The 137,130-nt window shown below is 47.9% G+C and overlaps 34 protein-coding genes across 34 annotated transcripts in view; 19 read left to right on the plus strand and 15 right to left on the minus strand.

Annotated features, from left to right (window-relative positions):
- Positions 1 to 1,331: 1,331 nt before the first annotated feature.
- Positions 1,332 to 3,992, minus strand: H6S33_003465 (uncharacterized protein; the record flags this gene model as incomplete). Its single annotated transcript, XM_044834810.1, has 4 exons — positions 1,332 to 2,131; positions 2,201 to 3,539; positions 3,611 to 3,796; positions 3,855 to 3,992. 4 exons carry the CDS (start codon positions 3,990 to 3,992, stop codon positions 1,332 to 1,334), a joined length of 2,463 nt encoding a protein of 820 aa, XP_044691826.1.
- Positions 3,993 to 11,999: 8,007 nt separating this feature from the next.
- On the plus strand, positions 12,000 to 12,317 carry H6S33_003466 (uncharacterized protein; the record flags this gene model as incomplete). The annotated part of the gene is made up of 1 exon (XM_044834811.1): positions 12,000 to 12,317. The coding sequence occupies one exon, from the start codon at positions 12,000 to 12,002 to the stop codon at positions 12,315 to 12,317; it is 318 nt and encodes a 105-aa protein (XP_044691827.1).
- A 3,115-nt stretch (positions 12,318 to 15,432) lies between these two features.
- Positions 15,433 to 17,606, plus strand: H6S33_003467 (uncharacterized protein; the record flags this gene model as incomplete). Its single annotated transcript, XM_044834812.1, has 5 exons — positions 15,433 to 15,517; positions 15,729 to 16,939; positions 17,008 to 17,157; positions 17,217 to 17,315; positions 17,394 to 17,606. 5 exons carry the CDS (start codon positions 15,433 to 15,435, stop codon positions 17,604 to 17,606), a joined length of 1,758 nt encoding a protein of 585 aa, XP_044691828.1.
- A 2,459-nt stretch (positions 17,607 to 20,065) lies between these two features.
- Positions 20,066 to 21,579, plus strand: H6S33_003468 (uncharacterized protein; the record flags this gene model as incomplete). Its single annotated transcript, XM_044834813.1, has 8 exons — positions 20,066 to 20,264; positions 20,331 to 20,362; positions 20,425 to 20,496; positions 20,561 to 20,857; positions 20,914 to 20,988; positions 21,042 to 21,188; positions 21,242 to 21,497; positions 21,563 to 21,579. The coding sequence occupies 8 exons, from the start codon at positions 20,066 to 20,068 to the stop codon at positions 21,577 to 21,579; spliced, it is 1,095 nt and encodes a 364-aa protein (XP_044691829.1).
- A 981-nt stretch (positions 21,580 to 22,560) lies between these two features.
- On the minus strand, positions 22,561 to 25,476 carry H6S33_003469 (uncharacterized protein; the record flags this gene model as incomplete). Its single annotated transcript, XM_044834814.1, has 7 exons — positions 22,561 to 22,946; positions 23,001 to 23,889; positions 23,942 to 24,565; positions 24,625 to 24,777; positions 24,834 to 25,192; positions 25,229 to 25,369; positions 25,437 to 25,476. 7 exons carry the CDS (start codon positions 25,474 to 25,476, stop codon positions 22,561 to 22,563), a joined length of 2,592 nt encoding a protein of 863 aa, XP_044691830.1.
- Positions 25,477 to 25,860: 384 nt separating this feature from the next.
- Positions 25,861 to 27,243, minus strand: H6S33_003470 (uncharacterized protein; the record flags this gene model as incomplete). Its single annotated transcript, XM_044834815.1, has 4 exons — positions 25,861 to 26,031; positions 26,126 to 26,720; positions 26,782 to 26,887; positions 26,943 to 27,243. 4 exons carry the CDS (start codon positions 27,241 to 27,243, stop codon positions 25,861 to 25,863), a joined length of 1,173 nt encoding a protein of 390 aa, XP_044691831.1.
- A 3,520-nt stretch (positions 27,244 to 30,763) lies between these two features.
- On the plus strand, positions 30,764 to 31,566 carry H6S33_003471 (uncharacterized protein; the record flags this gene model as incomplete). Its single annotated transcript, XM_044834816.1, has 2 exons — positions 30,764 to 31,411; positions 31,483 to 31,566. 2 exons carry the CDS (start codon positions 30,764 to 30,766, stop codon positions 31,564 to 31,566), a joined length of 732 nt encoding a protein of 243 aa, XP_044691832.1.
- Positions 31,567 to 32,984: 1,418 nt separating this feature from the next.
- On the plus strand, positions 32,985 to 33,444 carry H6S33_003472 (uncharacterized protein; the record flags this gene model as incomplete). Its single annotated transcript, XM_044834817.1, has 4 exons — positions 32,985 to 33,009; positions 33,108 to 33,222; positions 33,284 to 33,313; positions 33,408 to 33,444. 4 exons carry the CDS (start codon positions 32,985 to 32,987, stop codon positions 33,442 to 33,444), a joined length of 207 nt encoding a protein of 68 aa, XP_044691833.1.
- Positions 33,445 to 41,123: 7,679 nt separating this feature from the next.
- H6S33_003473 (uncharacterized protein) lies at positions 41,124 to 41,306 on the plus strand (the record flags this gene model as incomplete). The annotated part of the gene is made up of 1 exon (XM_044834819.1): positions 41,124 to 41,306. The coding sequence occupies one exon, from the start codon at positions 41,124 to 41,126 to the stop codon at positions 41,304 to 41,306; it is 183 nt and encodes a 60-aa protein (XP_044691834.1).
- Positions 41,307 to 48,244: 6,938 nt separating this feature from the next.
- Positions 48,245 to 50,205, minus strand: H6S33_003474 (uncharacterized protein; the record flags this gene model as incomplete). Its single annotated transcript, XM_044834820.1, has 3 exons — positions 48,245 to 49,473; positions 49,545 to 49,706; positions 49,905 to 50,205. 3 exons carry the CDS (start codon positions 50,203 to 50,205, stop codon positions 48,245 to 48,247), a joined length of 1,692 nt encoding a protein of 563 aa, XP_044691835.1.
- A 560-nt stretch (positions 50,206 to 50,765) lies between these two features.
- On the plus strand, positions 50,766 to 51,218 carry H6S33_003475 (uncharacterized protein; the record flags this gene model as incomplete). Its single annotated transcript, XM_044834821.1, has 3 exons — positions 50,766 to 50,863; positions 50,960 to 51,080; positions 51,147 to 51,218. The coding sequence occupies 3 exons, from the start codon at positions 50,766 to 50,768 to the stop codon at positions 51,216 to 51,218; spliced, it is 291 nt and encodes a 96-aa protein (XP_044691836.1).
- A 1,915-nt stretch (positions 51,219 to 53,133) lies between these two features.
- H6S33_003476 (uncharacterized protein) lies at positions 53,134 to 53,725 on the plus strand (the record flags this gene model as incomplete). The annotated part of the gene is made up of 2 exons (XM_044834822.1): positions 53,134 to 53,143; positions 53,175 to 53,725. The coding sequence occupies 2 exons, from the start codon at positions 53,134 to 53,136 to the stop codon at positions 53,723 to 53,725; spliced, it is 561 nt and encodes a 186-aa protein (XP_044691837.1).
- A 1,618-nt stretch (positions 53,726 to 55,343) lies between these two features.
- H6S33_003477 (uncharacterized protein) lies at positions 55,344 to 57,788 on the minus strand (the record flags this gene model as incomplete). Its single annotated transcript, XM_044834823.1, has 4 exons — positions 55,344 to 56,054; positions 56,113 to 56,661; positions 56,720 to 57,466; positions 57,531 to 57,788. 4 exons carry the CDS (start codon positions 57,786 to 57,788, stop codon positions 55,344 to 55,346), a joined length of 2,265 nt encoding a protein of 754 aa, XP_044691838.1.
- A 1,368-nt stretch (positions 57,789 to 59,156) lies between these two features.
- Positions 59,157 to 59,855, plus strand: H6S33_003478 (uncharacterized protein; the record flags this gene model as incomplete). The annotated part of the gene is made up of 4 exons (XM_044834824.1): positions 59,157 to 59,249; positions 59,431 to 59,505; positions 59,569 to 59,766; positions 59,844 to 59,855. The coding sequence occupies 4 exons, from the start codon at positions 59,157 to 59,159 to the stop codon at positions 59,853 to 59,855; spliced, it is 378 nt and encodes a 125-aa protein (XP_044691839.1).
- Positions 59,856 to 61,910: 2,055 nt separating this feature from the next.
- H6S33_003479 (uncharacterized protein) lies at positions 61,911 to 62,494 on the minus strand (the record flags this gene model as incomplete). The annotated part of the gene is made up of 3 exons (XM_044834825.1): positions 61,911 to 61,945; positions 62,009 to 62,321; positions 62,465 to 62,494. 3 exons carry the CDS (start codon positions 62,492 to 62,494, stop codon positions 61,911 to 61,913), a joined length of 378 nt encoding a protein of 125 aa, XP_044691840.1.
- A 4,086-nt stretch (positions 62,495 to 66,580) lies between these two features.
- H6S33_003480 (uncharacterized protein) lies at positions 66,581 to 67,372 on the plus strand (the record flags this gene model as incomplete). Its single annotated transcript, XM_044834826.1, has 3 exons — positions 66,581 to 66,868; positions 66,974 to 67,150; positions 67,214 to 67,372. The coding sequence occupies 3 exons, from the start codon at positions 66,581 to 66,583 to the stop codon at positions 67,370 to 67,372; spliced, it is 624 nt and encodes a 207-aa protein (XP_044691841.1).
- A 126-nt stretch (positions 67,373 to 67,498) lies between these two features.
- On the minus strand, positions 67,499 to 67,963 carry H6S33_003481 (uncharacterized protein; the record flags this gene model as incomplete). The annotated part of the gene is made up of 3 exons (XM_044834827.1): positions 67,499 to 67,642; positions 67,720 to 67,816; positions 67,902 to 67,963. 3 exons carry the CDS (start codon positions 67,961 to 67,963, stop codon positions 67,499 to 67,501), a joined length of 303 nt encoding a protein of 100 aa, XP_044691842.1.
- A 153-nt stretch (positions 67,964 to 68,116) lies between these two features.
- On the plus strand, positions 68,117 to 69,497 carry H6S33_003482 (uncharacterized protein; the record flags this gene model as incomplete). Its single annotated transcript, XM_044834828.1, has 4 exons — positions 68,117 to 68,130; positions 68,190 to 68,645; positions 68,698 to 68,985; positions 69,041 to 69,497. 4 exons carry the CDS (start codon positions 68,117 to 68,119, stop codon positions 69,495 to 69,497), a joined length of 1,215 nt encoding a protein of 404 aa, XP_044691843.1.
- Positions 69,498 to 73,293: 3,796 nt separating this feature from the next.
- H6S33_003483 (uncharacterized protein) lies at positions 73,294 to 74,456 on the plus strand (the record flags this gene model as incomplete). The annotated part of the gene is made up of 4 exons (XM_044834830.1): positions 73,294 to 73,444; positions 73,502 to 73,696; positions 73,762 to 74,354; positions 74,427 to 74,456. 4 exons carry the CDS (start codon positions 73,294 to 73,296, stop codon positions 74,454 to 74,456), a joined length of 969 nt encoding a protein of 322 aa, XP_044691844.1.
- Positions 74,457 to 76,304: 1,848 nt separating this feature from the next.
- On the minus strand, positions 76,305 to 78,579 carry H6S33_003484 (uncharacterized protein; the record flags this gene model as incomplete). Its single annotated transcript, XM_044834831.1, has 5 exons — positions 76,305 to 76,848; positions 76,914 to 77,825; positions 77,890 to 78,015; positions 78,077 to 78,403; positions 78,470 to 78,579. The coding sequence occupies 5 exons, from the start codon at positions 78,577 to 78,579 to the stop codon at positions 76,305 to 76,307; spliced, it is 2,019 nt and encodes a 672-aa protein (XP_044691845.1).
- A 3,442-nt stretch (positions 78,580 to 82,021) lies between these two features.
- Positions 82,022 to 82,640, minus strand: H6S33_003485 (uncharacterized protein; the record flags this gene model as incomplete). Its single annotated transcript, XM_044834832.1, has 5 exons — positions 82,022 to 82,127; positions 82,214 to 82,251; positions 82,312 to 82,382; positions 82,439 to 82,457; positions 82,560 to 82,640. The coding sequence occupies 5 exons, from the start codon at positions 82,638 to 82,640 to the stop codon at positions 82,022 to 82,024; spliced, it is 315 nt and encodes a 104-aa protein (XP_044691846.1).
- A 2,432-nt stretch (positions 82,641 to 85,072) lies between these two features.
- H6S33_003486 (uncharacterized protein) lies at positions 85,073 to 87,098 on the plus strand (the record flags this gene model as incomplete). Its single annotated transcript, XM_044834833.1, has 4 exons — positions 85,073 to 85,531; positions 85,620 to 85,981; positions 86,108 to 86,353; positions 86,438 to 87,098. The coding sequence occupies 4 exons, from the start codon at positions 85,073 to 85,075 to the stop codon at positions 87,096 to 87,098; spliced, it is 1,728 nt and encodes a 575-aa protein (XP_044691847.1).
- Positions 87,099 to 88,299: 1,201 nt separating this feature from the next.
- Positions 88,300 to 90,283, minus strand: H6S33_003487 (uncharacterized protein; the record flags this gene model as incomplete). The annotated part of the gene is made up of 3 exons (XM_044834834.1): positions 88,300 to 88,563; positions 88,625 to 89,598; positions 89,707 to 90,283. 3 exons carry the CDS (start codon positions 90,281 to 90,283, stop codon positions 88,300 to 88,302), a joined length of 1,815 nt encoding a protein of 604 aa, XP_044691848.1.
- A 7,607-nt stretch (positions 90,284 to 97,890) lies between these two features.
- Positions 97,891 to 99,769, plus strand: H6S33_003488 (uncharacterized protein; the record flags this gene model as incomplete). Its single annotated transcript, XM_044834835.1, has 5 exons — positions 97,891 to 97,894; positions 98,030 to 98,118; positions 98,206 to 98,728; positions 98,788 to 99,651; positions 99,729 to 99,769. The coding sequence occupies 5 exons, from the start codon at positions 97,891 to 97,893 to the stop codon at positions 99,767 to 99,769; spliced, it is 1,521 nt and encodes a 506-aa protein (XP_044691849.1).
- A 771-nt stretch (positions 99,770 to 100,540) lies between these two features.
- Positions 100,541 to 101,292, minus strand: H6S33_003489 (uncharacterized protein; the record flags this gene model as incomplete). Its single annotated transcript, XM_044834836.1, has 2 exons — positions 100,541 to 100,696; positions 100,762 to 101,292. 2 exons carry the CDS (start codon positions 101,290 to 101,292, stop codon positions 100,541 to 100,543), a joined length of 687 nt encoding a protein of 228 aa, XP_044691850.1.
- A 1,438-nt stretch (positions 101,293 to 102,730) lies between these two features.
- Positions 102,731 to 103,958, minus strand: H6S33_003490 (uncharacterized protein; the record flags this gene model as incomplete). The annotated part of the gene is made up of 2 exons (XM_044834837.1): positions 102,731 to 103,498; positions 103,569 to 103,958. The coding sequence occupies 2 exons, from the start codon at positions 103,956 to 103,958 to the stop codon at positions 102,731 to 102,733; spliced, it is 1,158 nt and encodes a 385-aa protein (XP_044691851.1).
- A 3,405-nt stretch (positions 103,959 to 107,363) lies between these two features.
- On the minus strand, positions 107,364 to 108,702 carry H6S33_003491 (uncharacterized protein; the record flags this gene model as incomplete). Its single annotated transcript, XM_044834838.1, has 3 exons — positions 107,364 to 107,918; positions 107,975 to 108,346; positions 108,607 to 108,702. The coding sequence occupies 3 exons, from the start codon at positions 108,700 to 108,702 to the stop codon at positions 107,364 to 107,366; spliced, it is 1,023 nt and encodes a 340-aa protein (XP_044691852.1).
- Positions 108,703 to 117,190: 8,488 nt separating this feature from the next.
- H6S33_003492 (uncharacterized protein) lies at positions 117,191 to 118,661 on the plus strand (the record flags this gene model as incomplete). The annotated part of the gene is made up of 5 exons (XM_044834839.1): positions 117,191 to 117,276; positions 117,430 to 117,528; positions 117,601 to 118,012; positions 118,077 to 118,416; positions 118,474 to 118,661. 5 exons carry the CDS (start codon positions 117,191 to 117,193, stop codon positions 118,659 to 118,661), a joined length of 1,125 nt encoding a protein of 374 aa, XP_044691853.1.
- Positions 118,662 to 120,459: 1,798 nt separating this feature from the next.
- Positions 120,460 to 121,296, minus strand: H6S33_003493 (uncharacterized protein; the record flags this gene model as incomplete). The annotated part of the gene is made up of 6 exons (XM_044834841.1): positions 120,460 to 120,537; positions 120,604 to 120,696; positions 120,757 to 120,771; positions 120,862 to 120,910; positions 121,070 to 121,197; positions 121,294 to 121,296. 6 exons carry the CDS (start codon positions 121,294 to 121,296, stop codon positions 120,460 to 120,462), a joined length of 366 nt encoding a protein of 121 aa, XP_044691854.1.
- A 2,879-nt stretch (positions 121,297 to 124,175) lies between these two features.
- H6S33_003494 (uncharacterized protein) lies at positions 124,176 to 125,901 on the plus strand (the record flags this gene model as incomplete). Its single annotated transcript, XM_044834842.1, has 9 exons — positions 124,176 to 124,183; positions 124,239 to 124,272; positions 124,361 to 124,376; positions 124,444 to 124,497; positions 124,703 to 124,926; positions 125,480 to 125,512; positions 125,575 to 125,587; positions 125,661 to 125,709; positions 125,763 to 125,901. The coding sequence occupies 9 exons, from the start codon at positions 124,176 to 124,178 to the stop codon at positions 125,899 to 125,901; spliced, it is 570 nt and encodes a 189-aa protein (XP_044691855.1).
- Positions 125,902 to 128,322: 2,421 nt separating this feature from the next.
- On the minus strand, positions 128,323 to 129,654 carry H6S33_003495 (uncharacterized protein; the record flags this gene model as incomplete). The annotated part of the gene is made up of 2 exons (XM_044834843.1): positions 128,323 to 129,014; positions 129,087 to 129,654. The coding sequence occupies 2 exons, from the start codon at positions 129,652 to 129,654 to the stop codon at positions 128,323 to 128,325; spliced, it is 1,260 nt and encodes a 419-aa protein (XP_044691856.1).
- A 232-nt stretch (positions 129,655 to 129,886) lies between these two features.
- On the plus strand, positions 129,887 to 130,402 carry H6S33_003496 (uncharacterized protein; the record flags this gene model as incomplete). Its single annotated transcript, XM_044834844.1, has 3 exons — positions 129,887 to 130,085; positions 130,154 to 130,249; positions 130,323 to 130,402. 3 exons carry the CDS (start codon positions 129,887 to 129,889, stop codon positions 130,400 to 130,402), a joined length of 375 nt encoding a protein of 124 aa, XP_044691857.1.
- A 2,985-nt stretch (positions 130,403 to 133,387) lies between these two features.
- On the plus strand, positions 133,388 to 135,350 carry H6S33_003497 (uncharacterized protein; the record flags this gene model as incomplete). Its single annotated transcript, XM_044834845.1, has 13 exons — positions 133,388 to 133,408; positions 133,461 to 133,483; positions 133,717 to 133,809; positions 133,880 to 133,895; positions 133,939 to 133,946; positions 134,141 to 134,233; positions 134,417 to 134,482; positions 134,538 to 134,567; positions 134,654 to 134,707; positions 134,790 to 135,063; positions 135,145 to 135,149; positions 135,218 to 135,237; positions 135,301 to 135,350. 13 exons carry the CDS (start codon positions 133,388 to 133,390, stop codon positions 135,348 to 135,350), a joined length of 753 nt encoding a protein of 250 aa, XP_044691858.1.
- Positions 135,351 to 135,915: 565 nt separating this feature from the next.
- Positions 135,916 to 137,130, plus strand: part of H6S33_003498 (uncharacterized protein) — a gene marked incomplete at both ends in the record, with an annotated part of 2,895 nt that continues 1,680 nt past the window's right edge. The window contains 4 exons of the mRNA XM_044834846.1: positions 135,916 to 136,116; positions 136,185 to 136,431; positions 136,484 to 136,548; positions 136,603 to 137,130. The exon at positions 136,603 to 137,130 is cut by the window's right edge and continues 1,680 nt beyond it. Of these exons, the coding sequence (XP_044691859.1) occupies positions 135,916 to 136,116; positions 136,185 to 136,431; positions 136,484 to 136,548; positions 136,603 to 137,130 (1,041 nt within the window). The remainder of the gene's footprint in view (positions 136,117 to 136,184; positions 136,432 to 136,483; positions 136,549 to 136,602) is intronic.

Genomic DNA, 137,130 nt, shown 5'->3' on the forward strand with positions numbered 1-137,130 from the left:
CAAGGATTCGGAAGCAAAAGATACGCATATCAGTTGATAATATGAGTACAAATCTCCAAGAAACAATAAGTATCATACCGTACAAACAGGGTGCAAGCCCAGCCGTAGTCCCAAACATACACCCCACTACCCCAGATCCCCTAGGTTAGGTCCTTCAAGACCGTTAGAGCCAGCTACACACCAAGAAGCCCACAAGAGAGCAAAGCCCCCCGCATGCGTAACATCGGGTTTCTGTGCGTCCCAATCATTTCCACCTATCCTTGACTGCCGACCCTCTCTCTCACTACCATACCTACCCCCACCCCCACCCCACCCCACCCCATCCAGCCCGTTCTCTCTCATGTATAAAAGCCCCAATAAAACAACGAAAAAAGCGGCCTCTATACATCACTGCTCATTCAGTATAGGGAGGTTTCCCACTGTTCGATCCTAAGTCCCCTAACCATAGCTTTATCCTATGCCCGGCCTCAATACAGTACCCACCCACCCGCCCCCCTACCTCCCACCTCCCCAAAAAATCTGCAGTCCTAAGCACCACAGTTCCCCACCCCCCCCCCTCCCACCAAAAGTCACTACCGTAGGGTTAGCCCCCCCCCCCCCTTTTTTTTTTTCCCCCCCCCACATGCACGAAAAAAAAAAAAAAAAAGACCAAAAAGATTAAAACGCTACTTTAGAATTCCCATCACAACCCATCACTCGCCACGCCCCGCCCCGTACCCGCACCCCACCCCCACCGCGCGCCCAACACCGACCCCGCCCGCCCCCGCCCATCCTCATCCCCAGCCCAGAGCACCACCCAACGCCCCCCCCCAAACCAGCCGCGGGCGACGTCCGGGTGGGTGGTGCAGGGCCAGGGTTAGGTTTACCACTACGTGCTTCTGCGAGCGAGAGAAACTCCAGACGGCGTTGCACTTTCTCTATTTATACGTTATGGGCATCGCTCGTATTTACAGAGATAAGGGGAAAAACATTCAAGTTGTTATTACTTGGTTCGAGAAGAACCTCGAAGTTTGGGGGGGGGGGGGGGGGTTACGCACCACCTACCACACAGATCTCCCGGGGGGGGGGGGTTAATCATCGCGCTGCACATTTTTCTTCACTCGCTCGCTCGCTCGCTCCGCCTCCCTGTTCGCTCTAACGAACCAAGAAAGCCCTCCAAAAAAAAAAAAAAAGCGAACGAGAAAAAAAAAATGAACAAAAAAACACTCACAAGCACAAGCACAAGACCGTAGCCAAACCCAAGCAGCTCTCTATCAATCCACCTTAACAACGTAAAACCCCAACTAAAATTATTTTACAATTACCCCCCCCCCCTCCCCCAACCGCACACCCTACCCCAGCAAGCCACTAGCCAGCGCCTCCAAGTCCTCCAAAGTCTCCGGCTCCTCCGCGGCCTCAATGACCCTCCCCCTACCCTTCCTCCCCCTCTCCTCCTCCGGCTCATCCTCAAACCACTTCCTCTGCCTCTTTGCGCCCCTCTCTTCCTCCTCCTCCTCCTCCTCCTCCTCTTCACTCTCCACCCGCGGCGGCGCCTCATACGGCAGCAACCCCCCACCCTCCCCGCCACTCTCCCCACCACTCTCCCCACCACTCTCCCCACTCCCCGCCCTCGCCCTCGCCCTCTCCTCCTCCTCCTTCTCCCTCCTCCTCCTCCTCTCCCTCCTCTCCCGCCTCTTCTCCTTCGCCACCCGTCTATCCTCCACATCCGCCACCTTCACCCTCTCCCCCTCCACCGCCACAAACGCCCTGCGCTGCTCCTCCGCGCTCCCATCCGCGCGGAACGCCTCGAGCCCCTGCAGCTCATACAGCGCGTGCGCATTGCCGTCGTCGTCAAAGACGAGCTTCGTCCCCCGCGGCTTGAGCTTCGCGAGCTCCTTGCGGGAGGTCATTAGTTTCTCGCGGCGCTTGGAGGCGATGGTGAGGTCTTTGCCGCCGAGGTCGATGGTCTTTGGTTTGGTGGTGGTGGTGGTGGTGGTGGTGGAGGAGGTGGTGGAGAGGTCGCTGTCGCTGGAGTAGCCGGTGCGCTTGACGGTGAGGAAGTCGTCGTCGTCTTCGTTGTCGGGGGCGGCGGTGGCGGTGGGGTCGTCGACGATGAGGTTCTTGTAGTGGTCTGCGAGGACGTTTTGGTTTTCTGCGGGTTGTCAGTTTCTGCGCGGTATAGGCTCTGTGCGGTATCAATGATAGGGATGCGGGAACTCACGTCTCTCGACCATGCGGTCATACTTCGTCCTAACCTCCTTCTTCTTCGCCCTCCTCACCCCACCCTCCTCCTCCTCCTCCTCCTCCTCCTCCTCCCCACTCGGCATATTCTCCAGCGCCTTCAACCCCCTCGGCGCATTCTTCATCTCCTTCACCTTCTCCGCATCCGCCCCCCTCACCCCCCTAATCCTCGGCGCCCCCGGCAGCCCCAGCGACGCCGCATACTCCTCCAGCGGCAGCTCCTCGAGCTTAAACACCTCCTTATCCTTCTGCACACTAACGCTCCTACAGTAGCTCACGAACGCCTTCTGCCCCAAATACTTAATCTCCGGATCCTTAAAGCACAGCCCCTGCAGCTGACTCTGCACGCTCTGCTTCTTCGCCGCCTTCGGGTTCACCCTCGCCACCGGCACCCTCTTCGCCTGCAGGCGCTCCACAAACGGCGCCTCCTCACTCGGCGCCAAAAACAGCACCGCCCGCCCCGCCCTCTCAAAGCGCGCGGTGCGGCCCACACGGTGGATATACGTGTCCGCGTCCTCGGGCGCATCCATCTGCACCACCCAGTCGACGGCCGGAAAGTCGAGTCCGCGCGCCACCACATCCGTCGCAAACAGGCAGCCGCTCTTGGCGGCCGCGAAGCGGCGCGCGACCTCTGCGCGCGCCGCCTGCTTCTGCTTGCCGTGCAGGTGCAGCAAGGGGAGGCCAATGTGCAGCTGCCGGAACGTCTCGTGGACGAAGCGCACCTGCTTGCACGCCGTCATGAAGACGATGATCTTTGCGGCGAGATGGCAGCGCAGGAACGCAAACAGCGTGTCGAGCTTCTCGTGCAGCGGCACCACCATATAGAACTGCTCTAGCCCCTTGGGGGTCGCCGCGTCCGCCGCCTCATGCACCGCCACGTACTCGGCGTCCTTTAGGCTCAGGCGGGCCAGGTCGGCGACATTCTTCGTCTGGGTTGCGGAGAAGAGGAGCGTCTGGCGGGACTTTGGCAGGTTCGCGACGATGGCGTCGACGGTGGCGCGGAAGCCCATGTCCAGGATGCGGTCGGCCTCGTCGAGCACGAGCAGCTGCACGTTGTCGACGTTGAGGCCGAAGGTCTGGTCGAGGTGCTGCAGCATGCGGCCGGGCGTGCACACGACGATGTTCATCTTGTGCAGCGCGTCGCGCTCCTCCTTGCCGCTCTTGCCGCCGATGACGAGGCCGGCGGAGAAGGCGTGGTGGCCGCCGATGGTGCGCAGCACGGTGAAGATCTGGGTTGCGAGCTCGCGGGTTGGCGAGATGATGAGGGCGCCGAGGCCGTCGAGGGTGGTCCATTTCTTGCGGTAGAGGATCTCGAGGACCTAGAGAGAGAGAGAGATGTTTCTGCTTGTAAGCAAGCCATTGAGTGCGCATGATAAGAGGGCAGACGTACAGGAATAAGGAACGCAAGCGTCTTGCCACTCCCCGTCTTCGCCGCGCCCAGCACATCACGGCCCTTCAGCGCGAGCGGGATCGCCTTGCGCTGGATATCCGTCAGCGTCTTGAAATGCGCCTGATGCAATCCCGCCGCCGTCTGCTTCGTCAACGGCAATTCCGTGAACTCTGTAGCTTGCAAATCCTATTTCCCCCATTACATTAGCCCTACTCCTCCAATGGTTTTGAGGGGTACAACACACAAACTCCGCAACCCTCCTCTCCAGCTCCGCCAGCTCCTCCTCGTCCCGCTTGCGCTTCAGGCCCTTTGCCTTTACCTTTACGGGCTTCTTAAACTTCGGCGCCGGCGCGCCCTTTTCCGGGACCCGTACTGACGGCATTCTTTCTGACTCTTCGAGTTTCGAGGGTTCGACGGTCCGAGTGAGGGGTGTGTGAATATTTTTTTCTTTCTTTCTTTCCCTCTCTGTCTAAGGTGAGGTGTGACAGAAAAAATTTAGGATGTAAGCGGTAGGTGACACTGCGCCATCAACTCGACTGCGAAGTGAGAGAGAGGTTACCCTGCTCCCGGCGATTGGCAGACAGCGGGCGGTCGGCATACCGAGTGGTGCAAGGTGAGGAGGCGAGGCAAGCGGCCGGGTGCCCACTCCACTCGGGTCCCGTCCACTAATCCATCCATCCATCCATCCATCCGCTATCCATCTATGCGCCTTTAACCTTCCAACTCCTGTCTCGGCTCGTGTCCAAATGCTACATACATACTACATACTACCTAGCTACTACTCTTCCATCGACCCTTTCTCTGCCGGCTAGAACCTCATATGCATGAGAGAGCGTTTTGTAATAATATTAGGTACAAGGCTGCTGGTTGCTGGCTGCTGGTTGCTGGTTGCTGGTGCCTGCCCTGCCAACGTACGTAACCAATCGGACTATTCCACCAACGCTTCCGCGTCTTATCATTGGCAGGGGCCCGGGGGGGGACTGCCGCTTCCCACTAGGGTAACTAGCAACTACCATCTTACTGGCTGCGCGCGCCACAGAGAGAGAGAGAGAGAGAGAGAGATCATTGATGTACCAGTACCGTACTTTTGACAGCACCAGTACTGCTTGCTTACATGTAGCTATCACAGAAATATCACTGGCACAGCGCAGCTCATGAATCATTTCCACTTTGATAATTTTCCATCCAGTAGAATCAAGCATAGAATTAAGCGTGGAGATTTTTTTTTTAAACATTAAAGTTCTATCCATTCTATTCTTTTTTTTTTTTTTTTTTTTTTAAATAAAAGTTCTATCCATTCTATTCTTTTTTTTTTTTTTTTTTTTTTTTTAAATAAAAGTTCTATCCAAGCCCTTCTTTCCTGCCTCACGCTTCCCGACCAGACCAGACCAGACCAGACCAGACGTTCAGCGCGCGCTAGAGTACCTAGCTAAATACCCCGACCAAAGTAGCGTACATAGACCGACCAGGCGCCAAAAACCCCAAACTCTCCCCGCAGACGCCATAGAAAGAGAAAGAAAAGAAAAAAAAAGAAAAAAAATCCACCTCACCCACAACGCTTCCCCGCATCACTAGCTTTTTTTTCCTCACTCAAACCACGGGCCGGCCGGTGACAAAGGTGGTTTTTTCTTCTTTCTTTCTTTCTCTTTCTCGATGGCGGACGGGACGGGTAAGTGCCAGTACGTAAGTAAAAAGGTACGTAAAAAAAACCCAAGACTTTTTGGGAGATCGTGAATATATCCGGCGCCAGATATCAGATCGGTGATTTATATGGTAACTGGGCGGCTGGTTGACACCAGTAGAAGGAGGAGCGGGGTCGACGCTCGCTTAAAGAAACGAATAGACCTGTAGAACCATGAAATAAAAAATAAAAAAAAAACGGGGGGGGTATTTAGTAGAAAGAGATTTCGATCTCAGGTTTGACAGAACTCCCGGACGGACCTTGGTGGATAACTGTAGTTCCGGCCGGAGATGTGCCGGGGCTTCAGTGGTGGGGAGAAAAAGAGGATTATCGTGTTGGGAAATCATTCTCTGTGCAGTAAAAAGCTGTGGAACCGTTCCGGACACAAGTTCTTCTGTGATACCCCCCAAAAGAGCCGGTATCTTCTTCCGCCATTATCAAAAAGAAAGAAAGAAAACAGGCTGCTGGTTAGTACAGACTTTGATCCCATGTGGAACATCACACGAAAGCTAAACTCAAAGTTAAACTCCCCCGCATTAATGATATTGGGAAGCCAGAGTCAAAATTGGCCGTAGATAAGATTTTAAGCTTTCGTCTGTCTCGAAGAACATGAGTAAATCATCTCCGCGCCAGCTTTTTCCCTCTGGATGTGACCATTAGCATATACCAAAGGTTGAAAGATAAACCTTCCTTAAATCGTAACACATCTTATCCATAAAATAGTTAAAATCACAGTATATCTCACCCGGATCTCGACCAAAATCGTTGCGTCTGTCAACGTGCCGGTCAAGGATAGGTCTGAATATCAGAAATCACCCGAGAAAACCAGTACAATCCAGTCAAAGGATATCAGGAGGACTTTTGGTGCAGCGAAGCAAACCCCCGCGGAGAACACGCAAGGCAAAAACAAGGCTTCAGCTCCACGTAGGTTCTTCGATGTTGAAAAAAGGTCCATGAAGAACTTTAGGTTCGCAGCTCCGGTGTAGTCGTTCGTGTTGTGTTGCTCAGGCTTAGATAAAAGCCCCCCCTCAGTGAACAAAGGTATAAAAAGAAATTGAAGAACAGCCGTGTCGATGGCAAGAGAAAGTAGTGAGCTCATCAGTGAGCACCCAAATACAACGAATAGGCAGCAAATGAAGCCTCACACCCCTATATCGACCGTAAGAAGAGGAGAAAGGCCAGGAATCAGGCTGCGATTCCGACAGAATCTCCGGCCCAAAAGTAAGGCGAAATTGATGATGGTGAGTCCGAGAGAAAGGGAGAAGATCATATGTAACTATAGATCGCCCTCGATCGTAATATCCATTGCCTGAGCATACCCCTTCTCCAATCCATGGACCAATCATACTCCCCACGTGGGCCCTCAGAGGGGGGCCGCCGAGTGAGCATCCATGATCTGTCTCGCTGCACAACCGACCGGGCAACCTGCATAATCAAGCGCCCGACGATAACGTGCAGGGTTATAATCTTGGCCCCAGCACCAGGTTCTTGGCAATGTGTAAGGTGAATCGACGATTCCCTTGCTGATCGCTTGCAACGTCCTAAAAACGAATAGCCTGGATCGTCAACCCAAGATAAGCAATGAGATTTAAAGCGGCGGATAAATTGCATCAGCAATGCCAAGAACTCAGAATATCTGTCTCATAAGATCTGTTGAACCGATGGATGGATGGATGGATGGATGGATGGATGGATGGTTGTCGGTAGTTGGCACAAAATCCAACAAGGAGCAGCATATCATGTAGCTGAAGGATTCTCAACCGATCGATTGGGTACATAATCTTTAGCAACGGATACGGAGTTTTGTCTCGTTTTTTCCAGATTACTCTGCAGTGATAGTTAGGAATACCCATATCGATAGCATCGAGAAACGGGGCAGAGAAGGCGTACCACAAGGTGCCCCTTAATAAGCAGGGAATACCTCATCAACCTTATTTCCCGGGCATAGAAGACATTTCAGGTACCTTCCCATACAGCGGGATATGCAACCAATCGTTGACGCATCTTTGATAGATTGTGGATGTTCCAGTTGGTATCTTAGGTCTCTTGAGATCGTTGACGGTAACACTTTGATAGGGCGGGGAGGCTTGTAAGCACCGAGGACTTTTGAAATCCGTGCCGTCAAGAAGTGTGAAAACTCTGAAGTAACTGCCGGTTCCCATTGTCATCCTAGGTATGCTATCGGTATTTCCTGAAAATATATTCCGATAAATGAATGGTGAAAGGGGTGAGGTTGATAGGAAACCCTCCAGGCAAGGAGGGGTAAGAATGCGGGGGAAAAAACCTGATAGTATTAGGGTTAGCTGTATATACTCAATTTCATATGGTTCATGTAATAGTTACCATTAAGATTCAAGTAAACAATATTTGGCATGCATGATAGGTCGGGTCTCGGAACCGTGCCTTCAAGCCTCAATATCAAAAACACGACCGCCAAAACCAATTCTAAACCTCGACAATGTAGGGGGGGTCTGATAAAGTAGAGCTAGGTAGTGGACTCCGCTACTTCTATCTTCCTTTTGTTTCTTTTTCTTTGAACTAGTGTTTCCAAGTGTTTTTGCTGTGGTTTCCCGTCTCGTAGCGCTTATAGTTTGTAGCAGTAGGCAACAACAGATTTACGGGATTATTGATTATGAGATCATGCTGCTGACCGGCGGCCAACCTCACAAACTAGATTCTTCGAGACAGTTCAAAGGTTGTGTTCGGCATACATACTCTATGGTTGACTGATATCTCGTTATTTTTGCCTTTTTTGAAGGATGAGATATGACCGGGAACGGTACCCAGGTTTTCATCGCCATTGTCAGTAGGGCGAGCATGTAATTACCAATCACAAGTTATTTCTCTTGATGAGTCTAAGAGTGTGGTACTCGGCTCCCCACATCAATTGGCCTATAGCCAGGTACGTACGCACTTGCATCCCAAGCAAGATATGCGAGGTCTCGAGAGAAAGTGAAAAACAAAACAAAAAAAGTTTCTTTTTGTCTCGAATCAGCCCCTTTGGTGGGTCAGTTACCCATTAGAAAAAACGAACGTGCAGAAGCGGACTCCACTCGCTCGTGCATTAACGACATTAACGTTTGTGATTGTTGTCTTGGTCCGCGGTGCGCGGAGACGTACTTCAAGGGAAAGATTCACAGATTCTGCTCACATGACCAATATCGCGGAGTACGAGCGTGTGTGAGCGCCGGAAAGCAGTATCAAACGAGGTACCTTTGGCCGACTGTTTATGACCCCCCTATCCTCTTGTGGGAAATGATGCTCAGGTACCCGCCGGTGTCCGCGCCTCCCTCGCCATAAAACCAAGACCGAGCTTGTCTAAAGATTTGACCCGCTCTCGAAAGGAAAAGAAAAGAAGAAAAGCGTTGAGAAAATTTTGGCGAAGAGAGGATCAACAAACCAATTTTTTTTTCTTTCACCTGCATGATACGGTAGAGAATTTTGTTTTGTATGAGGTCTGAGCAGATTATGTTTGCACGACCATTGCAATTGACAACCCCCACTACACTAGGAGTACCTACATCTATACGGCGACTGTACCCGTTACCGTACTCAGCCGCGGCTCGTAAATTTTCAAAATATTTATTTTTTGCTTGTCTACGTGTGTTTCTGTGGAGGAGGAAGAGTCCATGCACGTACCATTAATAGCCTCAATTACTATCGCCCCCCGAGAACGTGCTCCGCTTACGACTTCCATACCGCTGTCTCGGCCAGTTCGGTAGTCGGTTAGCTCCAACGACAAGCTTTGATCTCACAAACGACCCATGCGCGTATCGTGAGATCTGTCCAAACCTGAACCCCCCCAAAAAGATTGAGGCTGCAACATCCCACAACCATGAAAAGTGGCATGTCAAACGCAAAGTCCGAATATCATTGTCTCGTTCGGCTTCGGATACGAAAATCTCCCTTATTCTGCCTTTTTTGCCTTACACTTACATCCTATCCTCGGCGATTGTTCGGCCGGCCCAGCGGGTGGAGAGCATAGAGAAGGTACAAGAGGAAAATATGGATGTCAATGATCGATTTTCAGACAAAGCTCTGCAAGGCTCAGTCAGAGAGACCAGGCCTGTGACGTCACCGCGGGGGGGCGATCATGCAACGTGGACCACTTCAGATCACCAATCCTCACCCACAGCAGCTGGCTGATATCAATATCACCACTACTTTCGAAAAAACCTAATCCATATCATTTCGTTTATCAAATTCTTCCAGCGGCGCCAGTGTGCAGTCTTAATCATGACGCAGGACACATAAAACTAAACCCCAACCATAAAAGGGCAGTTCTTTTTGGTATCAGGGGAGGCGTCCAAACTAAAACCCGAACGTTGCTTTTTCCTGTACTTCCAGATTCGTATCTTTTAGAAGATGGAAATGGTAAACGAAGAACGGGCTCCCCGCCCCCGCCCCGCATCCACAACCACCCCCGGCCACTTCCGCACCCAGGTCAGCTCGAGCAGGCTCTCCGCCATGGTGGTAACTTTTGAGTGTGCGTCAAATCAGAACCCGTAGAATCGACACCCAATCCTGCACCAATTTAACCGGTGCTGGTCAACAATTGCCAGACGAGACACCAAGCTTTGTGGGCGATTGCTGGTTGGTGTGTTACATCATTATCCGAAGTACATGCTTAGAGGGTGCATTTGTGGAAGACGCATCTTGGGGTAAACGTGCAGTTCTCGCTCCTGCTCGCTACACACACAACTGCCGCTGACGCCGCAAAAGGGTTCTAAATGTAGATTTATTCCAAACGGAGCCAACCCTCCCGTCAATGGGTTGTGGTGGTGAGCAGTAGTGCACGGGGAAGTGGAACTTCGTAAATTATCCGTTGGTGGTAACCGTGATGGAGGAGCAAACTGTCGATTCCAACATCAGAGCCAGATAAAGTGTGCCCGCACGTAAGATGCTGTGCACGTAACGCTCTGCATACGAGGCGAGATACCTGGAGATAGGCTCGTTGCAACGTCCGTCATGGGGGAGGTTAGAGAAGGCCCGAAATTATCATTCGGCGGGCACATGGTGCGTAGTGGTTAACGCCGGCCCCAGCTTCTTTTCTGTTGCACCGAGGAAGTGGCCAAAGATCTAAGTGGCCTCGTGAGCATACCTGGGGAGACGTTTGCATGTGTTGTACACCGTATTGATAGTCCCTAGTACGTAGCGTGTACGCATTGATCATCAACACCTGCTCCAGCTCTCTCTATCTAGGCCTGAGAGCACCTAGAAGGTAAAAGAAGCAGGAAGTATGAACTAAGCAGGGTCCATTTCACATGATATGTACAGTCTAGGGATAGAAAGGGCCCTGGAAGAAAAGGGGGGGAGGGGGCGGGGATTGAGGTGAGGTGTTCGGTAGATTAGAATTATGTCAAGTATCTAGCAAGGGACGTACATGAGCAGATCCCACAAAGGTACATGAGTTCATGTAGGATGTAGGTAGAGTACATGTATCTTTAGTTGCTTTGCTTGGAGATATACCGGGGTAAGGTTGAAAATTTCCGTGGCCAGTGGGGAAGAGGGAAAGGGTTCCATGAGGCTACTTTAGTTCGAATCTCGGTGTAATGTTTTAGTTTATCTTGGCTCGGATCTAACAAGATCTAAGTCCGGAGGACGGAGAAGCCAGAGTGGAAGACCTGGTAGAAGTCTGCTGGCTAAGAACTGCCTACATACAGGCAGGTATCAACAGTCGTGCTAAAGCTGCCCTGTCTAAGCCATGAAAGCTCAGGAGTTACAACGGAACATGTGTGGACTTTCTTTTTTGTATTCTACTCGCCCACGTGCTCTTCGGCCGGCTGGTACACAGGTAACTTTCCCGCTGAACTGGAACAGAAAAAAGGATAACCCCATGTCAATTGAAACTTACACAGCGTCATCCGTCCCTCCCCCCTCCCTCCCCGCCTCTAACGTTATTTCCCCCACTCGCTTTGCAATCCATAGTGGTAAGAAACCCCCCCAACCACCATCGTAAAACAGCAAAAACAAATCAAAAGGGAATCCCAAAAGGTAAATCCCAATGGCTGTCTCCTGCACCTTCGTGGGTGAGGGAAGCTCGTGGATCCGTCGAAATTACAGCCCCCCTCCCCCCCCCGAATTCGCGAAGCTTATTGCCCAATTGGCCTTTTATTTGCCCCTCCATCGCTGCTTAGGCTCCTCTTTTCCTTGGACTGGGGGTCCTTTCTCTGGCCAGGACATCGGCGCGTCTGCATTGCATGGCGTCTGCATGATGCAGTAAACAGGGTTTAAGGGAAGATATTTGGAAAAAAAAAAATAACATCTGAGATCTAGGGTGCAGAGGCCATCTGCGGTGGACTGCCTGGCATGTTTCGTAAAACTTTAGGTTTTTGGGCAAACAGGCGTCTTGGGTCCTTATCGCCGCGCTAGTACTCTAGCTAGCAGCAACCCACACGTATGTCTGATCTGGCCCGCACTGCCTCTGACTCTCCCCCACAATCGTCATCCCCACCAGTCTATCGTGGTCATGGTCCTGGTCTTGGGGCCTTAGGATAGTAGGAGGGGGAGGAGGATATAAGGTCACCCTCTCACCCCCCTTCAACCGTCCTCATCAGCACAACAGTCAACTCATACAGACAAGCCAAAGCATCCTCTTCCTCGAGCAATACTCACACTTGAAAACTCGCTTTCATTCTTTGCGCCAGCAATCCCACTACAAAAAGCTTCTTGCCTCCAGCAATCCTCATACCAAAAACCACTACCAAAATGTCCTCAGTCCAGAAGACCGTTTCTCCTACCATCCGCAAGCCTACCACCTTCTTGTGCCTTGCGCCAGTCCACTCTGCCAGCTTCCCCAAGCAGCAGCCTCAGTCTCCCAAGATGTCTCCAATCACCTCCACTGCCATGGAGACCGCTGTTGAGTCCCCAGTTGGCTCTCCTCTCCTCCTTCCTCAAACCTCTTCCCACCGCAGGAGCTCCACCTCATCCATCGGCAGTGCCACCGAGAAGCGACGATTCCTCAAGTTGGGACCCGTTTTCTGGGGTGGTGCCATCGGCGAGAACGACTACGCCATTGAGGACTAAGCGACTCGACCCCCCTCTCAATCATTCAGGTTGAAGTCTCTTCGGTTTCGATGATTGTTTTGGCGCTTTACTTTTATAAATATTTTTATATTCTCATGCCATCTTTATTTCTCTTGTGTTGATGGTTGAGAATGGAACGGAGTCTCTGATGCAGGTACTATTGCGGCAGGATAAAGGAGTTTGGTTTTTTTTGTCAGCTCGGACGAGTCGTTTCTTTCTTTTGTTTTCCAAATTTTATTTTTATCGAATTTCCTATTTATCAAATTATCAAAGTTAACAAAAAATCTGTTGGACATTTGAGGGGGAGGGGATTGATTGGGATGGAAGATGGATTTCCCTTACTTTGATGAAGGTCGTACGTCGTCGGGTGTGAATGGTCTCGGCTTGTCGGTCTTCGGAAGACGTTTTTTGTTAGGGATGTTGGACTTGAGGCTCTGGTTTTTATCAGACTGGAATCTTTTTTAGGACAAGAAATTTAACAATCAATTGGCTCTTCCAATATCGCTGTCTCGCAACTACACTCCTGATTGGGTGATTCCGTGTTACTTTTGAACATTTGAAGCAACCGCCCATTAAGAAGGGCGCTTGGCGGTCACTCGTTTGGTTGCTCGAAAAGGGGCGCACCGTGCCGCCAGTGGAGGTTGGGTGTTTCATTTTACTGGAAAAGGGAAGGTGATCCCGCAATGGAGAACCCAATATGGGCGAAAATACGACCAGTTGGACAAGGCCCTGAGGAGAAAATGAGAAGGAGAGGGTTTGTATTTGAGTACCAGTACCCCAGATGAATGAATATGAATATTAGAAGGGAGGGAAGGAGGGATGGTAGTTGTGGGAAGGAGAGCACGCGATAGCTTGTTGGAGGGGAAGTATGTGCACAAGTTGCGAAAGGATTGGTAAATAATTGAGCAATTGGGGGATTCGTGTTTAAATGGTTGTTCCATGTTCATCTGAGCAAAATGTCAAGACTAAAAAGCGAGACCTGAATTCGGGGGATAGGCAAATGGGATGACGAGAAGAGAGTAAGTATCGGCATTTGGGAGGGGAGATGAAAATCCATGTTAGGTATCATGTAGTGTTTACTAGGGTTGTTGTTGAAAGGACCAGTAACGAGGATATCTTGCCGCCGGGACAAGCTCGCCAGAGGGATGGCTGGTCGGGAGCGGGATCATGGCGTTCGACTTCATTTCCCACATCCCCAGAGCGAGGCTCCGTCCAAGGTTCTCGTGAAGGGCGCCAGTACCAACATGGAAAAATTCACACGTTTTTTGGCTTAGCTTTCACTCGCTTCTGCTCCGTCTGGGGTTGTGTTATAACTTTTTTATTGCATGTCCAGGAACGCTCTCTTGGCTGTCTTTCGTTTTCCCTTATTTTTTCATCTCCATGCCCAAGACGGTCTTGTTTTTCTTCTTTCTATCTGATTGAGAGTAGACCATGTAAGTAGGCAGTTTCCTAGTTTTGTTATTGTTGTTATTGTTGGGTTCATGGTGGTCAAATTAAGCCGTTTCTGGTTTCTGGTCCATAGGAGGGAGGTAGGAGGTCAAGCTGTATGTATCGTAATATCGCAATAGCGCAATATCGTATTACAGAGAGTCAGAACCCACCACGACGAACAGACAAGAGCGCTTCACTGTGCGGGAAGGGAAGGGAAGAGGTCTTGGACTGTGCGTGTTCCCTTCCATCCCCATCCACCGGCGCCATAGCAACGATAGTTGTTGTCCACAAGCTGCTGTCTATATCACAAAATATTTCCTTCCTTACATGTACCTCCTACTACCTCTCTCCACTAACTTTGCTTGCTTCTGACTTGCTGCTGTACCTCATCCTACATACCTCCACCTCACGCTCCTTAGTACAGTAGTTTGTCCCCCCCCCCCCCCCCCCCCCCTCTTCTCCCCAAGGCGCTTCCTAGCTGTAAAATAGTCGGTTGTTGTTGCGGGTTCTTTTTTTCTCTTTCAATTTCTGTTTTTCTGTTTCTTTTTTATCTCGGCCTACATGCAACTTCTGCATGCTATTTACATACATACCACCTACATACGGACACACGTACAATTGAAATCCTTTTCTCGTTAATTTCCCACCCTTTACCCCCCCCCCCCCCCCCCCCCCCCCCAAAATAACCTCTGCTGCTGCCTGATCCGACTCTGCGTCTACTCTTTCCATCGGAAATTGTAGGATAACGGTTATCCTGCTGCCATCACTCAGGTAACAGCTTGTTGGGTTATCGTTGTAGCTATAACTCTACCTTCTGTTCTAATATCGCCCTTTCTCGCTTGTAATTTTCCCTTTTCATCCATTTTTTTTTTAAAATTGAATCCCGGCCTGGAACCTCTCTTTACGCCCTTTGGCCCCCCCCAGCCCTGCTGTTTTAGCCGTGCCCCATTCGTTGGCACTGTCACCTAATCAGAAAACACACCCAATACCCATCGACGCTCATTAAACTTCTCTCACTCTCTAATTCATCGTCAGGTCGTTCCCTTTCCTGACCATCACCGCGACCATCACAACGCATCCACCCACCACTTCTACCTTCTCTCACCCCCCCCCCCCCCCCCCCCCCCCCCAAAAGTGAGCCCCATCACCAACTCCTCGTCCTCCCGCCCTCCCACCCCCCTCCTTCTTCCCTTCCTTTCTCCGTTCTGTTCCCATCAAGACTGAGCTCCATTCCCCTCGACAACAATCTCCTATTCAACAACCTCTTCCAACGTGGTTGTTCCAGCCGGGTCGCTCTCTCTTCTCCCCTGCTTTCGCTTCTCCGGGGCTGAACTTCAAAGGTCTTGTTTCGTCAAGAATCTTTCTTCTTAGTTCCGGTTTCTAGGAGATAAAAAAGGTCCCCACCCCCCATCGCCTGGGTGAATCTGTTTATTCTATTTATTCTTCTACTTTCCTGCGCGTGGGAGGAGATCGAGAGGTCCATCTCCAGCCAAGGATAAGCGAGAAGGGAAAAGGAAATAGGAAACAACAACGGGAGGGCGTGAATACAATCCTATCATTTCGCGAGTCTAAGCTGCTTTTTTCTTCTTTCTTCTCTTCGTTCCCTTTCTTCTCTTCATTCGTTTCTTCTTCACCCTCTATTCTTCTAGACGAAGTGTTGTGGTAGACTTTTACATTACAAAAGATGGATTCCGAGAAAAAAGTATCTGTGAACGGGAATGGGGACGTCTCAATGGCGCATGAGTCTAAAGCTCAAGATAATGTAGCAGGTGCGTCAACTAGTCCTTTTTTTTTTCTCTTTACCCACCACTCTTCCCTTCCCTTTTCCCCGCCATTCACTTTTCCCTTCCGATCTCATCTCATCGCAGCTTTTCCTTGCCTCACATCCATCTCTTCCCCCCACATTCTCTCCGATCATCGTTCCCGATCGAAGCTTCTTCATTTGGTCCAACACCAGCTAACTGATATTGCCATATGTAGACTCAAGCCCTAACCCCAATTCATCAATTCAATCGGGTCCTTCATCATCCCACGATGATACATCATCATTGACTGCTACCGCGAAGCCGCCGCCTTCGGCGTCAACAGTAGGAACTGAAGTACCCCCTTCAGCTCTTAATAACAACGCTTCCGTATCGCAGAAGCGAAACTCTCTGTTGGCAGTCCCTACCCGGACATCGTCTACCAAGAATACTGCTGAACAGTCACCTACCTCCACTAGTAGTACCGCTGTTACCGCATCCGGCGACGCAGACCCAGACGCAGACGCAGCCTCTACCAACAGCCGGAAGAGGCGAAGGGGAGGACGTGGAGGAAGCAAGGCTAGCAGTGTCACGGGGACAGGGGGCCGAAACCCAAAACAGGGGGGAATAGGGAGGTTCTTTGGGTTCCTATGCTGTCGTGCTGGTTCGTCAGGGGAGAATGACCCGGGCTCACGCAAGGCCGAAATAAGGCCCGGTTCAGTACCTTCTCGAAGAGCAACTCCGGTCGTCGGGAAAGACGCCAGAACGTCCGCAAAAGACAGCAGTATCGGCGAATCGAAGGATGCCGTGATAAACGAGAAAATCGCGTCGGAATCTGGGGAAAGCGAGGCTAAGCCGGAGAGCTCTGCGGTACCTCCCGTCGTACTAAATGCGCCAGTTGCCGAGGAGAAGGATGGGGACAAGATCAAGCCGACGGATGGTGACGTGCTTGTTGGGAGGGAAATCATTGTGAAGGATGAATCTGCGGCTGAAACCAGCGGCGCGAGCGATGAAAGAAGGCTGCCGTTGTTGGATGCACCTACGGTCACCGTTGAGGCCCCCACCCCAACTGGACCTTCTAATGAGAAAGATGACATTTCTACATCAGAACCAGGCCCTGCTCCATCCCCCGAAAAGGCACCAGAGGCGCCTATCGTTCAAAAGGAGGAAGACGTTGAGATGAAAGATGCGGCAGCAGCAGATATTCCCCAGACCGAAGAAGTCCGAAAACCGATTACCATCGAGTTGCCGCCCCCGCGTACGGAAGCGCCACAACACGAGGAGGAGCACGAGGAGGCGGACAATGACTCAGATGCGGGCCGGTTGGTAGAGACACCTACCGCAGACGATAGGCAACAGTGGTTACTACCCCCTATCGCGCCTAGGTTCGAGGGAAAGAAGTGCTTGGTTCTGGATTTGGATGAGACCCTGGTCCATAGTAGTTTCAAGGTAATATAGAGATCTAGCCGATGCAATGTTTATCCGATCGTAATCCTGGATACTAACTGCCACAACAGGTATTGCATCAAGCCGATTTTACCATCCCGGTTGAAATCGAAGGTAACTATCACAACGTCTATGTTATCAAGAGACCTGGTGTCGATCAGTTCATGAAGAGAGTCGGAGAGCTATACGAAGTCGTTGTATTCACAGCTTCTGTTTCGAAAGTGAGTTTCTTTTTTGTTTCCCTTTGTCTATTTTTGGGGCGCCACTGACATCTTTGTAGTACGGTGATCCTTTGCTCGACCAGCTTGACATTCACCATGTTGTCCATCACAGGCTTTTCAGGGAGAGTTGCTTTAACCACCAAGGCAATTACGTTAAGGTAAAATTTCGCACGGACCAATTCGCCCACCCCCCCACGTGCGCATATAAATAATCTAACATTTTTTTCTTTCTTTAGGATCTCTCTCAGCTTGGTCGTGATCTCAAAGACACTATCATCATCGATAACTCGCCTACCAGTTATATCTTCCACCCCCAGCACGCCGTCCCCATCAGTAGTTGGTTCTCAGATGCTCACGATAATGAGCTTCTCGATCTGATTCCAGTTCTCGAAGATCTATCTACACAGGATGTGAACGATGTCACTTTGGTTTTGGATGTTTCACTTTAAGCACGGCGATAATTTTAGAAAATCGTTGACGCATACTTCTTTTTGTGTGTATTTCTTGCGACGTGATCGGCGTTTCTTCTGCTGTCTGCACACTGCATTGCCCTGGACAGATCAACAACAAAAGTGGGATTCTAATAAAAAGGCATGAGAAAGAGGAGGATTGGTAAATATAAAATACCACTAGGAGGAACGGACGGGCGATAGGAGGCCCTGACGTCTGGGGGAATCTTCATCATACGATTGTCATAATTGCCAGGAGCACGGGTCTTTGTTTTTGTGGTTTTTCTTTCGAGGTTATTTCTAGCCGTGTTTCTTTTTTGTCGATCTTATCACCCTTTTTTCATTCGTCTTCAATTTTCATTGTGTTTGTTACCCATTTGTGTCGTGTTCAGTGCTATTAGCACATGGTGCAGAGTCACCTACTAAGCTGGCTATCTGCCATTTTCTTTCTCCGTCTTCTTTTCTTTTTCTTTTGTAATGTTTTGAATTTAGTATCTAACCCACTTCACCTTTCCTACTGTATCTCATTTTTCTTTCTTTTCCACTATACCTCTTTGAACTCTCTCTTTTTCCTGTTATTAGGATGCATACTTATTAACCCCTTTTTAACTCTACCTTTTTTCTCTCTACCTATTGTGTGTAGTATCTATTCAAAACACCTCTACCTTACTAGTACTACAACCACTCCTGCATGCTTCCGTGGTGTAGAATCTTCTCCCTATATCTCTCTCAATAGTGCGGGTGGATGCTTTGACTTTTTTGATGACATACTGGGTAGTGGGCTTTTTTTTGCGGATGGTCGACTTTTTGTTTTTGAACGTACCATTTTCCATTTAGTGGGGTCAGTACGGACAGTTCATTTTAGTCCGCAATCTTTTCTTTTCTTTGGGGAATACCGCACCCTATATACGCTACCTAGAGTAGAGCAGATATCACTTTTTTTCTTTTGCATTTGGTCAAAGAATGGGTCGATATAGTCGCCTCGGTGGCTTTTTTTTGGTAGGGGAGGCCGGGGGGGGGGTTCTTTCTCGTTCGTTCCGTTCCTTCGTTGTCTTGTCTCAAGGCTATATTCTGCACATTCCCTCGAAAGAGAGAGAGAAAAAAATATGTTGTGATATCAGGCTGTGATTTTTTTTCTTTTCCACTTTCGCTTTATATACTTATTTTGCTTTTTTGGGTTAGTATTCTTTTTTGTATTTGCTTTTCCTCCCCTCCTCTTCTTCCCCCGCGATTCGAATTGGGCCCGGGGAAGGATTCGTAATAGCCACGGGGGAGCGGTGGATGGAGATGGTGCGAGGGTACCGGTGACTGTTTGAGCGAGGGGGAAGTTGCGCGGAGGGAAGGATGGGGGAGATGCGTGTGGGGAGAGAAGAGATTGTCGGTATAGTATATCAAAAAAAAAACACCATGCGCATATGTATATCTTCATCTAGCTGTGTGGGAAGTATGTACCTACATGTAGATGAGGGTGTAACTCCAATATATACAAACATACATATGTACATTACCATACCCGTTTTTCTTTCCTCTCTGCCTGGCAATGGAAGTGTGCTCTTCATCCTAAACAACTTTTATTTCCCGGTAGTGATAGTTACGACCCGGGAAATATAGCATATGGCAGGCAAGCAGGAAGGCAGACAAGCAGGTGGGGTTTAGAATCGGTCGAGGAAATCTACATGGATCTCATCACCATGTCCATGCTCATATCCATGCCCTTAACCCCCCTTCCCACCCCCAATTTTGCGGGGGAAAGACCAGCGCGAGAGGATGAACAAGTACATATGTGCCCAAACCCAAACCATTAGGACTCACACGATCAAGATGTGGATGGATGTGACATGACATGAACATGGGTGGGATTGAGAGTCTAGAAGGTAGAACAAAGCCAGTTGTAGTAGAAGCAGTAGCAGAAGCAGTAGCAGTTACCTAGCAGAGACCCTTGCAGAAGCCAGTAGATACATCATCATACTCTAGACAGTGCAGAAAGCTAAACACCCCCGACAGGTCACGTTATGAGACTATCTATAACCAGTATCGGTACATACCTAGGTAGCCTCTCACTCTACTCTTGCTCACACACGCACACCCCACCTGCAAAAAAAACGAACACACTCCCAATCCATCTAGCAGCAAAGGAGGGAAAGACCAACGCAGCGAATCCTCAATTAACCGCAGTTTAGTTGACTACCTACAGCAACAAAAGCAGGGAAATACTTTACTACGCACCGAATCCACCATCCTCAGCCGATTGGTCGGAATTTCGCCCAGCTGCAGCGATCTATCTCTATCGGAGAAAAAGGGAGGGGCTACGTTACGGAAAAATTACAAACGAACCTATAGATACCCCGCTCTCCGTGCCTTCAGGAAGCTAGGTAGCTGCTACTACTCTAAGGCGAAGCTAGGTATTTCCATTGCAAAAAACAAACAGCAACAAAACCCACAAGAAGAAATCAGAAACAATGGTTGAGGAAGACAACAAACCGTCAGCGGAGGCTGCCGTGGTTGAGAACCAGAACGAGAACGATGGTGGGAACGACGATAATAAGGCGTTGGCTACCGTGAATGGCACCAAAGAGAGCAACAGAGCGGTTGTTGCGAGTGAGGCCGAGGAAACAGATGATGAGGATGTTCCCGTTGATGTCATCGAGGACGATGAAGGTTGGTGCACATTATTTTGCTTTTTGATGGTGTGGAGTGATCGGGTTGCTGACAGCCATCGCTTAGATTTACTTGACGATTATCCACCGGACGTTGAGGTATGCAAGTGTGTGAAAAGGGTTGCTGGAGAATTGGGGGCTGATTGACCTGACTGGTGTAGGATATCGAGCTCGTCCACCTCCGAATCTCGTCCATCACAGCGCTGAAGCTCGAACGGTTCAAGGAAGTCCAGGTTTCTACCCCCACCCTCTTCATACTGCTCCTGCCACCGTCCTAATAGCTACTGTCACTGCCAGAAAATATGCCTCCGCCAGAACAACATCCTCGACATAGAAGCGCTCGGCCATCTTGGAGGGACGCTGGTAGACCTGGATCTCTACGATAACAAGATCGGCCACATCCACGGACTCGAGGAGCTCACGAAGCTGGAGAACTTGGATTTGTCATTCAACAAGATCAAGCACATCAAGCGGATAAACCACCTTACGGGTCTCAAGAACTTGTACTTTGTACAGAATAGGATTGCGCGTATCGAGGGATTGGAGGGCATGACGGTGTTGAGGAATCTGGAGTTGGGAGCAAATAGAATTAGGGTATGTGGAGATGCGTTCTACCAATTTGGGGGCGAGAAATGCTGACTATGTGGCAGGAAATTGAAAATATCGACCATTTGACAGCATTGGAGGAGTTGTGGCTGGGAAAGAATAAGATTACAGAGCTGAAGGTAGATGGGTAATTACTGTCTTTGAGAACTGCTTCTAACTATGATGTCTGTAGAACCTATCAACATTAACTAATCTTAAAATTCTCTCTATCCAATCTAACCGCCTTACTAAAATCGAAGGCCTTGAGAATCTCACTTCCCTCGAGGAATTTTACATCTCACACAACGCCCTCACTGAGATCTCCGGACTTGAGAACAATGTTCGTCTTCCATCCCTACATATATCGATCCACTCAAGACTAACAGACACCAGAAAAACCTCCGTGTCCTTGATATCTCAAACAACCAAATCTCTAAGCTCGAGAACCTTTCACACCTACCTCATATTGAGGAGCTCTGGGCAAGCAACAATAAACTTTCCTCATTCGAGGAAGTTGAGAAGGAACTCTCGGGCATGGAGGATCTCGTAACCGTCTACTTCGAGGGAAACCCATTGCAACGGGAGGCGGCTGCTACGTATAGGAATAAGGTCAAGTTGGCACTACCAAGGGTCCAACAGATTGATGCTAGTGAGTTTCTCCCTACCCCTACCTAATTCCCACTTAAGGTTCCAAGGTACTAACACTCTCTGCAGCGTTCGTGAGGACATAGCATCTACGTTTTCCTTACCCAGATTTAAGTGTGTGCAGTTTCTATTCGTGCTACTTATAGGTTTCCCTGGTCGGCTGGGAGTTTGTTCGGTATTAAGAGGTTCCGTGAACGCAAAGGTTCGGTCTGGTTAGACTTGGGTGGCATTTGTCGATTTTTATCTCCTTTTCTCCTTGCTTAGCTTCTTTCCCTCCTCCTAGCTTACGATTCCCCCCCACTCCCCACTATAACAAAAACCCAAATAGTTACTATACCTTTCCTCTTCTTCTTTCTTGTATGTAGTTAATGTGTAGTAGCTCTGTCTAGATACTCAGCTGCTAAACCCTTAGTCTCAGTGTGGTAAGCTCGCAATGTAGTAGTGAAATGACGTTAATGTTGGTTAGTGTGCATGGGATATCACTCGGGGTGATCCTTGCTTACTGGGCTTTATTTAGTAGCTAGGGCTACATCCCCCCACCCCCTTTGCTTTGATATACGATGTAGTTGATATAGACGAGTACCCGAATTCTACCCCTTATTTCTCCAGGCTTGGGATCATGGCTTGATATTTTTTGGGAACCTCGAATGCACAACCTTGCTTTGGGTTCGAATATCCCGAATCCTCTTTCAATACCCGAACTTGTAGTTGAGATGATTTGTCTTGTGCTGTTGATCAACGGACCTTTTGAAATCCGAGCTGCTGGAATTTCGCCTGCTTCCCAGCCAGAAAAGATAGATCCGCAATGACACAAAGAGAATAGAGAAAAAAACTAGTCGTCCAGTCCACGTAAATTACAACAGTAGACGGCCTACATATCTATGATACACAATCCCATCATTGTTCAAAACAGCCTAATTTTGCCTGCGCCCACAACCCTAACGCAATATAAAAGCCACCGGTCCACCAAAAACAGATACCATAACATAGTTTGGAAGGGCGATGGAGGATAAAGGAAAAAAAGAAAAATAGGAAAAAACTGGCCATCCATATTGATCAGATGCCCTTCAATGCGGTATTCCCCAAGCACCAAATCCAGGGGCTCCCGGCGGTTGCGGGAATCCCGCTCCTGGTGCACCACCTGGCATGACACCTGCTTGCTGTGCCTGCTGCTGTTGTGCCTGCTGCCGTCTTGCCAAGTTTTGTTGGCGTAGCTGCCTATAATACACCAATATTGCCACAGCGGCAGCAAGTACCAGGATGATAACGCTCTCGATAAGGTCCTCGTCAAATTCGCCGTAAAATTCATCACCAGGGACGTGGGTGTCAAGTGTGTCATCTCCGGCGTTGTTGCCACCATAGATATCTTCTGGGTCACCGTAATCATCGGGAGTGGCTTCATACCATTTCTTGAGGAATTCGCTGAGAGTGGGACGTTGTTTTGGTTTTGGATCTACACAAGGCTGTTAACAGGTGAGAGCTTCAAATCAACACGCGAACTAATTACCTGGGTCTGCGCCAATGGCGTTGATAGTACCCCCTGTTATCGTATTCCAAAAGCTTCTAACCCTCAACTTGAGCAGACTCAGGGTAACCGGTAGATATGCCTCCTGATTAGTTTCCAGCGCATGATCGTAGTATCTCTTGGCTAGATGGAAATCCTGTTCGACTCCAATGCCGTTCTCGTGCATCCATCCAAGGTTCCACAAAGCTTGTGCGGAGGCCTGCAGTTCGCTGGCAGCCTGATAACATTGTGCAGCCTTCTCGTAGTCCATTTCAGTCCCAATACCAGCTAGATAATAGTCTCCCATCTTTACAAGTGAATCAGTGTTTTGCTGCTTCGCTGATCTAGTCCAATATATCAATGCTAGCTCCTGGTTTCTAGGATTTTTCGGCTCCTCGGGACCTAGTAATTGCCTCAATGGTAGTCTTGACTTCTCTTCGTCAAGGAGATATGCAACATTGGCTTGTCCAACCTCGTAGCCTTGCTCAGCGGCCATCATATAGCCAATCAATGCGCTTTCTCTGTCGCCATCATGATATGCTTTATTCGCCCATGCCATAGGACTATGCATATCCTCAACTCTCTCAGCAACGACTTTGTAATAAGCAGTCGCCATCAGGCAAGAACGCTCTACTCCGAGCCCAGCATTGTAAATCTCAGCAAGGTAGTAGAATGATTCCAGCGTTCCGTGGCGTGCCGCGAGCTCGAAATAGCGCTTTGCAATCTCCAGCTCGTTCTGTTCGAGGAAGAGTTTACCAAGATTAACCTGTGCTTGAGGAAGGTCCTGCTCAGCAGCCTCCTGGAAAAAATCAGCTGCCTTTTGACGGTTTATCTTTAGGCCATAGCCATGGAGGTACATGTACCCCAGGCCATTCTGTGAACTTGCGTCGCCCTGAAAAATATTAGTCAAGAAACTCCGATATACATGGATATTAGGAACGTACTGTCTTGATTCCTCTATCAAACCATTCTGCTGCCTGCGTAAAGTCCTGTGTAACTCCTTCTCCCCTCAGATACATTTTCCCAATGTATCCCGCCGCCTTTCCAGCAAGTCTTTCCAGTCCTGGCGGTCCTCCAGAAATCGTTTTATCATCACGAGTCCAGTATTGCTTTGCGATATTTGTAAAGTACCTCTTTGCCTTCCTCACATCCCTCGGGAGATTCCTTGATCCATCATAATACAATTTTGCCAGAGTAAATGTGGCGGACAAATCCCCCTTTCGTGCCATAAGATCCAAATATTCAAGGATGTCATCTAAATCTCTCCCAGAGTCGTTTGCGGTAGCTCCCCGACGTAGCGCGTTCATACCGGACGAGATTACTGAAGCGCCCTCGCCATAAACACCACCTTCATCATCTGCAAGTCTATAGGCATTCTTGATCAGTCTGTGGCCTCCCGGCGGGCCAGACCTCCAGTAATCAATCGCTTTATCGGCAACCTGCTTGTAATAGAAAGAGGCATCGTTACAGTGACGTGGGGTTCCTATACCCATGTGATGGCGAAAAGCTACTGTCATTTCCGAGCGGCTATCACCGTTTAAGGCGGCAAATGTGTGGTATAGTAGAGCCTGTATCTAGTTAATATCAAAGCTCAAAAGAGTACATATACGAGCTCTATCCACCATACCTTTGCTTGGTCTCTCTCGACAGAGCCACCAATGCCAGTAGCATACATGAAACCAACTACGCTTTGGGCTGTCGCGTTTCCAGACAAGTCTGCAAGCTCCTTATATCTTGTAAAGGCAAGAGGATAGTTCCTAGGATGTGACCAATTTCCGTACTAGTAACGCTAATCAGCCCCAAATTCTCCCGCAGTCCTATTGAAAGTAAACATACGAAGTTCATTTGCGCCAACAAATACATCGCATCCTCATTCTTCCCGATTTCTCTTGCGGCCTCCAACTTTTCAACTGCAGCCCTTAACTTTTTCCCGAATAATCCTGTCCCGCCCACTGGTGCAGCTTTCTTTGGCGGGGCATCGACGGGCTCCTCTAGAGACGCCGGGTTGTGCACCAAGATCACTGTCGCTACCTTCTTCGCATAATATAACACCTTCCCGTAGAGATTCAATCGTGATGCTTCAGTCGTCCCTATTTGCGATCGTATGGGGGTCGGGTCGAGGGTTCGGAGGATGGTTAGAGCTTCGTGGACGAGGGCTTCCGCCTGTATTTCTGAGAACGCAACTCGTTTAATCACTGCATAGTCTCGTCAAAATGGATAGGTGGGGCTACTTTGAGGATCGGATCCCTCGACGTCTTCGGGGGTAGAGAGTTCTTGTAATGATTCCTGAACATGGCGCCCCTGGAGGGCGACCAATGGTTCACTTCGATCTCGTTGAGCTGTTGCGGAAACAGCAAGCATACATAGCACACCTGGGCAGCTCGGCGGGGTTTATCAGCATGAGGTGGTGGTGGGGTTGAAGGAAGCCACCGTACATACCAAGAAACATCCATATTCGCGATCTACACTTCCGCTGCATGGCTGGTTACTTCCACCACCCAGGAACGTGAACAAATGGAAAGAATGAAAGGTACGAGGAGAATTACTCTCTCGCTGTGAATCAGACTATCTCTGGAGGAAAAGCGAAACGTAGCAGGTCATCAACGTTGGACAGATGAGGCGAATTATGAAGGAGAAGAGGTCTACGTGGAAAGAAGTCGCAGCGGTTGCTATCACGCAAACCCGGATAACATGAGATGCCACAACCACAACGGGCAGCCACTTCTGCCAAAACGTGGCCACTTCACCATGAACAACACTCCCTGTTCCTGATTTATCGATTCTTGAAAAATGTTGTAGAAATGCCATCTACGGCTGGATTGTATTATTATTTCTTTGTTCCCTTAATATTTCTCTGGGATAGCTAATAAGGCTTGTATCGCGCTTTGGCTTCTTTCTTCTCTTTCCGCTCTTCTTTCAGCCGTTTCTTCTCGGCTTTCTCCTTTTTTGTTGAGGCAACATCCGAGTCTCCCCGGGTTGGTTCTTTCCAAACCTTCACGAGGCCATCTTCACCTCCAGTGTATATTGTTCCCAGCTATAAGGAAACCCTCGTTAGCAGTGAAAACGTCTCAATATATGAGTGGCAAAATACATGTAGGAATTAGCAAATGAAAAGGAATAAAACTAACCTTGTCATCCAAATATATACCCCGCACAACCTCTTCACCATGCCCTCCATTAAGTCTTACTCCATTCTCTCCCACCATATGCCATCCACCAATGTTTTCGCCTGCTTTTCTAAGTGGTATCAAATCCAACCATTGGTTGCTATTGCTTCCAGCAACTATCAGTCCACCGCCAGCCTTATGCTGCACAACATCGACTATGTAGTCGCACCCCAAACCTGGCCTCAGATCACCAAAACTCCTAGTTTCTGCTTCTTCTAACACCTTTTCCTCATCATCTGGAATCTCTGTAACGAATTTATACATTCCCAAATTCTGGTCATCCGATAGCGCGTAGATATCATTTGATGGGGTCAGGAACCCGGCGTGGTGAATGGGATATCCATGGTTGATGACCTGGTACAGTGCTTCGTCCACATCATCGTCGGGTGTAGTTTTGGTCGTAGATGGTGGGGTGAGCAGGTTGTACATATTCACCAATGCGTCTGTTGACCCACTTAATAATATGTGTGGCATGGTGGGATGGAATTGTAACTCTGTTACATCGTCGTTATGTGATTCTGTATACTGCACTTTTGTATCCGCAGTTCTAAGATCCCTTTACTCTGCGCATTTAGTACTCTTCCTTGAGTGATATAATGTGTAGTAAGGGGAGAAACCATATTATGACTCTCGCGATGCGACTGCCCTCCACGAGTTCAGTTCCCCCAGCCAACACATTTGCCCCCGCATTGATCGCCAAACTTAGAACTGAAGCATTCGAGACTGTATTACTTAGTTAATAGCTATCACCAAAGCTGGAGCTCCGTGGGGATCTCACCATTCTTATAAACTATACCCGGCTTGTCCGCTTGTGACCTCACATCCCAAACCCTCACAGCTCCGTCCAATCCAGCTGTCGCCAGTATATTCGTATCCACAGCTTTCAAACATCTTACACCGTCGTGTATTTTACCAAAAGTTCTCTGCAGCGCCAGCGTTTCGGGCGAGAACAGTCGGAGCGAGTCGTCTGAGCATATTGCACCGAGGGAGTCGGGATTTGCTGGCGCAAAATTGTAAATATAAGTCCCCTCGGGACATGATAGATTTGAGCTAGAAGTGGAATTGAGAATTTGGGGCATCTTTTCTTGGTGGATTACCTACAGTAAATAGTCAGTTGAGTTACATGCAGCCCGGACCTAGAGTTTTTTCTAGACGGAAATTGCCGCATGTAACCCTAACCCTGCAGCCTTATTCATGATGACGGTAACAAGTGTGCTACGAAAGCTGAGTGATTCCTTATGATCCAAAATGCTGAGTGACCCTTTATGATTCGAATTTTTCTTGATGTCTCTTCAACCGATAATAAAATTTCCTCGTGCAGTATCGAGAGTAATCCATTCAAGTGGATCAATTCGTTTAAAAAACAATAGACTACATGTATTATTGCAACATCAAACGCAAGCAGACACCATGAATACCAGAAACCTTTACTAGGTGAATACATATTCTATTTAGAACTCTTGTAAATAGCAGGTTATTCGTCTACCGTTGTGTGTACTTGGAAGTTCTAGGGTCACGCACGCACATTCCCATACTAGCTAACATTTTTAGTTCTTATAGATACTAGGTAGTACGAAAAACATCAGCAAGCCAGATGAGGAACCTTAAAACTATTACCTTCCTATCCAAGTATTCCATAGAAACAACTCCAGTAACTTTCATAATCAGTTAGCATCAGGTTCCACAGTTCTCCTACCAACTTTGGTTCCATAATTTTCTATTACTTACTGTAAACGAGAAGTTCGCGCTCACGGATTGATTAATTGATTGATTGATTACTTCATTTCGCGCTCACGGAAGCGAAGCATTGCAAAAGGAAAAGACAGCTACATGTAGTTTTGAAAACGATGCCAGAGTCCGAGAGGAATTCACACTTATTTCCCTTCTATATTCGAATTAATGAATCAATCAATCCCTTCCATATTAAACCGCATTAGGTCAGCTAACTATAACGAGTGATATACTGTGATTATCATTCAAAACCCAACACTCCGAGATCTGAGCATATATCATGTGGGTAAAAACTACCTTAGTAATGTAAATATACGAGAGATACTGAATTTTAAATCTATAGGCACTATTTTAGCTTTAACTGGCTGCTTCCTGCACTTCTGATTATCACACACATAGTTTCACCGTATTAATCGCTGCCTTCAGTTGACGTGCTTCCTATTCTGTCCTAGTTACTTCGGTGGGGCTGAAGAAGTGGGTCCTTTCATATTTCTTTACGTGTCCTATTCACTATGGAGAATTAGAAATGCGGAACAGTCCCGTAATTACGCCGTTACATGTATTGTGAACTTCCGCCACCCCATTAAGGTATTCAATGATGAATGGTTAGAGTGATAGCTTAATATTATGCTGGGAAAGTCATACTTAAGAGTAGTGGTATAGCGGAGTTCAAAGTAGAACAAGCTTGATTAACAAGGACCTCTTGATTTGAGGCGAAGGGGCCTGTCCTAATAGTACACCACTTATCCCATATCTACTTCAGTCCTAGCCGAGAGTCACCGAAAAAGGTTTGATGAATATTGAATTCGAGAAGTTCTACTTTCATTATCGGAACTGGCTTGTTTTAGCTTGGTTTACTTCCTTTTCTCTCAGAGGTAGACGTTTCTTTCAACTGCTTATGTTTTCTTGGGCAGGGACTCCAGGTTTTCGAGAGTGATAAATACATATATGCCTAGAGGTAAAGTGTTCTCTCGTAACCCTTCAATTACGTCAGTGTTTCTACGATGAAGACAGGTAGACATATGCGCGTATTCCAACCAATCAAAACCAGAGTAGCTCGTTCTCTAAACAAACGAGCCTTGGTATGGCGACTGGGGCGGCGCGCGGCGCGCGGCAAAGGGTCTATTCGTACGAATTGCCCTTTGGCAGTAGAGTAATATCCAATTTAGCTCAATCGAGTGATCTTAAATGACTCCATTTGCCACTCAAGGACTTGAGAATATGCACTGGCCTGTTTGTACTTGAGCGTTTCAGACTGCATCAGTGTGTACCAAGCCCGATAATGCTAACTGTTGGCCTTCATCATGCCAAGCACTGACCAAAAGCAAATTGCTGGGGCCGTTTAGAGATTCCTCGATGCACATGCATATGAAAACACCCCATCTAGGGTATGTTTCTCGATACGATCAACCAATACAATACACAACATGACCGGAAACTAGCACTACGTCCAAGAGATATGTGATACCGCCAAAAGTCGAAAAATTGGCTATCTCTGTTCAGGGATTACCATTCGAGTGATTGGTTGAATGGCATCGATCTGCATAAGAAGTTTCCCATAGAAGTAATTTTGATCTAGCAAATTTTTCGAGTTATGGCGGTATATCGAGTTTCAGAGCATGAACCGACATCTCTGGATTGTCCCCGATACTTCAAGGAAGTAATTAAAACCCCACGTGCTCTTCAACTATCTTGGTTTCTTTTTGTGCGGACCTATTTCCCTTCCAATTGAACCTGGGTTTCAAAAGTGTGGGTCCATAATATTTGCACTTTATGCATGGTGGTTTTTATCCAATTCCGTTAGTATCCCGGTTCAAACTGCACTGAAAGAGGTGCTATTGGCAGTGAGGGCATCTCGATCATAACATGATAATAGAGCCAGCTGTTAAGGTCCGTCACAAAATACGACAGTGCATCGGATAATCCATGGAACCGATCCCAGATGTCGCCACCAGACACAACCAAGAAGGCAGACACTTTAGAATGCAGTCAATCGGTGATGCGAGATCGAAGCAGCATAAGATCCCCGTAAAATTTCTCAGCTGAATTGTGGCGATGGCTAACTCCAATGAAACTGAAGAACGCCGTCATGCTTTGCCGTCCGGGAATATTGACTACCCATCCCCGAGGAAAAAACTTTCACATAGATGAGAATATGACAAGTTGGACACTGATTAATTCGAAAGAGGTACTTGCTCAGCTGATCAAAATGTCCTTGATGATCATCATTGGGCGCGAACCTGCAATTACTCGCAATCAGCGGAAGTATGTAGCTGGATTGCAGAACGCATGACAGGGGAATACGTTGCCTTATTTGTTGCATCTTTCTGTCACCTGAGAGAGATAAGAGTGGTGGGTGTCCGGACAAGAGATAGCACACAGATGGGAAGGCCCCGCCAATGAACATGGAGGGGATGGAAATCTATGTCTCGGATCGGGGCCACCAAAGTAAGGGTACACGTGGGGCCGAGACCGTGGGGACTTTTAAATACTTGCAGTGACAACAAGAGGGCTTCGTAGCAAAATTTTGCCCCGGGGGATTGCTTTTGTTGGTCGCTGGCTGTATTTATCCGCGAGTGATCGATTGTGAAGCGAGCGAGAGTTAAGAAATGACATTGAATCATACAGATGAATCGTACGAATTCTGAGTTTGATTCGCATAAACGGTTGGAAGATCTAATAAGTTTAGTTTAACTTATCTGAATCATAATGCCGAGCTGGACCTGTGATTGAAGAAGTCTCAAGGGGGACGGACGCGTAACAGCACGACATGGTACTTTTTCCTTATCGATAAGACGTCTTGGCACAACATTTCGTCACATCACATGAAACCTCAACCTCTAAACATCAACACTGGCAACCATCGCGATGGTAGAAACCGGCTCTGAAAACAACATCACCATTGCTAATCCCACAAAGACACCGGCATCTAAGCGCTCACTTGACCCTCAATCAATAGCCCAAGAAACCAAGCGTCGTCGTCTCAATGTAGCTACAAACACCCTCTCGAAACCTTTCCGTTCACCCTTATTATCAGGTCGGAAACCATCGAGCAATAGAACCCCACCAAAGGCCCCCGAAGAGCCGCAATCACCAACCCCAGTAGTTGCATCTAAAGCTCGAAAAATACCTACACTGGTCCCCCGTAGTAGGCCGCTGTCATTCGCCAAGCAACCAATTGATCCAGAACTTGCAGCACTCTACAAGCAGCAGTCACAACTAGAAGCAACTCTTCGCTCTAAGAAGGCGTCGCTTGATACAGCTCTTCAAGCTGTGAAGATTGAATCAGCGGAATATGAAGATTCTGATGAAAAATTGGAGGAATTGATTGAGAAGTGGAGAGGTGCTGCAAGAGGTGCTGCTGATGTGCTTTTTGAGTATGCAAGTGAGAGAGTCAGTAACATGGGTAGTTCTGGAGGTTGGAAAGAGATGCTTAGGCCGAAAAATCCATGGGGCGATGATGAAAAGCCACAGGAGGCTGAGCAGAGACCAATTGAACAAGAGGAAGACGATGAAGTATGTTGACTAATCAAGTTCTTTCACTGAGATAAATTTATAGAATACTTCGACTGATAGACAGCGGATAGTTTACAATGGAAGTTATGCTGAAGACACTTAACATCGACTTGAACCTCATTGGGTACGATCGTGAAAGAGATTGTTGGAGTTAAAGTCATTGTATGGCATTATTTGATGCGAATACCATGTGGTATAGACTCAAGATTGGCATTATGAAATTTTTCTATCTCACAAAGTATTTTGCTCGGCGTACCTCCTTAAAAGTACATATATTCAAGAGCTTACGAATATTAGAGAATGACCTTTGTCGAAACTAATACGGAGGGCATGGAGTTTTATTTGCTTTTCAATTTGCAGGAATTTTTTTTATAATTGTAGCTGGCTGAAATATGTAATAGGAAATGACTACCGCAGTGCCTTTACACACAACGAACTTTACTGCTATCTTCATGCGAAGCTGTTGCCATTCTACTCTGTTAAAGAGATGTATCGGAGTCATGGCCATGTCTCCGGATAGTGTGACGCGTATAGGACACGGTTCTCGAAGATCAACTAACCTATGTGTTTAAATGATGGTGCAGCGTAGCAAAGTGCTATGTACATTGACCGGCGTCCTTTCAGTCTACAACATTATCGCTCATCCTATTCATTTAACAGCTGCAGAACTACAATTACACTTCAATTCACGCATTTCGCTCGCCCGTTCTGCTACCGGAGGATACAGTATCTATCCCAACACTCATAAGTGGCACAGGATTTAGAACGGCATTGACGTCCTATCACGTGATAGAGACACTACCTCCTCTAGCAACGCCATATATTTCGGCATTTTTTACCAAACACAATTTGATTGCCACCGGACAAAAGAAACGTGGGCGAGAACTTCAACTTTACCCTGAGATACATATTGTATCACTGCACAAAACCTAAAGGATACCGTGTCATTACTTTTGTACGCATAAAACCAGTTTGATATAGTTGATGGGATGGCTTGCTATCAGTATCACTTGGCACGCGCAACTGTGTAGGGATCAATCACCTGAGTATGCAAACTCAAATGAGTACCGAGTTATTGGTCTGGCAAGAGACTGAAAGGTGGCTTTTATGAGCCAGGAGGTAAACACCGTTACTGATAAGAGAGGATCGACAAGAAAACATCGGGCTGGTGATTAAGGCCTGCAGTGACAACACTTATGCTTCTCAGAAGATACCGTCAACATCCTGGGGCTAATGCGGCAGCGGTACAATCCGGTGCGGGGCCAGCCAACCAACGGGCTTCTCCGAATAAAGCGCCTGGCTAGCTAGGATGGTGCGGTAAATACGGTAATAACGTTTACAGTACAGCTGTCGACTGGGTATATAACAGAAAAAATACGGTTATATATGCGGGGTCATGGACAGTATTCCCGGTTACAGTCGGGCTGGGGGGTAGTTAGGTAGACAGCCTCAATTTTATAAATACTTGGAGTTTTTTCATGTATATGATATGTACTCGTACGTACTTGGATCGACAGGGAAGATCAAAGATGTCCAAGTGCAGGGCAGGATGACATAACATAAAAGGGCTACAATGTGGGGGTTTCAGTTTTTGTTAGGCAAGTTCCGCGCCATAAGTGGTGCATTTTTTCTTCTTTTCCCTTTTTCCTTTTCTTTTCGGGACCTTGCAGGCTAGGCTGATTGGCAAAAGATCCAGACATCAGTTCTACCGAAAATTTTAGCATACGTAAAGTGGAGTACATGGAGTTCCTAGTAGCAAGGAAGAAAAGTGGTGGAGCAATTGCAACATCTCTAGGAACACGCCATCGGACGTGAGGACGGTGGTGGAAGTGGATGGATGACTGTGCCGTTTCCTTTACGACTAACTACTAGCAACGAAACAGTGAAAATTTTCAGTACATAGTAAGTAATCAAAGAGGATATGCAGGGTAGTTTAAGAGAGAAAATCAGGGTTATTTGGATAACATCCAGCTGATGAGATCCTTGGTTTCTAAAGCCTGGACCTGGTAAAGAACAATATTTGGCCAGATTAGATACCAGGGCCCCATCATGCATGTAAACCACGGCCGGCTGCGATAAACTCCCATGAAGGCGATCATAACCAGTATGTAAATATCGCACATTGAAGATAGGGCACATAACTAGTAGTACCTAGCTAAACATTTCTTTTTCTCCTTCGTTGAGGTATTAGTTAGCCAGCAAGCAGGATATCAGATTTCGGAGTGCTTGCCGGATCTCGTATTGGCAGATTTGCGTTGAGAAAAAAAAAAAGGAGTAGGATCTGTATGGTTCCTCTGATCATACCACCGAGGTTCCGGTGTCTTAGGTTGTGCCAGTAGTGGGAAAAGGTTGCTTGCTTTGGAGCTCTGCCCTGTCCTGGGGGGGTTGCTAAGACATTGAGTTGCTCCGCTCATTCGTTCTTGCATGTTTTGCAATAAGACAACGTCGGACGGAGGCTCGGAAAGTTCGTCCATCACGTTACTTTTGCAAGTAATTACTCCAGTTGTAAGGAATTCCCTAGTTCACGGGATAACCTCGGAGATGGTGATGTCTTTTTCTTGTTATTGCTTTCTTGCTAGGTTACTATTTTGTGAAGGGTTTTGTATGACCTTCTCTCGCGCGGCCAAGCGCCCGTTGGGATGCGATATGTGGCTACTGATGCACATCTAGAGTAGCTAGCTTGTATTACATTACTTGTGGATGTTCTCTATGTAGCTAGACTCGTCAAACAATTGGCCACTTCCAACGGCGGTTCTAGACCCACCCATCTACTCCACGAGAGGAAAACCCTAGGTTTTAATCTTACTTACTTACTGTACCTGGCTGGCCGGGCTCTACTACATGTAGTTGGGGTAGAAAAGCAGGTACGAAAAAGAAAGAAGGAAGGAAGGAAGGAAGGAAGGGGGGAGGGATCGAAGAGAAAAACAAAAACAGTACCATCCCCTTAGTTCCCGCCCGTTCCTACTAAATCAAAGAGAAAAGAAATAAGGGAAGAGGAGAAAAAAAAACCTTAAAGAGAAAAGTAGCGTAAGACATGCACGCATGTGTGTATGTACCCCTCTTTTTTTTTTTTTTTTTTTTTTGGCTTTCTAGGCTCGCCTGTAAATCTCGACCTGCATAAGAGTAGATTAGAGGGGGAGAGGGGAGATTTCCCCGACGGCGTACTGGGGAGAGTAGTAGTTAGTAGCAGTTTCTTATTTGAGTGCTAATTAATAGTAGCTGCTCTACTAACCCTACTAACACATGTGCGGCTTTAACTCGGCCGGAGAATCCATCTAGATCTAGATCTATCTCAAAGCTGGTGAGGCAGGCAGATGAGGTCGAGGCGGAGGAGAAGTGGGGAGTCGATGTGGTTGTGGGAGAAAGAGACATACATGTACTCTAGCTTTCTTTCTTTCCCCCATCCCCTCTTCTCCCCAGATATTCAGTACCGGGGATTCGAAGATCACGCGTGGACCTACCGTTTAGGGTGCCCGGTAGCAGCTTGACACACTGGCCGCACCGCACAGCCAGCGTGGGCGAAAAAGAAATTTGGAGACGAGACTTCTTCGCTAGCTAGCTTGTTTGGAGTGCTACTCTAGCTGTGGATGGATGTAGGTACATATTATGTATGTAGCAGTAGCTAAGGTCTAGGAGAGAAACCAAGTCAGACAGACAGGACCCCCAAGCAATTAGACTCGTGGAGTAAATATGGGTTAGTTGGTTGCATATTGAGATTGAGTAGAGGAGAGCAGCGTGGTGTTGTTGTTGCTGTTGTGGTCAGCAGCTGCTTAGAGTTAGCACTGTGCTTAGCAACAAAACAACTAAGTAGTTCAATCACAGCACATCACTCGACCAGGTGATGTGCCCCAACCGTACCAACATTGCAACACCGCACCCATGGTATGAGTAAACCTCGACGCAAGCCATAACCCCCCCCCTCCTCTTCCTCCTCCTCCTCCTCCAACGGCGCTTGTAAAAGAGGGAAGGGCATGGAGATCAAACGGAATCGCGAGCGATGGTAGTACGGTTCAGGTTCAACAACATCACGTCATGGGCCGCGATGTCTCAGTAGAAGAAACGTTGCACGTACGTTGCGTGACATTGCACACACACTTTTCCACATCCACATCCGCACACATCCCCACAACACACACAGACTAGACCAGACCAGACGACCCTCCTCACTCCATATCCCAACGTCCGGTACATGCATCACCAAATTTAAATCTCCAGATGCATACAGATGGGGAGGGGAGGGGAGGGAGGTGTCTCCCGTGACTGTTCCTCGCTAATATAATTCCGCGTTGAATATTAAACGTACGTGCGTGAGTGTGAGTGTGTGAGTGTGAGTGCAGATAAACTAAAAACTAACTAACTTGTAGCAGATCCGTTATCATCACCAGGCTCTCACAAACTAACTGGACTGCCTAGCTGTGTAGCGAGTTCTCTAGCAGCTCTTACTCACCACTCCCCTTTCTGTTGATGGTCACTGCATGAGTGGCTCTATCCGGGGAAATCTTCACAGCCCTTTAGATAGTCGAGTAGCACAGCGTTGCAGGTTCCGCGCGCACTCGCTCGTCGCTCACAATGGCGGGTGGGCGATCATAAGACGATACGGTATCTAGTTAGCCAGATGGCAAATATTAATAGAGGTCAACAACAACACACTTAGAAACAGGCGAAGATTCAGAGCTCGTACCACAGGATGCTCATGACTGACTACTGCTCGGTTAGAGATTGCGGAGTGCCCGAGAACGGACCGACTATAGGTACTCGGGCAGCTTTCTTATTTGTCTTCAGCTACTGTTGGCTCCATTGCAGGGTATCGTATATCCTCTACTCTACTCTAGCTAGCTCCCACAGGGGGGTGGATAATTTGACTGAACGGGGATCAAACGAGAGTCAATGTACTCCTCAGACACACTCTCAAGCAAAAGCCATGAATCGAGGGGGCGTTCAAAACAGTGTCTACTCACTAGCTACTAACAGTGTATGTAATCTCGAACCTCGAATCAGAAAACTTCACGATCACTCTAAGCAATCCGTCTGTGTAAATTGCATAACCCTTTGAAAAAAAAAAACCCAGATGAAAAAAAACGCCCTTAAGATCGCCACCTCCAGGGCCTACTCCCTTCACTCCAGATACCGCCCAATATGGAGATCAACATTACTAACGGCAGGCACCCACGTTATCTGATGGGCCTGCTCGCCGTCTACACAAAAAACACACACATATACCCATGTCGCACAAGAAACTCAACTTCCTCTCCACACAAGCATGTAGCTAGTTAGTTCCCCGGAGGAGGAGGAGGGAGGCGACGAGCTTTTTTCGCCGTCTGCATATCAGTAGGGAAGGGGGTGGTTGTGGTGGAATATGTACAATTGTTTTACCCTCCCAGCAATTGCAAGCCAAGCTGTGGTTTGCTTTTTGTTCTGTTCGTGCTGGGGAGGGGTGAGGGAAGAAAAGAGCGGTTTCAAATACGTTGAGGATCTGACATACCGAGTGCATACTGTAGCTACTGGGCGTCGTCCAAGAAAAAAATGTTAAGGACACGATGCATTTTCTCCTTCTATGATACTATGATAGCTCTAGCAATAACTCCCGGGAATTCGGAACAACAGTTCTCTTTTCTTCTTCTTGTTCGTATATGTGTAATGATGTAGCCAGCCAATGGCAGTGGTGGTGTTTGAAAGCTGCGAATGTGTTCCTTTTTGGAAAGGGTTACTTTTTGGATATGTGTTTTTTTTTAGCTTTTTTATTTTATTTTTATTTTATTTTATTATTTTTGTTTGTGAAATTAATTAATATTGGCCGATTTTATTATAGTATAGAAAATAAGTTATAGTACCGAGAAGCTAGAAGAGGAAGAGGAAACGAAAGAAAGCTGGGGTATGACGATGTTGTATGCTGTGTCTCCATGGACGTTCCGAAACAGAAAAGCACGTGGATTTGGTATGGGGATATTGAAATGTTGGAGGAGTTCTATGTAGTGCAGTGTCATCGATGTTTTCGAGTTCAGTAGGGTACAGTGTGTAGCCCGGTAATGGTGTGCATGTACTTTACGCACTTGACTACATGGGGGGTACAAGTACGCTTAGAGTATTCTGCCTACAGTGTAAGTTACTGTAGAGTAAGTAAAGAAATATGTACATGTATGCGTCTCTCTTCTCTTAGGTCGTTGATATATATATTTGTTTGTACCACAATCCCGATCTGGTAGTCAGCTGGATCATAGGACAGCTAGACCTCAGCAACAACAACATCATGCCATGCCTCGTGATAATATCGATATTGTTTTCGAGACCACTTATACATACTGTATGTAAGTACAGATTTGTTTGTAGGAGGCCTCCCTCATGCTCAACCTACCTATTTACCTATAACCTGCTTGCCTGCTTACCTGCCTGACTACTGGCCTGGACCTACCTATCCACCTAGCTACATACATTACATACTTCTGAATTAATTATCACGAGGTCGCCGGTGGAAAGAGGTAAAAAAAAAAAGAGAGCTTTGTTGGTCTTATGCTCAGATATACCCTGGAACAATTTTTTCTCTTCAATTCGAGTGATGATCTGCAAGATACATAATCAGCCGAATTTAATGACTCGCATTGATGTTTTTGCGGCGCAACTGCATGCAACCAAGCAACCGAGGAATTATGGCTCTGCCAGTGATGCTACTGCACGATAGAGAGATAGTTGATAAGTGAGAGCACAGTAGCCACAGGATGCCGATGGCCGGCGTTAACGTTTACAGAGAGAGGAGGGGGTTGTTTATGTACACATACGTATTCAAGGTACAGGTCGGTAGAGTAGGTGGATGGCTGATACATGAGATGTACATACGTACATCTTGTTGAGAACTGTGCTGCATATGATGAGGGCCCCAGCATCGAGTGATCATTGGCCGTTACTTTGTTTGGCGGTCCTGGTCGTTCGCCAACGTTGCAACAACGCAAGATGGTGATTTGTTTTCAACCATACGTAGTCAGGATGAGGGATGCGACCGAAACACCCCAAGGTAAAGTAAGGCTCTAGGCCTACATGCAAGTCTACTCTGCCATCCATTGAACAACAACAACAGCTGTAGAGGCTGATCTCAGACGTCGGATGGTTGTGGAAATATTGCCCAGACGAGCACTGCTGATTCTCGAAGCTGTTCCAATTCTACCGGCGAATTATGGGATTGTGTGTACTCTACTTTACACACGCAAGACGGACACTTACGTCCATATGCATGTACGAGTAGAGTAACCTGCCCTGCGCAAAGTCCGTGGGGGAAGCAAAAATTAAGGGCGGCTTTGATTGATCTGGATCAATTCAATTGGACCCTCCCCCGCACCCCCGCCAAACCCAACTTTTGTACTCCTCCATTGGGGAATCCTTATTTTATTTCTCCGAGGTCTGATCGAAAGTTGGGTTTTTGATATCTTCAGAGAGTAGCGAGGCTAGCCAGCCAGGGCTCATTTAAGATCGTGTTTGACTCCAGCTCTCGGCAACGATCGATGGTGGTGGTTGTGGTTCAGCCTCCGTTCCTCTCCCGTGCGCGCCGATGAGGGACCTCTAGACGACCGTTGATTAGCGGTGTGGATTACCCCCTTGGGACAAAATCCACGAGAGATACATGCGGCGTCTAATTCACGCCTTGCCTGTTGATTGCTCGATAACCGCAGTTCCTAGGTATTCTCCTCCTGCGCATGTAAAAAAGTAAAGAAAGATGGAAAAAAAAGATGTGTAAAACGGCTAAGATCGACCCGTAATAGCAAGAGACTCGACGACAACTGTTGCTGTAAGAGTCTTGATTCGGGTGATGGGTGCATACCATGTATTATCCCTTCTACTCGACTTTCCTCAACCTCTTCTTCATCCTCCCCAACCATAAGGTCTTCCAGTACGCTGGTTATAATCGATGTGTTTGCTATACACGAGAGAAAAAACTCTGCCTGTTTTTTCCTTTGTTCTTTCGTTGGTCGAGAGTGCCCTGATGCGCGTATGTATCCCTACTCCGTTGCAATAGCCGAATCGGCATTGTCGTTGTTGGCTGATGCTTCAATCAGGTAAAGCTGCTTCTTGCTGTGGTTATGGCTTGATCGTTGTGTTAGCTGGGCATAAAAGATCCAGACCTCCAGCCCCCACACACAAAAAAAAATTCGTCTAAGTACATACCTGTAAGATCATGTGTGTAGGCTCATGTACCTACATAGGCAGTGCTCCACCTAGGCAAATAAAGGAAGGAAGGCAGACAAACATGAGACGAGTGGCAGTAGCTAGCTAGTAAACTTGACTGATCTGATGTATGCACATATGGCTGGATCATGGATCTCTTTTTGATGATAGACGAACGCATGTTTCACGGTGAGCTCGACATACCCACTCTAGCACGATAGATAGGTGAACCAGGAGATGGAAGTCTAGGTAGGTACATGGAGTATGTAGAGCATGTACATAATCTGTACATGTACTCTATCGATCAATTCGACGGGGTGGTCTAAGTTCAAGGTTTTTTTCTTTCTTTCCCTTCTTCATTCTGGTTTATGCGTAAATGGGGGTAAAGAGATGCCCGAAAAAGATATGTACGTATATCGTACCGTCCTATGTGTCGGCCTGCAATCGCTTGATTTGCTCAACCTCTTCATCCGCATCCATCCATTCCATCCACAACCGTACGTCCCAGAGGCACGGATAGGCCGGTCACTAGACGCATCATCTTCTATTATACGCATTTTTTTTTTTTTTTCTTTCGCACTTTCTTTCCTTCCCTAGCTTTCCCTTCCCTTCGAAATTCTCTTTGTTGAAAACGAATAGTTCGAAACAAAAACCAATTATCATGACCTATTACGGGCCGGGTCCGCGAACTCGGGATTCTCCTCGAAACCCTCACAGTATAAAAGGGTTACGCGGGATCCCCCATTCCGCCCCATATCTTCGACTTCAATACTCACTATCACCAGCTCAGTACAGTATAACTAGCCAAGAGTAGTAGGTAAGATAGCTGCTAGATTTGAGATTAAATATTTCCCGCTGCTGCTACTACTATTATATTACTACATACTACGCTACGCTACAGGTACTGATAGAAGCTCCGAGACCTTTTTCTTATTTATTTTTTGCTTTATTTCTTTTGGCACAAAGGATTTCCGCCTCCCTTTTCGGTGAAGGAACCTCTTGACCTATCAAATTATCGCACATCCCTCACTCGCTGTGTCTCCACTTTTGGCCTGCAACTGCACAACTGCACACTAGTCTGCTAGCACCAGGGCATCTGTGCTCCCGGGCGATCTGCCACCACCCTTGTTACTGCTTGCTGCTTGATTCCCCCTGACCTACCATACCAGGCCAGCCTACTTGCGGTTCAACCTTTCAACCTCGCAATCTATAAAGTCGGTCTTGCACCTCCAAGTGCGATACCTCTCTCAATTTGCCGTCTCAGCTTAAACATTGGAAGCAGCATCTCGAGAAAGGACCTGATCCGAGTGTATTGCTTTTCTGGATTATTACGTCACGAAAATAGCACCCCCGAGATCTATATCTAACGACTTAATTGCTACTACTACTACTGCTGCTACTGCTACTGCTGCTGCTATTGCTACAATTATTACTGCTACTATCTACTACCAATACCACTACCTATTATCAATACCACCACCACTACTAGTACTATCCACTACCGATACTTGTTACTTGCACTATCTACTCCCACGAAAATAACAGCCCCCCCAAATTCAAAATGTGCACCCGATTCACACACATCTACACATGCGGCCACTACACAACCTCCACAGTCACGTGCGCAAACTCAAGAACCGCAAACGGCAAGTGCTCTGTATATAAAGAGAAAGAGCTCGACCACGAATACGAATGCGACGACTGCGAAGAGGAGGAGGCCGCGAAACAGGCTGCATCATCATAGATACTGTTACGGCCAATGGGGGATGGAAGGGCGGGAGAGAAGGAGAGAGAGAAGGGAGATTGTTAGATGCGGTGTAACGGGCGTCTTGGGTTGATTTGGTATGTTGGGAAAAGAATTCTGCAGAGAGGAAAATATCACGACGGGAAAATAGCTAACGGTTCGAAATTATAGATCAGATTGTATGCGGCGTTTTTTTTATTTTTTTATTTTATTTTTTCCCCTTCGCAAATTTGTTTTATTTCTTCATCGGAGGAATCGACGGAGGCTGGTCTTATGGGGATCCAATTTGTTACCGCCCTGACCTGCCTTTTTGCCTTGTCTGTCGTCGGCACCAGATTTCTTTTCTTTTCTTTCTCCCACGTCCTTTTCAGCAGCCAGCCCGCGGGAGGATTGGGGGGGGAGAGGAGGAGAAAGCCGGATTAATACGATATCATCTTTCTATTTCTGTATCTCTTTTACTTAATTTCCGTGTTTTATAGTTATAGTTATACCGGTGTTCTTTCCCCTTTTTTCTTCTTTTTCTTCAATTGTGAGTATTGAATCTAGGGTCCGGGAAATTGGGGGGGGAAGGAAGAGAGAGAGAGGCGGGGGTTTAACGGAGAAGGAGTTTTTTTTATTTTTGTTTCTCTATGACATCTGTTTTTTCTGATCTGCATTACATGTTTTAAGCGCGGGAGTTACAATATCTGTTGTTTATAAAAAAAACCGCAGGAAAGAGGGGTCCGGTTTGGGGGCCAAAATTCCGTCGGTGTCATGGGGGGAGGAAGAAAGGAAGGATGAAGAGATCAGAGGAGGGGGAGGGAAAAAAATTAAAAGGAAGAAGTCGTCATCTTTAATATTTTGGAATCATCCATAGTGCATTCATCATCATCAATCGCGGGGGAGAGGCAGAGGGGGTGGCGGGGAGCGGGGAGGAGGAGGGAGTGGAGGGGGTTTCTTTTCTTGGATCTCCCTACCCCCATAGTGCGCGGGCAACAAAAGTGACTTTTAGTACATGTATGTATGTATTTGATTTCTTGTGTTGTGCCTCGAGAGTCACTCAATCCCACACCAGCCGGCCGCTGATCACCACACACCACATCAACACCCATGCTCGTTCCCACGTGCGCAGAGCAGATATTAGTGGCAGATCTCACTCACATCAACGGTCTAATTCTGGCTTTCCTCCTCTCTCCTGCCAGGCTTGCTTGCTTGCCTGCTTGTCTGCCTGCGGTGTGTGTGTGTGGCCCGCTAACTAGCTAACTGCAACTAACCAAGCCCAACTGCACAGACTAATGCTAACCAAACCACCACAGCAACTAAACCACTTCCTACAACATGGTGCTTGTTGAGCTAGGCCCAACCAAACTAGACCGACCAAACGAAAAGTCGACGTGGCAGGCAAGGCAGCATGGCAGAAAGCTGGGGAAAGCGAGTTTACCTCCCTCCTCCACCACTACAACCCCGGATGGTGGCGGTGGGCTGAAGCGACGGAGACGGCGACGGCGACGGCGATGGCGATGGAGATCACGGTTATATTGGCATTGGCTGGTGGACTGGTGGGCTGGTTGGTTGGTAGAGTAGGTTGGCTGGTGGTAGTGGGCAGCTAGCTGGGCAGGTAGACAGGCGAGACAGCGCCTCAACGACTTTTTAATATCGCGATATGAGTAGCTGGAGAGAGAGCACGTCCACTCGTGATCACTCGTCCATTCGCTCGCCTATGTATCAAGAGAGAACGAAGGGGCAGAAACCAGCTTTAGATGCCAATTACAATTGAAGGGCCAATGCACCCCACTAGCTACTACTTTAGAATCGCTAGGGATGTATGTAAAGTAGACACTAGAGTACTGGCATACATAGTATACTCTGTCCTAGAGACTGTAGTTTTGAAATCGAACTGCCAACCCGGCGCTGCTACTCCGCTGATCTAGCTAGTCGCCCCAGGCCGACGTACCCTAACTATAGCTACAACTTGCACAAGTCTTCAGGCCTGTTTGGCTAGTGCGCTTTGTCGATGAGATTCAAGATCGCAGAGCAGAGTAACCTTCGCTCTCTGATCCCCGCCGCTAATTCCTGCTACTGCTGCGTGATCACTGCACTGCACTGCACTGCACTACTAGCTCTACTCTACCTAGAGTACCTGCCATCCTGTCATCCTCTCCGCCGTCGCCCATATAAGCCAAACAAACGAAACGACCAAAGTAAAAAAAAAAAAAAAAAAAAAAAAAAAAAAAAAAAAAAAATTCGAATCAAACGGCCTGAAAGCGGATGCACGATGATTTTTTTCCTCTGCCCTCCTACCCTACCACCCTCCCTCCACCTGCTGTCTGTCGTTCGAAAAGAAGGCCGGGCTGCATGCATGGCTGCGAAATCAGCTGATGATAACGATAGCAAATAAGCGGTAGGTAAGGTCGTTTTTTTTCCCTCTTGCTTGCTTCCGGCCACACACCCACACACCGCATGCATGCCTACAATCATAGATTCATAGTTACGAGTAACTTGTGTGGGTGCGGGTGCGGTGTGCAAGATGGATGGATGGTAGAGTACGCTACGCTGCCTACTGTATTTACATACGCTACCTACTCGGTTACGCTACGGTGCGATGTTTCACCGCAGTAGAGCAGAGTAGGCTAGAAACGGCCGTCTGCTCTGCTGCTGCGGTGCTCGTCTCGGTTCGGTTCGTCTGTGGTGCAGACAGACGGCTAAATGCAGGGGGGGGTTACTGCGCGGCTATTGGGCGGCTGGCGTGTGTGTGCGTCTGTGTATGTGGGGTGGTGGTGGTGGACAGGGTTAGTAATCAACCGCTTCGCTCCGCAACACTCCGCTAAAGCTAAACGCGTAACGTGTAGTGGTGTGGTGTGCCAACTGTCATTTCTCCCGCTGCTTCGCTTATGCTGCGCGAATCAGGTTTGCTTGGCTGGGGTAGTGTAGTAGCAGTTAACTAGCGACCCTAAGGTACTCTACCCTGTACCTTGCCTTGCCTGCGACACTTGCACCTTGGTGGTGGTGTACCTTCTTTGGCTTCTTTAGCCAGGGGTAGGAAGACGTACATACAACTGCACAGAAGACCTGCTCTAGATGCTACTTCCATTCATCCTTCTGCCTCTGCCTCCGGGGGAAGAAGCGGGGTATTCTACTCTGGAGACCGTAGTAGGCCGGTAGGGAATACGGAGCCGCAAGCAGGATTGGGTTGTGGCTTCCGCGCGGTGGTAGATCTAGATGGAGGTACGATACGTACGTACATGTACCTACTCTACCCTTGATTGAATGAGGCATGAGGCAATTTTGGAGATGGAGAGTACGTAGAGTAGGTATATCGTGTTTAAACTACTCTATATACCTGTCCCCCACATCGCCATAACCATCATCATCGTCATCATCATCACAGTTAACAGACGCGGTGTAGTACCTACATGTAGTAATTCGAGTAGTACTACTCCAAATATTATAAGCAATAGTAGTACCAACTAGTAGCACCCACTGGTAACAACGGAGATTTACCAACGAAACCAGCCACCCCACCCGACGCTCTCGCCTCTCCGCCAAAAGCGGTAATGCTGGAGAAGTCGAAGGGGGACACACACGGGATAAGCGAAGAGAATCGAATGCAGATCATCGAAGATGAAGAAGAAAAAAACACTTCCACATCCTCCCCCAGTCGAAGCATGTGATGAGGTGGCACCCGTCAGCAGCTGCAGGAGACAGAAGAGGGCTTTTGGTTTTTGAGGCAGGTACCGCTTTTGCGGTCACGGGTATGGCTGGGCGTTATCGCCGTTCTCCATTGATTGCATTTCCAGGTCTCCCTCCGGAAATGTGGATGTATGTAGCTTGGATGATCATAGGGGGAAACAAAGAGCTCATATTATATTAGTCCGGGAATCACCGTCTTCTACCTACTACATACTTGTCTATATACCTATAAAGCAATTAATCTAACGCCCTACTATACTGTCCTCCGTAACTACATAAACTAACTCCTAAGCTTTTTTGCACCCCCCATGTAGCAGTCCGTCCGTCGGTCAGCGGTCAGTATGGCAATAGCCTCCGCTCACCCCCGCGACGTGGCCGTGCATTAAGTCCGATCTCTAACTGGCCGTTACCCTTCCTCCTCTTCCTCCTCCCCAGCCACAGTTTATAGTGCTGTGGGCTCGAGGAGTTTTTTTTTCTTTCTTTTCCCCTGCATTAGCTTTTTTTCTTTTTTTTTTTTTGACATGGGGGAAGAAGAAAAAGAGTTGCTTTCTGGAAGCTTCGATTGGCGCGGGCGATTAGCGAGATCTATGGCTGGCTGGCTGGCTGGCTGTGTGGTAGGGCGTCTAGACTCTAGTAATATTAGTATAGAGCTGTAACTGTATGTACATATTATAGTAATAGTTCAAACACCCCCCCCAAAATCCGATCCCCCCCCATAACGTAATATCAAAATCAACAGCCTACCACAAAAAAACCTCGTAGAGTAGGATCCTATACGCGTCATCTACGAACCTCTACTGCTCTCATAACCGGCAAAAACACATGCCAGCCAGCCAGCCAGGCCAGACCAGGCCAGGCTCTAGAGTAGCTAGCTAGCTGCAGCCTTACCGGTAGATGCGAATACGGACGAGGCGATTTAAACTACCTGCTTAATTGCTTACATGTGCTGTGCTGCGTGTATGTAGGTTACTTCAAGTAATGCGGTAGGGTAGGGTATATATGTGGGTAGAGTTTATGATGTACGTTACTAGCTTCACGGCAGTTGCGGGTGTGGTTGTGTATGTAGGTACATGTAGGCATGTATGATGTAGGTATGTCCTACAGGTTGATCAATTGAGTATACATATGCCTATATATGCCTACATGATACAATATAACTTAACCTACTCTACCCTACCGACATCCTACAATGCATCCTCATCGTCTCGATGATGCTGATGATGTTGATGATGAAGGAGGGTGATGATGAAACAGCACCTAGCTGGGCTGCAATCCTCTGATTGAGCCGGAGCCACGACACAGCCTTCCGATTGAGCGATTGAGCGACTGGCTGGCTGGCCTAGAAGTATGTACATGGGCTGGTGGTGGTGGTGGTGGTGGCCCTGCATATATTTGTATCTAACATTTCGAGCTGAAAAACCCGGGTGAAGAAAGAAGAAGAAGCAGAGGAATCTGTTTGCGGGATTTTTTTTATTTTTTTTTTATATACTCGACCAGCTAACTACATGTGCTATATATTTTTGTCTGCTATAGCTATTTGTATGTGCGTGTGCTGGAGGGTTATGTGCAGTGCAGTACATACGGGGTACATATTGAGATCTACGTTCCAGAAAGACGTCATGATGGGAGAGGATTCGTCGTGTCACGCATTTGAAGTCGTGATTTTGGAGGTATGTAGGTAGAGTACTATGGAGGAGGTAGGCAGATCAATCCTACTCTAGAGATCGTATCGTACATCCCCGGTGATGGTGGTAGTGGGAGGGGGGTATATTTTTGCACTGTACATTTGATGAAACGAGGGCTAGAGTATGTGTGTAAAGTAGAGTACGTTGTTGATAGACATCCCCCCCCCAAATCACTCGCCCACTCACACGCCCACACCCGCCCACCCGCCTACACGCATGATGGACTCTGCCTTATACGGTAGCTGGCTGGCTGGTTCGCCCGTCCGTGTTAATTAGTCTTATATAAGAGCCTGATGCCTGATCCATCCCCCACCAACCGCCACACGAAACCCCCCCCCCCCACGGTACGTAATACGCCAGGTAAGTATCAAAGGCTACATGTGGGTATGTAGGTACTTGGACCCCTGTTGATGATCCGGGCCGTGCCGCCACCTCTGCGGCATAGGGTGTTGGTAGCACTGCCGCTTTTGAATTAGACGCGGTTTCGGGGGGGGGGATGGGCAATGATTAGTGAGTAGGTAAGTTAGATTGTGAACGTGACTGGGGGGCTAGTGATGTTGATAAAGCTTGTTCCTGAGAGTAAGTGGGAGCGTGCGTGTCATGTGATCTGCAAATATTAGTAGCAGAAGCAGAAGCAGAGCGCATCGCGGTCAGAGGTCAGAAGTTAATGTCACGCCACCTGTACATACGGACAATAATTATGCACGGTCATTTTGCAGCAAGCAGCAGCGTGGATGTCACTTGATGAGCCGAAGAGCACTCAGGGGGGGTGGAGGGAGGGTTGATCCTTGTTACATAACGCAGGTCCCTTTTCTTTTCTTTTCAGGCGTGACTGGCGATTGGATTGGCGAACACAACGCTTGATATGATTTGCTTCACGGTGGATTTGGTGCCGGTCGGGGATGGGGATATCTCGGCGGTTTCGGGATGGGCATGCGTGTCTGGGCCCTGGTACTTCTATGTGGATGAGAGGTGTAATCCTGGGTTTATCTTTATTCCTTTTTTCTTTCCTGGCCTAGCTTGGATGGACGAATCGGGATTATTACCCTATTATGCAAAACTGAAGGTCAAGAGTGGGATCCAGTAGATGTTAGGGGTTGAAAAGGAAAGGAGACAGGTACCTACTATTATTGTTCTAATCACCCTATACGTCTCTTGAATTAGAGATAACCATGGACCCTCCCTTATCAAAAAAGGTAATAACTAGCTGAGTAAGGTCGTTGTACTGAAAGAAGACATGTTGTAATATCCGGCACGGAAATGTTCAGGCTTGCTCCCTCCGTCCCGGTTTTGCTTTTTGGTTGATAGACACGTAACATAAGATGGATACCCGGATCAATTGATTGACAGTGGACTACATGTATTATCCGATTATTCAAACACATGTGTAGTAGAGTAGAATTACTTTCAGATTATCCGGGCCAACCGGAGAAAAAAGTTTAATAGCCCGGTACCTTGCGTACATTGCTCTCCTCCCGGAAAACCGCATACTAAGCGGTGTGCGGTCAATGACCCTGTAAATCCAATCGCTGATACCTGATTTTAGCTGCAGGAACCTTTTTTCCTTTCAAACCAAGGGCCGTTCTATTCTTCCTTCGTCTCCCTCTGTTGGTGCTGTACGCCCCCCTGGTTCACGGCCCCCCGCAAACCACCGAAGGTTAATACCTCGCTGATCTTGTCGACGCCCGCAAAGAGCATACACAATCTGTCCACGCCCAACCCCCATCCGCCCGTCGGTGGAAGGCCCCACTCTAGCGCAGCACAGTACACCTCGTCAACGCCTCCTTCTACCTCAGGGGTAGAGTTTTCTTCGTCCTTCCATTGAAGCTGCATCTGGAACTTCCTCCTCTGCTCAATGGGCGAATTTTCCTCCTCGTAGGCATTAACGAGCTCCTTCCCACCGATAATGAGCTCAAATCGTTCAGTCACCCTCCGGTTATCACGGATCGAGGTTTTGGCCAATGGTGAGAGGGCCTCTGGGTGGTGAGTGATGAATGTCGGTTCCTGACAAAGCGGCTCTAGATAAGCTCCCGAGAGCTTATCTAGGATTCTCGGCACGGTTGGCGACTCCGGCTCGGCAATGCCTAGCTCCCTCAGCAGGTTTCGCAGCTGTGCCCTGACGTCTTCCTCCGGTTGCGTATCGAGATCTGGCAGTGGCCTCCCCATGGCCTGTTCGAGTGCAGGAATGAATTCCAGCCTCTTGAAGGGTGAGTCAAAGCCAATCTCAAGTTGGTCTAGGTTCTTGAATTTCTCCTCTTTCAGCACTCGAACCTTCTGTGCCAAGGTTGAGAACAACGTTTCGGTGAAGCCGATCAAGTCCTCCAACCCGGCATACGCCTGGTAAAACTCGCAAGTGGTGAACTCCGGGTTGTGCGTGGCGTCGATGCCTTCATTCCTGAATTGGGTACCAATCTCAAAGACCCTGTCCATGCCCCCAATCACCAGTCTTTTCAGCCACAGCTCCGGTGCGATCCTTAACGCGAGCTTTTTACCGCGATAGGCCGTCGCTTCGGTCAAGAAGGGCCTAGCAATTGCGCCACCGGCTTCTTCGGCCATGATGGGAGTCTGTACCTCTACAAAGTTACGATCGAGGAATTGCTCGCGGAGATGCTGGATGATGTGGGACCGTAGCCGGAGGATCTGTGTAGCAGTCGGACTGACCATGAGGTCAATGTGGCGGTTTTGGTGGCGTTTTTCCTGGCTCAAGATTCTTGTCGGCGGTGTGTGAAGACATGGTGATAGGACATCCATATGCGCTTTTGCGAATAGCGATAACTCGCCTGCAGGTGTGCGGCCGGGATGTCCAGTGATGCCTTCGTACAGGAGTGAGGTGTCAGGCATCGCATATCTAGAACAAGGCCTTTGAGATGAGGTGAGTACTAACTAACAATGTCTCCAATCCTGGTTAACATGGCAGTATTGCGGAAATCATCAACATTTCCGCCGACACGGCTATAATTAAAGACAGCCTGCAGCTTGGCGCCATCCTGGACGAGGTCGTAGAATATCAACTTTGATGATACATCTCTGTAGTTGTTTATTCTGCCTTTGACGCATAAGAAAAACATGAACCAAAAGCGAGAAAAAAAAAAGAGAAACTTGATTGCAAAAAATAAAATTGGATTCTCATTTACAAAATTTCCCATCATTCTTGTGGGGATTTTACAGCGATAATACATGATATCGCGTGTGATTTCCAACTGCGTAGAAATTATGAACGAAGAGCAATGGGTACGGTACACACCTCTAACTGTAATCATTTGTGTGTCATCTATTACTCCTACGTCTATTGCATGGAAATTCTTTGTGAATTCTTCAAAAGTTTGTATTTTCCCACTGTTATTGATCCGTGGATATAGATCGATGTTGCTATCTTGAAATTGCTTCTGTCTAGCCTCAGGCAGCAATTCTGGCCTTGATGTAGCAAGAGAATTACCCTTCTTCTTCGATGAATAGAACCTTATTAGTCTCGGGAGTGCCGGCACAATCCTAGATCTGCATATTGGCAGGACTGGCCGGACAGCCCGAAGACTTATTGACGCCATTGTTTTTGTTCTTTCACTCTTTCCTTGCCTATGATTGGATGTTTATGTTAGGAACAGGCTATCATATGAATAAAAAGGGATTGATAGAATATGTGATATCGGGTGCAAGTCAGAGAGAAGATTATAGCTTAGTGAAGTCACACGCCAGCCTTGGAACGAATTCCAAACCAGCATCATTCGCAACGGTTCTTATAATTATGCTCATCACGCGTTGAGGGGCAGATAGATTAAACAAATGAAGCAATGAATTGATTGGAGAAAGGGATAAGTACCTGTTAATGAGTTGGGATTGGTGATGACGGGGTGTGTGATGGTATGCGAGAAACAAAAGAGAAAGAGAAAGAGGAGGTGTTGAAGATTTTAAATTGGTAGAAATCCCTGTGGCTGGCGTACAAAATGGGTGGGTGTGGGGCGGCGGTGATAAACCGTTAGGTTAGCCACACTATTCTTGGCATCAACGTCAACCTTTCAACTTCAAAAAAAAGTTCACCACCAAACGCCCTCGACTCCATCTTCCCCATACTTTCAAGAAAAAAAATATAACTGAACAGTAACCGATAATGTCCTTCCTCGGGTTCGGTCAGCCTCAACCAACGAGCGCGCAGAAAATTGCCGCTGCCAAGCAGGAATTGGAGATGGTTACTGATATGTTCAACCGGTATCTTCCCCCCCCCACCCCCCCACCAAACATCCCCGATAACGAGCGTTCTACGCGATATGGCACTATGGTTCAGGTACTAACTAAAAATTCTAGCTTGACACAATCTTGCTACAAGAAATGTATCCCGCCTAGCTACCAGGAGTCAGAACTCAACAAGGGCGAGTCCGTTTGCCTGGACCGATGTGTATCTAAGTTCTTCGACGTAAACAACAAAGTACCTCCCCCACAGTCACTCCACACAGATTACGGGCGAAAGTATCTAATAAGTTTTTCAAAAAAGGTCACCGAGAAGATGCAGAGCCTGCAGGGCCAGGCAATGGGCGGTGGACGTGCTGGCGGCTTCGGGGCATAGAGGAAATTATAGACTTCCGATTGATCTCTATCTTTTTTTGGGGGGCCTTTTTCCGCATTTCCGGGGGGGGGGGGGGGGTAATTACCGTCGCGGGATGATATATACGAGGAGGAAAGGGAAAAAAGGACGGATCCTTCTCCATTCCCCCACCTCACTTTCCATATACTGTATACAACAGGCGTAGAAGAGAAAAAAGAGGGAATTGTATATTGTACATTATCATCATCAACCCTCCCCTTAACTTATCTTACATGCGCCAGCTGCAGGATTATCGCCCTTTGCCATTGGTGAGAAGCATTTCATCCGGTCATTGCATGGGAGGGAGAACAAATGGGATGAGAGGATGTGAGATGCCTTCGCTTATGTGGGACATAGTGAATGGGTGTCTGGCCATCTCGAACTGTCTTGGATGTCTTATTGGATGGCATGTCTAACCACTAGCAAGAAGTGTCGCTCTTCTTACCCAGAACGAGGCCTCGCCGACATGGTCTTCCTCCGGTCGGCTTCATGGTTTCGATTGGAACATTAGGAATGCTCAGGTGATGGGAAAACTATTACACTAGTGCATGCCAGGACTGAAGTCTGCTTCTTGGCCGTGAAGGGTTCAATTAAAAGATTTTTCTACTTAACAGATATGACCCCATAATATCCATAAGAATGATCACACGGGTCTCGTCCAGTGACCCCGGAATCCCTCCACAACCCACACATAAACATACCAAATCCTAGGCGGTAAGTCCCCCACGATCGAGGTGTCCCCTCCCCGCAGTTATAGCCCCCACTGCGCCCCCACCAACAAGGCAAACTAACACCCAGCAAAAACATAAGCGCCCCGCATGTGGAAATCGCTCCGTGTTGGAAATCCCAAACACAACTCGAAATGTGGAATTTAAAAGTGTTTGTCACTTGCCAAGCGCATGCCGTAAGCTGATGTCATACACCTGTTCAATGGCTACAGGGTTCGTGGATATTGTAGACTATAATCATGAGATGTCACTCGCTGGTTTGTATAGCAACGCCTATTCCTTTTTGAGGACTTCTGACAAGAGGTTTCGTTATGGAGTTGTTTCTATGAAATACCTAAATAGGAAGATAATAACATTGTGATTTCTCGTCAGGGTTGCAGCACTATAACATCACTCATCCTTTAAAACCAAAAAAGTTAACTGGCATCTAGATGTGTATGCGGGATTCTTCATAGTATACACCGTAGTAGATTTGTAGCCTACGATTTACTAGAGCCTTAAATAGGATATCCGCCTAGCTAGAGCTTTTGGTATTCATGCCGTATATGCCTGCTCGAGCTTGATTTAGGTTAGTTGGACGGTGATTGTTAAATCATGAACGATCACTCGGGCATAAAGAAACCTCTTTCTGTCGAGCCAGAGCTTCCAGTGCCTACCGGAACATAGCTCAAAGCTTTTAGAGTACTCTATAGCAGAAAAGTCTATTCACCCTCTCGTTTTTATGTTTAGTGGCGTTGTCGTCTTTCCAAACAAAATACGGCATATACTGGTGATTCAGCACCTTGTCTTAATTCTACCCAGACTAATGGTTCAAATTAACCTTTTCTCTCTGTCGGTGTCATTTTGAAAAGCCTCCCCCTCCCCCCCCTCGTGTTTCAAACGTCTCTATCCACGCCCAAGCCCAAAACTCTTTCGTGCTAGATAGAAACGGGAGAACAACGCCCCACACAGACAGCTGCGTAGCCAAGCCCGGTCGTAGCCCTACCTATCGAATCTTGGTAAATCTGGTGTAATTTTAGTCCTCTGCAACCCATACTATTTCGTTCAGCGCCCCGTGATTGATTTATTCAAGCTTCGTCATTCAAATTTTTCCAGCGTCACAACATCTCGTTCGAACAACTAATTCAAGATAATGCGGGTTACCGATTAGTAACAGGCCAGCCAGTAAAATGTCGTTTTGTGGGTGATGCTAATGTCTTTCTTACTCCAGATGGTAGGAGACAAATCCCCACCAGGAGGGGCAATTCCAGGGCTCAACCTAGACCAACGTCATTGTACTCGAATAATCAACAATACAAAAAACTTCAGGTCATCGTTGAGAAGTTAGCACTTTACGCAAATCAGGTCAAAAGGGCCTTCCCGGCCCCCACAAATGCCGAGGAAATATCAACTGTCAAAGTATCTCTCGCGGCAGCTTCACAATTTGTCTTCGACGCAGAAGGAGCCATTTATCGCGAATCGGGAGTAGAATATATGTTAAAAACTTTGACAGTCTACGGATTGCAATACCTCAAACACCCAGGCAGCGGTAACGACGAGGTCGTGGCTATGGCCACCAAGCTCTACGACCGCTGGACCGCTGGTTGTTTTACTCTAAACAACACGCCGACAGTGAGAGAGGTCCCCAGGACTGTAGCAGTCAATAAGAGGGAGACGGTTAAGTCATTTAGCTTGAAGAAAAGTAATATGGGAGACCGGGAAGCTACTATCCAGAAGATCTTTCGCGTATTTGGACACAATGGCATAGCCATTGGAGAGTAGGTTTCGCCCTGTTAACCAACCCGCCCCCCCCTAGCCCTTTATGAACGTAGGTTAACAAGAGGCAGGTCCTGGTCGTGTCAAGCAGAAGCATGGTGGCGTGGGGCTCATGGCCATCCGATCGCAGGAATTCCTGGCACCAGCGAAACTGGTGCGTATAGTATTGTAATCTCTGGAGATTCCAGATACAAAAACTTTGATATCGATCAAGGAGACAGAATAAAATATTCCAGCTTCAATGCTGAGCGGAGTGAAGTGATGAGAAAGTCAAAGTATTCCAGGATCCCTGTCCGAGTACTCCGGGCGGCCTCCGAAAATTCGGCGTTCGCACCTGAGCAAGGGATCCGCTATGACGGTCTGTACCTTGTGGTCGGCTACGTCGAGAGAAGGAGGAATGGAGGGGTATATTGCTGGCTCTTCATGCTCCACAGGTCCAGCAGCCGCCACGATGGTTGGAGCGGAAATAGGTGTCAGGAGAAAGAGTTTAGGTCTGGCCGGTGTTGACCAGGGGACCGAGCAGCTTTGTACAATCACAGTTCCAGTATATTAAAGCTACCAACTGCAAAATAGGTTTTGATTTGAAGTGTTTCGAAATCTAAATATGTGCGCATGGGTCTACTCCAATTGGATCGTATCATAAGAACTAATTTATGATGGATTTTTCTCTAGATCTCTATAATGCTTTATTTCCACATGTAGTTCTTATTTCTCGTGAATCATAAGGAAAGCACAGCTTGTCAGTTGAAGTAATTCACCATGAAAGTACTAAAACCAGATCCTAGCTCAAATGATCAAACTTAAGTTAAGCTTATTGAAATAATAATAATGATACAAGTTCTAATATGCTATCCCAACTTGTGTCGTAAGATAATGACCCGCTGAATAAGATCTTAAGAGTAAGAGTAGGGGCATTCCCAGTGGCGTCTAAATAGATCCATTGCCCTTGCCTTAGATCCAGTAGCAAAGAATAAAAAAATTCACCCTTCTCTTCGTCGGCAACGTAAGTATTCAAATTTATAAATCAATTAATATTGCTGCGCATTTTATACATCAAGAGAACAGAAAGTATTGCGGAATATATTCAACAGGACTCCCACCCCTGGATTAAATCCATGACCTCCAGATGGTCATGGGAATCAAACGCTCGGTATTCCTCGATGTGGAGTGCTATGAAGTCCAGGTTATGTCGTCAGTAAGTTGAGGATGAAAACGGGCCCGAAGCCTAAGTACGTACTTATTATGACGGATTTGACAATGAACCACCATCATGATGATGATGGCACACTGATGGTATCCAACAATAAAGTGATCGTATTGGTGGGGTGTGAAAGAGAGGAATGTGAGGAGAGCCTTACGAACTACTTATACTACAACTATTGGAAACTACCATGATTATTAACATGGCTCTATGTTTCGAGCTCCCTATGAAGGGGTTTATACACAAAGAAGTTCTACGATACATCAATTCACAAGTTATCACTCGCACAACAATATTCTTCTTTGTTCAAAAATACAGATTTCATTACTGTCATTAACTCCCAGAACTAAATAAATACATATACAATATCACCCGCCATTGGGTATTAACAATAAGATCATCCAAAAAAACGAAAAGAAGCACTTAAAACGCCAACTTCGCATGCAGCCCATCCAGCTCTCTCTGCCAGCACCTATGCTTCGCCACCTCATTCGCAAACGCGCTCCCAAACGCCGTCGTACTCGGCTCAAGCTTGGTGCTCTTCAGCAACTTCACATCCGCATTCCACCCCGTGACCACACCATAGCTCGTCACCACCTCCTTACTGTTCTGGTCCAGCGCAAGGGTTACGCCGGGCAGCACACACGCCTGCTGCATAAAGTCGATCGCATCACCGAGGGCGCCAATGGCCTTAAGGTGTCCGAACGCCTCGCGCACCCAGTGGACCGCGCGCCCGTTCTCGCGCAGGGTGAGCGTGCTCTGGGTGCCGGGGTTGATGTAGATTGCGTCGAACATTGTGCTGCGCTGGCCCTCGAGGTGGTGGTCGGGCATGAGGCCGCCGGTGCCGGTGGCGGGGTCGACGCCCGCGGGGAAGATCATGCCGCGGCGCGGGGCGATGACGAATGTGGATGCTTGTTGGGCCTTGAGGGCCGCACGGACGGCGGTGAAGGTGGCCATATCGAAGCCATCGGCGATGAGCATGGCGATGCGGCGGGACTTGATGGTGGGCTTGCCGGGGAACTCGGTTTGGGAGAGGCGGGGGGCTTTGAGGCCGTGGTTGGGATGGCTGGTGGTGGTGGGGGGGTCGCCGCCTACCATCTTTGCGACGCGCTGGGCGAGGGAGATGTCGATATCCTGTGGTGAGGTTAGTTATTGTTTATTTCTTGGGGATAGATTAGGTATAGGGACTTACTGCTAGTCTTTCAGACATGCGCTTGTACACAATTGGCTCATCGCAGTGACTCAGTTCGAAGCCCAGCGCCTGCTCAACATGCGACTTCTCATGCTCCGATAGCGAGTTGTAGAACAGCTGCGCCTGGCTGTAGTGCTCCTTGAATTTCGGTCCATTGGCTCTTGCTTTGATGCCCGCAATCTTAGACGCATGCTCGACGTACGCTCCCGCATCACCATTATAGTTTCCTGGCGGCGCGGCCTCGAAGCGGTTAGGCCAGTAGTTGACCTTACCCTTGTGAATACGGTGGTTCATAGCGCCGTCACGGTTAAAGTTCATCACCGGGCACACAGGCCTATTAATAGGCAGCTGCTCCCAGTTGACGCCTAACCGTGTGATCTGGGTGTCCTGGTACGAGAAGTTACGGCCCTGGAGCAGCGGGTCGTCTGAGAAGCCAACTCCGGGAACCACGTGGGAAGTGCAGAAGGCGACTTGCTCAGTCTCCGCAAAGAACTCATCGACGTTGCGGTTGAGTACCATTTCACCGATCTCGCGGACGGGAACGAGGTCCTAGGGTCAATGATCAACAAATCATCTTTTTCTAGAAGATTTAAGCGAAGATACATACCTCCGGCCACACCTTCGTCGCATCAAGAATGTCGAAATCAAAGCTATGCTCCTCTTCCTCTGCAATAGTCTGGATGCCAAACTTCCACTTCGGATAGAACCCGTTCTCGATAGCCTCATACAGATCCTTCCTATGGAAGTCCGGGTCCTGTCCTGCCAGCTTCAATGCCTCATCCCACACGAGCGAGTGCACACCCAGCTCCGGGATCCAATGGAACTTGACAAAAGTCCTCCTCCCCTCCGCATTAAGGAGCGTAAACGTATTCACTCCAAACCCCTGCATCATCCTGAACGATCTCGGGATCCCACGATCGCTCATCGCCCACGTAAACATATGCGTCGACTCCGGATGTAGATACTGGAAGTCCCAGAAGTTGTTATGCGCCGTCTGGGCCTGCGGCACCTCGTTGTGGGGCTCGGGCTTCGCGGCATGTACAAAGTCGGGGAACTTGATGGCGTCCTGGATGAAGAAGACGGGGATGTTGTTGCCAACAATGTCCCAGATGCCTTCGTCCGTGTAGAACTTTGTGGCGAAGCCACGTACGTCACGGACGGTGTCGGCGGAGCCTCGGGAACCGGCGACGGTGGAGAAGCGTACGAAGACGGGGGTGGCACGTGAGGTGTCGTTGAGGACGCCGGCGGTGGTGAGCTCGGGGATGGGCTCGTTGAGCTTGAAGTAGCCGTGGGCGCCGGCTCCGCGGGCGTGGACTACACGTTCGGGAATGCGCTCATGGTCGAATCGGTGGATCTAGACAGCCATAAACATTAACCTTGAGCTTCTCAAAAGCCTAGATATATATCAAGTAGCATACCCTCTCTCTAGCAATCTGATCTTCCAGCAAACTGGGGCCCTGTCCGTTGGGTCCTGTGGGCTTAAGCCAATGATCGATATCGTTGATTTTTGTGCCATGGTCAGTGGTCATAGTATGTTTGCCCTTGTCGAAGGAGACGGTGTTTGGGTAGAGGTCAAGGATTTTTTCGTTTGTTGTAGCGATCTCATTGATCTTTTGGGTTGCAGAGACCTTGGCCTCGTTGAGAGACTCTTGGAGTCGCTGGAACACGCCGGACATTGTGGTGATTGTGTTTTTTATTTTATCTTATAGATGAATTATACGTATTGCGATAGATATGTGGGAGGAGGAGGGGACGTTGTGATAGACAATTCAAACGGAGATCAGAGAGGACGGGAGAGCGTCTTTAATATAGTTTTCATTACTCTATCCTATCCACTACTATGGGGAGCTCCAGGAGCAGCTGTCAAAGGAACCAAATGTTGCTGACGCGAACATGACGTCTGCGTAAACAATCCATGCATCCAGCGTAGAGCACGATAGATATCTGTGCCTATTTGTAAACCAAAAGGTCTAGAGGTGTGTGCTGCAAACAAGCAGAAAGGGTGTGCATAAAGCACCCAATTCTGGTCCCCAAAGCGTTAACAATTCCAGAAGCGGCCGGTCTCATTGCCGTCCTCGCCCTGTAGGAGTTTTAGTAGATTATCATTTTTGAGCCCCCAATTGGACAGAAATGAGGGTACTCGTCCTTCCGCGAGGAACGACGTCAGAATTGCCAATCGGTGCATCAATGCGCAGGCAGGGGTCGTGGTTGAAGTAGCAGGGATCAGTGACAGGTGCAGCAACGATCTGACGACCGGCAATCTACGGGGGATGGGTGGATGGGATGCGTGGGATTCCAGATGTGATCATTAGGTTAGGTTTCTTGGACACACGATGTGGAAGGTTTGAAATCAAGGAAACATGTCCTGCGCTAGGGGTTAGGGCGGGCTGGTGGGTTGATAACCATTGCTTCCACCGAGTCGGCTTTGAACATCGGAATCTTGAATTCCAATCCATGACAGCCAGCCTGTATGTAATGCCGTTTCTATCCCTTTTTCAAACGAGATTTGAGATTGATTCTCAGGTCACGATCGGAGACAGGAATGTGAATATCAGCCGTCCAATCCCAATGTCCTCGATTCAATTATTTCCATGCATGTATGTAGTTAAATGCTTCTACTGTATCTCCACTATTCACTTTATAGACTGTCAAAGCCCTCTAAACAGTTCCGTATCGCAATAAGCCCGTGGAATCTCTTGCCATGGCCTAGATCCCAAAAGTTGCAATCGATCATTGATCGACACTCCTTATCAGATGGCGGCTCAACAGGGCAAACCCTAATCAGCAACATCTCCAAACCCGTCACAACAACCGGGGTGGGAAAAAACCACCACACACAACAGGCCGGGTACAGCCAACCTTAGCGAAATCAACACGATAATCTCCAGTTGCTCTAACGACACACGACAAACGCCGAAACCCCTCGATAATTCAACCCCTCCCTAGGTCGGTACCGTTTTCCTGCCCCAGCTTGCGTTTCGATAAAAAGGGAAGACTTTCAACTGACAGTTTTTTTCTTCCGACTTTTCAGAAAAAAAGAAGAAATGGCCCCTGTACCAAAGACCAAGACCAAGGGCGGAAGGTCCGCTCTCGCCGATGTTGTCGCCCGCGAGTACACCATCCACTTGCACAAGAGGGTACGTCTATCCCAATTATTCCGAGGCTACTGGTTTTCTGTTGGAGGAGGGAAGGATGGAATGGCGGAGGGCATTTAAGCTAGCTGGGAAAAGAAGGAAATGAAGATGGAGCTCTGGAAGGAATGGGGGATATGCAAGAAAATAAGGGACAAGTGCTGACGGAATGTGCTGGAATCTCTAGATCTTCGGTGCCAGCTTCAAGAAGCGGGCTCCTAAGGCCATCAAGGAGATCAAGGCCTTCGCCTTCCAGGCTATGGTACCTCACCTTCACCTCCGAGAGGTCAATTGACGGCTTTTGGGTATCTAACAAAAAGCTCAGGGAACCGAGGATGTCCGCGTCGACCCTCTGTTGAACAAGGAGGTCTGGAAGCAGGGAATCAAGGGCGTTCCTTACCGTCTCCGTGTCCGTATCTCTCGCCGACGTAACGACGAGGAGGGTGCCAAGCACAGACTCTACTCATACGTCCAGGGAGTCAACGTCAGCGCCAAGAACACAAAGGGGCTGAACACATCAGTTGTATGTTCTCACTCTCTTCCCTTCCCCCCTTCCTGTTCCTTTGGAAAATCGGTAACTGACCGGTGGAATTGCTATAGGTCGAGGAATAAACGTAGCGCTGGGGTTTCTTTTTTTCTTCTTCAGGATGTCCGTAACAAATAACAAAAAAGTTAGGGGAAAAGGGGGAATCCAAAAATCTTTGTATCAAAATGATGATTCCTATTTCTTCTTCCTCGTCAACGGCGTCGGTTGGTTTCGTTATTGCATTCATTCGGTTCAAATTCGGTTCAAAGCTACGTTTAACATTCAGTTCTTAGTGATTCCCTCAGAGGTGCTTGTGATATAAACTCGGAAGCTGTGAAGTTGGAGTGCCTGAATTTAGAGACTGGTTAAGGATGGAATCAACTGTTCAATACACTTAAAGAGGGAGCAGTGGAAGGTCGATTAGCTACATTTTTCCAACTAAAAACAGCTGTCAACTTAGAAGCATCCACTATCCGGACTAAAGCCTCAATTCCAACTGTAAAATCTATGGAGGAAGAAATTAGATTTCCCAAAAATAACTAGAGAACTAAACGCAAAAGAAATGAAAGAGCAACGTGCGATCAAATCCAAAATATAACAGTTCCGAAAATCCCAACAAACTCCATAGAGACTCTCACCCGTGAACAGGCAATGTGCTCTTAAGAAGCTCGCGTCACAAACTATCATTCGCTATGCGCGAGTGATTTCGTATGATTGAAGATATGATGAATAATTCGATTGTTGCACATCCGAGGTTACAAGGAAGGGGAAGAAGATTCTGTTTTAGGACTGTAGTCTCATGCTATCCTTTATAGCACATGTATCTATTAGAGGTAAATTCTTAGTGTCTTCTACATCTGTCCTTTTAACGTTCATCCTGATGCGTGCTGTCAATGATATAATGAACCTCATCCTGCCACAAGGTTTGGCCAAACTGTGTAGTAAAATACAAATCGGTAATACTCATCACGTGTTTATATATAAAAAAGGAATGCTCCCCGCAAAAAGGCCACGACCGTGCCACAAATTGTGCATGTGGCCATATATCCCCAAAGTCCAAGATGAAGATCCCGGTATCACTTATCGAAACCCAGGTGAACGGAGAATGTCTTATATCATCAGCTAGAAAGCCCCAGACAACGGAAGTGGCATTACCAAAAATGGGTGCATGTATTCGTTCCAGCTTAGGCTGATCTAGGACAAAAGCTAGCCTCCGTAACCAGGGCCGAAGTTCATGTAGACCCTCTCAACAGCGATTTAGCCCGCCTCTCCGAGGGACTGATCACTCGACTATCTCAAAACCAAAATCAAACGGTATATACAGCACTTACGCGTCTGTGGTAGAATAAGATTCCGTAGTTCAATACAACAAAGCCCAAGAGGAATCCAAAACCAAAATCAAACGGTATATACAGCACTTACGCGTCTGTGGTAGAATAAGATTCCGTAGTTCAATACAACAAAGCCCAAGAGGAATCCAAACTCCCTACATTGATTTAGTTCTACGAGCACTATGACCCTGGACATACAGCTGGACTCTACCACCTCTCGTGCACATTGATTACTTAGCTAAAGGTGGGTAAGGTTGTCCCTGTAGAATCCTAAGGCGCTTGAGCTAGAAGTCTCATAGTAGATTACTTATCGTATTAATACAGCTATCAGACCAGGGATACCTATACATGTAGTTACGCGTTGCCATGCACCGATTGTGAAGCCACGTGAGAGGCAGAAGCTAATCATGATCGGGCCTGTTCCTGCATTATCACACACCTCCATGTCTCGGGATATGATGCTGGAGGGCATAGCTGGCCTCAAGAAGATTCTCGAAACCGAGTGGTTATGCAGGTACTTCGGTTTCAATGGCTACATCATAGACGATTTTACTTTACGGAAATTGCACCAAACACAATTGCACATTTACTTCCAGAAGTCCATTTTTTTAAACTCCATTGTACTTTGTTCACTGACACAGAACGTAAAGTGACGTGAAAAAAGTAAGAAAAAAAAAGAGGTCCCCGTTTTAAAAGTGGTAAAAGGAAAGAACAAAACCAAACAAGAAAAATATTGTATACACATTTAACCCATAGCCACCCGACCTGATCCCACCGTCCTCCCATTACTGGCATTAAATCGAAAAACAATTACGCGGCGAATTTCCTGCTAAGCTTGGCAATGACTATTTTCGCAAAAAAGATTAGCATCGTTACTTCCATATTTCGTCAATATCAGGAAAACTCACTGTGCATGGCCACAACACTGAAGATGAAACCCAACGAGAGAACGAGAACAATGACGGGGTCGACCTTGAGTCCGGGGGACTCGTCGGTGTAGAGCTTCAACATGGTGCTGCTGCTTCCACCGGCGCCGGCAGCGCGGGTGCTCGAGGGGCGGGCATTTGCTGCCTGAGCAGCCCTGTCGGCGGCGGTCTTTCGGCGCATAACAGCCTTAGGACCTCCGGGGACTGCCGGAGATGACGCACGGGCCGATGAGCGGACATCGCGCTCTGAGCCAGAAGTGGCACCGGTGGGAGAAGTTGCGCGTGGTGAGGAAGACTAATAATTACTTTGTTAGCACATTGGTTCTCACAATGGTGTAGTGCATGCAGGCTAAGCGCAGGGTCCTGTGCAAGCTTGGAGCATGCGTGAAGTTTGGGCATGGATTGATCGTTTGTTTGATCTTCTCCCGATGCGCTCACTTGACTCATTACTCCCAGCATCGCATTCATCTCTGACTCCCTTTGTACTGGTGGAGAAGCTTGATGAGGCCAAGGGTCGCTACCCGAGGCGAGAAAGAGACTGTAGAACATACCATTTTTAGAAGAAAAGTTTGCTGAAGACTCAAAGAGCTAGGGAATGACTGGTGACCGAAAGAATGGGTGTTGAGTCAAAGAATGGGTGATGTGTGTTATTGTCAAGGTGAGTTGATCGGTCGAGGTGTGGTCCGGGGAAAGCTTTGAAGAAAAGGTAAAGGGGTGTTGGGGTTGCCGGCCAGAGGACACATCTCGACTTTCTTGCGGCGTTAGTGGTTGTGCTAGGGTTAGGTGTCACAGGATCCATGCAACTCCAATTACCATATATGGACATCAGCATCTGGAGATTTGGTTTCAGGCGCCGGCATAAACATCTATAAATGCAAGGCACTTCTAGTCGGATTCAGAAGTGTTGTTCTCTAAACTCTTCTAGCCCCGTTCTCTACCCCAGAAAAGCTGCTCCCACCCTGCAGCAACCAATATTACGCTTTCAGGCGTTGCTCAGGCTGTACCATGCAGCATAGTGGAAGAGAAGTTGGCCGAGATAATCAATTATAAGTGAGTATTCCTGGTGGTTTAAACATTGTATCTGTAATTCTGATAGGTTGCGGGTTGAAGGTAGATAATCTAACTGGCATTGGATGATTTGATCAACAGAAACTGTTTCGAGACGCATCCTAGTGCCATGGTTGTACTCATATCAAATCGCGCCAAGACGTTATCAGCAGATCCAATTCCAGCATTACTTGGTTTATCATTCAAAACGAAGAGACAAGATAGTTCTTAAGAAGCCCCTGAGCTAAATAAAGAGATCTAGCCCTCACTAGTTGGGCTGTATTACGTGCTTACAGGTGTCGCCATCCAGGGTCTTCAAGATCTACTATTCAGCACTACTAATGGGGTCAATAAGTAGTTTCTGGGAGTAGACAGCCCTTTAAAAGAAGTCTGAAGACACGTATTTTGAGCAACCCATATATATCACTGGGGGATATCAAATAGTACTATATGTCTATTAATGATGATACCCTCTATGGTTGCCTATTTAATTCGACAAGGTGTATTAATACCTCACAACGTAAATAACGCGAGTACGTCAATGAGACAAGGCCATGTCAAGGACTTTTTTGTTTGAGGGCCAATCTATGACAGGATAAATTCACGCCCCGAGTTAACAAATTTGGATAATCTAAAATCAGATGACATTAATTGGGGAGAAGGGTTTCAGTGTTGAGTAGACCTCAAACAGCATTCATCGTGTTGGACTATTACTATCTGGAACCCGTCGAGTGAAACCAGGACAAGACAGAAGATGGACATACATGGTTTTCCACTTGACTACACGCTCTGTTGATGGCCGAACATTAATGAATTGGGCATCCATCGGGTTGGTTAATCAGTAGCCATCTTTCTATCACCTGCTAGCTGGTCTGCGCATAAAAGGAACAAGAACCTTTTCAAATCATGCCTATATCACCGTGGAGAAACTACGTACGTACTCCATACTCCTGAATTAAATACAAGACCTGTTCAGACAGCCACTATTTTTGCTTCAGTAATTTTCACTTTATATATTCTTCATCAGATGCCCTTAATCATGTAGGTAACCACAAGTACAAATATGGCCTCGCAAGTCGATATACCTCAAACACACTCATCTCTTAAGTTTTAAAGAATATATATCTGGTACCACACCCGCTAGGTCATCGAAGCTCATCTCCTTGATCTTGGCCACATTTTCGTCTCTTTATAGGCTAAGGGGTTTGACACGCGGATTGACGAGAGAAATAGTTCGCTTCCACTCGATCGTGAGGCACCGGGGTAAAGTATTATCTCCGCTCAGTCCTTCAGAGTTCTAGGGTTTGTGGTTCATTACGATAGATGATAATAGACGCCCGCGTGCGCTCAAAAATGCCCCTTGTATGGACGTTTTCTAATAGCTATCTGTGCTCACGGTTCAATTGCAAAGCTGGCAAAGAATAGGGCCTCAACCTATTTGAGCTGTTAGGCCACACCGCTCGTCGTACATACATACACGTAGGCTTAAAATAAGCGTTACGGTACATAGCCTCATGGGGCCATATCTTGCTTTGTCCTCAAGGGATCTGTCAACGTATGCTGCACTGTAGTAATTACTGCATACTAGGTGCGAGAATATCAAACCCCGAGGTATTTACCTGGAAGATAAAACTTCGGGCCAAGTCTTTAAGCTTGCTTAGAATGGAGGATTCTAGGACCAAGATTGTAAATGCAAAGGATTAAGAGGTTTATTGGTAATAACCTATTAGCTCTCTTTTGCTAATGAGCCCTTATCATAGAGTAGGGAGGGGGTATTAAGTTTCAAAACAACCATTAACTATGCACAGGTTAAATAAAAGGGCCCGGACTCCTTATTAAAAAGGAATTGAGTCGATTTTCCCGTTGAAGGAGTATGCGAGTGATAGTTTATGAACGAAGACGAGTACCAATCTTTACTCTTTTCGTTTCACGAATAACAAGTAAAGAATTTGATTCTAGATAGAATCAATATTCTTTCATCCTACCGACACAAATAAATGGATAATCGATGGTTGTATCTATCACTCAAACTGCCGGTCTATGTTATAGTTATGCGCCCTTAATAACCAGATCTAGAGAGGAGATCATGACACGGATAAGTACACGTAGTTCTGAAATTGAATAGGCATACAGCATGATGAAGAAGCCACCGTAAAAGGCCGCCTCATACTCAGTATTATAACTAATATGCCCGGTTAGGTATACCACTATGGTCTGAGCTGGCAAATATATACCTTAACCGGGGGCCTTTTGCCTCTAGCTGATCTTTGAATGAGTGAAATTTGAGACTCCGCCCAAACATCGATGGGCTAATGAGGAATTATCGTAAACTTGTATTACTACTACAACCCACCGGCAACCACAGACTTTTATTATTTATATATGCACTTTGGATGTTTCGCCCTCTGTTGTGTACGCTTATTCCCCCGCGAGACCTGGCTATAAAGTCCTAGCGTAATCAAGCGAGTGAGGGGCTATGATCCGTTGCTAGGTTAAAGCGCATCTTACGTCGTTAACGTTGTCCTCTTTGACCACGCTTCAATCGTCAACCACGTCTCATAAAAGATAGGAGACCATCATGACGCGTTCCATGATAGGTCGGGGAATTCATCTGGAAGTCTTGGGATTGTCGACTGTCCCTTAAGGCCCATCCGTCACGGTTTGCGCTGCCTCGCTTCCCCAACACCCAAACTCATATATCAACACCAAGTAACTACGGCGTCTGTATAATAATGAAAGGCCATTTAATACCCAAATGGTTGTTTTCCACGGCCAGTGACGAGGGAGCGCTTAGTCACTAGCATTGGATTAGGTGATGAGATGAAGTAATGGGAAGTCTTTGGTAACAACAAGAACCCTGAGAATTCAGTTAAAAGGACTGTAACCCCAAAGAAACCTCCAACTCTAGCCAATCCCATCATCTTCAAAATCCCTGTTACATGCTTCTCTTGTGAGGTGCAGCAGCAGATGTTGATGTTGTCGTTGAGATTGTGGGAGTTACCCTGCAGGGCCCAGGGCTCAAGCCCTACCCTAGCAGTCTCAACACATTCCACAATCCTCGCACCCGCACCCACCGCGGCTATTGATTCTGGGTGTGGGAATTGCCCAAAGGAAAAGTGACGAACAGCAACCAAACCAACCTCAACAACAGACGACAACCACGACCACCCCTCGAAGATAGCAACGTGAGTTTCCTTGTCCTCTTGATCCTCCCTGGGAAAAATTGATTGTTGCATCGTGCTGATTGAATCTTTTATACAGAATGGGTACGTTACTCCGAGAGAAAAACATCCCGTGCTTTTTTTCTTTTGGTGGTTTGGCGATGGAATGCAACGGTGGATTGGAGATGGAGGTAAAGATGGATGGGGTTAGCGAAAAGCAGGCTGGAGCTACAAGGACAGTAGCAGAGAACAAGAAGAGGCGGGACAGGGTTGGGGTTCACCACCATGGTGGTGCTATGTTTCTCTGCTACTGGGGGGAAGAATGAAGCCTCCATCTCCATCCTCCATGTCCAACGAACCCGAACCATACCGCCAACAAACAGAAGAAAAAAAGAAGAAAACTTATAAAAGCAATGACGCTGACAGCAAGCTTTTTTTTTCTTCAACAGGTCGCCTTCAAGAATACCAAGTCATTGGGCGCAAGCTCCCGTCGGAAGCCGACCAGACCCCCAAGCTTTACCGCATGCGCCTGTTCGCTCCCAACACTGTCGTCGCTAAGTCCCGTTTCTGGTACTTCCTTAAGAAGCTCAGGAAGGTTAAGAAGACCAACGGTGAGATCGTGTCTTTGAACGAGGTACGTTTCTAGCAAGTCCCGTCATTTGGGAGAGAATGGGAGGAAAGAAAGTAGAGAACAGGAATATATAAGGAATGGCTGTTGATACATTGGGGGAATTTATAGATCCACGAGAAGCGACCCATGAAGGTTAAGAACTTCGGTATCTGGATCCGTTACGACTCTCGCAGCGGCACCCACAACATGTACAAGGAGTACCGTGAGCTCTCCCGTACAGATGCTGTCGAGGCCCTCTACCAGGACATGGCTGCCAGGCACAGGGCTAGATTCCGGTCGATCCACGTAAGTAGTCCGTTCAAGCCCTCGTCCTTGAGGAAGAAGACTGACATTTCTGCGTAAAAATAGATCCTCAAGGTTGTCGAGATCGAGAAGAACGCGGACGTCAAGCGCCCATACACCAAGCAGCTCATGACCAAGGGTCTCTCTTTCCCTCTGCCGCACCGTGTGCCGAAGAGCTCTGCACGCAAGGTGTTCAGCTCCAAGAGGCCCAGCACCTTCCACTAAACAAACAATCTTCCTTTTTTCTGTTTTGTGTTGGGGGTATTCTGTGCTTGTGGTCGGTTGTGTGAGGAGCCGGGGGTCAAAATTCTGTGAACATAAAAATTTACGGGTTACATGGGGTTTTTTCTCTTAAAACAAATAAATAAAAAATAACTCCAAAAAATGTTCCAGTGTATTGGCTCCGGGGGCAGGAAAAAAGGGGTTTACTTTCTTTTTCCTGTCTTTTATCTTTTTTTCTTCAGGGGGATGATTTCTTTGTAAGAGATTTGTCGGCTTCCAAGCACACAAGCACCTAGCATTCAGCAGCACAAACGAAAAGAAAGAGCAAAAAAAACAAATGGATAAGATACCTCAGGTGTTATTACTTGGTAGATAGTGATGTCGGAGTTTTGGTTTCTTTTGTCTTCTTCTCTTTGGGATGCGATGGCATGTAATTTGGATTTCCTTCTTTCGAAAAGCATAGTTAAAAACAATGAATAGCACCTTTGGAATAGAAATACTAGTCCATAGATCAAGAAATATAAATACTCACAGATATGAATTTGTAGAGAGTCGACAAGAGCGATATCTGACGACTGCCAAGAAAGAAAGCATTCTGTGGGGTTGGTTTGACTTTTCGAATGTCGTCCCCACACGTGACCCCAGAGCCGCATCCCCACCACCGGGGAAGCTCCAATATCTTTAACCTCACCTCCAGACCCCCGAGCAGTGACCTCACTCACTCTCTCCACGCCTACCACCACCACCATGTCGGCTCTCTAGTAAGCCCTCTTCTACCCCTTCCTCCTCCAAGAGCCCCCCATAACTAACCCAACCACAGCAAACAATTCCGCCTCGCCCTCAAAACGCAGAACGGCCAAGCCCTCGGTGCCGTCTTCTCCCCGCGTAACGCCGATATATCCTCCTTCGCCTTCTCGACAAACCATGCAAACGCGCGCCGCGACATCGAGTATGAGCTCTCACAGCTGCCCGCAAAGTCTCGCCCTGCGTGGGTCGAGGCCTTCATAGGACTGTGGAAGGTCGCGTATACGCTGGAGCGCGACGAGGAGCCAGGCGCTTGGGCGAGGGCGTATGAGGGCCAAAAGGAGACCATGTTGGCTGTTGTGAGAGGGTACCAGAATGCCAGTTGGCCGCATTGGACTCTGCCTGTCATGTATACGGCGTGTAAATACCTGAGGACGATTGCGATGAAGGCGGATGAGGAGGGGAAGACGGGGTGTTTGGAGGATGCAGCGAGAATCGTGAATAGGGCGTTTACGGTGTGTATCAGTGATCGGTAGGTCTTTTTGTTTTTGTTTTTGAGAGGTGTGGGCTAATGGAGAGAATAGAGCGCCGTTAGAGGAGTCCCGAAAATGGGGGACATACTACATCGTCAACCTCCTATTCAAGACATACTTCAAGCTTAACGCTATAACCCTGAGCAAGAATATTCTCCGCGCACTAGCCGCCACAACCGCAGATATGCCGCCACTCAGCGCGTTCCCGAAGGCGCACCAGGTCACATTCAAGTACTACGTCGGCGTCATCTATTTCCTAGAAGAAAACTACGCCCTCGCCGAAGAGAACCTCATGGACGCATGGAAGCTCTGCCATCCGGACGCTACAAAGAACCAAGAGTACCACCCCCCTCTTCAACTCACACCAACCAGCTAACTGACTGACTCCGGATAGATTAATCTTAACCTACCTAATCCCCACCAAGCTCTGCACGACACACACGCTTCCCACCACTGCACTTCTCTCCCGCTACCCCCGCTTACACGCGCTATTCGCCCCCCTCTGCACAACAATCAAATCCGGTAATCTCCTCGCATTCGACGCTGCCATGGCCGCCGGCGAACAAGAGTTCGTCAAGCGCCGTATCTTCCTAACGCTGGAGCGCGGAAGAGAGATCGCGATGAGAAATTTGTTCCGTAAGGTGTATCTGTACTGCGATAAGAGTACAAGGATACCAGTGAGGACGTTCCAGGCGGCGATGGGCAGTGGGAAGGTCGAGGTTGAGGGCGAGGAGGTGGAGTGCCTAATTGCGGGGCTGATATATAAGGGCCTGGTGAAGGGGTATATCAGTAGGGAGAAGCAGATGGTCGTGTTGAGTGGGACTATGGCGTTTCCGGGAACGGGGGTCTAGGACGGTTTTATTTTGCATTTTCGTTTTTTCCCTTCTACTTTTGGTTTAGCTTACGCTTTTTTTTTTTTTTTTACGGACCTTGATGGATGATATGATATTCTTAACGGCTGAAATACCTTGAATAACTATATAGATGGGATTAGATGGGACTCGAATTGATATCAACGCAATGCGGCCATAAATCCTGTCAATTACAGACCTAGAAACCGGTCGTCTAGTACGCAGCCAGCAGAACATGAAGGGCCGGGGCTTGCTGTAAAATCTGAAAACCGTGGAATTGAAAGAAGATATTAGGATAGAAAGAATCAGGATAATTCTGCCGCTTTGTGGGGAAATCTGCTTGGAAAGTTACTAAAAAACAGCCAGGGTTAGAAAAGTTTCGTAGGGGGATTGGTATCTCCTAATCTTCATAACATATTTAGCCAGGGGATGGGAGTTGAAACCTAAAGGAAAATGGTATTCAAGTCCTTCCTACATCATGATCAGTTTTACGCCTCTGCAGCTATGGTCCAACTTGTTATTCCTGGGATTATTCCTATCGAGTGATCGCCTGTGATTTACCGAGTGATAACGCATGATGACCGCGCAGATCTACTTCCTCCCACCAACGCCGCCACACCAGCTCCGACCCACCAAACCATCTATCACACAGATATAGAGCACAACACAGACAGATTCATTACCAACTAGCAGCACGAAACCCACAACGCCGTAGATAGGATGAGCACCACGTCTGTACGTCTGCAGTGCCCATATGCATCGGTCCCTCATGAAATAACAGTCCTCTCCTCATTGCATGGAGAGTTACCCGCCTAATTCCCCTTCAATGCTTCTCTTGTGTTGGTATCAGGCTCTTCTGTGTGTTTTCGTACTTGATTCTACTGCACTACATAGAACAAGATAATAGTGAGAACAACATGTCCCAATTACACCAGGAGAAATCTATGAGAGACATATTATCCATGGTGTCACGATCTGAACCTAACATACATGGGCAGTTAGACCCTTTGGATTCATAATGAGGCCTTTCGCGCTTTGTGAAGTTATTTTGGCTCTGTTTACGACTCGAAACGACATATTGTTCAGATATCATACCTTATTAGCATCGATAACAGGCTGTGACCGGAGCCCACACCAAGATGCAGCAAAGCGCCAGGCTTGGCACACAGTCGCTCACTCGAGCTACAACATGGTAACGCGTTTTTCCTATTCCAACGCGTCCGTCATTGAAACAGTGGTTAATAAATAGAATCACCTCCACCGTGCGCCTCATATACTACTCTCGACCCTGTGAGTGGTCCTTGACAGATGAGGCTAGTATACACCACCGATCAAAACCCCGATGATCATTGGAGGGAGACTACAGTGTTCACTGTATGCGCATTAGTTTGGGCTTCTTGCTTCCTGGCGTGTTGATTCACCTAGGGGCATGCGTGGCGGCAAAGCTACCGTTTCCAGTTCATCTGTCTTCAGTGCCTCTCACTGTGCTCATATATCTCATGACATAAAAGTTGGTTGTTTTGAGAGAATCAAATCCCCTCCTTGACTTAGGTGAAGGCGAGTCTTCTCATGCCCGAACAAAACACACTCACTCAAGGCGATACTCTGGGATCGGAACACGAACCAGCCAGCTGTATGCTCTGGATGTTCAGCCATCTCTCGACCACTTTACGTGGTAGGCCGACATACGTTAGACTGCCCTGCATAGTATTTGTGTAATGGATATTCCCAGGGAGTTGTGGGCGGTACGGTTAATAGGAAGCGTGCTGCAGGTTTGGGCTCGGAGGAAATGATAACTAAAATGACCAACATAACGCATGCCGCAAATGATCTGACTGTGTATGAGGTTTGCAGAGAATGCTCCCGTAGAAGATACCCTTAAGATTAATCTGGGAGACGTAGTGGATAGCACTGTGGAGGATACTATGGGGACACTGTCGGAGGCCATGGACCCCAAGTCTACCAACACATCAACAAAACTCCCTAAGTATGCTTGTACACACGACTGTAAATATATCGATATTCCGGGCCAACAGTCAGCTCACTACATCTGTAATCAAGAATGTCGAATCCCGGAAAACTCATAACCAGCGAGTAGTTAATGGCCGATCTTTACCAGGTACAAGTGAATTTTAACGCTCAGACCCAGTGCCTTTCAACATGTTGGCAGATTCTGGCCATTTTCATGGTGGCCCAAGGGGTGGTCACCGAATACCACGAGATCCTCTTATCGCTTAGGAGACCCTTTATCAGTTATTGATCTTCACTAAAATTTGGCCCCCACGCGAAATCGCTACCCTCCGAGTGACCCCTCATGATCACACACAATAACACCTCCTTCTTGTATGAGTATTTTGAAGGTTGAGATTAACCAGCCGGTACTTCAGTGTTTTCTGCGCCGTTCTCAACCGAGCCTGCCAGGTTGAAGCTGGCTGAGGAAGCTCTTTCAATTCGGTAGCTGCAAATGCATCAATTCAACTAGTGCGTATCGAAACATTGCATGTTTCAAACCTGAGACACAGCGCGACGTATCAAAATGCTAAAAGTATCCCCCGGTTGTACACATTTTAAACTCGAGTACAGCGCATATTCGAATCGGAACATTTATTCCTGGGACTTTTTTGCAACATGAGAGATTTGCCTGAATGGCTGGCTAGAGTAGAGTAGAAGATGAAATGAGATAGATGCTCTTGTCCTAGGAGAGCTGTCGTCCGTCCCACATTGCTGTGTTGAGTGGTTGAATGCAGTCGAAGGTGCGGATAAACTGCAGTCGAAGGTTTCTCCGTTCCCCAGATTTTCTAGGGCTAGGGCCAGTACTTTAGGCTAAACTCAACGCCCTTTCGACTTTTGAAGGTCACATGAACCTCCCCGCCGCGCGACCCTGAAGGAAGAAAAGGCTTTTTTGAACGACCGCAGTAAGAGGAAGAAAAAAGAAGAAGATGGAGATAGAGCTCTCTGACCGATGATATTATTAGGCAATTTACTTCATCCATTGGGACTGATGATGCGATGTCGAGAGAGCCCATTAGGCTATCGGATGGAGACCTGAGACAATAAGGGCCCAGGAACCGCTGCTTCCACCGGTTCACGGTCAATGCATCGTCAAACTCACGATCCCCGGTGTTTCCCCCGCCGCTACCTCTTCTTGTGTGGGGTTGGGAGCACACTTAACTTGTGGAGTTGAAGAAAGCTCTCGGCTGAATTGCTCGGATAATAGCGAAAACCATCCGCAGGGCATCGCATCTCAATTAGCAACATGGGATAGTGAAACCCGAGGTTTGACCGATGAGGGCAAACATTTTGATGCATGAGATGTTTTAAGCAAAGGTTAACAGATCTTTTCTTTTCTTTTTGCTCTGTCTTTCCCACGAGGCCATCTGTAATTCTCAAATACTAGCTAGCGTCTTTTTACAGTTGTTGCCGGGAATTTATCCGCGATAGTAGTCTACTGCTAGCAGCGGGTAGGGTATACCGTTAGTGCTTGACATGACGGATTGCAAAATGTACTTGGTAGCAAAGGAGGGGCAGTATATAATCCCCCAGCTTTCATCGAACCACTTCAGTTCTCTCTATATCACATCTCGTCGTTCTGCATCTGAAGCTCTTAAAGTAAGAAAAACCAAAGAATCCATCTCCATCTCCATTTTTATCTCCATCCTTTATGATGTTTGTTCGCCCAAGTGTGTTTCGTGTTCTGACATCATTTCCCAGACGATATATCTCCAAACCCTCATCTACCCCGCACATATCCTACTTTTCCCCCATCCGTAAATTTTCAACCTCCAAAATAGCAGCTATGGTCAACGTTCCAACCATCAAGCTCCAGCCTTCCGGCGATGAGATGCCCCAGGTGGGCTTCGGACTGTGGAAGGTCACCAACGCAACCTGTGCCGACCAGGTCTACAATGCCATCAAGACCGGATACAGATTGTTTGACGGAGCCTTTGGTGAGTGCTCCCAATTGATTTTTGCCTACTGAGAATTATACTGATATTAGAGACAAGACTACGCAAACGAGAGGGAAGCCGGTGAGGGTGTGAGACGTGCTATCGCTGACGGACTCGTCAAGCGTGAGGACCTCTTCATCGTCTCCAAGCTCTGGAACACCTTCCACGACAGGGAGCACGTCATCCCAATCACCAAGCAGTCACTCGAATGGTGGGGTCTTGAGTACTTTGACCTGTACTACATCCACTTCCGTAGGGTCCCCTCCCCCATAAACCTAATCATTGGGCAAACGATAGTTATTGACATGACAAAACAGCCGTCGCTCTCGAATACGTTGACCCTGCAAAGAGCTACCCCAGCGGATGGCACACACTCGAGAAGAAGATTGTCCAGAGCCGAACCCCCATCCAGACCACCTGGGAGGAGATGGAGAAGCTCGTGGACCAGGGTCTTGCCAAGAACATTGGTGTCTCTAACTTCCAGGGTGCTCTCCTCATGGATCTCCTCCGTTATGCCCGTATCCGCCCTTCGGTTCTTCAGATTGAGCACCACCCGTACCTTACACAGGAGACTCTTCTCTCTCTTGCTAAGGAGGAGGGTATTGCCGTCACTGCATACTCGTCATTCGGACCCCAGTCCTTCCTTGAGCTCGAGATGAAGAGGGCCACTGATACCCCGACTTTGTTTGAGAACAATATTATTAAGGACATTGCCAAGAAGGTTGGAAAGACCCCAGCTCAGGTCCTCCTGAGATGGTCAACCCAGAGGGGATTGGCTGTTATCCCCAAGAGTAACGCCCAGGAGAGGCTGTTGCAGAACTTGGACGTAACTGGGTGGGATTTGGAGAAGGCCGACCTCGAGGCGATCTCTAGCCTTGACAAGAACTTGAGATTCAACAACCCTACTGATGTGAGTTATATTCCTTCCTTCCTAAATTACCATTCCGAGATGATGATACTAATGTTTTTTGCGAAAAATAAGTACCTCGGAACTCTCCACATCTTTGGTTAAAAAAGATGTTTGTATTTTTGTGTTTTGCTTGCTTTGGGAAAGAAAAAAAAATTAGCTTAACAGGTTTAGCATGCGCATGTATTGCTTGTAGTTGTAAATAGAAATCAATGGACTTGATGTGAACAAAAAAACAGCACTCCCACTAGTGACCAATATCAAATTTTCCCGGCCTGCATCAACACCGCCTAGAAGCTTCTCCTAACACTCTAGAACATGCACGCCTCAGCATAGTCAAGCAGGCGAAGTTGTGACGTTACTTTACAGTAGCATATCTAGATCTAGGTTCATACAGCACCTGCACGGACTCTCGCACCCACCAATTCCAAATCGCAAACGCCACGGCTGAGGCTGTGCAGAGCTCTTGGCACCACTTACCGCTAGCTGTTCCTGCTGGTGCTTCACGAATCATGCAAGGTCTCGAGAGGCGCCAACAAGCCGCTGGACAACACCTCCCTCAGCCATTCCAATTCTAAGGGTTCCTCGGGGAGGATAGGAGGGTGAGATAGAAATATAAAGCCACCACCCACCCACCACTTGTGACTTACCTACCCAACTCAACTTGCTCCTTTGCTCTTGAACATCTCACATCATCACAAACAAAACTACGAAAACTATCCGAAGCTTAGACATACTTTGAAACCATGCCTTTCAGCTACTCCAAACACTTTAACGCAGGCGGGCGCGCGGGATTCGGCGTCACGGCGAATAAGCACGGCGTCAGGCCGCACTTTAGGTTCAGATTCTGTGGGCTCAACTGTTTCCGCTGAGCTATCTAGCTGCTGTGTCTAAGGTGGGTTTGGTTGTTGATTTTTTTTTTCTTTTGGAGCGGTGGAGTTGGTTGCTAACAGTGGTTGTGGTAGATCTACACAGATCTGATCTGCGATGCGATTGATGAGTGAACGAATTAAACGAAAAAAAACCTTAAAAACCTTATTTTTCTTTTTTTTGCACTTGCACGGATTTTTTTTCTTCTTCCCCTTGCTTGATGATGAGGGGAGGGAGGGATTTATAAGGATGGAGTTTTGTGTTGGCGGGCGGACGGACGGGTTTGAATGGAATGGAATGGTACGGCCGGATGGATGGGCGGGGCGGCTCTTTTTTTTCTTTTCTTTGTTGATAGCATTATTACATTTAGCCTCCTTCTTTTATACTCTTGATTAAAGGAATTCAACTCTACGAGAATCACCTTGTTAGCGCAATTCTCTATTTATCTAATACGAATTTATCTGAACGCGGGAGTTCAATAGCTGTGCTAGCTGGCGAAGATTGCTGGTATGTAGCTAGCTGATGACGTTGAAGACCCGACTATTATTATAATGACACATCTATATAACCTACTACTCATCTAGCTGATTAATTGACTGCACAGCAAAATGCGGTACATAGAAGTTAAGTTATATCTAATATATTTCCAGAAATGGCTTGGTCCGCTGTAGAGTGAGAGGAGAAGAGACCCATTTAACGTACCGCACCCGCGCCGACCCATACGGCTATTGAACTGAAAGATCCTCTTTTAGCAACAATATACACAAATACTAACTACATGTACATAGCCATCCACAACGATAGCAAAATCAAGTTTACTCCAATACTATTCCAACTACATACTCATATCACCAAGCAATGACCGACACCCCAGCCCGCTAGCTAGACCTGGGGCTTCAATTCAGGACAGCCACTGGCGAAGCTTCCCTGGATGCTCGCAAAATCACAGTTGAGCCCAACCACAAGCCCAAAGCGCACGAACAGCAACACCCAAAAGCTCAGTGGAAGTAATAAATAAATTTAAAAACCAACATAAATCATAAGTATCTACAAAGCAAAAAGCGCTCAAACACCCTTCCCACCTCAACTCTTCTCCTTCACCACCTCATCCCCATCCGCCTCCACGACCGCGCTCCTGCCCTGAATCATCGGGCCCCTCTTGCCCGTCAGATCCAAATAGATACTCTTCGCCGTATGCGCCATCGACTTCCTGCCCTCCCACAACGGGTAAATTCCGACCATCATCGTCGATAAGAACAACCACGCAATGCCCACGCCGACCCAGCCCGTGAAGAACTTCTTCGAAAACACATACCCGCTACCATACATTGGGAACGGCCAGAGGATGAGCAGCGACAGCGTCATGACCACAGTGATGATGCGCGCGATCTTGGCGCTCTTGGTGAGGTTCTCCTGCTCGGCGATGGAGTTATCGGAGCTCGAGGGTTGGCCGCGCAGGAGCTCAGGGTCGACGTCCGCGGCGGCGGCAATGTCGGCGTCGTCACTCTTGCGGATGAGGCGCATGGACTCGTAGTCGTAGTTGTCGGCGCCGAGGGCGAAGGTGAGGAGGGGGACGAAGACGACGGGGGAGAGGAGGGCGACTACGTTGCCAGCGAGCATGGGCATGCTGTGGTTGGAATGATTGTTAGTACAATGTAGTGTCAATGATCGCGGGAACGGGTAAAAACTTACTTTGACCCACTGCTCTTGACGGTGATCTCGCCGAACTGTACCTTGGTCGTGACGAGCCAGGCAACGAGACTGCAGGCCAGCCCGAGGATGGGGGAGAAGGTGGCGGCCCATTTGTTTTGCTTCTTCCATAGGAGCGTCAATGATGCGGGGAGCACGGCACTTGAGATCATGACTCCCATGAGAAGGTACAGGTATCCCATGGAGACACCGATGTGCCACAGCAACACACTGAATCCCGCCATCAAGAAACCAAAGATCACAACACACAAGTGCGACATGTAGATCAAGCTCTTTCCGGTGGCCTTGGGGTTAACATATGTTTGGTATACATCATATGTAAAGATACTCGAGACGGCAATAAGCTCGGCAGAGGTCGCGGAGGTGACAGCCATAAAGATCAAGACCAATGTACAAGCCGCACCTCCCTTTCCAAGAAGTGCCACGGCAGCATTCGGAAGAACCAATCCAGCTTCGACATCGATATCCGACATCCTCGCCGGAAAGCCCGGGAACGCTGGGTTGGTCTCGAGCGCCAGACAGGCCAGTCCCATCGTTGTCGCGCACAGCCACGGGATCGCGAACCATGACAGGCCACCAAGTACGTAACCGGGAAGTGCAGAGGCGGGCGAGGCGGAGATGGCTTTGTTGAAGTACCCGTTGTCGCAGAAGACGGTTCCGAAGTTACCAACAATGTTGATGACGAAGAATATTGCGCCCTCGGTGGACTGCATGGTGAGATATGACCCGCCGGCGTTTCCAGAGACGGGGTGGCGTTCAGCAGCTGCGACAAGGAGGTCGTAGACGGCGCCGGGGGAGCCGAGAAGAGGGGAGGTGGCATATGTGGTGAAGGCAAAGATAAAGATGATGACAAGGATCACAACAGTGTGAACGTAGTCTGTGAGGAAGGTTGCCCTGTGGGTTGGGGTTGGGTGGTCAGCAATGCGAGTGCGAGTGCTGGTGTGTGATTGGAACTTACTTGATACCACCGAACAGAGTGTAGATAATCACACCAACAGGCAAGAGGAAACAGGCTGCAGCTGTGCTCATACCAGTCAAAGAAGTAACCACCGCAGACCCGCCGGTCAGCAACATCGCCGTAACCCTACCACATAGTCAATACCAATCCCACCCAAAACCACTCATAGTAATCCGCCACAACTTACAAGATATTAGTACACAGTCCAAAGAACATGAAAGTTACATGCGCCCCAGCACCATATCGCGCTCTGATAACCTCCAAAAACGTATGCGCATTGGGCGCCTTCCTCTTGAGCTCAATGGCCAATGTCGCAAACAACAAGATCTGCACTGTCGCACCACTCGCATACCAGAACGGGCCCGAAACTCCGTACTTGTATGCGATTCCCGATGACTGCAGGAGCGTTGCCGCCCATGTCCATGAACTTACGACGGCGGAGGCTACCAAACCGGTTTTAACGGTACGACCGGCGGTGCTGAACATTTCTGAGGTTTGGACTTCATTCTGATAGCTGTTGTTGTTATGTTGTTGTCAGTATGGGTCAATGAGAGAGAGGGAAGCAAAAGATGAGACGAACCGTTTGAGCGCCCAGGTGGTCGCAATCATACCCAGGGCGAAAAGAAAGCCGAGGCCAATGATTATCCCATACCCAAATGCCTGGGAAAGGGGGGCGGTTGTGGTCGTCATGGTAGGTTTGTCGCAGACGTTGTCTTCTCCGCCGGATCAGGAAGATATAATAAGTAATCCGGGGGCTGTTAGCTTTCAGGATGGTGGATATCGAGATCAATGAGGCCGGGCAGATCAAGAGGTTTATATATTTGTATATTGCTGCCCCTCATAATATATTCCTATCCAAATCTACGCATGTAGAGTACTCTATCTGCTGCACCCCTACGTGACCAGGTGTCTCCATGATCCATTGCATTCCTGCTCCCGATCTTTGGGAAGACCTCCCGGGGAATTCCCTCCAGTATTCCGATCTCAAAGGTCCCACCGCCATGGTGGTACTAGCTAGTCAGATAGATAGAGATACACAATTAAGAAAGTGCAAATTGTATCTCCTATGAATTTCCGCGGGGGGGTACAAAGATTTCTACACTTTTTTACTTCAAACGGGAGAGATCGGTAGAAGAGAAACTGACTGATAAGACAAGAATTGATCATTGCTGGATTAGTAGAGTATTAATTGCCATGCATGCACGCACTTTAAAGTTGACAAGCGAGACCGGTAGCTTAACGGCCCCCCGTCGTCATGCCCATGTCGTATTTCGGCGAGGGATGGGCTTATCGCATGCTTGTGGGGATTACTCTGCTGAGGGTAGGTAGAGTACATGTGCAGTCGTATTGGGTTGGTAGCAGTAGAGTAGCAGTTGGTAATTAGGTTTTGCAAAGGCACGCCGTAGATAAGGACCAGCCCCAGCCAGCCAGCCCTGCCACCTTTAGAAGTAGGGCATGTAAGTTAGCAGTTGGTCGGAAAAACGAAATAGTAGAGTGGCAGTAGATATGATACCCCAGATTCCACAAAAACTGCTAGGAGAAAAAAGAAAGAAAGCAAAAGCTGTAAATCACCACAACTCACCCACAATCACAAAGTCGAAGAGCAGAGTTATTCACTCCCAGCCCAAGCCACATCTCAAAGCCAGCCAGGGTCCCCACGCGAACGAAACCATGGTAGTCTCCGATTCGGCTATAGCCGCTGTCTGTAGGAGAATTGATCAAGTAACACTTCTCTCTTATCTTCTATCGCCGCCGACCAAAACATGTACCCGATAACAATGCTATGTATTTTCTGACCAGCCAGACAGCCAGCCCTATCAAAGAAGCGAGAATTTACCATCGTGTTTTTGTTCAAGCGCGTAATAACATTCAGTTACTTATAGTGTAACATGGCATTCTACTTTAATTGGCAGAAATTGCGAATCGAGAAGATGTAGTTAACTGCAGGTAGGTAGAGAGGATGTACCGGGGAGATTGGGATTGGTGTGACACATGGCCTTTGTCATGACCATCTCACCTCTCCCATCCGATGTCGACGTTGAGATTTTCCGAAGGTTCATGTTTCCGTGGTTTCCAAAACTCCAGTCCTCGCTTCGGTCTCCCCCTTCGTCCTCGGCAAGCTTAAACTGCCCCGACCATCCCGAAAGCCGTCTAGCCGCGCCTTCCAAGACTCGCTTTTTTCCCATCAAGCTTCGCTTGGTATGATACCGGACATGAAAAGTGGGAGCCCGCGCCTTCCCGTAATATCCCCCCACCGGACAAACTCGGGGAGGGAGGCACACGACAATGACGGCGGAGTTATGAGGACTTGAGATTGGGAAGGTTGGAAGATGTGTGATATTCATTACATTCGCCTCCTCAGTTGGGTTGAGCGGTGTTGGTGTTGGAATAACACACGGAGTGGGTCGGGATTGTTTGAGATTGGAATTCAGTATCTGAATCCTCTCGACTGTTTCTTTTTACGGTTCTCTAGCGGCTAGAGGTAGCGAAAATACCCTCGCGTGGTGAGGACCTCATACTTGAAAAAGCATTGGCTTTAGGGGAAGAATCCCCTCATCGAGAAGATATACCAGCTAGTCAGGTACATCTGGTGTACATGGCCAAGAACGCAGTTGTTGTAGCTACATCGATATCGGTTAGTCGCGTAATCTACGGTGGGTTTGAAGGAGTGAGTGACATCCCATGATCTCCCTGGCACCACCCAACCCAAAACGAAATAAAAAGCGTGAGTAAGATTTTCGATGTGCATTTCTATGCCGAATTCCAACTAGCTGCTTCTCGGGTACTGAAGGCAGCGCATGATTCAATGGCTGCAACAAGACCAAACTATTGGATGAGAAAAGGGACGATGGTGATATTAATAGGATTACTAGAGTTTCTAGAGTAGCTTTATCCCATAATCCGGTACTTAGATGCTGCCTATTTTGAGACAGAATAATTACTAAAAGAGGAAGGGTGGCAGCCGAATTGGTGTGTGATCCAGACACAAGCCACGGCTGAAAATACGCCACCCGAATCAATAGGCAGCTTTAACGGACTATGGGATACGATATAATTGAGAACAGGTTGTCACGCCACCTATTCATCGCCATAACAGTTTTAGTATCCCTTCGTCTGGCCAAAAATGCTGACCCCCTAGAAAAAGCAAATTCTTGTGTGGCTTTACTAACAGATCTTGTTATCTCTCTTTATCAAATAATAGATCTCCCATACAAATTTCATTCCTCTATTATAGGGTAGTCAGCATTGCCAGACTAAGGGATACGTAGCGGACGGTCACGTATTCTGTACGACAGTACCTTACTCTCTATGGTCATTGGTTCAAACAAACCCTAGTAGATGCTCCATGGTGTAGATCAAACGATGGTTTACAGGGCCGAAGACGATACTTTCAAATGCTACCGCAAAACACCAATTATTCTTGTACCAACTGCCATTATGCCCTAGAGTAGAGATATGAACATAAACGATGCATAAGCCACCAAAGTAACCCCACGCATTGTCATCCCACGCTTTCTCAACTACCGACGTGCTCATATCTCTTGGTCCCAAGCATCCTTTAAATCCACCAGAGCTCCTGTCTCTTGGTCCCAAGCATTTCATCGAAGATTAACCCTCCCCAAGCTTCCCAAGCTTCCCAAGCCTCCAAGCATCCACTATCGATCGATAGAACTTAATTGTCACGACATCATCTAATAGAAACCCTTATATTTCCAAGCCCAAGCTCAAGCTCAAGATCCTACATTACAACCCCTCTCACGTGCGTGATTACCCCAAGTAACAAGTAACAAAGAAAAGAAAAATAGACATACCGGAATATAAAAAATGAAAAAGAAACACGGAATTTTTCCACCAAGAAGAGAAACCCTGCAAAAGGAAAAACGAACGAGAATGATTCCATATGGCCCATCGATAATCAATCTCTGCCATGCCAGTCTTCGTACGACCACACGCACAACAAAAAAGTAAGAAAATCAGCCGAATAGGCGAGAACCCTGATCTTCCTACAAAGAAACGCCAGCCTCCGGCGCACACCTTATTCTTCTCACCGCGCACCCCAGCAAGCAAGATGAAGAAACGATCGCAGCATTTACATGTATTTATTTACGCCCCTGTCCTCCCGCTCGCCCGACTACTTATACTGCGCGGGCTGCTGATACTGCGGGACGTTTCCCTGTGGGTACTGTTGCGGCGGAGGGCCCTCCTGGTGCTGCATCTGCATGAGTTGCTCCTTATTCCTATATATCAAAATTACTAAATGTTAGCTATCGACTTATGACGCTTCGGTTGTGGAGGTTGTGGAGTTGGGGGTCAGGTTACGAACGTTGTTTGACGGTACGGACAGATGCTACAGCGGAGCTCCTAGAATTCGCGTTTATCAGTTCGGTTCTGGTGGTTGATTGGTTGGTGGAGTGTTTTTACCTCGCCCCAGCCGATGGGGACAACCGGGATAAAGCAGAACGTGAAGAAGTCCCGTTTCTTGATCGCGACGACTGTTTTTCTGGTTAGCTAACTACTACCGAACCGGGCGGGAAAGGTAGTTATTAACCTGAAGGATTATGGCATCTCTACATTCACCCCCAAAATGTCAGTAAAAAAGGGTTTCCCTCTCACGCCAGGGTGTAGTGCGCAGCGCGCGAAGGTAACGCTGGCTACCAAGTGTAACTTACTGGGCATTTAGCTCGGATATGCTCGTACCCCTTGAGCGACGACGAGAAGTCCTGGGTTCCGCATACGAAGAAGAAGAACATGGTGATCAATCAGTCAGTGGGTGATTTGAAAAAAAGGTGGCGTTTTAACTGTAGTAGTAGAGGCGTGTATGTATTGTAGTGAATGGGGAATGGGGGAGCGAGCGAGCGAGAATGTCGTCGATGATTTAAGTTGGCTCGCTCCCTCAAACCCCCCCAGGAGCTCTGTTCGCGCCGTGGCGTGGTGTGGCTGTGGGTTGCCGGTTTGGGGGGGGTTGCCCAGAAAGGGCTTACGACGCCTCCCAAGAGATTTGTGAAGTTATTTAGCTGGGCTTTTCATCTTTTGAACTTTTGAAAACAGCCCCTCTATGATGGAAAGAGGAGGGGTGTTTATAAATAGAATTATTTAAGCATGATAATCATTCCTACATCCTGCGTGCGTGGCTAAAAGCTGGATAGAGCCCATCAGGGGTCTTGGGGAGGGGTTCACTAATGTTAACTGTTTAGCTGGCCAATAGCCTGTTCACGAGCTGGGATGTGTGGTTGTGGCTTGTCGTGTGAATAGCTTCAGTCAACCTCACGACGTGCGTACTTCTTAGATGCCAAGTGCTAGTACACGACATCAAGAAAGTTCCCGAAAGGTCGTTTTGTTTTTGTAAGCAATTAATCAGAGTGCAGATTCTGAGGCTAGAGTATCGTCCTTTGAGCCAACGAAACTAGATATATTTCAGGAAGGGACCCACTACTGAAAGCGTTGTCTCCAATACTTACGCTACATGGTGTCTCATCTTCGAAAAGCTTCGCCGTTAGGCAAATAGCTATCATCTACGGAATGAAGGTAAATGTCTTTATATCCCACGATATCTACTAAGGATAAGTCAGTAGTATATGGAGGTAAGCATAAGCTAGCAGAACAACGCCTTGAGCCACAAGGCGTTCTCTAGAACTTTACGTGGTTCGAGAGGCTTATTTGAGAAGTGGGGGGGGGGGGGGGGGGTTAGGCGTGCAAGCTTCAGGCTCTTTTTAAAGGTAAAAAATCACTCATCAACCAACCTACAGAAACCTGAAGATCTGCCCTAACGCTGCTAACAATATACGTAGCGTTTTCCTGGCACATCCACTCCTATGGCTTCTTACACTTACTTGTACACATAACCGGCGCCAGGGTGATTGATATTGACAGGGTTAACTTCTCCAATCTTCAGCCTGCACTACCGCTCACGACTATGATAGATCGTTGACAATCCATTTACTTCACAGCTTCTATACTCATCCCCTTCCTACTCCTCCTACAGGCCTCTCCTGCAACCCTCTCTTCCATCTCCTACTTCTCGAAGAGAGAGAACCAGAAGATCTTCTCCTATCTTCTAGTATCGTACCAGTCGGTCCCTCGCTCCCCCATGGAGGTAGATTGGATCTTCCTCTACTCCTCCATCCCTCCCACCCTCCCTCAGTCACCGTCTTCCCACACAACAAGGGCTCTACAAGACCTAGCCTCGTTCCCCCTTCGTCGCTCCTCTCACAACTACATACAGCAATTACTCGAGAGCTGATGGACCAAGAAAAGCATCATTGCCACAGAGTGATGGCTTCTTCTACTCTACGACAACCGCCGATGCACGAAACGAGCCGGCCCACAGGAACGATGATTCTAATTATATGTGTGATCGCATAATTCATTTCTCTTCGTTAAGGACGTGGGAATCACCGAGGGGATAGACCAGGTTTTATGTCCTAATGCCATTACGCTACCTTCATTTGGCACAGTGTGAGATACGGAGACATGTGCTGTGGTGTATGTACGATCGCTGGATCATCAATAATCACTCGCCCCTCGTACCCCTAGCAAAATTACTGATTGGTATATGTTCCGTCCCAGTCACGAGTATATCACATTGGCCAACAGGCCGGCCCATTGCCTAACTGGCCATCCTGTCGACAAATATTTCCTATTGACCAATTCTTCCTGAGATTTAACAAACAGTCACTGATCTTCTGTCCAGCTGGCCAATGCCTGCCAGAATTTGACCAAAGTTGACTAATATATAGCGGTGATTGTTAATATTGTCTACATATGTAGTTAACTTCCAAAAGCCATCGCCTAACAACTGAGAAACTCAAAGAACACATTCTACCATACCTACATGTATGTACCCTTGCCCCCGATATACTACCATCCTAGGTCTACGAAAGTAATGCAAATAAATATTTCTTTAATAAATAGCTAATTATGGTACGCCCACTCTTAAAGGTGACCGAAAATTGGAGGGAGGTCGATGGCTAATAACTTTTTAACAAAAAAAGTTAAAAGAAATCGGCTCGGTATAATTGCAGCACTAGCAATGAAGTAACGTATTTGACCACGAACCCGACCGTGACCGGGTAACCGTCCAACACCGTCCAAGTTTGCCCCAGTAAAAAAAATCTTCGGGTAGTGTTGTGAATAGCATGAATAGCGCTAGCATTCAAGTTCCCACCATCATTCAGAGTTCAAAATGCCGAGACTTAAGGGTAAAAAATGGGAGGAGCGTGAAAAATTAATTGAGAAGGCAATGACCCACTACAGGGAATCAGGTAACTCTGCAAGTCTCCGGATTTCCGCCGAGACTTTTGGTATCTCTTGGAGTACCCTTCGAGATAGGCTAAATGGAGCACAAAATAGGCGAGAGGCACACAGGGCACAACAATTGCTAAATGAGGATGAAGAAGGATGCATAGTGAGATGGTGTCAACGCATGGACGATTGGGGTTTTCCTTTGAGACTATCTCTTGTGAAGGAGTTAGCCGCATATTTGGTCTCTAAACGGAAGGGCCCAGGGTACAAGCTAGGACAACATTGGTTGAGCAGATTTTTGGACCGGAACCCAGAGCTTAGCTCCAGGTTTAGTGGACGTCTAGACAGGCAGAGGGCGGTAACAAATAACCAAGAATTATTAAGGGACTTTTACAAAAAGGTATTAGGTATATGCAAGCCGCCATCACCGAGGCGGACGATCTGCACCCCGCATTAGTTCAATTTCGAATTTTGCTAACTGCTTATAGTTGAAGGAGGTGACGGCCAAATACGACGTCCTACCGAAGGATACATATAATATGGACGAAAAGGGTTTTATGATGGGCATGTGTGCAAAAGTGAAAGTCATTTGCAGAGCAGGACGGAAAAATCCTCACCTCACACATTCCGGCAATCGCACATGGGTGACAGTCATTGAAGCAGTTTCTGGAACGGGGGTAGCATTACCGCCTATGATTATCAACCAAGGTACGGCTCATTATAAGGGCTGGTATGCAGGGGTAGAGCATCAAGATATCGCGACATTTGCCTATTCCCCAAAGGGTTGGACGGATTCAAAGCTAGGGATGGATTGGTTGGTTGAGAATTTTGATAAATATACATCCGAAGTGTAAGTCCTACCTATTAATGTTGGGTAATAAGGAACGCCGCACGCCGAGCGATAGTGAACGCCGCATGCCGAGAGCGCCGCACTTATAAAAGTATTATTAGTTGGGTAGTACTAATTGAATTATAGGGCACAGGATAGATGGCGCCTCCTAATACTAGATGGACATGCATCACATACCACTTGGGAGTTCTTTGATTATTGTCTCAACAATAAAATCATTCCTTTCTGTCTACCCCCACATTCCACCCACTTGTTACAGCCACTTGATGTGGGATTGTTCGGACCATTACAAAAACATTATTCTAATGTTTTAGATGAGGCTATGGAACAGTCTGGGGGTGATACCGGCATCAATAAAGGAACCTTCCTAAAGTAGGTTATGGCCCCTACGCCGAGCCCTTTCTGAACCACGCCGAGCCCGCTCCGCATCGCCGAGAATTGGCTAACATGTTTTAGCTATCTATTTGAAGCTAGAAGGAGAACCTATACCTCTCATAATATCCTGGCAGCATGGGCCAAAACAGGAATAATGCCCTATAATCCCCGCCGGGTTTTGCAGCCAACCCCGCTTAGTGCATCCACTGTACTAGTAGTCTCAGGACCCACCACACCCAAAAACACCAGAATGGCGAGGTCAACTGCAAGTCAAGCTTTAGCACTAATAAGAGGAGGCTCAAAAAGCGCCGAGAAATTGCGCACTCTAGTAAAGCAACTGGACAAAGGCCTGCAAATATCTTTAACAGAGAAGGAAATAGGTGATCATGTACATGCTCAGTTCAGAAAATCAGTAGCCAAAAAAGCGAGCCAAGCCTCTACTAAAGACAGAAAACAACTCAGTAAAGCAAGAGTAATTACTACTGAGGATGTGGAGAGGCTTAAAAAGGCTAGAGATGCTGCAGACAGTAAAAAAGCAGCACAGGCTTTGGCTAGGGAAGTCGAAAAGAGGTCATTGGGCAAAAGAGTTACTATAAGCGAAAATATTTCTGTACATTCTATAGATACTAGTCTAGATGTTGAGGAGGTGGAAGATTCAGAGTGGTCAAAGGTGATAGTTGAGGATACTAGCAGTAGAAGATCATGTAGGAAGAGGGTACCTTCAAAAAGGGTTCAGGATTAAATTTTATACCCCTTTATAAGGGCTAGAATTAACAAAGAATAAATTGTATTTATTTAGAGCCAATTTGGGCCTCAATCGTGGGCAATCGTGGGCACTCGTGGTCCCGCTCGTGGTCGCTCGTGGCAATGATCGAGCGCGCGCGAAAAAACGAACGCGGTCGGTTACCCGGTCACGGTCGGCTTCCCAGTCAAATACGTTATATCAATACGAGCAGATTTTTGATATCTGTTCTAGTTGTGAAGTTATTAGAGCTTGAAATTCGGTATTTTTGTATGTAAAAAGCGCCAAGACTGAACAAAGTGGAACAGTATTATACCCATTTATATCCCTAGAAAAGCAAACCTGACTGATCTGTGGCAATGATGCAGCAGAATGGCTAGAGATAGACCTTCTTATTGGCCCATGAGGCCCTATTACAGCCACAATTGTTCCACTTCCGTATGTCGCCGTGTCACCTTTAAGAGTGTGCGCACCATACATGTAACTAGGGCCAACAACTTTCCGCCGAAAAAGATGAGAATTATATAGTAAAATCCCCTGTAAGCGAAAAGTAAGAGCTCGTTCACCAATTATGGCCCATTGGCCAATAATTAGTGTTTGCGACTGGGACGGGACATACATGAACAGAGTCTGATTCCCAGAGGCGGCACCCCAAAGGACAGCCAGCACCCAAAGGTCTATTTCTATACGAAGAGTTAAGACTAACTAACCAACCCAAATAAGCGTCAGCGACAGCTTTTTTATTCATTTCTCTAAAAAAACGGCCCTCGTCGAATTAAAATACATTTTTCGGTACATACATATCCACCCATTACCGATAAAAATTTCCCGATCCCGATAAGTACTCCCAATCCAGTCCCAAGCCGAAACTAAATGTAAATAAAACTGAAGGAAAGAAAAGAAACAAAAAGCAAGAGACCCCTCCCAAGAAAGAACAAGAGAAAAAATATAAAAAAAAATGAAAAAAGAATAACAAGCCAAATTGCTTGTGAGCCAACTCCAGCGGGATTGGGTCAGTGAGGAGATGTTAAATCAACTCTATCCCATCCATACTCGCCTCGCACTCCCCCATTGCAGCCCAGCTCAGCAACAAGTCTATGGGGGAGACAGAAGAGAATAAAAACAATAATAAAAGGAGTGAAAAGAAATTCGTGCGGCAGCGACGCGTTAAGCATTAATCCTAAGCCTTTACTCCTTCATTTTACTCCTCCTCCGCCGCGCCCTCCTTTTCTTTCTCTAGTAGCTCTTCCATCGACTGAAATATCGACTCAGTAGGTAACCTGGTGATATTCTCATCAAACACAGGCCCAATTGACGACATCCATTTCTTCCTTCTCTCCATAAGTGTGCGCGCTGCCTCGCCGATCCCAATACGTGCCTGGGCAACACCAACACCATTGGGAGCCGACTTCTTCTTCTTGGTAGCCTTCATGTTGCGCGTACGTTTCGAGTATGCTTGTTCGACCTGCGTTCAATTGGGTTAGCTTTATGCAGACAATGTAGAAGAGAGTGACGGGGAAACAAACCTGTTTGTCCAAATCGTCCAAAATAGTTGCATACTCCTGGTGCGCCAATTGCTCCTTCAGATGCTCCGCGATGCGTGCCTTCCTCGCGCCATTAATAAGACTCTGATCCCGGAGTTGTTTCTGCAGTTCTCGGAGCTTTGCACTGACGTCATCGTCCTCCCTGGCCTTCCAATCGGGCTCACTATTTGTTCCAAGCAAACCTATGTACTGCATTTCCTTCTGTAATCGCTCTTCTAGTGTGTAGTAGTCTGATTTTCCTGTGGGCACCTTCCATCCAGGCTGTGTGGCCTCTGGCATTGTTGTTGCAGAGGGTGCCGAGGGTGCCGAGTCATGGGTCGGTGTTTCTGGTTCTGGGGCCGAATCAATGGTTCCTTCTTCTGGTATCATTGCGGCCATTATGCGGGATAATAAAGGTCCGCATGAAATTTCCTCCTTTTCAAGGACATCGTCGCTCAGAGCATCAGAGCTGCCCTTTGGTACATTAGGGTTTTTATTGCTCGCCGGAGCGGGAGACGCGAAGCCTCCGTCCTCGGCTGCCCAGACTTCGGAGTAGTGTTGGCCCAATGTGGGCATGATGTATGGTGTTACCCTATCCCCTCTTTCCCTGAGAAAGCCGAGGTCCTCTTCTGAGAATGGGCGGAAATAAGGGTCGATGTAGGTGTTGAATGTATTCATGGCAACCTGGTTCGACGGCTTCGCTTTGGAGAAGTCCTCATCGGGAGGATCGCCGGGACCTAGATCTATCAAGTCTACGGTGGGGAAGCGGGTTACGGAGAATGCTTTCGCCTTCTTCTCGTAGGGCCAGCCTTCGGTTGATGTAGGGATTTCATAGATGGTGGGGTCATCGTCTAAGGTTTCTAATACTGTGTATGGAGGAGCTGGAGCTTGCTGGTGTTCGGCGTCTGAGGTACGGGATTTTGATGGAGATGTGCTTGTACGGGAGGGTGATTCGCCTTTGTGCTTCTTTCTTCTCTCTATTTGAGCATCGACGCAAGTTAGCATCGTCGTTGACACGTAAATCACAACCCACCCATATGAAGCTGACCTAGCAACAACGACCCCCTATACTTGTTTTGACTGACCTTTGATATCTGATGGACCCTGATCTGTGGCTTGATGTGCGCCAACAGCCAGGGGCCTCTTTCCATCCCCGGACTTCTTTTCCTTTCTCTTCCGGTCCTTATCCTCCTTGACCTTATCCCGCTCCGCCTTCTTCTCCCGCTCCTCCTCATCCTCTGCTGCCTTCCGTTTCCGCTCCTGCTGCTCCTGCTCTAGCTCCATCTTCTCCTGGCGTTCCTTCTCCTCGATCTTCTTCTGCTCAATCTTGGTTGACAGATCTCTCAGCGACTTGTCGCACACCCGACTCCTCCCCTTCGCATTCGAATCCAGCGTCAACAGCTCCGAGCGTAGCGACGAGAGATTTGTCGACGTAGGTATTGACGACGAGTCCGATGACGAGTTGTTGACGTACTTCTCCAGCACCTCGTCGTAGTTGACACGTAGATTCCCGATCGCCTCTGTGGACAGGTGCGTGATTTCCGAGAAGGCACTTGTGGAGGCCGGTGTGGTGTTCCTGCTTCGTGAGCGACGTTGAGAGCTAGCTCCTCCAGGACCGCCGCCGCGAGTCTTGCCTTTACCTTTCCCGCCTTTCCCGGACATTGTACCGGGAGGGTGAGAGGATGGGAGGAGGGGCGACAAGCTACAGTGGTTTTAAGGTAGTGGTAGGTTGTGCTGCTTGTGGGAGGGGGAGAGGGGGTGGGTGGGTGGTGAAGGGTTTTTTTTTTTTTGTTATGTTCTGGATAGCGGAGAGAGAGGGGATGGGGGGGAGTTTATTTTTGACAAAACGCGACTGGGGGGTGGAGAAGAGGCTGGGTGGTCCGGTCTGGGTGGGGTATGGGAAATCAGTTGTGGAGATTCATAATGGCGTAAATCAGGGAGACGACGTTGATGGTTTGATTTCCGCCAAGGCCAGTGTAGCGCACTCCAGGAGCGGTTTAGCCTGATGGTGGCGCTAGTACGGAAGCTCAAAGACGCGCTGCCCTTTTAAGCTAGCTAGAGCTAGGTGTTCGTGTTCCCTACATGACATATGCTCCGCGTTATCATATCGCGATGATCTATGCTGTCTGTCTGTCTGTTCTGGCTGTCGCGTTGCACACGCCACCACTGCGCTGCACTGCTGGACATCCATCATACGTAGGGAGTGCATGGCCTGCAAGCAACTCAGCTATGACATTGATGAAAAGAAAAAAACGGGCAGATAAGACAGCTGCAGCACGGCGTCCTGTGAATATAAAAAAACCTCGCATCTCTCTTCCCACCACTCACAAAGTGGCAATCGCAACCCCGCCGGTGGTGGCAAGGGCTTAAAGGGGCCTCATGTATGTCAGCGTCCTGATGAAAACCGCGGCTTGAGCTCAGGCGGGGTTTGCAAATCGCATTCTTGAATTCTGCGTTTTTTCATCTGAGCTATTATAGAGTTTACTCTTCGTCCTCTTCTTCTGGGTATCTATTATTGGTAGTTTGGACCCTTTTTTATGTTTGTTACTGGAGGTTTGGGAGGAGGAGCCAATCAGGTGTCAATGTTTGATTTGGCAGGAAATAGCGAGGGACGGATGTAACGTTATATGTTTAGGGACTGAAATAGTTTCAGCCGTACATACGTAGAATGACATCAATTGGAGATGATACGTATATATATAGGTGCGGTGTATACCTTCGTGTGTGGCCCTCGAAATAAATTGTCAGGTGGTACGGTAGGGTTGTTTGCGTTTGCTCTCTGTGCGCTCTTCTCGCGGTAGGGAGACAATTACTCCTTCCTATAGAAAGGAGCTACGCAAATAGAAATAGCAACACAAGTACACCCGTGCCCTTTCCACTGGGTTTTGTTTTTCCTTTTGGATCGGAGATGTGAGTGATCGCGGGTCGTGGTCTTAAGCCCAGCAGAGACATTGAGACTGTTTAAGCCCTTTCCACTAGAGATTGTTTCTAGAGTCCTCCATTCCAGTTTACCAGAGGCGCTGATGGGAGGAACAGATCACAGGGCAAACCCTAGGACAGGATACGGTGCTTTGTGCGATTACTGTGAGATGACGGCGGCACGTCGTGTAACTAAAGGTTTCTGGTTGGTTCATGGGATATCACTCGACGAAGGAATTGCTAAGAAACGAAGAGAGAGGGGAAAGAGGAGCAGTGCGGCTGAACAGTCGGGGTTCACTAGCCACGGCACCACCGGGGTAACACATTTCAGGCGGTATATAGCTGCTTGATATAGGTAGTCGAGAAATCGCGGGGTTTGGTAAAGACGATCAGTAATGATAGAACCAGCCAGAACCTTTCCTCTCACTCTTCTCACTAACTTCCCTCCTCTCTTTTTAGATCTATATCAACCAAAGCCAACTAACACCCTCTGAGATCCGAAAGAACAATTAACCATTCGTGACGATAAGCATTCCATATCTTAAGTTCCACTTAACCACGGCTCCCCATACCAAGACCCCCGACCCATTGCCTCGAGAGACTCCGGCGAAGAATGCGCCCGCCCTCCAGAAAATGCGAGCAGAATTGTGAACCACGTCGACCAGAAGAACTTCCTTTTTTACTAGCCCACAGCTCCCCACAGTTCGGCTGCCTTGAGGCCTCCCACGCCAAAGACGAGTAGGAAGCCAGGTTCTCGGTTCCCCGATAAGCAGCGCACGATCGAAACCACGGCGGATAGAAGACCTCCGGGAGGGGTGGAGGGGGCAAGAAGGAAAGGCACCAAATGCGAAGAATACCTGGTGCGCGAGAAGACATGACAGCGAGATAGGACCCAAAGGACAGTGGGGGGGGGGGGGGGAGTTAAGTTATCTCGCCCCGGGATTGACTGGCAAAATAAAGGGGGACTGGTCTCTATAGAAATTTCCACGAGAGGGGCTGACAGAGCAACTCCATCTCTAGGTTCAAACTAGTCGGCGTGAGTCGCGACAGCCGTCTCGAATGTGCCTCCCCCGCGAAGCATCCTGTCATCTAGATCCTAGACAACGGCCCTCCGGTAATACTACCAACAGCTCCTACATCCCGACGCCGCCGCCGTGGAGAAAAACCACCCCAATCCAAAAACCCACCCACCGCCAAACCCGAGACCATCCAATTTCCCTCGAAGTTTTGTCTATAAGATTAGGGATAGATTATTGCAAAAGTACTGCTTCATTATAGAGGAAATACATCTCTAGAAACTACCCTCGCCCCCCAGTCTGAATCCAATGCCCGCCCAAGCCCTAAGCAGAAACACACGGTGTACATTGGCGAGGAGTCTACCCAGTAGAGCACTCGCCCACATTTTGCCCTGGCTGGAAATGATGTTTGGGCGCCAGCGGCCGGCTGGTGCTAAGACTGATGAGGCCCGGCACGGCCGGAGATTTTAGATTAAAAAGACTTCGATCTCCTCAACAGAGCCAGCTAAGTGCAATATTAGAATATATTTTTCAACGCTGACACAGGCAGTAATTACCGAGTGATAAGCTATGATTAAATGAGATGCTGTGTATAATCGCACCCCCAGCATCACTGGCTTGCAAATTCTTTATCTAAATCAACCAGAGCTTCTCAGAAGTAGGTATAATTGCGTGCAGGCCTGTCAGTATTATTAAGTCCAAATCACAACGTATCACTCGACCAACCGGCCTAGCAGCAACTTGTGGCGCTAGCGACTTCCCGTCTACGACCGCAAGTACGCCCTAAACCCGCACTCCTCAATCTTTATCACCCGCGGTCTACCGCATTTTTAGAGTGCGGTGATCAAACAGACCTACTCGACGGCATAGTCATACTACAAAAACACCTGGAAGGGATTGGCTGGCTCTCCGGTCATTGGAGATCTGTTCCCTAGCTATGGCCGGATTCGCCGCGCAACCGTATCCGACGCTTAAGAGAACTTAACCGGTTCCATCCAGTGCTAAATGCCTCACAAGGCGGTTTTTTTACCACCGCTTCGCACAACTGACCCCACTCCACCTATTCGGAGCACGTCCGCATCTCGCCGCTTCAGTAGAACCACCATCTTATTTACGAGCGGCTTCGATAATGCGGCGAGGTGCGGCGAGGGGTCTGGGGGGGGGGGGGGGGGTGAGAGGCGTACTCAGAGCATGCGGGGAACGTGATTGATGGGTCACAAAATCCCGAAATGTCAGAGATCCAACTAATGCTCTTTAAGCCTTCTTTCCCATCACTCTCACCATCCTCTACTTTCCCGGCTGTTCCCCAGAGGCGCCTAGAGATTGATAGGAGGGGTGAAATCTGTTATTTGTGGTAAGTCATTGCGGTTGTTGTTTTTAACGTTTCATGGACGTGGTGGTAAAATATCTGTACTTTTGTCTTAGAACCATCTTGCTCTCCAAGCTGTATCTATAAAGAGAGAGCCCTTTTCCCCTCTTCTTGCTTCTAATCATCAGTTCATACAATACGCTTTATATTCTCAGTTCTCGTGCTTCAAAAGATCATCCAGAAAACTAAATTGTGTTCAGCGTGTGGAAACATCAAAAACTTCCTGCGCGTTACTCTCACCGGCGGGCGGCCATCTCTAGAACTTATACTATTGACCCAGGAAATACAGTCGAAGATACGATTGTGCAACTGACCTCTTCGCAGGCGGATGGGAGGACTAGACCTATCGTTATGCCAGTCTGGACGGGCTTCATTATTTCCTGGCTGACCTAGGCTGGGTCCACATAAATCCAAGCTAATAAACCCATTCGGGCCCGGCAACTATTTTGGCCAAGTGTGCGACATCTGCACTGAAGGAATGCGGGGCCTACTCTATATGGAACCAGGATCCCACCATTCCCAAAAGCTTGATTCACGCCGCGCACTGGGTCAAACTATGTCCTCAACGACTCGATCACCGGATCGCACCAATCCACACTCATCTTTGCCAACCCCCCACGCAGACTCCCGGACTATGATGTATGTAGATCAGGCTTCACCTCTCCCGAGCAACGCTGAGCTGGCATATCATCCCCCGTGCAGTAGAGAATCCGCACTATTCAACCTAGGAAAACACAGCCGAAGATATCCGACGCCTGAGACTTCTCTTCTCGCAGCTTATCTGCCAAGAAGGGATAAGCTTTTCGCCCTGCTGCACCTAGGGCGTGGCAGCGTTAGTTGCTGCTGCGGGTTAAGCTTTTGCTAAGCTCCTTTTGGCCCCCCCGGGGGGGGGGGGGCAGGTCTTACTCGGACACGTGCGCAGGTTCCAATGAGATTGAGAAGACGAGCGGATTGAGCAGTCACAGTGTCGTTACCAGAGTCCTGTATACAAGGCTGGATCTCTCGTACCCTGATTCATGCCACTGTGTATTCGCACGATTGAGAACTGGGACTGCCAGTCGGACGCATGCCTTGACACTCTTGCGATGGTGCTCACGCGCTAAATGACTCGCATCGTCCACAGCATGTCTGAGTGATTTACGATGTGTTTACACACACAAAAAAACACACACAAACAGACTGGGAACAGCCATAAGAAAAGCTTGTTACTCCTCAATCTGGTTCGCCTCCTCCCTTAATTTCCCCTCATCCATCTATCCATTCCCGCGGCACAGTAAAATTGGGGAGGGGGCATCCAAAAACGCACTTGATTGATTGATCTCTTCCTAATTTTTTTCTTTTTGCACACTCTCCTCTCTCTTTCACCCCCGACTGATCCGCGGGAAATTCGGAGCCCGGGTGGGCCGGCACCGGCACACCGAGCCTATCTGTTATCTAGCTGCATCGGACAACAAACACCATGGCCAGCTGCAGCGAAGGGTGTCCTACTACATGTAACTTACATGTAAGTATGGACTCGTGCTCGCGGGTGCTGGTGTTTACCAGCAAGAATAACAACAATGCTGACATTGAAAAAAATGTTGGATGGGAAATTTTGCATGCGGGTGGACGGCTGTAGATGTGTCTCCGACGTTGAAGGGTCCTTTTCCGCGCGCAGGAAAGTGCAAGTCTTTCGATGCAGAGGTGATATACATCCCACTGCATTGAACTATCGGAGTTGTTCCGAAGGTTGTGTTTTTCCTTTTCCTTTTCCTTTTCCTGTGCGTGCGGGTGGATAAGTATTTGTCGCAGAACCGTGACTGGTGTTCACCATCGGCGGGGGAAATTTCCACACTGTCCTGTCTGTCTGTGTTGTTGCACTTGCAGAGAGAGAGTCGAGTGCTCGAGCATGCAAACAGAGTGATACCCCATGATCCACATTTCTTTTCGTTTTCAGGCAAATTCCTTCGGGAAAATTCCTTCAGATGCGGGGGTTTTGTCAATAGAGTTTTCTAGATTATATATATTTTTATATACTCTACAGCAAGTAAGCAAAGGAGGACTAGCAACAACATACCTGGAAACGATAACCGCGCGGGGTGGGGGGCTATGTATTTATTTTTATTTTATTTATTTTATTTTTGGACCCTCCCTCCTTCGATAGAGAACAGACCTGTCCTGATACATTGAACTTGATTGATCCCAGCGGGAGAGAGGTCTCTGCATGTCTCACTGTCCAAAAATGCGGAAAAATCGGCAATACTGACGTCGACAAGGTAGGGGGTTGCAGCCATCTGATGATCCCATTGTCTGTCTGAGTGAGGCAAGACAAGACACGACCAGCCAGCCAGCCAGGCAAGGGGGAAACGGGACGGGAGAGAGAAGGAAAAAGGGTCTCCAAGAAACCCAAGAAACCCAAGAAAACGATTCCCATCAAGATGGAATAGCCTCCCAAACAGCGGCTTACTTGGATTGGAAGGTGATAAGCAAGCTACACGCAGAGACAGGTTCGGTTGTTGTTGAAGCCAAGCGTTGCCAAGTAGAGATCTCCTTGGATCCGCTCGGCAGCTAAGCCTGTCCCAGTTACCGGTGTCTCAAGTGTCACGAACATACCAGGGACGCTCGCCCTTTGGCGTACGCAAGGGATCAAGTCAGGTCTGTCTTGTCTGAGTCTGGCGGCAAGGCCGAGTTACCCGGCAGCAGCAGCAGCAGCAGTGGATTCGAAACGAGAGAAGAAAGGGTGGGACTTTACTGGGACTGGGAATGCATGGGAGAGAGAGTGAGGGAGTTAAAGAGAGGGTGGATGCAGCAGCAGCAGTCACCAGCACAGTGTGGGTGGTGGAGGAGCTGGTATTACGTATGAGTTTGATCAATTGAATTTGCAGGTCATGTCGAGAAATGTCAGGCAGACTGCTTGCTGGTTGCTGGTGCTGGTGCTGGTAGAAAGTATTTATGCGCATGTACGGCACTCTAATCTGTTACCAAGTGTTGCCCTACTCTACTTACGCCCTACTCTTTCTACATACCAAGAGAATTCTGACAGCAGTGAGGTTTGGGATAAACTAGGCTCATGTAGGTGGGTATCATGAGATTAACGTTACAGAACACTAGTACAGGGCCCGTCCTAACTGACTGACTGACTGACACAGATAGGACCCCAGTACAGACCCTCCACCTATCACCACCACTACCACCACTATCTACCACCACAGCGGAAAGGAGAAGATTGCCGAGGGAACAGAGCACAAGCACAGGGAAAGGGTACTGAAGGAGAGGGAGGGGAGAAACATCATTCGGGTATAGCAGAATTGATCACCAAGACAGCCCGCGCCATACCTACGCGTCCAAGCCCCTCCTCACAGATCTTGGAGCTGACGAGGGCGAGGCTACTTTTCTAACTTCACCACCACCACTCAACTCTTTCCTTACATCTCTCCCCCCCCCGCTTCACGAACTACATCCTCGCTTCTGCTCTCCGTTTCACCCCATACCACGGGGAATTGCTATTCGCTTTTATCGATCACTGCCAGCTGTGTTGAGTCGTGAGTGCTCTGGGTAGCTAGCTTTCTTGTCACGGATCCAGACGACTTACTGGGCACAAGCCTCCATTCATTTGTGTGCGCCTCAATTTCGAGCACCCCACCACCACCTCATCATTCCCGACCGTTATTATAGCCTTCTTCTTTTTTCTTTCTCTTTCCTTTCCCGTGAACAAACACCACCCACATCAGTACTACTACTACCTTCTGTGCAGACAAACAATAGTGCCAGTATAATATTCCGTTATCTTTTATATACTGTGCTGTTGCCACAGATCGAAGTCTCAAATCATACCATCGTTTCTGTTTGCGCCCATCAAGGTTCCATTGTCCGTTCACCATTCTCCAACCATCATATTATCCATCCCCCAGCACCGTCGTCGCAACCATAGATACTTTCAAGCCCTGAAGTCGAGGCTCTCCGAGCCGCAAAAATAATTCCTGGTCATGTGTGAGTGCTACCCACCTGCCTGTTGCTTGTCTGACTGCCTGCTGCAATGATATGATATATATCACGGCCCTTTTATAGCAAAAAGAAAGCTGGGTTTCCTTGGCGCTAATAAAAGGGAACCACCTTCATGTGTAGCCGCGGATAGTTTCCACGCCTCCGTCCTCATCCTACCAAACCCGCAATCATCGAGTCCAGAGCACCTGGCCGAGATCCCCAGAGTCAATGTCCGTAATAGAGATAAAGCTTCCCTGTATGGGGGGCAGGACCTTTCCTTTGGAACCAACCATTGCTGATCTTATTGCTTTCCCCAGGGAAACCTCACGTTCGCGACCGACATTGCGACCGGCATCCTGACGCTGTACACCGGGGAAGCCGCGCGGGGCGACGAGGTTAGCGGCCTGCTCTACGTGCCCTCCGTCAACGAGACGACGTTGTGCCCCGACCTGTCCATGCTCCCGGCAAACGTCACGCACAAGGACGACCTGCCCAACGCAAACTATGACTTGATAGGCTTCGCGCCGTGGATCTCGGGCAACTGTAGCGAGCTGTTCCTGAAGGCGGCGCGCCAGGAGACGTCATCGGTGAAGGGCTTTGTGTTCTTCACAACCTCGGAGAATGATCCGATCCCGTCGAGGAGCGACCCCATGTGGGCGGGTGTCTCGTATAAGAACATTGACTTTCCGATATACGCAATCAGGGGCCATGATGGGTATCCGCTGATGGACAAGGTGGCGGAATACTCGGGAAACATGAGTGATGCGTGGGAAGCCCGGAACCTGGCCAATTACTACAATTCTAGCGATTACGCACGGGTCTACATGGAGGTCGATACTGGTAATTTGGCCCTTCTCAACTCCTTTCCACGCCAGCTTGCTGAATTATTAAACCTCTAGGCCAACGAATCCCACTCCCCGGGCTATGGCTATTCCTGCTGGTCGTCCTCGCAGTACTCGTCGTCATCGTCGGCCTAACCTCCCTCAGCATGCACTGGCTACAATACCAGCACCGCCAGCGCCTCCGCCGCCGCGTCGCCAGCGGCCAAGTCGACCTCGAAGCCCTCGGCATCAAACGCCTCTCCGTCCCCCGCAAGATCCTCGACCAATTTCCCCTCCGCATCTACGTCGCCGAAGCCCCCGCCCCCTCCACCGACCCCATCAGCCCGCTCCCACCCGTTCTCAAACCGCCCCCGCGGCGCTTCGCTGCCCCGGACCCACCCCTCCCGCCAACCCCCGTATTATCACGCCGCCCACCACAGTACAGACACCTCGACACAACCCTCCAGCGCGGATACTCACAGACACAGTGCCCAATCTGCCTCGAGGACTTTGCGAACCAGACGACGCTGGTGCGCGAGCTCCCGTGCTTGCACGTCTTCCATCCAGAGTGTATCGACCCCTTCCTGGAGACGCAGTCGTCGCTGTGCCCGCTGTGCAAGACGTCCACGCTGCCGCAGGGATATGTCCCGACGACGCTGACCAACGCAACGGTCCGCCGCGAACGGAACTTGAGGAGGATGCGTGCCCGGGTCGACACGGGCGGCGGGCGATGGTCACGGCTGTGGGGCCGCGGTGGTAACGATGCGGAGGCTCGGGCTTTGCCGCCGGTGGTTGAGATGCGGGAGAGTATTGCTGCGGCGCCGAGGAGGTCGACTGTGGTGGGTGGTGGTGGTGAGGGGGAAAGAAGCAGTTTGCAGCCGCTGACGCTGACGCCGCCGTCGCATGAGGATGAGGTGGCGGAGGTGAATGCGCGGCCGAAATGTATGTGCCCGAATACGTGCGGTGGCTTGTGCGTGAATTCTGGTTCATGATGAGTTGACTAGAAGTCTTCATTTTAGGGAAGCGAGCGTTTAGTGTGATATTTCCTGGCTTTCGATGAGATTTGATGAGGACCATCCGTGCAATGATTTTTGCTGATGATGCATTTGTTTCTTATGACTTCTTTTTTTTGCTTGCTATTTGCTTGTTATCTATGGTTTTCCCCTCTATCATTATCTGATTTTAAAGGAGCGGCTGTTTTTTCTTCGTTTTTGCTTTCATATTTGTTTTAACGTTTGGATCCTAGGTCTTTATTTTTTCCAGCACCTTATCCATCTTTTTCCACTCTTGCCGTTTCTCCAGATATTTCCAGAGAAACATATTCTCATTTATATTACCTTCGCTGTTATAATTCCACGCATCTAGGATACCTAACTATCGTTATGTCACGCCGTAGGTTCTGTCGCTTCTTGTATCATATATACTTGCTAGGGGGTTCTTCTATCACTTAGTCCAATTTTGGCCTTTTTTTGTTTTCCTGTTTATACCGCGCTTTGCTTTTTATATTTTTTTGCGTCCTTTTTGGGAGGAAGCGGGAGGGGGATGGGGGGAAGAAATAGCATCATGGGCGTTATTCTTATTTAATATTGGGATTTATTGATCTGTGTGATGGGGGCCGCCGGGGGGCTACTTGAACCTGAAGAACAAGAAAGAAGAATGGAAACAACATTATCTTGCTGGTTAGTTGTGTTAGTTAGTCAATGCCGTCAATCATAACTATAGCCAGTAGATAGCTGTGCATCAAACATCAAACCCGAAAGAAACCACTGAAAAGAAAGAAAAAAAGTATTTACAACAAATACCGTGATGTGCCATACCTAAAAACTAAAGCCTAACTCCTCAGCTGCTCAATCGCACTCTGCAGCGCCTGTCTCCGGCCCTCGACCCACGCCAGATTCAACACCTCAATCTTCCCGCCCAGAAACGTCGTATTCCCCGGCGTAAGCAGCAGCAGCCCCCTCGCCGCCGTGACATCCTTCAGCACCATCTAAACACACACCTCAATCAGCATCAGCACCCCCACTACACCCAAACACCACACAACCCACAAACCTTCGCGCCAATCGCCATATCGCTCTTCACGCCCTCCACCGCCTCCAACTCAACAGCATACACCCTCCTCCCCCCCGCATCCTCCACCAACACCTTACACGGCCCCGTCTTCCCCGCCCTCCCCACCACCCTCGGCGCCTCCCCGTCCTCCTCCGGCAGTACCCTTATTACCTCCCGCCCGCGTACCACCTCCCCGCGCGCCGCCATCTCAAGCCTATCCAGCTGCTCCACGCGGCTCAAGCCCACGTCCTCTACGGCCACAATCTGCACCGCGATCGGCCCCACCAGCACCTGCGCCTGTGTGTCCGTGTCGTGGATGCTGGGCGGGAAACATAGGTTTGCGTGCGGCTGTAACGACTCGGTGATGTCGGAGGCGAGAATGCGGAACTTGAGGGAGGCGAGGAGCGCGGCGCCGGTGGGGAGGCGCTGGGTGGTGAGGGTGTGGGAGAGCCATGTGGGGCGGAGGTGGAGGTTCAGGGACGTGCGGAAGTGGGAGAGGAGGGTGTCGATGTTGGGGGGTGGGGGCGGCATTGTATCTGGATATGATATGTGTTTGGTGGTGGGGGGAGGTGCGAGGAAGACGCGTGGAGTGGTGGGCGGTGGTGGGGTGTCACGTGGATGCGTGTGCTGGTTAGCTGGGGTTTGTGGCGCGGGTCTTGCTGGCTAGCTAGGCTTTATTGCTTTTGGCAGGGTTAGTAGCCTTTTCATAAGATATGTCTCCACGATATATACTCAGGTACAAGCAGTTATCTTCGGATACCAAGATCCCCCCAAACACTGGGCCCAAATAGTGTAGATTCTTTCAGACGGGAGAACATTCAGTACGCGCGGAGCTTATCCCACGACTGTATTCTAGTATGCCGCCCTGCTATATGTGTCGGACGGAAATATATCAACACCGCTAGACATTTGCACAGCCTCGCCCTTCGGACACCACTTGACTCTGCGCCGTGTATTCACTAACTGATAGCTCTTAATACCAATTGAGCCAGAGATTTATCACTAGATCCATTAGCACTTCGTGAGTTTTTGGCCGGCGCGTAATCATGAAACATCACTCGCAGTAACTCGCTATAGCTTTACTACCAAACGGTATATTGCCCGTAAAACTCCTGTATTAATACAGCTTGAGCCAAGTTAGACAACCCGGGAGTTAGTCCCCTTTTTCGATTTTTAGTTTTAATGTGATGTGTTTTTTATCTAGTCAGTGTCTGCAGCTTGATAGGCGTCATAAACTATCACTCGCAGCCCGTGCGCCGCACTGGCACAATCACTCGGAACCGCATGTTCTCCCATTCCCCACCCCCCATCCTAATCACCAATCCTTCAAACACAAAAGTCAGCGGGTACTAAAAGCACGGCTCCAAGAAAGGCTGCGTCCATTTCAAATTCCAGAAACGACCTCGTCATTCATAAGAAGCAAATTGTCCCGCGCAGCGGCGTCCTCTCGATAAGTCCTCGGAAATGATGCGGCCAAGAGCCATGGAACCGTTGCCAGATTGACAGCGTCATGGTATATCACTCGGTCGCCTACGCGCCTACCCGTAGACGAAAATCTAGAAGTATACCAAACCAAGCGAGTCTCCCTAGGGCGGAGAGCGGGTGAGCGGGTGAGCGGTGGTTAACGTTCAGAGTATCTTGGCGCGCGTTAGATCCACCAGTTAACAGGCCATGGACTGCCGGTTCATCAAATCCAGGGTGAAAGGTAGTGTGGGGTGGTTGGAACGACCGATGGTTATTGTATGACCAGTGGTTTTTATAGTCACAGTGAGAGGACAACTTGTTCTTTATCAGACAAAAGTACAGGCAGCTTAATACAACATTGACAACAAGGTATTCATTTACTCCTATCTCTGCCTACAATGGTTTGACTTTTCTTCTTTCGCTACTGCCACCTTTTTCAACCTCAAATAGCACCAGTCCTCAAAAACACATCCCAATAACAAAAGCACTACCTACAAACACTCCCCTACAGTCCCAACGCCGCCACACTCTTCGCATCCCCAAACTCAAAAGTATCAAACCCCAGCCCCAAGCCCTCCAGGTATGCCATATACTTCGGCATCCTACTCGCCAAGCCCATCCTAAAATACTGGTGATAGCCGACCCCGATTGCCTCAACAGGGCTCTTGCCATTATTATAGTCCGACCCTCTACTCGTCTCACTAACCACCGTCCACACCTCTCCGCTTCCAGGACGGACCACTCTTTCCTCCCAGGGCACGTCTTCGCCCCAGTTATACGTAGCCCAGTACTCCCACCCCGCAATCAAGCGTGTATTATTGTGTGTGAAGAAGTTAGTCTGCACACCTCTAATCTTGCCCTGGATGAGCGCAGTGAGGCCCATATAGCTCACGGCCCTCAGCGTCCCCATCGGGTGTCCCTGGTCCCTGCCCATCTCTGTCACCTGGCCATAGTAGTCCGGCTTCGCGCTGATCTGGATGGAGATGGCATAGTCCAGCGTGATATCCGGGTGGTCGCCCACCGTGGCCTGGTGCACCATGGTATTATACAGCTCTGCATCCTCCGCAAATACCGCGAGCGCCATGACCGCGGAGTTTCCGTATGCGCCCTGGTTCATGAAGAAGGCCGCGCCCGACAGGCCGTCGCTGTCGGTCCACGGCTGGGCGCGGATGCGCTCAAACATGGCGAGGTAGTTGGCGGTGTCTGTGGATGTCCAGCCGGAGGCTGGAGATGCGCGGAGGATCTCGGCGGCAGCCGTCATGTATGCCATGCCCTCACCGCCTTGGATTTGATCGTTGAGGTAATTGAGTGTTGTGGACCACGCACGGATAACGGTAAAGGACCTGTCGAGCCAGGTGCTGTTGCCCGTGGGCATACCAGCCCAAAGTCATAATGTAGGCGACCTTTCCGTCGGTCTGGAGAGGGATATTGTGGCCGTCGTCCCCGGCCCAGATGACCTCTGCGTAGGGCCCGCTCATGGACCATGTTGAGGATTTGAGGAAGTTGCACTTGGAAATTATACTGGTGAGGGCGTCGGTGAAAGGGGAGAGGCCGGCGGAGATCTGAGATTGGATGCGGTTGAGAGAGGTACATGAGTGGTAGATGCCAGGGTGAGTAAAGCCATTCGAGGTGGTTTGAGTGCAGGTTGGGAGCGCAGCACAGGAAGTGAGGGGATGGGCGAGGGTAGCACTGGCCAAGAGGAGCGTAGAAAGGAGGGGACGCAGGAAGACCATTGTGAATGGGATATGGAGCTGATGATTTAAAAACTGTTCCTGCGGGCTTTCTAAGAGATTATATAGAATCTTTTGTGGTTAGAATAGATCTATCTAGATCCATGAATGATCAACTCGAGCTATGAACTCTGCTCCTGTAATTTCTCAATTCCCTAGCAAGACTCAGCATCTGACAATTGAGAGTCTGACCTACGCTGGTATTTATCTTGTCGTGTTCATATGATTTAAGGTTTCCCTTCAGGGACTACTAGTACATGGTTCAGACAGATACACTGCCTGTAATTAAAGGCTAGAGTGTAACAATTATATTGCCTCGCTAGCCAGTTGAATAAATATTTGTGGGATTATCAAAGGGGTAATACTCTTTTGTGGGGAGTTCGCGATATTTCAAAGTCGGTGCTTCTTACCCCCGATGTGGCTGGAATTAATAATTAATAATCGATGTGTGGCACGTACTAAGTATACGGTGCATATTTTGTAGATCGCATCAGGTCTATGTGTGAGTATCACCAACTCCTATTTGAGTAGTTAATTTTGCGTATAGGTTAGGTTGCCCTTTTTAGGTATTGATATTATGAAGATACTCATATCATTAACAACCGGCGAATTCCTAGTCCGCAACCAGCAGGTGGGTACCACTGATTCTGATCATAGTAGTCTCACTTGTGTAAAGTGCGATTCAAGTAAAACACACCGTGCTGGGTACTTCATAACCCCTGAAACCCGGGCATGTCCTAAAGTCCAAGACACCAGGATAATGATCATCGCTTCATCCTGGGGGCAGTGTAATAAAGCTGACATCCCAACGGATTGAACCCCGCCAAAGTTACTTGCGGTTCTTTTCCTTCAAGTCTCTCGCGGACTCTAAATCGTCTAAATAGTAGTCAAACATGAAAGTCTTAGTACCAACTTGAATCCCCCGTATTCGGATGTAGCAGTTAATTCCCCAAAACTCAAATAATTGGTCCGCGCGCTCCGGATTTGCGGGATGATTATTCCACTTTATGTCCCATCCCATTTGATTACGTAGATCCTAAATGTACCACCGCGTCATATGCGGGGTACAATAATCAATGAAATATCTAGTCCGGAACAACCCCGACAACCACCCCAGACCCTGGGGAACGTAACACAGGTGGGGCTTGCGGGGTACCCAAATGTAGTGAACGGGTTACAGGATATAAGTAACCGTTTTTTTGCGTCAAAGTAAGTAGTTGTAATCGGGAAGGATAGATTATAGCCGAGTGATATACTGTGATCAGTGACCTCTGGTTGCAATTATAAGAACACTCACTCCGTTAAAAATCCAAGAACTCATATGTTGTTAGTCATACTTCCTATAGAGATTTCGTTAACTGCGGCGAGAGCCCAACGCAAATTGCCCTTGCCATATCGCGTCAAGGCCACAGAATAATAGAACAGTAAGCGCCAAGGCCCACATAAGTATATTGTAGTCCGTATCAGTGCCAAGACCTCAATCCTACAAAAGCCTACAATTCAACTACATGTACTAGAAAGCACACTTCCTCTTCATTCCCAGAAGTGAGCTGCAAAAAATCTAGTTCAATCGTTGGCAACTCTTATAGGCGGAATGGCAAGGCGTGAAATACGTTTTCGGAGATCATCCGTTAGCTCTTCGAAATGATTATTTCCTGGCTCCTGCTTTCTCGAGGTTCGTTCTTAACTTTCTTGTTTTCATAGATCTTTGGTTAGAAGATTTGCTGACTCGTAGGGCTCAGTTGTTGTAAACTCCGGGAGGGGGTTGAATAACATACAGGAGTCTCCATGCACAGTATCCTGATCACTCAGTCAAGCCTTGTACTAGTAGGATATTGAGACCTTGATCCTTGGAAGCTAAATAATAGCTAACTGACCTTTAGGTTCGCTGACCTCTTCTTCTTGGTCTTTCAAATCTTGATCCAGCGGATGGTTCTTGGTTCTTAGACTTCGGAAGCAAAGACATTCAATTGTCCTGTCATTCAGAGTACATGTACCAGCTCGAGACAACATAGGTATGGATTTATCTCACATGCACGGTCCTGTGGATGAATTGAGCTGATATAGCTTCTTTTGATGTATTTCGAGATGAAGGTATACTGGGGGGTTTCCTTATGCTCAAGTCATCTGAGGCTGCGACTGCGACTGCTTTGATCCATAGTTAGAAGAAGAATTGATTGCGTCGAGGGAAGAGAGTTGCGGGGAGAAGCCTTTCAAATCCAAGAAAACAGGACACACGATCTGTTAGCGACAAGTTTGAGAAGAGCCCCGGGCTTGTGAGCTACTACATGTAACTGCTAGCTTCGTGCCAAGACTGGTTTCTGTTAATATCAGCACAGGCTACACCCGGGAACGGAACTACATATAGAATAGCTATCATCTCTCACCACCCTTGTCCTGGCCACCCCTAATGAGCTTGGTGTTGGTACTGCCCATCACAAACTCCGGGGTTCAGGGCATATATTAACATACATGTAGCCAACACTATGAATCTTCTGAGCTCAGACTATGCAACCACATTGAGTCCCCGAAAAACTCGCACCCCAACAGTCTCCAACATTACAACATGGCTATCGTTCATTAGTATTCAGGTGCTCCCCCGTGAGTTTTGTTTCTTCTAAGCCAATTAATTATTAACATAACTACATACATAGAATGTTGCAGAATATAGGATATTTTACAGTGACAAGCCGATCGAAAGCGAATCAGTCTGGTCCAAGGCCAAAGAACGAGTGTTGCTCAACAGCGAGTTTGAATTGCCCCGTCCGATAAGTCGCTTTAGAGTCCACTTCAATGGGGCAACATTTTAGGCTTAGGGACACAAATTAGCAGGCCCTTAAGCAATTCGCGCAAACAATCTTTATATCGTCAGAGTTCGTGTTTCTCCATCTCTAGAACGGCCAAAGTCAAAGACGCGCTTATAAGGGAGAAATTACCTCAGTGGCTAAAAGTTAGTTGTTATCTCAAGGAAATAGTACGGAAACTTCTTTACTATATAACTTTTGCTTTTTAGTAGCATTGTTAACCTTGTGAATCACTTGTGTCCTACAGTCACAAAACATCACTCGTTTCTCATCTCCACCAAAACCCCAACAAATACATGACTGTTAACCCTACAGTTTGTGAACTTCTCGGTTCCATACATTCCAATTCTTTTTTGCTCCAAAAAGGTTTATACACTACAAAGGCTTCTGAAAGTACAACTGTTAAGAGCAACGTAAATGAGGACCTGAATGAACGAAATAAAGGGGGAAAAACAACCCGCCCGACCAACCGAAAGACCTCCTACCAGCCAATTTTTTGTAACGGAAAACTACCCAGCATCTACCACCCAAGAAGTAAAGGAAACAAGGAAACTCATAACTGTTACACTGATACATTGGTAGGAAACAAGAACATTTGGTTCGTTTATTCGGCAGTACTCTTTCTTCTCCTCTTGGTCTTTTTCTTCGGAGTCTCCTCAACAACAGCCTCCTCTTCGGCAGCCTTCTTCCTGCTTGAGGTTCGTTTCCTCTTCTCCTTCTCCTTTGTGGTAGGAGGGCTCGCTGCAACTGGCGCAGGGATGGGGGTCTTCTTGACGGAGGAAGCGCCATTAACAGCCTTCTTTCCACGTGGGGTAGCCTTGGCTCTGGATGGAGGGGGTGGGGGCGGGGTGGGGGATTTCGCTTCCTCCTCCTCCTCCTCCTCCTCCTCCTCCTCCTCCTCTTCTGCTTCCTCCTCAGGTTCGGCCTCGGAGAGCTCGGATTCTTCAGGCTCGGCAGCCTTTGTAGCCTCCGGTTCGGCTTCTGACTCAGCGTCAGATTCTTCAGCGGGTTCGGTGTGGTTTACCGCGGTGAAGCCAGATGCAGCAGTTGCAGCAGCAGCGGGGGCAATGGCTTCAGGGTGGGGCTCTTTGGAAGCCTTGTATTCAGCAAGTTCCTTGTCATAGACGACGCGGTTCTTCTGATACAAATCTTGCCAGGCCTATCAAAACTTGTTAATCAATTGTTCTGCATGTGCCACGCATTTGAGCAACCGACCTTTTTCTCATCCTCTGGCACTTCAGCCCAACGCCTGGTCAATTCGGCGATGACATCCTTGTGACTAGCGCCATCTCCAAGATCCCTTTTGACAGTCTCACGTCCCTGATTACAAAACAAGAGGTATGCGGTCATTGGCCTCTTGGGAAGGTCCGGGTCACGCTTTTCACGCTTGCGACGGGGACGCTTGAGAGGCCCTTCCGGTTCCTCAGTGGTCGCACGTACAGGGGGAGCAACGGATAGAGCTCGAGAGTATGTGGTGGTGAATTGATGTTCACCATTGGGAGCTCCAATGATGTGATCAAAGTACGCGAGCCCAGCACGCGAGGCTTCTTCGGCCGCGTTACGGAGCATAGTCATTGATGTGACAAACTGGAGATGAATTGAAAGATCCATTGTCAGCGTGATGGAACCAGAAAGAGTTTTTTTTTCTTTCCTTCTTCTTGTTCTTTTGATAAATTACAAAAAACTGCAGAGGGAAAATAAAAGGAAAGACACGATGAATAATGAAGTAAGAAAAGACAAAAGAAGAAGGAAGTGTCTACTATGGGTGTACGCGTTGGAGGGGGCCCCGAGCGCATTTTGGGGGGTGGGGGAGAAGGACGAGGATGATGGGATGGATGAATGCTTACCGCGTCGCGTTTGCGAACAAGGTCATCGTGTTCACTGTTGACAGCGACCGCCGGCGCAATGACGGCCACCTTGTCTTTTGCGGGTCCTCGCGCCATTGTTGGCAGCGATTGATTGACTGATAGTAAGGTGGGGTAAACGGTGATGTGAGAGATAAGATTACAATGGTAATCTTTTTTGGATGTTTAGTATATTAATATTTCACCTTTCTATCTCTTAGGTCGTTATGGTGGACGACTCGGAAAGAGAGAGATGGGTGAAAAAAGGATGGGTGTTGGGTTGTGTTGGATGTTGGGGAGGAAAAGGGAAGAAGAGACTTTTGTGGGGTGGGAGAGGGTGGGAAGAAGAGGAAGAAGAAAGAGGTTGGGGGGTTGTGTTGTGTGTGTGTGGAAAAGATTGGGGTGCCCGAGAAAGAAAGGACAGAAAAAGGATGGGGTGATGGCCAGCCTACTTTTGGGTTTTTTTTTGGTTGATGGATGGCCCCTCTCGACTGTTGTTGCTCCTCGTCTACCCGCGGCGAAAAATCGTTCGTTGCCTTTTCTTTGGTTCATGCCAACTGCAGGCCAAACCCATTGCCAGTTAGCAAGCAACCAAGCGACAAGGCAACACTGGCATAGAGAGCGGGTGCTGCCTGGTTACCATGCAACCGTGTCCAACAGTCCTTTCCCCTCCCCGCCAAAAGAACATAGACACTTCACCTCTTTCAGTTGAGACTACATGTGAGCCTGGCATAGGTGAGTTGTGTAGTTAGAAATACCCACCACCTGATCCTCCAACTAGGTGCATCTAAGCTAAATAGTTGAGTTTATTCGGTAACAACTCGTCTATAGATCTCTCTCTAGATCTCTGGATCTCTTTTTTTCTCTTCCCTCTTCACTTCAGATTCGCGGGAAGGACTCCCAAGTCCCGAGAATCAAGCCTGATCCTCGATACGGTGCAGGCATGCCCATTCACTACAGGGACATTTGTAACTTATCAATTTGTTGATCTTTGGCATGCTCCGAGAATAATAATTTTTTTTGTTTTACACTTGTTCACTGATAACACTCACATAGCCTCCTTTGTTCTGCCTTGACCTGTCTTATCGCCAGTGACACTTCTGGAGGCCTAGGGGAAATGAGGCGCGCGCGGCCGGTCAATGAGTCCCATGGCCATTGACTATGGTCAACCCGAACTTGTACATGCATGTACTCTTAAACAAAAGGTCCTTGAAAGCGAGAAATAACGACGTTATCCGAAAACCGAGATTTTTTTATTTTCTTCTTTCAATAAACAGGAAGCAAAGAAAAGGACGCAAGGAAATCCTGAATACCGCTCTTTTCATCATCGTGTATGGCGGGCCACATGTACGCATGCGACGCTTTCACGTCAACACCCCCCAAATTCACTATGAGGGCACTTATGCTTACCCCAACCAAAACTAGTATATGTTTGACGCAATATCAAATTGTAAAACCCAACAGAGTACGACAATAAAACAATTTCATATATAAATTAGACAACAATGATGCAATAAAAATAAGGAGTAACGGAGCATAGTTACATTCACCAATGAAACATAGTTACAGCTAGTCAAATGCTTCGCCTGAAACTTTGGAGCAGAATGTCTCAGGTACTTACAGGATTTCCTGCCATATTGTCACGCACTTCAGTTTATCACAAGGGCGGTTATATAATTATTTTCTTACGCAGATATGCTTCAGTTTTCGATAAGTGAACATGAATACATATCTACATGTGCAGCTCGTCTCCGAATACATAGAGTAAAACATTTACTACTGAGTAGGTTCCTTCTTTCTTTCTATAAAGTGAATCGCGGGATGGCTGAACTCAATCAAATTATTTTCGCACACCCGCCATAATCAAGCTTTCTAGTACTAACTACCAACTTGAAGGTCTTTAATGTCTTGATGGCAGTTCCTGTTGTAGCCAAAGCACGTCTTGGGATCCGTGCTAGCAGGCTTACATCTACGGTAATTTACCTACCCAAAGGATAGTCCGACTTCTTGAGCCGGATCATTCACCACCAGGATCGTGTGTAAATATAAAGAATAGATCTCTAGTTCAAACCCTTGTGAGCATCTAGGGCATATAGTTGTCCTCGGAATAAGCCGTGAACTCTTCTAAACTTTTACTGTATAGCTGCCAGCTGAGTGTAAGAGGCTTCGAATAGTGTGGTCCACGAGGCCGAGCGGCCTTGTGGCTTTGCTTCGAGACCATGACCTCGAGGCCGGACAATACCGAGAGCTTACAAGGCCAAGGAAGCTCGGAACCACCACTCTGATAGGCCTCGAGGTGCCTCGAGGCCGCCAAGATCGAGCATATCCTTAAATATAATGCAGACTCAGGTTGGTATCGCACTAGGTTTAGGTATCGATTCACTCTTATCACCAAAAGTTTCTGTACTGGCGGTCTCGAGATGCCTCGAGACACCTCGAGGCCACTTCTCTGAAACCTCGAGACCAGTAAAGGCCAATGTTAAGCAAAACCGAGCGGCCTCAGTACTACTCTCCGTTCTCGCCTCGAGCGGCCTCGTGGACCACACTAACTTCGAATCCCTCTCCTTCCATCAATAACTGTAGTAGCGGTGGTGCCGCTTGCAATTGATTCAATTCGAATTCATTGAACCATCTTCTGTCACTTTATTGGCATGTTTAAGACCGGTGACAGAAGTTGCTACGAGAACAGCAAGATTGCATTAGAATTTGACATCTCGAGAGCCGCTGTTGCGCATATAGAATGCCATGAAATGCTTAAGGCAGGATACGAATTTTCGCAACCAAAATTTACTTTAAAATCAAAACCTACCCCCTAAATCCTTCTTATAATTTTCAAAATGAGCACTATGAGCTCAGTGCATATAAATACTTGTAAGTATGGGATGAGATTAGAGCTCATTTTCTCCCCATAAGTCTCTACGAAACCCTATTAACAGACTTACATGAAATTTAATCTCCATGCGCGCATGAGTTCAAAGTCGCCATCAAAAGTATATTTTTCTGTTTAGGTTTTTACGTATCCTCCCTTAAGCTTCTTTAAAATTTTACACTTTGTGTTGTATTTACCCTACTCTACATGTCCGTAGTATATTAGGCATACATGTAATCATCCGCGGAAACGAATCCGTGATAAAACGGCCGAGTGAGTTTCCGTGACTCAACCTAATCCTCGTCCGGTAAAATTACTAATCAAATGCCTACAAGCTTCGTTGATATCAATTCGAAGATTGAAACCAAGCTACTCTAAGATACGAATTGGAAACCCGATCGATCGAAAGACTAAGCAATAGTAATGTTAAATAATATAGCCCTACCAAATGGGGATCCGGAACACAATGAAAGAGTGGCCTAGACAAGGATAACCCCTTACTTCCTTCCTTCCCATGTATCAGCCCAGCCCAGCCCAGCCCAGCCCTATACTCTCGTTTTTTCCCGCCCCTGCATATTGCATATGCAACTAAACGATTGGAACCTGATTCAAACCCGAGTGATAAAGATGTTGTTTTGTGGTTTGTGGTTTTCGTTGTTTGTCACTTTATAGCAGGGATTTCAGATATTTAGTCCGGTTGTACTATATCGGGTTTACTCGAAAGAAATTGCCATTGTGAAAGGACGGGTAGTAAGATCTTGATTAGATGATGTAAACAACGCCTCGGTACGGTATATCTTCCTAAATGATGGATAGTAGGTATCCAGAACTCTTTATTAGGGTGTGGAATGAAAATACCGCTTTTAGTACTCTAACGCATTCAGCTAGAATAGAACCCGTGTTCTGAATCCCACAGCAAAATGAGTTTGGCTCGTATGTTTCACATAGAAATCAGAATTTTCGTAATTCTTCGTTCTCAGCTGAACTTGACATGATCATAGCGCACATGCACATGCATTTACTACAGCGAACGTTAACGGTTAAGATTTCATATAGTTGCAACCCATGTTACATAAACACCCCTACAACCACGAATCTTCTTTTAAGGTTCCGAATACTTCTAGCACACTGGATTGATAACCATGTACATGAATATATACCTACATCTATATGTAATCAACACAATTGTACGTACAAACTCGTTCAACAGTCTCAGAAATGGCACATACACACGCACATAACACAATCTGTGTACAGTGAAACAAAATCATAGTAAGTCTTAGACACTAAATCATCAGCAGAAAAAGCTTGGCCAAGTCAATACAGAGATTCCGTGACTACATATACAGAGTAGATACATGTATTGAGTTCGCGAATAAAGCAAGATATTATATACCCGGTATCCGCTTCACAAATGATCACTCGGTACGAGCAGACTAGCAACCGGAGCGTTTAGCTTTGTCTTAACTCACTAGACCCAGGTGAGCCGTTTCAAAGTCAAACCTAAAATGCAAACAGCTTTTGACGAACCAGACCTCCACAGTAGCTATGAGCCGTGAGGCTCTAGAAGCTTAAATACATGTATCCACGTTCAGTAAACTTTGACAGGAGAATCATATGTAGTGTAAACGGCTAGTGTTGAGTCACGTGTGAGCGAGATGAAAAGGCGTGTATGGACAAGTGGCTAGAGATCAATGTGCCAGCAGATACAGATATAGTAATCCACAGGTAGAAAGACTCCATTGCCCTAGCTAGAAGTCTTCGATTTTATCCATTTTCTGATCAGGATCTCACTTATTATGGCAACCAGAAGGCTGAGACGTCTACATACACACTACATCATTATGCCTAGATATATGGTAGTTCAGAGCAGCTCATCGCTGGGAACAAGTTTCTTATCTTCACTGTATAGAGGGTTTTTGGGGGGGGGGGGGGGGGGCTATGTGGCTTATATTTGACCAAGAATTCCCATGTGAATAGTTTAACTACATCTCATCACTGACCTACGATTGTTATTAAGGTTGAATTTCTCAGCTCCGGGGTACCCGACTTGCAAAAACCACCAAAACCAATCAAAATACTATCGTCGAGCCTACCAATGGCATTTAGAAAAGCACTACATATATGTGGTTATTTAATTACGCGTACGAGTGTAGGTCACGGTTACACTTACAAGCATAAATGCTTAACTACACGAATCTCTCCCTTTATGACGAAAGAGCCTCCAAAGGCATGCTCACACGCGACGGGGTACTACCACAGGTGGTACTCTGGAAAGCCGGCGCACACGGTACGGTACTGCTACCAAAAATTGAACCGACCACCCGATCTGGTTAGATAATAGGGAACTACTGGGGTATTCCTGAAATAGAAACTTACATGTATTTACTCCAAGATACATCATTGACATCAGCATATAATTATCGTCGCCGACGTCCATATCACATAGATGACCGTGTTCCAAGTTACTTGATAGGCACACGCATGGAAATCTATCTCTTTATCCACCGGTTTGGAGGAAGATTGAGCATTTGGGTGCTTGGTTTTGACTCTCCAATGGATTGGTGCATTGCTCTGACAATTACCTACAAGCGCCCACACGTTTATAAAGCTATTCTGGGAACACATACTTTACACATGACGTTTATGAGAAATTTTTCAGATCAAGATTTCTTTTACGGTTATCATACGTGATAGGGGATGGACATTGAATAGATGGCATTCTGGTTGATGCCATAAATAGCAACCAAGTAAAACCCGCTTAAGTGCGAGTGTGGGAGTCAGAAGGCTTAATCAACATCTCGGACGAATTGGGTGTTGCGCAAGAAATGGTCGATCTACCTAGTGTAGGCGTGTGGATACAGCGTTTAGAGTCGTTTAGAGTAGGTACATAGCTCGCGCTCTGGCTAGGTACATGTACCTACCCAGCCTGCTGATCAATCCATATCTTTCACAGAATGGTACTGATGTCTAATGACATTTACCGGTACAGTACTCTCGAGTACCTATGTAGCTTTTTTTTTGTTCCTCTGCAGGTGGTTGCGCGGTCGCTGATTGGTGCCATATGTCTCCTCTTCACTGTAAAAAGCAACTGTTGGGTGAGGCTGAAAAATGAGTTGTATGCGGTGAGTGGTGACTGGATTAACAGTTATTTACTCAAGGGGCTAGATCAAGGCTTAGTAGCCGATAAAGTACTTTCTTGTACCACTCTACCAAAATACGACATCTGCATTTTTCAAGATTCAGCACACAGCACCTGAAATTCAATTCACTCTTAGTTGTCGCCAAGTGATTAGATCCTACCGGATTAGCAAAGTCGCTCTCGCTGAGCATGCCGATGCCGAACTCCCCCGGTAAAGCGAATTTCGGAAATTTCGCAAACTCAAACATCATCGGAGAGTCGAAGTTACATACGGGAGTTCAAAGGGAAGTGAGCAGGATGGGGGTTGGGATCTATACTAGTTACCTAATATGTTGGCCGTGGCTGTGAGACCAAGAATTCAGAAAGATTATTCTGCTTCCTCTCTCACTAAGTTGCTGCTGCTACAAGCCCATATTCTGCTTCACTGCCCTGCAGGCGACCATTCATCTCACAAGCGCGTGACAAAGATTTTATAAAGAATTGGGGTATCATTTAATTCCTCCACGCTACAGGCACTTACATGTTCAAACGGTTCGAGGTTCAAGATTGGATTTGTCAAACCCAATCGTCGGAATCCCATCGTCAGCATCTTATTCTGGAGAAGGAAGTTTGGAGATCCCCAACCACTCCTCATATTATGCATCCCACACCCGTCCGCAACCCAGCGCAGTGGTTTCACGGCATGAGTGGGGAGAGGAGTGGATGAGGGAAGGGACGGGATCGAGCTCTGGAGAGAGGGGTCCCGGCTTAGATAAAGTTGTTTCTAGCATCCACAGAGGCTCATGCAAAAGCAAAAAGTAAAAATCCGAAGCGTGATGGGAAAATTCCACGGTCCTGCCTCAGCCCTTTTGACCTTTTTCAGCTTGGGGTTTGGTTGGCTTGTGTTCTCCCTGGTTTCGGGCAGCGAATGAAACACAGCCTCCCCTTCGAGCTCCCATGCCCAAAGTGGCTCGATCGCAACTGCGATCCCGCCGCGGCAGTGTATTATTTTTGGGTGCTGGGTTGCAGGTTGCCAGGTCCCATCCCATCTCGGCGTTCCTGTCATTGGCCTATTCTGGGTGACGTTTGACCGCCTTAGCGAGACAAGAGGGAAGGAAGGATCCTCTGTGGTATTTTGTTTTATTTTATTTATCTTATTTATTTATTATTTATCTTATTTACTAAGTAGGGATGGTTGACAAATTTGTTTACGCTTTCGAGGTCCAGGTTTACTGTGCTGGGTAAGGTGTGGATGCCAATCTGTAACGGAAATCTAAACCCAGGGCATGGGTGGGGTGGACCGTGGAAGGATAGCTGGAAGGAAGGTTCCCTGGAAGATTGAAGAGATGAAGGGCAAGAAGTCAGGGTGGGTCTGTTGGCTAACTGTGTAGAGCGAGGTAGGTACGGTACAGTCGGTATCGAGCACAACAGAAGCATTTTCCTTTTTTGTTTGCTTTCTCTCGCGCCTAGCTTGTCATTTCCTTTTATCTCTCTCTTGCCCAGGTGTCTAACACTGACCTTACAGTCGTTACGCTATTGGTACAGTTACTCTTCCCTTGTCAGCCAAGTGTGCCTTTTCTCATTTCACACCCTCGTGCCTCTAAGCACTCCACTGCGTCCCCACGGCTCTTTTCTTAGTGTTGCGCAACATCGAAGTCTCGCTCTCCCATACTACAGGCTGCATAATCCCCCCCATCCCCCCCTTGCCCAGTTCTGTCTGTCTGTCGGTCCTTTGCTGCTCTGTCTTGTCTGCCGCCCATAGAATTGCTCCTCCACCATCATACATACTTGTACCTACCACACTACCGTTCTAGCACTGTACTGGCGGTAGCAGTATCATAAGCCCATCAGTTACAGCACCAACCCAAGTGACACCTACCTACCTGCTTCCTGCACTACCACTGCGCTACTGCTGCACTGCTCTTCACTACTCCTACAGCCGCAGCCTCGTTTCCTTGTGCCCGCCCAAAACCCTTCTTCCGACGCCCTCTCCGCTCGTTCAGCAGGCCTGTCAGACACATCTTCACCGTAACAAAACCACTCGCTTTTCCCCTACCCCCCTCCACCACACCCCCCCCCAATACATAGCCGACAGGATCACAACGCCACGATCCCTTCGTTCATCCACCATCACCACCCCCTCCTTTCCTTCTTGAACCCTTCAGCCCCCCCGTCCTTCGTTCGACTTTTTACAACCAACCCTCGTTTGCTTGCACCTTCCCACGGTTTACATTCGACAAACGCCTTTCCCTTACATCGCAAAAGGAGCGTGTGAGAGTGTGCAATTACCCCCACCGATCCGAGCCACGATCCGAAATATATCCAACAAAACCCCGACCGATATACTAAGAGGAAACAAAGAGAAGGAGGAAGGACGCCCAGAGAGATAGCAAGACAAGGAGAGAGTGGGAGACATAAAGGAAGAGCTTTTGTTAGTCACGACACCTAGTTTTAAAAAGATCCGCCCAACTATACGCGGAGTCTCTTAAATATCGCTTCTTCCCGGCTAGCAAGTTAACACCGTCAAGATTCCATTCGACAGTAGCAGAAATTCCCTCCTCGGAGGAGGTGCTCTTCCGCCGCCGCGAAGATCAGGTATGGTTTACAGACCTACTACGACTTGGTCATGGAGCTTTCTGCTCCTGGCTATCATCCAGTCTTGCGCTGTACTGGGACTTGAAGGGTACGTTTATCACTTTTCATCGTCGCACTTGAGGCTGAAGAAAATCGCGTCTGAGATGGGACCTTTTTATTTTTTTATTTTTTTATTTTTTTTTGTTTCGTGGCCAAACCTGGGACCTAGTTTGAATGAAAGCTGACTGGTGGGATCGGATAGATATGTGTTTGCAAAATTTCAAAATAACCTCAATGTAGATGTTATCAATTCAAAGACGCCAAATGCCTTCCAGGCAGCTCAGACACGCACGATCCCAACGTAAGTTGATTTTCGTCCATATATAATAGTCCCTTGACCTCTGTGACTAACCATGCTATTAAATCGCATTAGTTATCTTACTCTCTTCATTTTCGCTCACATGTTCCTGGTGATTCTGTGTTATGATGCGCTGCGCCTGAAGAACACCATTCAAGTTATCGGTATTTGCATATTCAACGGTGCTATGCTTGTTTACGCAGCTATTCAGATGGATCAGATCAAGGACGCAAACACCGCCTTGAGGGAGCTAGGCGTCACTACAGAAATGGTAGAAAAGGGAGGCGATCCTAACGTCAAGGGCGCCTTGGAAACAAATATTTGGCCGTATATTCAGCCGTCTTTAATTGCCATCCCGTGTATCATCGCCTTGTCGACAATCTTGATGTGCGTAGTTTGCTGGAAACTTTACGATGAGTTTGCATGGACCATCTATAAGCATATCAGTGCCGATCTAAGAATGAGAAAGAGATATCTCACTTTCCAGGTATGTCGCTGTATCAACTGGTGCAATTCTATGATGGTAACTGACAATATTGCATGGATTATAGATTTTCATTGCTTTGCTCAAATTCGATTTCTTCTTCTTTGTAGGATTTACAGTCCAATTTATCGTCATTGTCGCCTCAACCACCAGCTATGTCACGAAACAGATTAAGGGTACCAATAAGGATTACGAATTCTACGTCACCATTGTCGTGCTCCCGCTCACAATAGCCTTCTTGATTCTCGCGGCATGGTGTACAAGGAGGGAAAAGAAGCTTGCGATGGGTGGTGTAGTTGTCATATTTTTCGCGGCGCTTGCATACTTTATCTTCAAATTGGTCAGGATGTACCAATCTCCATATGACGACAGCTACAAACCCGCGCGACGAAGTTTAACAACTTTTGGTGAGTTTGAATTATCAGAGACTCTGTTGCGAGGGTATATGTGCTAACCAATCATAGCCGTGATAACAATTATACTCATCATCCTCACCATTGCCAATGCAATAGCATGCATGATCAATTTCGACAAGGGTCTAAAACCTCACATTACACGACGAAAGATGTCCGATGAGGAGGAGAAGCACAGCATGACAGAGATGAGCAACCACGCTACTCATACCATGCCCTCACGGATGACAATCGACTAAATACAACCGAAGAATGCAAACGCTCAAATCAGACTGCCCGTGTGTTGCTCGTTCATAAGCTGTATTTTTTTTCCATGCAACATCTATTGGGGAAACAACATTCCTTCGAAAAGAAATAGTAGTGCATTCAAATAATTCTAGCATGGGAAGGCTGCTTATTATTAAGAAGCGATCGGCAAATGTATAATTCTTTCTACGTCACTTTTTATTTTCTTCAACTGTGGCAAAATTGGCGGCTCTTTGTGTTCTCTTGTCTCATGTTCAATGCTGTAGTACAAAATTAGGTGTATTTGAGCGGGAGAAGGACGAAGGGGCCCGAAAGGTGTTATTTCTTTTATATCTTTATTTTCTTGTGTTATTTTGATATCAATTTCCTGGGGTTTTCTAACATTCATCATCTTTTTTCCGCATGATTAATTCTACACGGTGTTCAAGTTCCTTCTGTGTGTGTTGCTTTTTTGTCGATTTTTCCCTTACGTGTTCTATTCTTTTTTTTCTTTGCTCGCTTCAGGGATACCCCCGGATTGAATCTGAGAAGGCTGGCTGGTTTTTTCTTGTTGGAAGGCCCGGCTGGCCTGGTTCATGCTTGTTATCTGAACGGATGGTCACGAACGATGTTGAGGAAGAAAAAATACCTTTTGTTCTTTCTTTCCCTCTCCTTTTTTTTTTTAACGAACGAAGGATATCAGGCAGGGGTAAGGTCGACGTCTCTGCTCCTTTTTTGATGGGGATCGACGCCAGCCCGTCTGGAACCTTGTTGTTTCTTTTCATCGGAAAGATCGAACGGGGAGAATTTTTTGATCACTCTTGCGCGAATTGATCACGTCTACTTTTTGCATGCCTCGTCCGCGCTGGTGTTGCATATTGCTTTGTGCAGGATGGAGGGAAAAGAAGGTAAATACGCCTTTGTTTCTCCCTTTCTCGTTGCACACATTCTATGGGGGGAATGGGCTTGTTCTGGTGCACTGGTTGGGGGGGATGGGAGATGGGGGGAAACTGGTATGGATTATCGGGGGAGGGGAGGGGATTGAACGAGTTTCTTTGTGTCTATTTTCCCTTTTTTATCTTTTTTTCCTTCTCTGTTTTATTTTACTATCCAACTACTCTTGAGCTCTTTTGCGATTGAGAAACCATTTAGTTTTATCAAACTACCTCGCTCTCTTCTATATCTCCTTATGTCTCTGTCTGCCTGCCACCTTTTGATACCACTTTTGCGAAAAGTCTACTACCGTTCTGGAGTGTGGTGACTTGTTAACTGTTTGTTTCTTCATCACCGCCGTGATACTAGATTTCATGGCGGACAACACTTAATGTTAGGGTCCAACTCCTACATACGCTCTTTATGCATGCTCTCTTTCCTTAAATGTATCTTTCTTCTTCTTCCACGGGCTGTTTATAGTATTAGCTCATTCTTGTATGATAGAGTGTTTAATCTCTCTGCTATCTCTCTCTGGGTTCTGGAAACCCCAAAAGAAAAAAAGAAAAAGCTATTCCTATTTGCAGCGGTTTTTTTTTTATGGTTGATGATAGAAATGGAAATCTTGTGTTTGTTTTGACCTCTCCGGTTCGTTTCCAAGGCCGGCGCGTGGGGGCCGCCAAAATTGAAAAGTTTGTTGGATAGCTTGGATCGATCATCTACCACCACCAACCCCTTAAGATTTTTTTCCGACGTTGACGGAGTTAAAGTGTAAAAGAACGCGGGAGTTCTAAGTTCCTGGCCCGACCCGGACCCCGATAATAATATTACCAATGCGTCCTAAGGAAGATGACGCATACCCCCCCTCGGCTTACGTGCCCTTTACGAGCAGCTACAGACCTCCCCAGTGCTACAGAACTGTAAAGAACCTTTTTTTGTGTGGCTTCTACCGCCACTGATCTGAATTAATTAACGTTTTAGAAATACATGTAAGGAGTAAGAGTCTCGGGTCTGAGGCGTAGTTACATTAGTATATTTATGCTTTAGGGTTTGTAAGGGATCGCATGTGGGCGTCATGCGGGCAAGTGGTGGCGGTTGGCGGTTAAGCTGCCTGGAGTTCTGAGTAGGAGTTAAGTATCATGGTCGGTCACTCGGGGGGTGTTGCTCCCTTGGGCTGACTGTGGCAGCCCTCAACTACATACAATGTAATCAGTCAGCCTATCTCTGCGCACGTTCATGTAGAGTCGAGCAAAGAAGAGAAGGTCTATGTAGTTAGTGCTGTACCTGCGTGTATGTACGCGTACCAAGGAGAGGAGCATATGCGGCGAATCTCCTTCAAAGGTTAATCTCGTGTGCACGAATACGTACGCACAGGACGCTAGCTGTTATCGCTAAACGGCGGTAAGGCATAATGGTCGTGTGTCGATCGATGTTGAGACAGTCAATGGTAACGACAGCCTTAAGGGCTTAGTTGCGGATGTTGTGCAGGTACCTGTAGATATCATCAGGCTTTCTCGGATTTCGGCTCGCTAATTGCGCAAGGCCCACAGATAGGACGGGTACGCCTGTACAAGACGGGAAGGTACAGATGAATACATGTACTTCACAGAAGGAGTAGTACTGTAGAAGACAGTTGTTAGAAGTGTCAAATACCCATTGAGCTGGGGAGTCTGGAAACAAGGAACGGTGATGACAACTAGAACAGTGATACTTCACCATTACTCTGACCAACGCTCATAAGGCTCTCAATTTATCAACACGTATACGTCCACCGCAAATGATCTAAAAAGGACGCCGGAGTAGAGACCGTTTGCTCAGTGAAAATAAAATGCTGCCTCGCCGGGTACAGTTCTCTTGGACTTGATATTTGGACGCCTCACCCAATAATCCCCTGCATCGCATTGTGTCGAGATATTAACCTCTTTGAGGCTTTCTTGGCTGATCATGGCGATCTTGTATCTGGAAGGCTGTTATCGTCTGTCTATCTTCACCCACTGACTCTGTCGACGTCGTGATAATTAAGGAAATATTTGGTTTGTTGCGATTGATTAGACTGTGGATATCCGATTGAATCTGAGATGGGAGATGTACTGACTACCTGTAGAAGTGTGAAGCTTGAGGAGCTAGGAGCTTTGTAAACGTTCTCTGGGAGATTGGACTGTATTTATCTCCTAAGGATATAACTTCCATCAACTCGATCCCATAAACACCGTCCTATATATATGCAGCCCATGAAGCCGGATGAATGAAACGCAATCAGGAAGCATATATTCGTGTAGCCATGGCAGTCATAGGGAAGGTTGATCAAGTGAGGGGAGAAATCGGTGTGGAGTGTTTATCCCGCACCAAGAGCCAATATGAGGCCAACACGCGGCTAGACCCAAACAACTTTTCAAACCCCTAGCCCTACAAAACGTATACTATTACTATACTGCCCCCCCGTGTTTGAAAAATTAGAGGTAAAGCTGTTAAGGAAACATATTATATACGTTAAGTCAGTTAACAGCTTTCTAGCTTGATATTTAACCCGGGAGGCCTAGGAAAGCCGCTCTTAACGGCCAGGATGAGCGGGGTGATTTTATAACGGTTCTACAGAAATATTCGAGTTGGAAATCAAACCTAAAGCAATAAAGCCAACTGTCTTAAAGCCAGTTTGGAAGAACAGAGTTTTAGCAACTGTAGCCCAGCAAAATGTCTTTATAGCTGACGGGAATTGCAATTTGGTCAGTTATGATTTAGTAAATTGAGTAACCGCAGTTCAATTCAGATGGTCTATACCCGTCTACACACTGTATCTAAAAATGAATTTCACAGAGATTCTCACCAAATATTGATGTTGGAATTGCCGCCGCTCCGTTTCGCCCAAAATTCCTCCAAGATCAAAGTCAGGAATATATTTATACTAATGATCAGGAGAAACTAGTGACCCCCTAGGGCAAGTTATAGAATACATGTAGCTATATAAAATAGATTAGTAAATATAACTGCCGTCCGTCCAGCGGTAAAACATAGAAGACGGCCAGGAGGCAGGAAAGTACTATAGGATGATAGTCTTATTGGAGATTTTAGATGATGACAGGGCCGTGTGGGCGAATCGATAGCTATAGAAAGAGCTTCGAATTAACGCAGTAGCGGATGGCGCCCTTGGTCTTTATTGTCTTGCTCTACAACATTTGTAATCCTAGCGCATGCCGGATGGACGGTACTTAGTAGTGCTTTCATTCCCAACCTTCCGGGCCGCCGGATTGATCGATTGGGGGAGAAAATACTGTTATTAGTCTGTGTGTATAGGTATTGATTAGCGGACGGCCGTAGCTAGCCTCTATTTATAAGGAAATTGGAAGATGATGCTAGCTCTATATACCATGTGCGAGCCCATATAAAACACGACCAAGCAACCAAAGTATCATCCCAAGAAAAAAATCCAGCAGCAAAAACTGCAGCGAATTATGGGGTAAGGGCCCCTCCTTGCCCGGCCTGGGATTCGAACCCAGGCCGTTGCAGCTGTGACGGCAGCTAATGGAGATGGAATGAAGTTTTATCCCTTAAGCTAAGCCAAACAACGCATGCCAGTATTGTCCGGATTTCTCTTATAACCCCGTCCCACAGAAGGGGGCTCGACGTGATCAATCTAATCTAATCCTCATCTTTAGTGCAGGGACCTGTCAATTAGTGATGCAGTAGGTATTTAATTCAAAATAAAGTCTGACTGCAGAAGCTATGCTACGTATACGGTGTCGATCCTACGTTTGACATGCCCTCAATCACTGTAGTTTATGGGTGACACTACTCTTCATGGCCATTTGTCCGCCCTCACGAGAGATCGAGAGGCCTTGCAGCTCGCATCTGATGTGAGTGGGCCGGTCGAAAGAGCATCATCGGGTCTTCGAAGCTACCGCCAGTAGGCGAAAGTTCTGGGGCTCGAATTTGGTTTTTGCCTGTAGCAGTTCTAGCGGTATTCTTTCTTCTCTCCTGGCCTTTGTATGAGGGGGCGAGAAAGTCTTTTGTGTAGGTTTTTTCATGTATAAAACTTAGAGACACAGAAGAAGCTTCTTTTGTGCCCGCCTGTGTTTTGTTTCTTCGTCTTTTTCTGTACATGGCTTACTCGTTTTTTTTCTATTCTCTTCGTCTTCTACACCCCCAATTTGGCTTCCACCTCACTCTGCACATTACCTTCCCGTCCCACTCGAGTCCTGAGCCTGCGCTTTCCCTCCCTCCAACCTTTTTTCTTTACCCCGCTAAACGAGTGATAACGCATGAACCGAAAGTTACCCGACAGCCATATATTACCACCCACGAAACTGCGCCAATATATGACTCCACAATCCACAAAAATCGGGTCCAGCACACAGAAAGTGCCTCCTTCCAGTCGACTCCAGTCCCGGGGTTCCAACATGTTAACAGCCGATTGTTCATGCCACCTACCCTCGCGATCGATATCTCGTCCAGCCTCCGACTCTCGGCCGGCCGAACATCGACGCGACCCATATCAAGGAACCTTGAATTCAGATCATCCGTACATGACTTTGTCACGGGGGAGAAGTTTGGGTTAAGATTCTTTCGTTGATGTACCCGTTTCTTACCCGTGTCTCTACTTTATGAGAAGGTATATTGTACCCCAAGCATTTACGTATCAATAGCTTGTGCTCAGTGAGAATTAGCAGGGACAACCCAGGTCGTGGAATGCACCACCTGGTTCTGGGATTTGAGTTATAAGTTGGAATAAGACTCCCCCGGGGGGGGGGGGGGGAGGCGTGCTCTATGATCATTCGGTTCATTTAAGGAGGATGTGGGAATAGGTCTGCACTGCTATGTTCCTTTTGTGATGTTGATATGATTATTTACCCGCCAGTGTCTTCTTTGCAGGATATACATATTCCCGTGTTTTTAATCTTGGCACGGCAATATTTCTATTGGAGCGTAGGCTGTACTATGTGGGAATGGAGTCAGGCACAGGAGGAATATCAAGGCAAAAGTTGCGGTTTCTTCATCTAGTTAAGGAAGGCTAGTGGGCGCTTGAGGATGGCGATTAAGGCGATGAGCCTTCTGGGGTTTAATCAGATACAGCTCCTACTCTGGCGATCTAGTTAGGTTGCCGCTGACAGAGACCGTTCTTGCGTCATAGTGTCGACTCGCATCGTTCGTGCTCTGAAAACCTTTAAGGGGGTATTAAGCCGCAAAAGAAAACAATTTCCTGAAGAACGCGGCCACGACCACAGGAGTGCCCAACAGCACTACTCTATCGCCCAAGAGAGGTCATCTGTTTGCGATGATATATCTGTATATGGAGGCCAAAGTTCGCACGGGAGAAGCTGGTGGAAGCAAGCTAGGGTGCCGCGGAAACTACGAGTATGAAAAAAGAGGTCTATATAGGCAAAGTGATAAGCCGGTGTTTGGCCCTTTCTATCACAGAGCTGGCATGGTGGTTGCTTGTTCGTGCATCGGTTTTGCGGGAGGTATTTTGATTCTTGTGCCACCGATCATTGACATGGCACAAACACGGGCTTGGTTATCAACGGGAAGAGCTGTATTATGCACTGCCTCTATTGAGCTGGATCTGGAAATGGAGCGAAAGCAAAGGCGCACAGCATTGTCTCTTCTTTTATTCAAGAAGGCCGACGAGCTTGAAGTTGACCATGGGTTGCCCTGAGCCGGTCGGTGGGTTGTTATGGGATAATCTATGGAGGAGATTTGCGGAGTTATAGCTCTAGAGGCGTTCAGTGGCGAGATACGAATACAGATGGCTCGATCAAAAGATCGGGGATATGAAGCTCCTGGAACATGCCAAAAAAAAGCCCCCGCAGAACACAGACGCGGCCACATGGAAGTCTATGGTGCTCTCAACGCGAGAAGAAATTCGTTCGCAATGTCCACATCGATGCTATAAGGAATATCTCACAAGGTGGTAACTGGAGGATACCACAATCTTGAAGACGTAGGCTACATATCTACACTACCTGCCTACCAGTAAAAGAAGCTGAATATGGGAATGCTTAGGATCGGGTTGTTTGTATGAAAGAATGGATCTTTCTATACAAATCATTTCTGCCTTGAGTACTCGGATGTTCTGCTTCTTTTGCTAGTAAGCATGTATGAATATCCTCGACGCCTTTTATTTGAGCCCCAACGACGGTAATAAGATTACCGCTTCCTCTTACTAGCATAGCTGAAAAAAAAAAGTTAAGGCCAGGCGAATTCGGTATAGTGTACCGGCCTTCTTCTCACAACCGTGAACGGACCGGGGATATTGGGATGCGTATGAATCTCCTCGCCTACGAGAGCTCGGCCATTTGCAGTATTCCGTCGAGCCATAATACCTGCTAGTTACCCCGCCAAGAAAAACGATAAAACCGGAATTCTGATCATTTCCCGTTGCTGTTTACAGCTCACACAACCAAGTTAAAAAGAAAAATAAACCTGGTTCAGTCGCCACAAAGCCTTTAGAGCGCTGACAGGAAGAGGGGTGCCTATATGAGGCTGTGAGGTTTGGGGGGGGGGGGGGGGGTTTATCGAGGAAGGAACACTCACTATACCACCTGCTAGAACCAATTGACTTCTTTTACACTCGTACTCTAGATCGACCATAACCAATGACCGCGTTAACGCTATTCCCCCGCGTGCGAACTCTGGAAAGACATTCTTCCTGATTATGAAGAGCCTAGAGGTGATAAGTCGGCTCCTACACAAAAGCTGGCAGACCTACAGCTGTAAAATGCCGATTACATACAACTAAACGGATACACATTTCGAGCTCCTGCTTCTCTTTAGTTGCGCAACTGGTGAGGATCACTGCGTCGATGAACAACTGAGGGGAGTGCCTCAGTGCACTGTGTCCGAGGGTATTGCGGGGGCGGATTTTTAACGAGGAGCTGTCTCGGACAGTGAAGATACCTAGAGTGACGGCGCGGTATTTGCTTTCCTGGCTTGCTTGGGGGAATGGAGGTCGTGTTGGGTTGGCGTCTCGCGGGAGGTGGATATACTGGTTTATGGGATTGGCGGCGGTCTTTTGCAATCTTGTGTCAACTAGGCCACAGTGAGTGCTCCTGCACCGCTCACTGGGCTCCGACAATGGATAGCAGAGTTCTGCTTGTTTCTGGCTTCCTAGATTTTGCTTGTATAATATGTAGTCACGGCCGGGCCATTCTACCAAGAAGCTTCTGGGGGTATCAGAAGGGGAGCTAAAGAGACTTTATCAGGCAAGGAAAAGTCACCTACGGTTGGCAATCTGTTGAGTAGAAATAAAAGTGTGAGTGGGCCAGGTTGGTAGTTTTCTCACTCGAAAATGACCGCCCCATAGCCAAGCCAGACTCGACTACATCCTGCCCATACTTGTACTGGGGTATCGGTGCGGAGTATATCCTGTCAGACTACGCTTCCTCCCTCCCAATATCCCCCGAGACTTGCGGCAATGCATCGGTGTCTAGTATAGTTGTGCTCTCCATCAATTTTAACTACCACTCTATCGCCGAGTTAGTGAAAACTTATCTACTTCCAAAAGAAACCACACGTAGTCTCGAAGATGTAAACAATGTATACTATTCTTAAGCCGAAGCCCCGGGCCGAAGAAAGGGGGATTCAGGACCAACAACCATCGCACACCATACCACCATTTCCCGAATACTAGATACTAGTGTACCACTCAATTCCCACCCAGACTGACTGTACACGCCTACCCCCGCAGCCGGCAGCAGCCGAGATTGCAGTCTCATAGACACCGGGCGAAGATGACGTTCGTAGTGCAGGTATAGCAAAAACACATCCTCCCCTCATCCGCGCCGGCGGGAAGAGCATTGTGGACTAAGTGCTACACCAACTGCATCCGCTACAAGACTTCTGTACAACGGTGAGGCGGGTTGGTTGCTACTGTATCGTAAAGGAAGAGTTGGCGGGTCAAGGAGTGCATCGGAGCCTAAGGATGTAATCTGTAGCTCGTGAGCTCTGGTGCTATCGGGTTGAAGATGCGGAGAACGCTGTATATATGCGAAGGGGTCACCCGGATATATAATGGTGTTATCCACAAATGGGGACGAGTGATGGATGGGGACAGATAAACCCATGCATCGCGGGTAAGTGAAGTGAGCAAGTACCAAACCATCCCCCAGGCTGTGACCAGCAGCCCCCGCTCGATCCCACGGCGCCGCCTCCATTCATCTCAGCACCTCATTTCCTGGGGGCCGGCGTACGTTGAGAAGCTGGTTGGCGGTATCATGCTTTGTAGACTAGTCATGTCGTAAACTACGGATTGGCGCGGCGGGTGCGGCGGGCGAGTGAGTGGACTGTGATGAGGGGTTACATGTAGTTGGATGGATGTGTATGTGAGATTGCGTGTACTGAGATTTCGGGTGAGTGTGGGATGTTGATCGATGAGGGTCTGCCATGTTGTCTGCATGGGCCATGGGATTTAATATTTGCTGTGTGTGATGGCCTCTCGCGGGCTGCACTGATGGCGGGAGTGCTAGAGGGGGGGCTGTAGAATATCTGGTTGTGGAGTTTATGGAAGTGTTGGCGGGCATGCGGAAGTTGTAGATACATGTAGTAGTGGTCATTGCAAAGGCTGGTACATCGCCAAGATGCGAAAAAAACTGGGGATTCAATCATTTCCATTACGGTCATACCGGTGTTCTGCATACAATTTGATTATTACAAAACTTCATGCATGCCAAAATAGACGGGAATAAAAAGATACCAATATATTATTTCTACCTATCTATCTACCTCACTAACTACCATTACCCCCCCACTAGCTCACCGATTCACAATGACCACATCCAACCCCTCCAGCAGCCCCAACACCTCCCTCTCGCCCATCCCCAACTCCGTACAAATCTCATCCACACAATGCCCCCCATCCACCCACCTCCACAGCGCACCCGCCCTCTTCTCCCCATCCACCAGCACGGGCCAGCGATGACTGCGATACAAAAACCCCTTCACAACCCCAAACGACACAAACCTCCTCACATCCACCCCGCCCAACCTACCCGCATTCTCCACACACCACTTCCGCAGCACCACGCCCTGACTCAAGCTCGTATACATCTCCAGCAGCCTCGGAAACGGCACCCTATTGCCGCTTGTGCTGACATAGGCCGCACACTCCTCCTGGGCCGCGACATCGGCGACGAGGCTGCTGATCTCGGCGGTGCACGCGTAGATGGCGCCGAACTGGAAGACGTCGACCATGACGAGGCAGCCGTAGTACAGCAGGTGGTCGACGCACTTGCGCGTCAGCGTGTAGTCGCTGTCGGAGAGGTCCGCGATGCGCTTGACGCTGTTGATGCCGTCGATGTAGGGCACGATGCGCTGCATCGTCAGGTCCCAGTTGACGTCCATGAGCTGGTCCAGCTGCACGGTGAGCAGGGGCACGTGGTAGGGGCGCACGGGCGGCGGCGGCGCGTATGTGGGGAAGAGCTTGAGGTTGAGGGTGTTGCTTTCGTCTAGGAGGGAGGGTGCGTCAGCGCCTGTCTTGCTCCTTCATAAGGGGGGGGGGGGGGGGGGGGGAGAGATACTGATGGGGATCATGCACTCCGAATAGTTATTCAGGTCCTCCATGACCTGCTCAATGAGCGCATACACGCCCGCCCTCGTCACCTCATTACTCAGGAACCCGCTCTGCTCCTCCAGCGCCTTAAACAGCTTCGCAACCTTCCGCACCACGCTCTTATACGTGCTGTACTCGACCTCCGCGTCCACCACGATCGCAAAATTGAAGATGAACTCGTTCCGTGCGTACTTGCGGTCCGGCAGACACACGGGGTACCCCAGGATGCGGTAGGCCCCCGTGCAGACGGTCACGAGCCGGTCGCACAGCTCCTGCTTGGGGATGATGTGCGGGCTGATGGTGTCGAAGTCGAACAGCGGCGGGGCGTGCGTGGGTGCGGTGGTGGGCGTGGGCGTGGGCGTGGGCGTGGTGGTGGTGGGCGTGGTGGTGGTGGTGGTGGTGGGCGTGATGGACCCGTCGGGCACTTGGTAGACGACCTGTGGGCCCTTGCCGGGGTGGAAGTGCGAGTAGAAGATGGACTTGATCATGATGGCGTGCGTGTGCGTGTGCGTGTGCGCGTGCGTGGAGGGGTGCATTGCGGTGTGTGGCGGGTGGGCGCGGGTGGGCGTCGTGCTGGTGCTGGTGCCGGTGCTGGTGCTGGTGCTAGGGCGGGTGGGGCATGGCGTGTGCACCGGGCGCCCGGCGTTGGCAACGGTCTCTGTCTGTACCTTTCTTTCCCCACACTGCCGATCCCTCTCTCCCCACACCCAACCTCAACCCAACCCCCACACTCTCCAACAACAACAACCACAACAACCAACAGCACCAATGTCATCCCCCACCGCCGCCCCCTCCTCCCCCACCCCCACGCCCACGCCCACACCGGACCTCTCCCGCCCCGCCGACCCCCTCGCCGCAGGCCTCAAGTCCCTCCTCGACCCCACAATCAAGCAGACGACCGAGAAGCTGCTGCAGGTGCACCAGTCGCAGCTGGAGCTCAACGCGGAGCTCACAAGGCTGGTTATGCGTGAGTGCCCTCTCTACCTCCTTAGGTGTGGTGCGACGGGCTGGGTTGCTGATGCGGAGGAGCAATAGAGCTGAAGCACTATCTGGATACGACGGACCCGCCGGCGCTGAAGCCGACGGTGGTGAAGCTTGCGGCGGTGGGGAAGCGGCTGGCGGTGGTGAATAGTGTGTTCCACTCCCTTCTGAGCTGTGCGGTGCGGTGCGGTGCGGTGCGGTGCGGTGCTGACGGGGGTGACAGATTCGCTGCAGACGATACAAGGAAGGGTCAATAAGCTGTATGTACAGATGAGCAAGCAGCGGATGCCGCATTCGCAGTAGCGGTAGTAGATATATCACGGCGCGATTGGGCTGGAGGGGAGGGCGGCGGTAATGTTTAATATGAGATGAATTGAACGTATTTCATTTACGGGCAGATCGAGTTGGTTTTGTGGGGGTGGTATCATTGGCGTGATGTCCAGAAATTGGTGCGTGGATCATTGGCTCTATGGTATTTTTACGGCTGGTGAAGTGGGGTCTGGGGCTATGTGCGGTCTACGAGGGTTCTACTGCAGTGCGGGTATGGATTCAGGAGATGGATTTGGGCTGGATGTTTCGAGCCGCCAAATCTCTGGGACCATACGCCCATCACTCGATCCAATTGCGCTTCCTTCATACTTATAATATGCCGTCTCTCTAAAAACCCGCCCAACGACCATTGGTCTTTAACAACTAATTGATCGCTTCAAAAACCTCGGACCAAAAAAAAAAAAAAAAAAAAAAAAGAGGACCCTAGGATATCAATCGTTTTGAGCGTTGTGGAGTAGGAAATTAGCCATTGGCATTCTAGCCCAATTTACTACACCCCAAATATTGCACACAGATCACGGCTTGTAGTGCCAGATGCTTTAGTGTAAAAGGTATCTATGATATAGACCATAATCCAGGCCTCCCGCTAAAATTCGATCATTACACGTAGCTTGATCACTCCCGGAAATCTGAAAGGAAGGAGGAAACAGAGCTAGCCATACTACGTTGGTTGCGAATATAAGCCAAATCAAATTTCAACTCCTGATGCAATCAATTGACGTAGACGTAGTATTTGTGCGTCTTGTCGTAGGAATTATCGTCAAAAAAAACCCAAGGCCAGTCGTTGGAGCTAGATTTCTCTATTTTTTAGATTAATTATTTCTCCCCGGGGAAGGATGGGTTAGGATAAGTTAGATCAACCTCCTAGCCAATATCTTCGGAGGACTCTTGTAGAGCTCAAGCAACCCGTATATACCCTTGAATCGTACGCCCTCCTCTGAACACCATATCGCCAAAGCTAGCCAGGTAGTAAAAACACTCTATCACACGCTCCCCTAACATCGAAGAACCCGGATACTCATCTACCTAACTCGACCTCTTGCCTGTATTCAACCCAGACAAAAACATCGCCTTACCACAAACGTTGTCTTACTATAAATGCCGCCTCATCACACCAGAAAAGAACAGAGAAGGAGAGTCCACGTCTCAAAGGATAACTCCGGCAGTGTCCTTGTGCTACATCTTTAGTTCCGTGAGGAGCTAGATATGCTCACCGCAAAACTGCAGAACTTCCACTGATCTAAACCTACGGAATTGAGGACGTCCTCAAAAGGCAGGTAATAATCGGATATAGTTTGGTATATACAGTATTTTTTTGCTTGCTCAGACCAGCATCTGTGCAATTGGAGTTTATATGATAAAGCATACAGCTTAGCCGGTGAGCCCAGAGAGGTCCTCGCCGCAGAACTACATAATTGTAGCTTTAGAATCCGGTCTGTTGACGCATAAGTCCTAGACTGCTTCCTTCATGAATTTTGATCAAAGGAGCCAATTGTTGCTGAAGTATCTTCGTCAGGCTAGGTCTCATCAGGTATTATTTTTACGCTTTATTAACATGAATATCTCTGGCCTGTCGCTTACATCTCCAAGAAAAGCGCTCGCTGGAAGAATGCAACTATGAAAATCTATGGAGAAGAACTTTTTAGCAATCATTCTACTGACCTATAGCTATAGATACGGAATTTCGAATGTAAATTTAAACATGAATTTGGGGATGCTTACTAGGTATATCTTGACCGCTCTGATTATGTCCATTAGAAAAATTGATATAGATCAACATGTGTAGCTTAAGCATGGTATAAAGTTGACCGAGAATCTCAATTCTAGATAATCTAGTCGTTGCTAGAGAAAGTGCAGACCATTATGTTCGGTTGGTCTAGAATGTGCAGGCATCTACATACCGCGTCTGTCACTGAACCCCCTTGATTCCATCCTCCATCTTCATCTTAGGAATCTTAGTGTGGTCCGCGAGGACGCTCGAGGCGAGGCTTGGGGGTGTCCTCGAGGTACCTTGTCCTCGTTGACCTCTGTCCTTGTCTGTCCCCGAGGTACCTCGAGGACGATAAAGAAATAACCCGGTAAACCAAAAAAGTGATATTTCTCAAAATAAAAGGTATGCTTTATTCAAGGCCTCATCCGATTAGGGCATATTGAGTGTGTATTATAGCCAAGAATTGTCCTTGGAAGTCCTCGAGGCAAGGACAGATATTGTCCTTTTGGACCACTGTCCTTGCGTGTAATCGAGGACATGTCCTCGAGGCAAGGACACAAAGACGCTCGTCCTCGTGGACCACACTGCTTAGGATCCTGTGATGTCCAAACGGCAGAAAACCAGCTCTCTGCTCCCCAAAGCGTGGGAAAGTCTCTACCCCTGGATACAGTGAACTCCTCCATCATCGTTATACCATCGCCGTTGTAAGGGGGCTTCCGAGGTCTCGTGGCTCAAGTCGGAGGATGTATGGTGCGTGATGGTAAATGCCATTACTCTTTTTTGTGAATTGGTGGTGTAATATAGGATTGAGAGGGTCATTGTAGGTTCGCTCTATAGTGGTGAAACTTTTATATTTTATAGAGCGGGGTGATTGTAGCTAGCGGGTTGAGTGTGAGAAGTCGGGAAAGGAGGACTTTGTGGTTGTGCGAGCAGACGCTACATGTATATACATACATATATAAGCCGGAACTACATGTAGGGTTTCAATCACAAGGCCGGAGTTCGTACTATACTAGAAGCTAAACTACATTGTAGCTGAGATGTTACTGTCGGATCGGAGAGGTGGTCAGTAAACAGACGTCTAAGGACACTAGTAGACTTTAAAGTTCAACAACTCCGCCCAAGACCATCAATGCCCCGCACATCGCCCTTCTCTCCCGTCGTATTCAGTATCGAGGAGCTAGGTTTACAATTATAAGACCGCTTCAGAGACCTGTTACTGAAGGGAAGAATTTACATCATTATCAATGCATGATGCGGGTCGACAGGTAAGTTCTGCGTTACCACGAATCAAGATTCGGAGACTAACCATACTACAAGACGAAGCCCAGCGTCTTTCATATGTAAAGATCTAAAGGAAAAAGAGATCCGCTACAATTCCACCCAACCATCTTCTTACGCTCGAAATCCCTATCATTAGATATACGCCGACTGTCTCACACCGCAGGGGCCTCCACTGCATATATGCAGATTCTGCCGGCAGTTTTGCGATTTGGGTCTATGCTGCATGAAAGGGTATCATGCAGAATGTCGTCAGTCGGGGTACGTGCGGTCTTCGGGGATTTACGCTTTAAAGGTCTAAGTCTGTGCATTCTGGAACTGCTTGTCCGGCTTCTATGAAGCTTTCCAAAGGGGTTCCGGATGCCGATGATTTCGCACCTACCACCAAGTAATTACTTATGCGGTGGTGACATGTTATTGGAGATGTACTCTGACGGAATTTCTTTTTGGCCGTTGAGAATCGTTTCCCTACAGGTTGAGAGAATGATTGGTACCGCTCTATTGGCCTCAACTTAAGAAATCTAGGTATATGTTGGCTGGGAATGAATATGAGAACGCCTCAGTCTACGGGGAAGAGGTGTTCACTATCGATATCAATTTAACGGATGCGGGTGGGAAACGTTGCATCCTAATCTAGCTATTCCACAAACTATCCTTCCCACCCCATACTTTAGAACCAATAGGTTTTTTGTTCAATACTGATAGTATTTAATCTATAGTGATCTAGCCGTTGTCTCCCCGAGCTACCTAGGACCTAGGAAAGAGTTTGAAAAGCTTCAAGGCAAGCTTGTGATTCTCGACAATTCAAGCAAGTAACACATCGGCTTCTGTACAGCTATATCTCGAACTCCATGCGGTTAACCACACGAGAACTCCCAAGCGCGCAAATCGGAGTTGGCCGTCAATATTTCGACGCTGTATCCCCCGTCCGGAGATTTTTTTTAGGAAGGGGGATTAATGTTTATACTTTACATACGTAATTTTCCGATGCTCAGGCGAGATGCGGTTCCCTCGGTAGCTTCCTTATTGAAGATCTACCTTCCGTCTACTGATCCAAGCAGGTTAGTAAATTAAGAGGGTGACGAACGAAGATTAGTTGATTCCGTAATGGGATAGATTGTGGCGCACTGTAACCAATAACGGTTGGTATGCAGTTTATTTGAACCTCCCCCGTGCTCATGAGCGTGTGTTATTGGTCAAGAGTTAAATAAGAACTGCCACTTTAATACTAGCAAATCAAGCCTATCAACGGAGTGGCGTATGATAGAGAAAATCCGCCAAAGCAGGTACCACTGACGCCGTTCTGCAACTTAACTCTCATACCGGCGAATCATCACCCAGCCGCCGCACCACCTAAAACAAGATTAGATCGATGCTCACAGACAGGACTTTTGACCGATATGTTCAAATTTGCATTCTTCCTCCTCCTTGGAATGGAAAGGGCTGGTGGTTAGGGATCGGCAGTACAGTGCCAAGAACTGAAATCCTAACAAGGAAGTTCACAACGGTTTTGATGCACACTTTGGGATATCAAGACCGTGGTCTGCAGTGGGTGTTATCTCAAGCATTACCCTCGAAAACAAAACCTTCGGCCTGCACTGATCCGCGATCTTATATGTACGGTTCTTATCCCGCTGATCAGGTGCGTGAACACAAAAGTATATACTGACTACACTACCACGGCCAATTTTCGCATTAGCTAATTAAGAAATATGTCTATCAGTCGCAGTACTATCTCTAGAGACAAATGCGCACGAGCTGTTACTAGATCAGAATTCCTAATGTTTGGGCAAAAGCTCTAGCAGTAGTGTGCACAGTCAGTAACGCAGAACAAAACACTTTGGCTTGAGATTTAAACAACTATTAATGTATCAAAAAGATCCCAATACATGCACCCTCATAGAGGTGTCTTCATGGTCAGGTTTTTAGATACCGAATAGATCCCACTAGCTACATGTAGGCCGGATTAACTATGTAGTTGAGTTAGGGTCAAGCCCGAGCAGATCGCCCCGCAAGCCCCACTATACAGAATAGGACCTTCTGCCTAGGGTGATGAATATGGTCTTGGAATGCGTACCTGAAAGAGCAGGGCAGGGGAATATTCGCCCCGCCACTTGACCCTCAGAGCCATGGGTAGCTATCGCTGCCTGGTACGGTACATTTTGATCGGCTGTATGCAGAAGTTATCTCAAATATACCCCTCTGGGTCACATGGGGGGACAATTTGTAAAATAGAGATGGCTTTTTTAATTACAAAGTTTAACACCTTCCGGAAAGCAATGGGGGCTATGAAGATACACGCAAAGATGCGGGGGTTGGAGCGAGGGGGGTTACATTCACAAAAAGATTGGGGTCGGGATTCACATTTTTAACGCAAAGTACGGGCTCATGCTGCAGTAATGGAGGAGCGTATATAAAATCCTTCACACCCGCATAATAGTAACGCACTCCTTATCCCTTGCAGTAGAACCCACATACTACGTTAATATTCATAATGAGGTCTACTCGATTATCGACGTCAATTGCGCTCTTTTCTGCTGCTGTAGTCTTTGTCTCTGCTCAGACACGAAGCACTTATAATAATATTGCAATAACTGCAGGAAGCCCTGGAGAGGAGTCAGGCGGACAGTTCATCAAGGGGAGGTACATTGTTGAGTTTGTCAAAGATGGATTTTTTTCGATGTCTGCAGAAGATGTAAGCTCCGACCTCCTTGCATCGAAATTTGAAATTGAGAATAAGATAGCTGATGATATATTTTGTAGCCCGTGGAAGAGTTTTATAAGTCTCTCTCAGATAACCAGATTGAGGCAAAACCTGCAGTAAATATCACTTCTTCGATCTTCACCGGAACATCCTTCGATACAGACAATTCGACAAAACCGGAAGATATTCGGGCATTGCCGCAAGTAGCGAATATTTGGCGTGTAAGGAGAGTGCCAAAGCCCACTCCACAAATCCATAATGTCGGTACTGCAGCTACCGAAGGAGCCGAGAAGTGGACTAGCCATGGTAATTCCCGAGATCTTTACTTATGCATGGACATAGCTCTAACTATATATAGCAAATACCGGTGTCTTGAAGCTTCATGAGCAGGGATTCTTGGGCGAAGGTGTCATAGTAGCAGTCGTAAGTAGCCCCATCAGTTCTATTCTAGTTGTGCAGATCACTGACAGTCGGCAGGTTGATACTGGTATTGACTATCACCATCCTTCACTTGGGGGGGGAATTGGCTCTGGCTATAAGGTTTCGGGCGGCACCGATATCGTCGGCGATACATATGAGGGCCTGGATTTCCACCCCGATTCGGATCCGTATGATTGTGTCGGACATGGGACTCATGTTGCCGGCATCATTGCCGGAGAGGATAAGGACTTTATTGGTGTTGCCCCCAAAGCTACACTCAGAGCATACAAGGTCTTTGGATGTGAATACTCATCAACCGGAGACGATGCATTGATTTTAGCTTTCGTCACCGCCTATGAAGATGGAGCTGATGTTATCAATGCATCAATTGGCGGACCTGGTGGGTGGCCGGAAGATGCATGGGCAGCAGCCTCTTCCAGAATTGCGGATCAGGGTGTCTTCATTTCTATCTCTGCTGGAAACAGTGGAGAAGAAGGTATCTGGTATCCATCATCCGGAGATGTTGGACACTCGGTTACTGCAGTTGCCTCTATAACAAATGAGCAATATCTTACATTCCTTACT

This window comes from Morchella sextelata (assembly GCF_020137385.1).
Source record: "Morchella sextelata strain SCLS chromosome Unknown scls_15, whole genome shotgun sequence".
NCBI classification, from domain to species: Eukaryota; Fungi; Ascomycota; class Pezizomycetes; order Pezizales; family Morchellaceae; genus Morchella; species Morchella sextelata.